General features: G+C 31.2%; 5 protein-coding genes across 6 annotated transcripts; 1 reads left to right on the top strand and 4 right to left on the bottom strand.

The window, feature by feature from the left end:
- Positions 1–6232: 6232 nt before the first annotated feature.
- LOC132724432 (cytidine deaminase-like) lies at positions 6233–10023 on the bottom strand. Its single transcript, XM_060709291.1, has 5 exons — positions 9911–10023; positions 8264–8386; positions 7428–7539; positions 6633–6690; positions 6233–6412 (listed from the first exon to the last, which is right to left on the bottom strand). Exons 1-5 carry the CDS (start codon positions 9918–9920, stop codon positions 6299–6301), a joined length of 417 nt encoding a protein of 138 aa, XP_060565274.1. The 5' UTR covers positions 9921–10023; the 3' UTR covers positions 6233–6298.
- Positions 10024–13110: 3087 nt separating this feature from the next.
- On the bottom strand, positions 13111–14154 carry LOC132724424 (galanin receptor type 2-like). The gene has a single exon (XM_060709284.1). The coding sequence runs from the start codon at positions 14152–14154 to the stop codon at positions 13111–13113; it is 1044 nt and encodes a 347-aa protein (XP_060565267.1).
- A 6566-nt stretch (positions 14155–20720) lies between these two features.
- On the top strand, positions 20721–21867 carry LOC132724427 (carbohydrate sulfotransferase 14-like). Its single transcript, XM_060709286.1, has one exon. The coding sequence runs from the start codon at positions 20753–20755 to the stop codon at positions 21827–21829; it is 1077 nt and encodes a 358-aa protein (XP_060565269.1). The 5' UTR covers positions 20721–20752; the 3' UTR covers positions 21830–21867.
- Positions 21868–22015: 148 nt separating this feature from the next.
- On the bottom strand, positions 22016–43321 carry LOC132724423 (uncharacterized). Its single transcript, XM_060709283.1, has 2 exons — positions 43080–43321; positions 22016–22454 (listed from the first exon to the last, which is right to left on the bottom strand). Exons 1-2 carry the CDS (start codon positions 43319–43321, stop codon positions 22016–22018), a joined length of 681 nt encoding a protein of 226 aa, XP_060565266.1.
- Positions 43322–67659: 24338 nt separating this feature from the next.
- Positions 67660–98454, bottom strand: LOC132724430 (neuropeptide S receptor-like). 2 transcript variants are annotated; one of them, XM_060709288.1, is made up of 7 exons: positions 98190–98454; positions 74398–74539; positions 73708–73923; positions 73198–73364; positions 69184–69298; positions 68207–68308; positions 67660–67920 (listed from the first exon to the last, which is right to left on the bottom strand). In XM_060709288.1, the coding sequence occupies exons 1-7, from the start codon at positions 98283–98285 to the stop codon at positions 67742–67744; spliced, it is 1017 nt and encodes a 338-aa protein (XP_060565271.1). In that variant the 5' UTR covers positions 98286–98454; the 3' UTR covers positions 67660–67741. The 2 variants fall into 2 exon arrangements, with proteins under 2 accessions (XP_060565271.1, XP_060565273.1); XM_060709290.1 differs by lacking the exon at positions 98190–98454 and adding an exon at positions 91575–91863.
- Positions 98455–107802: the final 9348 nt, after the last annotated feature.

The following is a 107802-nucleotide window of genomic DNA, read 5'->3' as shown; positions in this document are numbered from 1 at the left end:
AAATTGTGTTTATCTAGGCACAATAAAAAGATGTCGGATTTACTTACTATACGTATGATTTCGCAACTCGACTTATTATAAATGATATTGGAAAATACTTCGCCAAGAGACTATTGCATGCTTATGTATACTAGCATTCAAAGAAATCAAACGATTTCCTTATTCACCATCGTGTACGAGGGCTGACCCCAATGTGCTGAAATGTTTCTCAAATGTCTGTAAATGAATTAGCGATGCATCAAATGCTATCAGTATGAACAATATAGTCAAGCATTTAATTCCAACCCAGAGTTTGGAGTGAAAGGCACATTTTGCCTCAGAAATAAGTAAGTAAATTCTTTATTATAGTGACATGTGTTATACGTATATACATACACATAAATACACAAAGATGAACACCCGGCCCATAGGACCTATAAGTCACCTTAACAAAAGATCATAATCTGAGCATGTGTTATAGTTTTTAACATGTTATTAACATAATTGTAAATTAAATAATAAATAATTTTTTCCTTCTTCAGAAAGGGCAAATGAATGTAACGCTGAAAGTAAAATTATTAGTCATATGTAGCAAAATGTAAACTAAGTAGTAGTTTGGCTTGTATACAAATGATTATTTTTGTCATAATTATTTTAACTGTCTATATATGAAAGACTTATTAACATATATATCATATATGCGTTTTAAAGCTGTGTTCAACATATAAAAAGAACTGTCAAGACTTTGTGACGAAATTTAACTAAGCTCTCCCACTTTTAAATGTTTTTATAAAGATTTTTTTAATTCTTTAATCAAGTTAAGTGTTCCTTGATCAAGTTATAAGTTCTTTAATCAAGTTATTAGTTCTTTAATCAAGTTATTAGATTTATTGGATCGATTTGGCCCAGATGGTATAACATTCAGAGCTTTTTTTGTGTCTTTCAGCCAATGAAATATTACAGTTCCAATTACATGCTGAATGACACTAACCTGTTTTAAAAAGAAAGGACTTGGAGGAAAATAAGACATACTAAGCTGACAGCGACAGATGAACAGTGATTTTTATGATGTTGTATTTCAAATGAGCAAAAACAATTCATTGTTTTACCAATCTAAGAATTTGGCCATAGCAGTGCGTAGTTGCTGTGTTAATTGTTTTTTTAATTACCAGTTATATGTGCATATGGTTATAAATATAATTATACATGACTGTTTAAAATATTTCAATTTTAGTTGATCAAAAATGCATATGTAACAACCCTTGTTTCACTCGCAGGCATTTTTTGATAATAAATATATTAAAAATGAAAATGTACAAATGCAAGTTCATTTAAGATCTTTCTTATGATAGTTTGATATTTTACCTCAAGCTGCAATTTAAATTTAATTTGTTTATAATTTTCCCCAGCACTTTCATATTTAGCTAAGGCATCGTAAATTATGCAAAGAAATGATAAACATTTCACATCGCCTGAAATATCTAATATGAAAAGTATAAAAATGATCTGTGTGTTGTCATTGCTTTTATCATATTTTAGCACCACATTATTCATCATTTTAATATTAGAAATGCCATATATATATTTTTTTTAAATAGCAATAAATTTATTTATAGGGTTCGTTTTATGTAAGGTAAATTCAAAGTAATAGAGCAATCTTAAATTATAATCTAATGGATATGGAATAAGCAACTTATAGCGTATAATATATTGTCGAAAATTAATTCTATTTTCATAAAGGTAGTTTAAATAGTATAGAAAATCATCCGTTAATTTTTTACCGTATAGTTGACTAGACAAAATGTCGCCTCAAAATACATGTATTTTCAAATTTAATGTAGATAATATCTAAATATGAAACATGTTTATACCTTACAAATTATCCATTTCAGGCGTTCATATCAAACTTGTGCCTTCCCTGTACCTAACTAACTAGAATTCTGTTTATTATTTGTGATAATTTGTAAAATATTAAATATTATCACTTTCATTAGAAACCATTATCTGATCAATATACTTTTAATAGCCATCCATCCAATAGTCCAGGTGGCCTAACTAAACAAAACTATACAATAGCCATGTTAGGTTGTTGGCCGGTGAACAGGAGATAATGATTTTTGTGTTAATTGTTATCTAAGCATTTTAAGTATATAATTGTACTTGAATATAGGTACATTAAATGATGAATCATCAAAATGTATTTTCTACAATATTACAAATTAGGTGATTGAAATATGTAAGCTGACAATCTTTTTTCTTCTTCAAAAAATGAATTTTATGTTTAAAATGACTGTATTCTTCAATAGATAAGATCTTTAACTAATAAACTCTGTGATGAAATGTTTAAAGCATATTTCATTATTTTCATAAACGTTGAACGTTGTCATAAAAATCAACATCACGTTATCATCATCATCATTATCATCATCATCATCATCATCACCACCACCATCATCATCATCATAGGCATCATAAACATTTTCCTCAGTGTCATCATCATCATCATCATCATCATAGGCATCATAAACATTATGCTCGTAGTCATCATCATCATCATAGGCATCATAAACATTATCCTCAGTGTCATCATCATCATCATCAAAGGCGTCATAAACATTATCCTTGGTGTCATCATCATCATCATAGGCGTCATAAACATTACCCTCAGTGTCATCATAATCATCATCAAAGGCGTCATAAACATTATCCTTGGTGTCATCATCATCATCATAGGCGTCATAAACATTACCCTCAGTGTCATCATAATCATCATCAAAGGCGTCATAAACATTATCCTCAGTGTCATCATCATCATCATCATAGGCGTCATAAACATTATCATCAGTGTCATCATCATCATCATTGTCGTCATAAACATTATCATCAGTGTCATCAACATCATCATCATCTTCATCATCATAGGCGTCATAAACATTACCCTCAGTGTCCTCATCATCATCATCATCATCATCATCATCATCATAGGCGTCATAAACATTATCCTTGGTGTCATCATCATCATCATAGGCGTCATAAACATTACCCTCAGTGTCATCATAATCATCATCAAAGGCGTCATAAACATTATCCTTGGTGTCATCATCATCATCATAGGCGTCATAAACATTACCCTCAGTGTCATCATCATCATCATCATAGGCGTCATAAACATTATCCTCAGTGTCATAATCATCATCATAGGCGTCATAAACATTATCCTCAGTGTCATCATCATCATCATAGGCGTCATAAACATTATCCTCAGTGTCATCATCATCATCATAGGCGTCATAAACATTATCCTCGTAGTCATCATCATCATCATCATAGGCGTCATAAACATTACCCTCAGTGTCATCATAATCATCATAGGCGTCATAAACATTATCCTTGGTGTCATCATCATCATCAAAGGCGTCATAAACATTATCCTCAGTGTCATCATCATCATCATAGGCGTCATAAACATTATCCTCAGTGTCATCATCATCATCATCATAGGCGTCATAAACATTATCCTCAGTGTCATCATCATCAACATCATCATCATAGGCGTCATAAACATTATACTTGGTGTCATCATCATCATCATAGCGTGATAAACATTATCCTCGGTGTCATCATCATCATCATAGGCGTCATAAACATTATCCTCAGTGTCATCATCATCATCATAGGCGTTCATAAACATTATCCTCAGTGTCATCATCATCATCATCAAAGGCGTCATAAACATTATCCTCGTAGTCATCATCATCATCATCATAGGCGTCATAAACATTACCCTCAGTGTCATCATAATCATCATAGGCGTTATAAACATTATCCTCGGTGTCATCATCATCATCAAAGGCGTCATAAACATTATCCTCAGTGTCATCATCATCAACATCATCATCATAGGCGTCATAAACATTGTATTCAGTGTCGTCATCATCATCATCAGAGGCATCATAAACATTATCCTCGGTGTCATCATCATCATCAAGGCGTCATAAACATTATCCTCAGTGTCATCATCATCACATCATCATCATCTTCATCATCATAGGCGTCATAAACATTACCCTCAGTGTCCTCCTCATCATTATCATAGGCGTCATAAACATTGTCCTCAGTGTCATCAACATCATCATCATCATCATCATTGGCGTCATAAACATTTTCCTCAGTGTCATCATTATCATCAACATCATCATCATAGGCGTCATAAACATTATCCTCAGTGTCATCATTATCATCAACATCATCATCATAGGCGTCATAAACATTATCCTCAGTGTCATCAACATCGTCATCAACATCATTGTCGTCGTAATCATCATCCCTATCGTCAACATCGACATTAACAGCGTCATCAAAGAAGCATTTAGCTGGCCTTTGATGGCCGATGGTTCTTCCTAAATTATATCTTCGTGCCTTTCACTTACCTCATACAAGTCAGCCGTAACAATCTAATGATCGTTAATAAACTTTGATTCTAAATATCTGAGTAAAATGAATATAAAATTAATGTAAATGAAGGAAGAAATATGCCAAACAATTTATCATTTTCATTTTATTACATAATTGAGCCGCGCCATGACAAAACCAACATAATGGGTTTGCGACCAGCATGTATCCAGACCAGCCTGCGCATCCGCACTGTCTGATCAGGATCCATGCTGTTCGCTATCAGTTTCTCTACTTGTTATAGGGTTTGTAAACGAACAGCATAGATCCTGATCAGACTGCGCAGATGCGCAGGCTGGTCTGGATCCATGCTGGTCGCAAACCCATTATGTTGGTTTTGTCGTGGCACGGCTCATATTAATTTATTTTATTACACGAGCAGTATTTCCTTGTCAAATATGGAAAATGTGTATTCCTGACAGCCACTATGAAAAGTTTCTCATGAAAAAAAAAGATAATTTTACTACGACCACATTAAATTGAATTTCATGTTTAGAATAAGGCACATATCAATAGGAAGTATCCGAAATAGTTGTGTCTATAAAGTTTTTTTCACGTCAAACTTATTTTCATCCTTTTATTTTTTTACAATAATTCTATTAGAGTAAATTAGTAGGCAATGGGTGGCCGAGTGTACGAAGGAAATGAACCTAAAAGCCCGAGACATTGACCGGTCAGTGATACACGATGGTTCGAAACATTTATTGAAATTCAATGTTGAATTACCGGGCACTTTTCCCTCCGATTGATTCGTGGTGTATAAACAGAATATGTTCTTACTCTATCACGTGACGGAAAAACTACAATTCTAAAACATGGCGACGCTCAACATGAATTTTCTAGTTCTATTGCTGCCGAAACTACTAAAAAATCACTTATAAATATTATACCGCAGGTATATTAAATGAAAGATAATATTTTTCTTGATATTTTGCTTCGTTTTCAAAAATATTTTACAGCATACATGTTATGATCTTGAAATTAATTTGTTTTCTCGCCAGGCATGTTGCCTGGTTTCCAAAATATTCTTGCACACATAACACTATCTGAATAAATACATAAATGAGAATTAATTAGCATTAAAAAAACTGAATGATAAAATTTTCAATCTTTGAAACAGATTATAACATCTATCATATATTAATTCAAAATGTTTTTTCTTTATTTCATACTGTTTCCTGATTTTTAAGCCTCCTGGATATACAAAAATAATGCGCACATCATAATACAAACTTGTAGAAAAAAGAAACAGATTGCTTGAAATATGTACTGTATTTATTTGCTGATGAGGAATAGATTTAATATAACACATTATCACACCACATGTATAATTTTGAAATAGGCGAATTAGACATCTTAAGTTTTCCCAAAGTATCGTCTTGTAAGTTTAGGATCCCATTTAATAAAAAGGCAAATAATAAATGAGAAACAATAAAAGGACTACTTCATTTTCATTATTGAATGCAGTAACTAACGTAATTCAGCCAGGAAAATCAGCCAGTCATTAAGATCTATCACGCAATCTATATGGAATTGGAGTTGCACCGCTTACATAATTTGTTCTTCATTGTTTGCCTTAGTGTTGTGTTTTTTTTTTGCAAACACATAAGGTTTTTTTTCTAAATTGTGAAGAACTTGAAACGGTTTATTTCATTTGTATTGGTTTATTTCACACAGTCATAAAGTATTAAAATGTACATATTAAAACGTTCAGATAAATACTTTCTGAAATGACAACCACAAAGTATACATAAACAATGAATATTCAAACAGTTTCTGAGGTAAGAACTTGTAATTTTTAGATTATAAGCCTCAGTTAATTGAGATAAATGCACTAGAAACAATACAAATAATTTGTGATCTGTTTTCAGTCTGCTTGTACAGTATAAGTACACTTGCTAAATTGTAAAAGCTCCCCTGCTTTCAATCTCGTGTATGTGAAATCTGGCTTTGTCATAAAAACGTCCCAATTTGAACCAAACTGTAAAATAAATTGCTTTTATTCTATAAGCAAAACCAAAATACCATTTTCTTACTAAAACATGTAAAGTGTTAATCGTAAAGACAATTAAAGTAGTTCTATAAAGATTAAGTACAGATGTAATTCAAGCAAAAATTTTAATACATGTCTACGAATGATCTATTTGAGCACATAATGAACTTTAAAGCAAATAAGATAATATTCTGGAAATATACTATACCTCTATCATAAACTGTCGGCAAGCACCACATGGCGTGATAAATGAGTTCAACATATCACTGAAATTGATTATAATAATATTTCTCATAACAGAATATATGGAATTTATAAAAATATTTGTTTTACAGATTACTCATGCCAGCACTGCAATAAGTAGGATACCAATAGTATTTACACTGATTTTGAATATTCTCATATCTCCGTGGATTAGGATCCCGGTATTTGGACATTTATAAGCTGTCCTCGTTCGAGAAAGCCATTCTTATCCACCTAGCCAACATATAGTTTTACTTGCGTACAAATTGCTTCAGCTAGCCAACGGATAGTTTTTACATTTGTAAAATTTACAGAGAGATACAAAATTATATTATTCTAATTACGGCATTTGGCAGTGACACTGTGTCTTCTTTTTTCCATAAGAGCTTTAACAAATTATCAACGTAAACTTTCATTCAAAGTTTGGCTGAAAAATAAAAGCCATGGTGGTGGTGATGGTAGTAGTAGTTTACCCTCCTCGTGAGAGGAAGCCACATTTTACTAGAGCACAGTTCAGCTACCACATCATTCCTGATTAGCTGTCAAGCCGTTACCATTACTATTTGCCTTCATTTCGCAAGGAACTCATACATGCCAGAGCACAAGTACAGTGCGGTTGACCGTAAATCAATCTCAACGAAAGTGGTGACCTGCACCGTTCGGGAATCGACCTGGGTCGCCCGATTCATAGTCCAGCGCTCCACCTAGTGAGCTAGCCGGGCGGCATGTAATAAACTTATTAGAAACATATCCTTTATACCTTGCAACGGCAATGGCTAGAAACTTTCTGTGTCCCTGTGACACAGCTTTGACAATAGCTGTTCTCTCCGCACAAATAGTTAAACCATGAGATACGTTTTCTACATTACAACCTAAATCAAAATATTTACAGATAAGTGTAGTGTTATATATAGTTTTTGTCATAAGTTTTATACTATACTTAAAGTATTAAATGTATAATTGACACTTTTTCAAAAGGCCTTTAAAACTTTATATTATTAAACTGACATAAATACAAAACATACAAAAGTTTACCATCTTGTTTGGAAAAGATATTGACAATTAAAGTTTAACATTTGTATTGGTTTTAAACATTAGTTTTAAACAACAACATTAATATTTATTACGTTTTCATTATCTGTAGAAAAGTATCACTTATCTAATAGTCTCCTTATTTGATAACTTCATATAAGAAGAAGGTGGGGCAAGAAAAACTGTCAGATTTTGTAAAATGAGATAGGGGCATCAAATGTTTTAATACTAATTATTTACAAACTATTCTTAACTTTTGTGCAAAATATATGGAGAGTTTACCATGCTGATGTTTTAATTATAATCATTTTAATTCGCTATGCTATCCAATTTCTTCCATTCCACAATAAAAATCATACTAAAACTTCAATTGTTTTTAAGAACAAATTTAAGATGAAAATAAAAAGAAGAAAATAAATTTACCATATTTGATAAAAGCAGTTTATATTTTATATTCTTGTACATTCATATAATCCAAGTAATTTCAGTAAATAGAAATATATATAGCATGAATATTTCATTTCATATTATGTATCATACATTTATTTTTCAAAAATATTTTACCTTTTATAACAGTACCATCTTCGCACAGAAGCGCCGCTCCAACATGGAACTTGGTGTATGGGGAATAAGCCATTCTTCTGGCTTCGTGACTTGCTTTCACCAACCCATCTATATCTATCTTGTCTAAATCAAATATAAAACAACAGGCACCTAGTTTGGCAATGTACTAAAGAATGCATACAGAAACTCGATTATATTGTCATAATATAATTTAAAAAAAAATACTTATAGAAAGTTGAATTGGTGCTCGAGGCATGGACAGTGGCCTGTAACCACTACTAACGTGTATGAACATGCTCAATAAGTCCTAGTCTGCGGCATTCTTAATTTTGCTGTTTTTTGGCGTTCTTAAGGTGTCCATTTTCTTATCTTATTGCTGAATCAGCGTTGCACGGGGAGGCTGTAAGAACATTGACCCGTTCATACAAACACATATCTTACATTTTTTATTCTTAAAGATCGTACAACATTTTTTTTCTGTCAGATAACCCTTTTTGCCCGCTTTTTAAATAAGTATTTTAATATCTTGTCGGTAATATGCAGACTTAATAACCTCTAATTCCTTTTCAATTTGTTCTGCTCTTTTACCTTTTGACTAAAAGTCTCTTTTTCATGGAATGGCATTAACGTATGACATTGAAGGCTCGATAATATCTGGAACATACGATACATATAGTACATCCCAGATAATATGGAACACATCTACGGATGTTTTGTAAATTCAGAATTTTATCATATTCATGTAAAATTGTAGCATTCTTCATAAGCCGGTGCTGGGGGGACGTGGACCATGAACTGATAAATTTTAAATGCATAAACGCTCGATAAATAAAATTAAAACAAATGAAATACGCCAATCCCGACAAGCATTTTATCTACTGTTATTTAAAACATAAAATTTCAAAAATAAGATGTCTTTTAAATAATTTTATTATAATTTTCTAATGTGTTCATTCTTTAACGAAGTAAAATGTGAGCCAGATGATCTTCATACCACAGTATTTATTTTTTAAAACTAAAGTGATTCATTAAACTTAAACCGGCCTTATAAGTAAAAGGTAAACACACTTTCTTGTGGTATTTAACACAAAATCATTTGTCAAATAAATTGACGATGAACATGACGATGAATTTTTAGTAATGTTTTTATTTTTCAGTAAATTTATAAGTAGCTAAAGTAACCTTTCTATACAAAATGTGTGGATTTATGGATCAGTTCCTGAATTACGTCCTATATTTTTATTGTAAAAGTCGCAGAATGGTTATGCAAGAAAAACAAATTTCTTACAATTTTCAAATTACTATTCAGAACGTTTTTACTGCAATATTTAACATTATTCATCTTTGTCATATATAAGGTTATTATTTATAACAAAAATATGTCAAAATAGTGTAGCGTTGTCTTTCGTGCGCATGTGAACAATTGCTACAAATATGATTCTTAAAATACAACAAAATATTGCTTTAATAAGACTACACGAAAGACGAAAATTGATAAATGAAGTTGTCTTGCTTGACAATGTACACTAAATGATAAACAGTACAAACCTGAAATTGATATCATTTTTTGATATGCTTCAAACTAAATATTGAAATAATTTAAGCCGCACAGAATTTTTAAATCTTGAACATCTATCATCACAATACCTTGATCCATTGCTTGACAAATTTTGTCGTCTGCACTATATTTAGATTGTCGAAAATGTCTTATTACATACCAAATTCACTCTTTATACAACGACGTGACAATTTAAAAGTGATTTGATCATGCCATTATGAGTACTTATACTAACAGTTAATGTATTCAAAACCACTGGCACGAGTGAATGTGTAAGACATAAGTTTGTAATGATAAAACAACTACTAGTAAAGATAATGTATAATTTGCATTATTTTTAACACATGCTCTTGAATACTGCAAACCTCATTTCCTACACAATTGCATTGTCAGCATTATTTGATGAAGTTCATTTTAAAATTTCTTGTATGCTTTTTTGTGCATTCACATCGTTGCCATTCTTCGATAATCTAATTCTAATTCTCCCTCAAACACGAAACACGTAATTTAACATGTTTCAATTGAGAAATGAGCCGTGTCACGACAAAACCAACATAATGGGTTTGCGACCAGCATGGATCCAGACCAGACTGCGCATCGGCGCAGTCTGATCAGGATCCATGCTGTTCGCTATCAGTTTCTCTACTTGTTAGGGTTTGTAAGCAAACAGCATGGATCCTGATCAGACTGCGCGGATGCGCAGGCTGGTCTGGATCCATGCTGGTCGCAAACCCATTATGTTGGTTTTGTCATGACGCGGCTCAAATTGCATTTTATGACTTGAGAGAGTATTTTAATAATGGAAATTCACTTATTAAAACATTTTGTTTCATATTTAGATTGGCCTAGTTAATGATAGAGCAATTTAATTATAGTTTAGTTATTGTATATACGTGTTATGAACAAGATTCAAGTAACTTAATTTATCGTGAATCTTCACTGTATATGTCTTAGTAAGTGGTTAACCTTGTTTAATCGTTGCTCAGAAATATCAGATTGATCCTTTTATGTCTTTAACACAAGAATTACATATTACTTGTCCAACTTACATTTGCTAATGCAGTTGTTCTGGGAGTGTTCGGGGCTATTTTTTTATTTTTATCTAAACCTAGAGATTGTCTTTAGAAATAGATCATTTTGCACTTTTGCAGAACAATTTGGAAAGAACAAGATTTTTTTTTCTAAAAAATCACTCACACTAGGCTAACCTCCTTTAGTACTGCCACTGGTTACTGTACGTTTAGGTGTACGGTGTCCTACTTGCGGCTCAAAAATCATATATTTGGCTAATACTCCGTGGAAATTACAAGGAGGTAAATTATCACCACTTTGTGCTTCAAAATTAACTTTTAAGGAATAGAGTGGTGACATTTTTGCGGTGCAAACTCGACAGCGAAAACTGCTTTTTGTACCTTAACAAAAGTATATGGACTTTTCTACATGCATATTTACAGGCTTAAAATTTTATGAATTGTTGTTTGAATCAGTTCGTTCAGGAGTATTTTAGTGTATAGTTAATGTATAAAATTTACTCAATTATTGACACAATGTCGGCCTTATCTAAGACCATAGTATTACGGTATCATTAACAAATGTTATTTATCATATTTAATCCAGTGAAAGACTTCTTATATTGTATGAAAATGTTTGAAAAAATTCATTTTATTTTAGATGCTATGTTTTAAATAACACATATCATTTAAGCAATATATTGGCATCAGCATTTAATTGCCATTTTGAATATTTTAACTCTATTAGCGAAAAGTTTATCTTTCTTTTCTTACTACGGTATCACTTACACGTAAGTAGAGGGTGATAAATATATACAAATATTATTGAAATAGTCATACTTTCTTATTTACAGGAAAAACTAAATTATTCAAGTTTCCATTTTGAGTTCCCGAATAAGACGCCTGTACCTAGTTTCGTGCAATAACTCAGTGAACGAAATCAATAAAAAAGATAAATCTTTCACAAAATCATCTCTCGGGCAATATCGAGAATTATTTTCATGTTCAAACCATATGGGAAATTTGCATCGTATGTTTACAATTACACAGTTACACTGAAAGAGTACATAAACGAATTATGAATTAATGAACATATCAGTTTTATCAATGATCAAATGATAAAATGTATAATTAAAAAATATCTCAAACATCAATTTTATTATGGCACTTTTATTAGATATCATATCACATCATATCATAATTGCTGATGAATATTTATAGCTCTTCAATGTATTGATCTGGTAACTTAACATATTACAAACTCTTATTTATTCGCCGGGTTAGAAAACTGAGTTCACTTTTGATGTCACAGAACACATGTTTATTGTATTTACAAAATCGGTGGCACTAGTACTGTGATACATTTCTCATTGATGTATATACATGTAATAGAATGATCTGTCGAAGTTATGGATAAAGGTAAATAACATGATAGACAGCAAGTACGAGTTTTATAAAATTCTAATTGTTCCGAGCTAACAATATATAAAATATATCAAACCTCATTCAAGAATTACGACCCCTAATGGCATTTCAGTGAAACACAAAAAGGTTAAATTACAATGTTGAAAATTTTAAGCTATATGAAGAAAAAAAGCAGACATCAAAATTATTTATTAAAAATCTCATGTTCTTTCTGTGAGAACAAATAAGAAGATACTGTGAATTAGTTTGTAATAACAAAACTTCTTGGAAATGTCTAGAGGAAATTAATTGTAATTAAAGGGAGCTTACTCAACTACTCATTACTAAATAAGGTCGTCAAAGTACACTTTCTTAACAAACCGCTTAAGTTACACTTGTCTGCTTCTAACTACATCTGTCAGCTTGTTGATAGCATGGACTGAATACAATAATTTCTAATATTATAATAAAACGGCATATGATACCAAAGCAAATGCTTTAATTTTATGCACTAAAATTGGAACATTATATGCCACAGTATGATCTTAAACATTATATACATGGATATTTCATTAAACCCCCTGCGTATTATTCAACAGACAATATTCTTACGATTTTCAAAAGTTAATGAATGACAAAATGAAGCTACAATAAAATGAAGTAATGTGACTAATACAATACAACCAAAATGGTCGATATTTATTTGTATACGAACACATAAATGACGCGAACTTTTATTTTATTGTATTCCTTTTGGAAAAAAAATATAAAAAGTATATCTTAATCATACAATTACATATTTATACACTTATATTTAAAAAAAATCTACATAAGCCACCTTTAAAGATGATAGAAGTTTGATTCATAATTCATTTTCAATGATACATTGACTCCCTTGTCTGGTGAATGTAATAAATCGAGTCTTTTCTTCCAAAACGGCGACCGCAGCAAATGCTCCTTAGCGCTTGACGAAACCTTGATCCCGTAATGCAATACAGGAAAAAGTTAGCGCATCTGTTTACATACACAAGGTAGAATATCACACAAAATACAATATGTCCGACATCAGCATCGACGAAATCTGGCCGAATAATGTCGTATAATGCAAGCGGTAGCGTACATACCATGATCGTGACAGAGTCCAGTATCAACATTACAGTAAGCTGTCGTGACTTGGACGACTTTCTATGAAGACCATTACTTGTTGCTCTGATATTTCTGCCGTTCATATCTTCAGATTGAAGAGTGAAAGCGGCCTTGTCAGCATCGCGAACACTTTTCGTTATTATCAAATTACTAAAGATTATTACGAAGAAGGATAGAAATAAAAATATGTTCTGAGAAATGGGCCAAACTCTGTTCACATACACCCGCAGTATGTTATTAGTTATGTCAATTTCACAAAGATATGCTAAAAAATCTTTAGGAACCATTTTTGACTTTAGAAGGTAATGAATATCCTTTAATGCTACAAACATCACAAGTCCCAGCATGACGTATTTAGCCTTCCGTTTCGTACAGAGACTTGGAGCTTTAAGAGGAAACTTTATAGCTACAGCTCGCTCCAATGTCATTGCCGCTGTGAGAACAATACCCATATTACTCGTACTCACTCCTATGAAATATGTTACTTTGCATATGTAATCTTCATAATCTCCTCTATAAATCAGCTCAGGAAAACTCACGTGAAGCCAGTGCAAGGGGAATGCTACGAGAAGTGTAATATTATCAACGATTGCATTAAAACACATGTAAAGTGATGTTGACACATTACTAAAATAACGGGTTCTCATGATTACTATAACCAGACTGTTACATGTTACTCCAATCAAAATTAAAATTGGCGGTGCATAAAGGTCAAGCTGGTCAGCAATAAATCCAAGGTCACTTCGTCGTGATCCATTTGTAGAGTTTGACATGTTTTTCCACAATACATGCATGTGAATTCCATTCAGTTTTGAAAACAAGTTTTATTTTGAATCACAATTTACTGTACCAGAGTTTGTTGTATTCTGTCCGGCCACTTAAGTGTGGCTTTCTTTTATATCACTGTCCAGCTTAATAATCATATCTAATCAATTATACTCTACAATTACTTTCATCAATCTAAATATCATCAACTCTCGCAGAATAGAATGCGATATGTCACTCTGTTTGCTGAGCATTTTTCATTTGTCACTTCCGTTGCGCATACCTTAGAAAATGATTGTTTTTCAACTGCACTGGGACAACACCGTACAATTGTTATTCAATATTTCCTGTAAACGCTATTATTGACTCACGTCATTGAGAAGTGTTGATCAACATCTGTATTAATTTGAGAGTTCCCAGGCAGCACGACTTCCGTCACAAACATGCATTTATTCCATCACTTGATAAACTCATCTAAATGTCACTGTTCAGCTTTAGACCAAACTACAGCTTAACTTTACTTGTACTGAATTTTTTGAACTGTCCTTTATAATTGAGCCGTGTCACGACAAAACCAACATAATGGGTTTGCGACCAGCATGGATCCAGACCAGCCTGCGCATCCGCGCAGTCTGATCAGGATCCATGCTGTTCGCTATCAGTTTCTCAACTTGTAATAGGGTTTGTAAGCGAACAGCATGGATCCTGATCAGACTGCGCGGATGCGCAGGCTGGTCTGGATCCATGCTGGTCGCAAACCCATTATGTTGGTTTTGTCATGACACGGCTCATATCAGTTTTGGGGATATCAAGATAAAAACTGCGAAGATTAAAGAGCCTGTCAAGACTTCACAGATGAGCAGGCCTGGCTGTTAATTCCCATCAATTTTGGATTAACAAAGTCATTGTATCATTTTCTGCTTGAATGTCACTTGACATACGTACAGTTGTCTTCAATCCGTTAATTTCATATAATTGGCAAAGGAAAACAATGAAATGGATGTTTTAAAAATTCTCTTGATTTACGACTGTCACCCAAATACGTAAGACAAGAAAAACCTCAAAACTTGTTTGTTCGGGCAAAATTTAATGATATATTAATAACAACAAAGAATTTTTTATACAGTAGCATATTATTATTAAATATACCGATAGGAGAAGGATATGCAGTGTTTTGTTAAACAATTATTGTAATTATTAAAATAAACGATGGTGCGAGTAAAATGAATAGAAAAAGTTTATCCTTTGTAGCAAATAAGTTTTTTAAATATTAAATTATCCCATATTTTCAAATGGCCTGAAATAATATATTTTAGATTTTTTTGTCAATTATCATCATGGTAACGGATAATTCTAAAAAAATCCCGAACAGTATGTATATAGCAATGTAGTGCAGCATGGAATGTATTCTGAAAAACAAGTTTTTGCTATGATTATTCAGCAAATACTTTGATTTATAAACGTTCACAAGAATATTGTACTTGACTTCTAGTATTAAGTATTTAGTTATAGTATTTCCTTTATCCAATGCCGATACAAATATACATTTATTTACCCCATACATACCATAATTTAAACAACATGATTACAAAAAGCTTTCCATTGATCAATAATGATAATTAATGATGAATCCAACCCATTCACCTGGTACAGCAACATTTAGAGTGTTCTTGCCCGTGCCGAGGAAAAACTTCATTGCTCTATGACGAACCGAATTAATGCATGAAGCTTGCTTTGTTCCCCAGACAGATGTACCATATGACAAGCATCATAAAGTTTTGTATATACCTCGAAAGGAAAATCGCTGGAATTCTTAAATTTAGTAGTGAGGAGTCCCAGGGCACGACCAGCACTTTGTGCAACATATTTAGCTAAACCATTATAATCTAAGAATTCATCAAAAGGCCCTGTCGCACTAGACTGCGCTTTTACTGCGTTTGTACGGCGTTGTTAAATTTAAGCCTGCGTCACATTACACTCCGATTAGGTTAACGATGGGGTACCGATGTCTGAACGGGCTGAAATTATCAAATTTTTAAGGTCTCCGCCCGGTGACCCTCCGGTGTCAAGTCACCGGTGAGACACCGTACGAGTAATCGGAGAATTTTAGCGCGGAGTTATTTTCTTGCGGCATCCGGTACCTCGCCAGCTCACCGCAGCAGACACGGTGAAATACCCTCTGATACCCGGCCGGACTCCTTTTGATATCGGTTACATGTAGGTGAAAATTTTCACATCTTGAGCGCCAAATAATCCTCCAGTTTTCGAGCGATATCCGAGCGGTCATCGAAGGAGACTCGGCAGGTAACCGGCTGGAATCCGGATAGACGCAGTATGCTGCACGTATGGGTCTTAAGTTGCCCCGAAGGAGCGTTTGGAGTATTAAACAGATCTTACGACAGGTTAACCGTTAAACTGTGAACTAGGCGACCCGTGTTAAATTCTCGGACGGTGCAGTTCACTTTCGTGCAGTTATCAATTCCTTATTAAAGTGAAGAAGATTATTTCTGTATACGTGCTTGACAGACTGTAAAGGAACGATGCCGCCGTGGCTGAACTGCGCTTACTGAGGTGATCCGGAGGGGAAATCACAAATACCATCACCTAATACTATTCTCTCGTTATCCAGTCTGCAAAGTGCATTCGGCAAAATCGCTAGACTTGTAATCTCGACATTGTGGTTTCGATTCCGGGGCTTGCCAACTAAAATTTCTGTAAACTATTTTGGTCGAGACTTAAAATTGAGGTCCAACGTGTATTAGTGCTTTATATAAGTGCTTGGATTGCATAAGAAGAAGAAGCTTCTTGGCGTTGCCTTGTGCACTCTCGTGGTTTCTTTGGTATCTTGCTGGGCTCCTTAACGGCGGTCCCGTGATGCTGGATTGTGTCGGGTTTTCTTTATTATTGAACTCCGTCTTTTCTTGTTAAGCTTGTTTTACATATTTTTCTAAATTTGGGCTTCTTGCTGTATCTGTATCTTGCGCTGTCCTAAGAAATCTAAAACGACTAATACTCTTCTGGAGGACTCGCTTGTACGGGAAACCGATGTCGAGAATAAGAAAAATTAATTGCTCACATATACTCTCTCATTAAAGTTCTGCGTTTTCACACAGTCAGGTGTTTTTGGAACGTTTACAAGTTCCATTTACAATCTTTTATCGGAAACTTTGATTTCAAGGTGTAATATGCAAAACAGCCAGTAAAGAAAGGTGAGACATAAGTCTGGGGAAGAGAGCAAGTTAACCCAGAACACAAAGGAGAAAACTAGCAAAAGTTGGAACATGAAGAACAGCAGGAAAGAGGGAGAACATACCATACGAATACCGTCCGACAGCCTGCCGGATATCGTACGGCTTTTGCCCGTATACTTTACAGTCACTGTACGATGGCTCTAAAACCGACCGGATAACGGAAGGCAATCGGACAATTACCGTACGATACTCTGCCGATTCACTTAAGAATATCGATCGGTGTCCAGAAAGAAGATGCCAAGTGTTTTCTCCGGGTGATCGGGTGAATACACTTCGGAATCCGTCCGAATAACTAGCGGACCACAGAGGTTGAAAGACCACCCATTTCTTTCCGGACATGATTGAAATGTTCTTTCCGATCTAAAATTATCAACGGTGTCCAATCGGTCCCTCTATATCGGCCGGTCCCCGCTTGTTATGTGACGTAGATATTAACAAAGCGCTGCGAGATCGCAAGGAAAAACTAATATGTTTGATGACATGGAGACTTCACGGCGTCTTCACGACGTCCTTACGGCGATCATGGCGTTGTTACGGAGCTTCCACGGCATGTAGTGCGTTCTTACGGCGTTTTAAATGGCGATTGTTTGCGTTCGGACTGCCCTTCTGGTGCGTTCTATGAGCTTCCACTGCGCGTTCACGCTGCTCACACGGCGCTCACACTGCGCTGAAAGCATGATTCATATACCATATACCAGCGATTACTCACTCTGAATAATGTCATGCTTTAGAGAATTCAAGCAGATGAATTACAACAAACTGTGCTCTTAATAGGTATTTACTGGAATTGGGACTGAAACTGGTGGTATTAAAAGCGTATTAATGGGTTGGTCTTAATTGTGGATCATGTTACCATTAACATAAAGAACAGAAAATTCCGTTCTTTAAAAAGTGGTCTTAATAGAAGGGTGGTCTTAATTCCGGGTGGTCCTAAGTTGGGATTCTACTGGACAGTAGTCTGCAATTTCAGAAAAACGCAGTAGAATCGCCATGAGAGCGCAATGGTCGCCGTGACAGTGCCGTGAAGTCGAATTAAGAGAGTTTTAGAAATATAAAGCTCCGTTAAAGCGCCATACACACGCAGTATAAGCGCAGCAGAGACGCCGCACAATCTCCGTACAAGCGCTGTGGATAGACACGGTGTTTATTCGGCGATCCTCCTGCGCTTTTACGGCGCTTCTGTTACGTTGTAAAAGATGCTACTGAGTTGCTATGACGCCCTTACTGCGATCCCACAGCACTCTTATCAGAACGCCGAGTGACGGCGTTTGTTTTGAGCATGCTAAAAATGCGCGCCATCGGTCGGCTTTCTATGCGATGCTACTACGATGCTTCGGCAAAGTTTGCGATCTTACTGCGCTCACCTCGGCGTTTTGAAGTTTTCTTTACGCTGCCCTCGTGTGATAGGGGTTTAACATACTACCAAGATACATGTACTTACAAGCATACTCAATTACTGATATACCACATTTAAAAACATATTCAGATCTAGGCACAGCCTTTGGTCTAAAGTGCTTAACATTACTTTAACTGGCATTTACAAACTTCCGTTTATGAGGCACCAATCATTTAGGTGGTTTAATATATCCTGTAAATCAGTTTCATTTTCAGTGATAATAACAATATCGTCTGCATAAAGTAAAACTTACAATATCGACACATTCATTCTACTACTGAAACTGAGAAAATGTATGTAAATATTGAATAAAATTGTAGATAAGGAACATGTGTTGAAAATTGCACATAAAGCATCATCATGCCAATGCAATAAATTTTAGCATGACCTTGTAGAAATAGATTAGAAAAACTGTGAAAGTGTTAGATGTATATGACGAATGAGCATCTGGTGTATAACAAAGATATATTAAGTAGTATATACATTATGAGTCTTAAAATACGTGCATGTATAAACTTTTAATATATTTAGAATACAAAAACATGTCTGATAGTATATTGAATATGGATAGAGCAGTGTCCTAACTTGTGAGTAAGTTTATTGCAATTGTTTATTTTGTCAAATAAAGTTCTTATAGCAAAAAAATTACATTATTATCAAAATTTCTATGTTCAAAGTGGATAGGTCTATAATAGGCATACTTTCCATAAGTATTTCAGCAAATGTAAAAAACAATGCTGCTTTAAGAATAAATGCGGCTAAAGTTCTTTGTGATTCATAAACATTTATATGATAGATAATAATATTTTGTTCTTTAGAACTTTATTACCAATATATATATATTTGATGGATGAAAATAAATGACTAACTAATAGTTTTAAAATTATAAGAAAGAATAATTTTTATCCTGTTGCAGTATGATATTAGGACACGTGTGGTTGTTGGTGCCGCGGTGTTAGTCACGTTCCTAGCTTGTTTTTTGTTGGAATACAGCGGAACGTTGAATTTCACTCAAGGTTACTTTTTTCATTTCAAACTTTATCACAATAATAATCAGCCTTTATCGAACGATTTATATATTAATTTATCTAAAAACGTGAATGCTTTATATAGAAAGTTTTACTTATTATCACGACGCTATGGTGGAATGAGGATTTTTTTTATCAATTATTCTGTTGTTTATTTGTTAAAGATGATTTTGAGTTCAAAGTGATTGTTTCAAGATTTGTTGACTTGAAGATATGCATACAAGCGTAGTGATAATTTTGTGTGATTTTGTAATACTGCATAATCCACTGCAAGGGTGAGAGGTTAAAGTTAGGGTTGGGGCTGGACATGAAAGGGTTTTTTTCTTTATCTTTTTTGATACTCAGATTTTCATCTTTTTCTTTTTGTTTTCGTAAGTTTAGTTTAAACATATTTTATTTCTCAGAATATATACAATATTATAATTCACAATATACAGAGAGCAATTCAAATATTCTTAAAAAACAGGATTAGAATGAAAGACAACATGTCTTATGAAATTCTTCTCCTAAGTCCTAAGTAGGATTGTTCTTGCGTCTTTTGCCTGATATAGGTTATAAAGTCCTAGGAATTAGGAATCCGTTTTTAGTAAAGCTTTTTAAAAAAATTCTCTTTTAAAAAGAATTTCACTTAATTATGCTTAATTATGCTATTCTGTGAAAAGCGTTTCAGCGCTTTTTATTTCACAATAAGAGTTCTGGAAAAACATAATGAGCGAATGATCTGAACATTTGCACACAAGTTATTGAACTGCATAAAATGGAACATTGATTTTGAAAAAATATTTCCAGTCCCGTTATGTCAATAACACTTTATCTTGTTTTTAACTTGTTTCTATTGCTTCTTATATAAACTATAGATCTCATTCAGAAAGTAACATCGACACGTTTGAACAAAAAACTTCAAGCACAAAGCTTTAGCACAACTGAAAAAATGACTTATCTCAATCAAATATATCCATCAGAGCAAAGTCGGAGAATAAATAGAATCAACAAAGTTTGCAAAGAAAAAGACATATTTCGGAATCCTATATACAAAGGTAAAAACAGTACTTTTTACTACTATTCACCAACTTACAACTTTACATATTGTAAGGTGACAAAGTCAGGATCGACATTTTGGATGCAAATCTTTAACATTTTAGAGAACGGAGTGGAAAATACAGAAGAACTTTTTTCGGAAGGAAGAACGCTTGTTCACTATTTGGCAAATAAATTTACTGTAAAGATAGAGAGTCATGTAAGAAAAAAATCTCTGTCCGTCATTGTGTCACGTGACCCGTTTAGTCGTCTGTTTTCAGCGTTCATAGACAGATCATATTTGTTTTTAGATGACGATGTCAACAAAAATATTCTGCAGCTTAGGCCGACATGGGTAAACAAATTGTGTCCTGATGACATCACATTTAAGGAGTTCTTGGATTTTATCATTCTTAAAGTGGAAATGGGACAGACATTAAATCGCCACTGGGCACCAATTTATAATCTATGTCGTCCGTGTGATGTAAGCGCTTATATACTTGTGAAACAAGAAAGCTTTTCAAAAGACGTAGAGCAGGCATTGAAAGCTTTCAGTGTACCTGATGAAAAGCTTGACACGATTCTATCAGCGTTACATGAACTCAAAATTGAAACAACTATACCAGGAATCGTCCAAACAGTCCTCAATAGAAATAAGATAACGAAAAATGGAACATGTGTGTGTGGCCAAAAATTAATACAAAGAATATGGACCGCTTTTAAAATACAAGGGTACTTGAAAGTTACAATTAAGTTTCCGAGAAAACTGTTTAATAGTAGCGGTCAGTATGACAACACATCTTATGTCTCAGAAGTTATACTTGCTGCTATAAAAAGAAATAAAATGACGTCATCAGAAATGAAACGACAACGTTATAAAGCGTTAGTAGACGCATACAAGAAAATAAGAAATGAAACTTTGACACAAATTGTTGACATTTACAAATTCGATTTTAAAATGTTTAATTATTCTACAATTGCTCCTCATTAACCACTTAATTCCACCTGTCTGATACTGAGTTGTGTAACCATCTGTCTGATACTGTGTTGTGTAACCATCTGTCTGTTACTGAGTTGTGTAACCATCTGTCTGATATTAAGTTGTGTAACGATCTGTCTGTTACTGAGTTGTGTAATTATCTGTCTGATACTGTGTTATGTAACCATCTGTCTGATACTATGTTGTGTAACAATCTGTCTGATACTGTGTTGTGTAACCATATGTCTGATACTGAGTTGTGTAACCATCTGTCTGATATTGAGTTGTGTAACCATCTGTCTGATATTGAGTTGTGTAGCCATCTGTCTGATATTGAGTTGTGTAACCATCTGTCTGATATTGAGTTGTGTAACCATCTGTCTGATACTTAGTTGTGTAACCATCTGTCTGATACCGAGTTGTGTAACCGTCTGTCTGATACTGTTTTGTGTAACCATCTGTCTGATACCGAGTTGTGTAATCATCTGTCTGATACTGTTTTGTGTAGCCATCTGTCTGATACCGAGTTGTGTAATCATCTGTCTGATACCGAGTTGTGTAATCATCTGTCTGATACTGAGTTGTGTAACCGTCTATCTGATACTGAGTAGTGTAACGTGTGTTATATATATTTCGCCTGTATCCAAGTGTAATATCCAAGTGTATTGTATGTGTTATAAGACTATTTCAAATTTATAATTAACCTGTATGAGCCATGTTTTCTATTTTGCCTGTGTTTTATTGTTGTATTTATGTATTGTTTGATATACCCATATGATTTTATAAAAAGGGAAAAAAGACATGTAACTTAGATCAAAGGTAGAAATACTAGGGTTATCTCCCTTTAATATTTTGCAATCTAGAGTTTTCGATAAAAACAAACAAACAAAAACACAAGATAAGTTACCTAACATATGACTTTATGCTGCATGCCTCCAGATTTATGCTTATTTTCATGAAAACTCTTAAAATATGTGTAACGTGTAATAATGTGTAATGACCAAAAGGAAGCAGTTTACACCTTTTTAATTGCACTTACAACTCACATAAATTACTAAAATGAGGTAAAAATGTGCAAAAAAGCCCTCACTGTGTTAGTAACCCAGTAGGAATATAGTCATTATATTGAAAAAATCAGTCAACATGTCAATTATAACTTGAATCATTCATATTGTTTTATTCCTAAAGTCTAAGTAATAATTTTTAAGTCTGATTTTATAGAAATATTTTGGCTTATCTGGAGGCACATAGCTTTACAACAACAAAGGCAGAAGCATTTTTAAAAGGAATACATTTAATAAAATTTTTATCACTCAAAAGATACTCTTAATATTTCATTCATTCCTTTATTAGGATTTTTATACACTATATTGATTTCTTTATTAAAAAAAAAAAAACAATTCATTTATTCATTCAATTACTCTCTGTTTCAATTTTATTGATTGATTGGTTGGTTGATTGATTGATTGTTTGTTTATTCGACTTATTGATTGATTAATTGATTGATTGAAGTAGATTCTTTCCTAAAATTATAACTTAAAACCCAATAAAATAAACAAATATCTATTTATCTTATCTTATTTTTTCATTATTAAAACCTTTTTTATACATGTACCTAGAAATGGAAGTTTTTGGTTGAATGTTAACAATCAAAATAGAAAAAGTCACAATTAAATCTGAATCTACGACATGTTTTCACAGTGGTGCGTTATCAAGAAAACCTACAAACAAAGAGGAAATATCTTTATTTTGATTTTATTATCTTTTTCATTGAATAACAAATTGTCCTTTAGAATTTCAATAAAAAATTCTAAAACTTTTATGGAGGAATTTGTATTTTTCAAAACAGCGTTGACACTGATCTTTTAAATACATTGTTTACCCTTAGTTCCATCTAATTTCTTATCATAAAATCAGGCGACCTATGCCATAGACATTTCTAATTTGTGAATGAACGTGAATAATATTCTGCAGTACATATATGTGTGCGGTATTGTAAAAATGGATTATACAATGAATATCTCATACATTTCTATGATAATCTTATAAATTCTATGAATTGGTAACATATGATTTCTAAATAGTTACTGTCAATACGTGCAGTGTCACAATATGTGACATGTTCTTTCCTGTTGTTAGCAATCAATATATTTAATATGTACATTGACGTTATTGTTTGTTGCATCAATCCCCTGACTGTTACATGTATCTAAGAAATAATATCGGTCTAAGCGGTGCTAATCAGCTATTTAACACCGGCTTTGAGTTTTGATGCGTAGAATCACCGGACATGACTGTATAGATTCTACGCATCAAAATAATGATGACTATTTCTATAGAATAGTCTCTGTTATTTGGGGAACAACTTATACTCTGCCCTGGTTATGACGTGTGTACTGTATCTACGTCATATCCTTTTAACGCTGGCGTCGAATGTTGTAACAATGGAAGAAATGAAATGTTAAAAAAAAAAGGGAAAAATCGCTGATCAAAAAGCAATCGATAGTAATATCTTCTAGATATGAATCGATAAGACGTCGGTGATTTTCTGTGTGCCCTATAAGCAGCAATTTTGTTTATATTTTCCACGATTAAAGCGGATTTGTTCTTGATGTTTTTGGTGGGAACATGGAACACTGAATCAAGCAGGATATTATATGGAGTAGGACAGAGAAGTTTTTTTAGTCAATTCAGATTTAGATCTTCAAAAGATTGTTGTCGAGAACAGTTTAAATTTAAATTATTTATATTCATTGTTTTGTGAAATGAACATAAGATTGTACTTTGTCTAGCTTGATGCTGACTGCTGCCGTAAATTGACAATTTTAAACTATGACGATCCATGGATTTACTCTCGCCCACGGCTATTCGTTTAGCTATGTCTTTATCTCGCTATAATGTTAAATCATTCGCGGTTTATTAGTTATGAATGAAAACCTTTAAAAAAAAAGTGATATAGAATCTATAAATAATACGATAATCTAGCTAGGTCAGTAGGTGCACTTTGCTATTTTCAATGGCGTTAAGAATGGTGGAAGCAAGAAATTTTTGTTAACTTGTGCTAATTGTCCTGAATTAGGAAAAAATGTGTCTATTAATCTAACAGGTTCATAATAAATCAGTTATTATTAATCAGTTTTAAAATATATTTGATTTGCTTTTAAATCTTCAAAATAGATCTATAATTTTCTTTTTGCTGGACGAGATTGGAAGAATGTGATTAAAGACAATACACTACTGGTCTGTATGGGAAATGTGGAAATAAATGCGATGGTGATCAGCAGCGTCTTGTGATGACTCCTGACATTTGATGAATTGTTATTATTGTATGAGATTAATTTGTGACTGATGTTAGTAGAGCTAGTAGTTTAGTTCCTTACAGTATAAGGTGAGGTATTTCCTTTTATACATTATTTTTCAATGTGAAACCTAGGTTTAGATCTACATGTTGAACAAATTAATTATTCAGTTATATTTCAGTTTTTGTTATCATAGATGTGAATACATTGCCTTATTTTAGGGCCTATTGTTTTTATGGTAAAATTAAGTATGTATGTTGGATAAGAAGGGGTTAAAATCACATTAAATAGAAATTGATCAATTAATAATGCACATATAATTATAAGATGCAGACTTCAATGCAACATCAGTCACATGATTAAGATATTAGATAATAATAATATTATAGTAAATTAATAAACATTATATAAAAATAAAATAATAACAATAAATAAATAGTAATTATAATAATAATAATAATGAATTGTTAATAATAATAATAATAATAAATTATTAATAATAATAATAATAATAAATTATTAATGATGATGATGAATTGATAATTGTAATAATAATAATAATAATGATGATGTGATCTAATGATAATAATAAGACAATCATGAATTCATAATTATAATAAAAATAATAATAAATTATTAATAATAATAAATTAATAATAATAATAATTTTAAATATTTGTCTTTGTCTGACTATGTTGTTTTTAATTCATGGTGTAGGCTACATTACAGTACAGATTTATAACAATTTATATTTGTCTCATAATTTATTGCAATTTTAAGTTGACAAGTTGTAGTTCACTTTTCATTGTAAAATTTATTTTCCATTGCACCTTTTATTTACTTTACACAACCTAAAAAGATAAACATTTTAATATAATAAATGGATAGCTAATTTATTAAATGATAGTGAACACCATCCAAATATAAAACTTTAAATTTGAAAGTATATCATTTATTTTTTATTTTTTCTTATAATTTGACCATAGATCTACACATAATTAAACTTAAAACTTTAATTTAGCGGTTAGAAGTTTTAAATTTAGAGGTTAAAAGTTTTCCATTTCTTTAGGATTTCTTATAATCTTATGCTATATGATAGGAACTCATTCCCCTAAACTAGTGATAAAAGTGAACACGCTTCTTAAATTTTAGTGTTAAACACTGTTGATAATATTTACACAAAATCATGCATTCAACGTTTAACTTTTCTTTGTTGAATGTTGTTCAAAGGAAAATCATTCAAGACAGTTTTCTCTTGGCTTTAGTATGATACCCAACTTTGGTTAAATTGCAAGACCAATTTTTATGTAAACTAATAGAGGATGTGAGGTTTGATATTTAAAAAGTTAATTGAAATTGTCTTACTTTAATTTCGGTGTTGAAACAATATTTTATTTTGAAAAAGTACACCCTATTAAATTTCAAAATAACATGGTTATGATATTAAAATGACATTGTGCCTATTTTGTCATGGTCAAGTTATGCTGAATTGACTTTATGTTTCAAATAATTGACTGAAAAAAGGTTATTGACCTACAACTGATATTTTTAAATGTTTAGGATAAAATATAAGTATGCCTAAAATATAAAAAGACTGTCCCAAACTTTTTATAAATTGAACATTTTGGGTAATTTCCAATGGCATTGATTTATCGTTCATAAATGGAAAGTACATTATAAAATTGAAAGGAATTATGGCAAGATGTAAACTTATTTGACTTTCACCTGTTCACTCATTATAATTAAAGCCTTGGATGGGCATTATGCATTATGTCAAAAATATCTATTACATACTGTTTAATACTGTTTACATTCTATTAGTGTCAATTAAATGTACAAATATTTTCATAATTTTGTAATAAATTATTATGCACTTCAGAGTCCATCTAAGCTCTTGATATTTATATAATTTTTGTTCTTAAAATGAGTGCCTATTTATCTTCATGGTAATAAACTTTGTTGATTTCTGTCTGGATTATTTTATTAACAATAAACATAATAAGGCACACTAAAAAACACTAACTTTACAATGTTTAAATAAAATGATGCAAATACGTTGGCAATGTTCTAAGGTTTCACTTTGTTCAAAACTTAAATTACCATATTATTAAGCTATATTTTTTTCAGCAGCTACTTAATTTGATAATCAAAAATGTCTTGGCTGATAATCAGCAAATGCTTTCTGTATTGCAGTGTGGCTTTCAGTTAAAATAAAATGCAAATACATGTGTATTATTATAATCAATGTTTATTTAAGTCTATTAATTGGTTGAATTGACTAATAACCAATACAGAATCAAACAACTTTTAACTGACAGTATAGCTGGATGCTGCAAACTGACCAGTGAAAGAATATTTTGTGTAATTGCTTATAACACTGGCAGTATAATTTATGTCCAACAAAAAGCTTAAACCATTATTCTTGGAGTTTGGGAATTTAGTATGTTTTTGGCCAATAAAGATATTTTATTAGTAAATATTCCATAAAATCTATTAATGGTTTCAAATCTTTTTACAGCTCAGTTAAGTATATTAGTATAAGTACCTATTTTAAATAAGCGCTTCACACAGTTGTAAGAAAGACAGTCCAGGACTGACCAGGATGGGTGGTGTGAAATGCTGCAAATTGAAAAATATAGCTCGAACCTATGTACAATTGTGGCAACCTATGTCGATTGTGGGGTAAAAAATTAGGACAATTTCTAACACGTTAATAGTGCATGCTATTCTAATGACAATAGCTGCTAAGCATACTTAAAATGTAATACCAGCGTTCTGCCTTGTCGAAGATATGATGCATTAAATTGTTGCTAGTTTTCTATACGCATGGAATGTAAGTGTTTACATCATGCGATTTAAAAACAAATGGAGACCTGATTAATGTTATATTATTAAATATGTCGGTTGAATTGGAAGGATTCGAACCCATGGAGTGCAATTGGAAATATCTGCCCTCAGAGTCATGCAGGTCTCACGATCTTGATGGTCACTATTGTATTGGGCATATGTTTCGGCACGTTGGTTGGTGGCTGCCCCCGGGGGCCCCTCGCCCACTTTGCGGCCCTCCAACCTTTCAGAACCATAATATTGAAAATTGGTGAAAAACGTTGGAGTTATGGAGTTCATATAAAGATGAGTGCTGAAAAATGTGCAGCGAGTTGCATACCTTTACTAAATATGTATATATAAATCAATTTTTTTTTCATTTTTGTGGGAAATGAAGGTAATTGAATTAAAAGCATATACCAAATATTAAAACATGTTTCAAATGAAAAATACTGCAGTTTACATGGTTTTGGGGGTTGGGAGGGTTGTGGGGTGGGTGGCCGATCAGCGCGCCGAACACCTATGGCATAGGGTGGTTCAGGAAATGTATATTTGAAAAGTTGACGTGTTGATGCATAATTTATAGTTCACGTTGATTGAATGCACTTATTGTATACATGTATCTAGCACATATTTGAAGCAGTTTTAACGTTATTGCTAAATTAATATCTCGAAAAATGCACTGTCAAATGTATATACATTTAGCTAGCACATATTTGGAGCAGTTTGAATGTTTTTGCTATATTCATGTCAGGAGAAATGGCACTGAACTCGAGATCTTGATGGTTACTACCCAAATTATTGTCTTTCAGATAGTGTCATATTTGATTTATGAGCGCTAGTATATGCATATTTGTTGGAATGCTGCTTTATTTGCTAAAGTTGAATTACCTACATGGCAGTGTTGTATTATAAATCATAGAATGGCTGGGCACGACTAATTTTTTTTTAAGTATTCAATTCGCTGGAGCCAATAATAATATGATATTGGCGAAGCCAATATTTTATGTTATTGGCGGAGCCTTCGACTGGAAAACGGGAAATCTCCCGTTCACCATCCGAAGTCTAGTGGCGGCCGGCGAATAGACATTTTGTGATACTGGCGATACTGGTTTCTGCTTCCCAGAACCAATTTCGCGCAACAGCGCCAATGCACTGTTGTTGCTCATATATACATTTGTGAAAATTGACTATTTTGTGAATGAAGAATTGAAAGACTAGTATTGCTTGGACAGCTTTGATCAATGATTTTCTAGAACATACTGTTCCAAAAAGCTATACAGTTTGTTCCATTTGCTTGTTTTGATTTTGTGTCATTTGTTTGCTTTGCTATGGATGCCCTAACAGGGTTTTGTATGCCCGGTATCCAAACCTTTTGGCTTTTATTAATGGAGTCGTGCCCATAAAATGCCAAAGATTAACTAAGACATTACTCAGTGAGATAAATTACATACTAGTATGCCACTATGTATGACTATAAAATAAAATTAGGTAAAGTATGATATCGTTTTGTTGTTGTCCCCAATAATTTATTTACTGATATTGATCAAATCTGTGGCCTTAGTGTATGTGAGATATTTTTCGGTTTTGTATGAAAAGAAAACATTATAAGAACTAAAATTATCAATAAAATGCTTGATTATTGTTGCTTTTAAAGGCTTTGGTAATAATATAAGCGAGAGAGAAAACATAGCAGACGCATATACCAGTAGTCCCTAACCAGTGTTAACATCAGTTTCCTTCTTCTTTGTCTAAAGTGACAATATAAAGATTGACCCGTACTTGACTTCTTTATTGCCGTTCCTGGACGGCGAACTATTATACAATTTACAAGATATGAACAGTTCTACCTGTACACCGCCTGCCATTAGCCAATCGAGGCGAATAATTCAATATCACATGATAACAAAATATAGTGACATATACACAGTAAAGTCTAACTAATTGTACTACGCGTTAAGATAATGTGATATTTTTCTTATGGGCAATATCTCCTACATTCTGACCAAGAACAAAAAATATCTCAGAATCTAACTTAGCACGTCTCGAACGGAATGGTAGAATAAAACAAGCATTTTTGTTGGCTTTATGTTTTGACCACACACAATAAAGGTATTTGGCAAGAAATGAAATATTATTTCTATATAAATGGCTGAACGGTGATTCCAAGCATTTATGGAAATGCTGATACTTGTTTTTTTCTATAATGATGGATTGTAGATACGTGTATTAATACGTGGAAGTCAAAGCCCGGGGCCGCAAAGCTTTGGCTTGCCCGGCTATGGTCTACACGTGTATATTTAAATAGAAAAAAAAGAAGAAGAAAAAACATAAAGAATTTCATACCTATCAGCGAAATTTTCAGTATCATTTCTTGTTGGGTACCGAAACGCAATGATAAACGGCGGTGTATTCCGATAATTGCCAATCGCAACTTTTTGACTTACAAGATAATGATAAGTAAAATGGTTTCCTGCGGGAAATATTTTTAATGATTTAAAGATTTTTCGTTTAATTTTTTTTCAACATTGTTTGGGAAAAAAAGAAAAAAAAACAAAACAAAAACGTTTGTGACAATAATCGATCAATAGAAGAAGGTCTTTGGAGGCTGGTGTCCGTTAAAGACCGGAGAAGGTCGAAAATAAAACAATTTTTTTTTAAAGAAAATGATTAAATACAATTGTATGAATAATTCCGTGCAAAAAAAAAATAACACAAACACACACGTTTACGCGGAAAATATCTCTACTTATTATGACAGCTGCCACTACGAATGTTTTAATTCTGTAGATTTTCACTATAAACAAGTTAAACGGTAAAACAATAATAGAAAATTAGAAATATCACGTAATAATGTTATTTTCTTAATTAGGTGTGATTTGGACTAATTCCCTATAGGTAAATCCGTAACGTCCCGGCAAACAGTATTTAGCTAGGTTTTCGAAAAGGTCAATTAACCAATCATGTAAGGTTTACAGATCACATGCTCCTCCATGTACCAAAAACAGGTCACGTGCTCCTCCATGCCTAAAAATTAAAGGCGTACCAATACCCTGCCGGCTCCGGCCCGCAGGGAATAAAAGCCGCGAAATTCTGATTGAAAACGGATTCCTAGACTGGTCCCCTGTGCACAAATATGGAGACTAGAATAGGACAGGGAACTAGAATAAACGGAAGCAGTGTATAAAATACCGAATGGCACTTTTAAAACAGAAAATGTAAAGTAAAAATGAACGATTATTTTAACCGACTTCACCGATCATAGGCTTTGTCTAATTTCATATTACTTCAGCTTATCCCGTATTCGTGAATGTTCATCTTCAACTACGGCACGACTGTGCACGTAAACTTGCGCATGTAAACGTTTACAGAAATGCAGTAAGGGAAGCTAGAGTGAAAATTGAATATAAAGTTCCGAATATATATGATCTCCCTTTAACTAAAAACGATGTCGTTTTAACTAAGGATGTGTAGATGTATCATCTCAGTTATTACACGCCAAATATGTTTTTTATTTTCCTATGAAATTTGTGTTGTACAGGTTCATATTGTAATATTATACATTTTGCCTATCCTTAATGTGATGTGACTTTCATATTATTATTTCGATGAATGCTTGTGTTTGTCTATTCATCTTTTCATTGTCTTGCAAAGAATAACTTATGAAAATTGCTTTTCTGACTACTATGATCTTTTGATAATATATATCTTGTATGATATGAAATATGTTATTTTAAAACATAACTTACTTCTTTAGCTTTGCCCTATGATTTACAAATTTTACAAAATGATATAAAATCTTAGTGATATGAGAATGATTGATGTGATATTGATTCCGAAAAAGTGTTATAAGACAAACAGTGGAAAAAACGGACATTTATATGTTATTTAGATATCATGTTTCTTTCAGGACAATCAATACGAGTGATTTATGATCAGATGATTTTCATTTATAAATGTTTTTTACTTGATGTTCTAAACATATAAACTTAGACATATAGATAAATGATTCAATTTTTATATGTAAAATAGAGAAAACTGAATCCCGAAAGAAAGTCCAACACGACAATATTGAAAATTTTGCAGGCTCGGTTTGATTGAGCCTGTCCACGGACAGTAAAGATAAACGCAAGCTACAGTCCATGCCCCTAGCATCGGATTAAGCAGAATTCAATATTTAACATAAAAATTTAAGTTTAAATTTTGATTCCGAGTTACATCATGTAAGTACCTTTCTCACTTGAGAGTTTGTCACTGCTTTTTGCAGCAATATTGTGCAAATATTCTACACAGTTTTAGGTACAATTTATATCCGGATGACTTGGTCATAGAGATTAGCTGTGTCCTTATTTGACTCTTACCTTTTTATTAAAACACACGTTCTACTAGCATGTCAGGGAAGAGCCCACAATAATCTTCTAAAATCTGTTGAACCAACCGTTTAGTATGTATTATTAGTATTGTGTAATTATGTTGATATTAAAAAAATGATGTATACTTATATATGCAATAAACTATTATTAAACCCTCTAGTAGACCACTGCCCTCAGGACATAGATATCTATATCTTCCTCTTTGCAATTCTTGCAGAGACTCGTTACCGCCGTAAACCCTCGAGCTAGATATATCTGTCTGTACCGGAAACCGTTGTAAGATCCCTATAATATCGTTTAATTTCAAAGAAGTCAATGAATTTTGCTTGTCAGACCATCGTTCAGTTACTGTTATTTGTAAAATATACAACAATTATCTTTATGTTGTCTAATACCTTTGTGTATTATTGTGCTTATATCATATTCATGCATTTTATATTTTTATCGTAGCAGTATATAGGACAAACTAATATATCTGGGAGGTAAACCAGAATGATTATTCAGCGCACAAGGGAATGGTTAACATTGTCTGGCCATCTTATTTATTCCGTGATTTACTAGAGAAAGGCGAACTATTCTGAGCAATTTAGATAAAAAGCTTTGAAGCTATCAGTTATAATTACGTCAGTATTTGCTTAATGCATAAAAGCAATGACATAAACTTGCCAAATCAGTGTCTACCGCATTCCAGTAAGAACTGAGTAACTGAATACCTAATGTAACAATCACTTCTTAATATAGTTGTCTATCCCTTAATAAGCTTAAGTACCTAAAGATTTGAGCTGCTTTGTGTCCGTATAGTAGGCGGTGCTGTATTGTGAACTCGGTAGACACAAAACGATATAACATCACATCTAAACTTCAACTAAATCGTATGACATAACTTTATTGATGTCGGTATGTATTCATTTGTGTCAACAAGTTATTTTTATTAGACATGGAATGTAAATTATGATCCAAACTATATCGGTATTTATTCCAGCTGCATTCTAGATATAATCACTAGAAATAAAACGTCTTTTTTAAGTAGGATTTGTAATAACACAATACGATAATAACGAAGGGTCGGTAATTGTCTTTGTTACCGATAAGATGTAGCTCTCTCACTGAAAGTATGGTTTGTCGTAAGAGCACATTTCCGGATGTTTCTAAATTCAAAACTTTACCATATTGGTGATAAAATGTTGAATTCTGTTCAAGCCGGTTCTATGGGGTATGGACGGTAACTGGTACTTTCCAGTACCGACATGACATGAACAGAAAAAAAAAAAAAACAATATTAAAAAAACAAAAACAATTTAAATTTTGAAAAAATCCCTAACTTGGAAAATGTTAAAAATTTTCTAGGCATAAAAAATTTAAAAGTAATTTGATATGGTTTAAAACAATTTATAATTAAAAAATTCCCTTACTGGGTTTTAAAATAAAAAAAAAAAAACCCCGGGAATTTTTGTTACGTTTGAAAAAATTTTTTAAAAAAAAAAAAAAAAAAATAAGAAAAACCTGGGGAATCTTCAACTAAATTTTTTTTTTGCAAAAAACCTAATTTTTTTTTTTTTTTTTAAAGGGGGACATTAGTAATATGTAATTTTTCAAAAAAAAAAAAACCCTTTTTTTTTTCGGCAATGAAAAAATATAAATTTTTTTTAAGGTTTAAAAACCCAAAAAAAAATCCCTTTTTTTGGATTTTTTTTGGGAAGCAACCCGGGGAAATTTTTTTACCTTTTTTAAAAACCTTTAGGTTTTTTTCCTTAATTTTTTTAAAACACACCGCTTTTTGAAAAAATTAAAAGGTAACATTTTTTAAAATTAATTGGGGAAAAAAAGAAACGGGCTTTTTTTTTATTTTTTAAATTTATTTTATTTAAAATCATTTCAAAATTAATTGGGGACAAACCATATTATAAAAAAAACAAAAAAGAAAAATTTTTTTTTTTAAAAGGGCCCCTTATAAAGGGGCCTCTATCCCTTTTTGTTTAACTTCCCCCAAAGATTCCCCGTTTTTTTTTTGAAAAACTTCCCCGACTTCCCAAAAAATGATATAAAAACCCCGACATTTTAAAATTTTTTTTTAATTTTTTGGGTTATTTTACCCATTTTTCCTTTTTTTTATTTTTTTTTTTGTTAATATTGGGTGTTTTTTTTAAAATTTTTTTGGTTTTTTTAAAAAACTTCTTTAATTCCTATTTTGTCTATAAAAACATTTGGGAAAAAGGGCAGAAAAAGGCATTAAATTAAACTTCTCTTAATTAATTTAATTTTTTTATTACAAATTTTAGGACAATGAAAAAAATTTAAAAATGGGGAATTTAATTTTTTCAAATGTTTTTTTGAATTTTTTTTTAAAATTTTCATTTAAAAGAAAACAATTTATTCTTTTTTGGGGTTTTAAAAAATCATTTTTTTTTTTGTTTAAATTTTTTAAAATTTTTAATTTTGGGCCCCTTAAAGTTTTTTACATTTTCTTTTTTAAAATTTTAAAGAAGTTTTTAAAAAATTTTAATATTAAAATTTATATTTTTTTTTCAAGCCTTTTTTTAAAAAGGGGTTTAAAACGTTTAAAAATTTTTGGAATCGATTTTGGGGAGTTTTTTAACCATTATGAAGGGAATGAAAAAAAATTTTAAGTTTTTGGCGGGTTTTATAAATTAAAAAATAAAGGGAAAATTTAATTTTTCAATTTAAAGGATTTTTTAAGAACAATTTAAAAATTCAAAAATTTAATTTTTTTTTTGGGGTTTGGGAAAATTTTTTTTAAAAAAGTTTCCTTTTTTAAAACACTAATTAAAGCATAAAAAAAAAATTTAACCAAAATTTATTTTTCCGGGTTAAATAAAAATAAAAGAAAAAAGAAAAAATCCTTTAAAAAAAAAAAAAAAAATCAATAAATTTTATTTACAAGAAAAAACATTTTTAAAACACCGACTTTTTTTACTTTTTTGTTTCTTTAAAAAATTCGTTTTCAAAAAAAAGTTAGGAAAAAATTTTTTTACCAAAAACCTTTAAAAAAAACCTTAAAAGGATCCAAAACTAAAAATTTTTCAAAATAAAATTTTAAATTTTTAAAAATCAATTTTTAAAATTAAATTTTTTTTTTTTTGGGGATCCCGTCCCATTTTTTATAGGGGTTTAGGGGAAAAAAAAAAAAAAAAAAACCCAAAAAAAAAAATAAAAATTTAAAAATTTTTGTTTTAGTGCCTGTTTTTAAACCCCTTTGATTTCCTTATAAAGTTGATTTTTAAAAGGTTGGTTTTTCTTTTTGGGAATTAAAAACAAAAAAAAAAACTTTATAAAAAAATTTTTAAAATTGCGTTTTTAGCCTTTTTAAAATTTAAAAAATTTTTAAAAAAAAAAAAAGATAAAAATTGTATTTTCAAAAAACTTTTTCCCCCCCATAAAAAATTTTAAATCATTATCCTTTTTCCTTTAATTACAAAAAAATAAAACCCAAAAAAAAAAAATTTTAATTTAAATAAAAAATTTTTACTTTTTAAAAGGGAAAAAAAAATAATTGACATTAACCCAAAAACGGTTTTAAATTTTTTTTTTTTCACCAAAAAATTTTTTTTAGCGAACAATAAACCAATTAAATTTAGAATTTAGCCTCCTAAGTTTTTTCCCCGGGCCAAATTTAAAATAAAGCCCGTGAAAAAATCCGCCCTAAAACTGTTTTTTTCTAATGTTTTTAACCAATAAAATGAAAAAACCCGGAAGCTTAAAAGATATGTTTTAACTATTAATGTTTCGTTTAAAATACTTTTGCAGCCTTAAAACAGTATATGTCACTTTGTTTACTTATATTTCAGTAATCTTTTGAAATAATTCTTATGGGCAATGTCAGGTATCATTTTATTTGTAAATAGCTTTTATCAAAATTTTCATATCATTTTTACTTAAGATAAGATAACTAAGTCGTGCACACGAGATAATTAACCAGTCAGAATACACTATATATATATTATGATTTTTTTAAACTTAACAACTTACTTTTACATGCAACAATAATCTTTGAAAATACTGACGCTCTTCACTTTGAACATGTCTTTAGGATCATATTAGAAAGTCACCTTCCAAGGTATATCAGACATTAATTTTGACTATAGCCCTTTTTTGGGACAATTTTGTGATCGAATTGGTCAGTTTGTACGTACTACGGCCTGTTAACCTTGTTTATACGATAACATGAGAAGGAATAAGTCCTGGCTTATTTTGTTTGGAAGAGACATTGCCCATGGACAGTAGATAGCCTATAAGGATGTTTGAGGTCAAGGGTCAAGGTAACCATGACACTTCATGTAAAATCCTTGTCAGATGAATAATTTAGTAGGGATAAGCCATGGTTTATATAAGCCAGAAAGATCATTGCACCTGATCAGTACATGACATCAAATAATTTTGAGGCCATTGGGTCAAAAGTCAGTGTCACAGTGACGCTAAATGTAAAATTATTGACCAGTCAATATGTTGTATAAATGGGACTTTTACAGGCTGGTGAAGTAGGGGCATTCTGTACTATAGCACATGTCTAGTTAATTAGGGAAATTCATATAAATAGTGTAATCTGATTGGTTATTTATCTCGTGGCCACGACTTAGTAACTCGTGGCCACGACATAGTATCTTATTATGAAAAATACTATTAAATATTGACGAAATGTCGAACGAAACATTTTGATTATTTGTTTGTTTATTTGCCTCAAAAATCATTTGTTTTCTTTCGAATTGGACAATAACCACACGATTTTATCAATCAAAAATATTTTATAACACACATTAAGCCGATATAAATGGTCTTAAGAGTTTTTTTGTAAGGAGAAGAATGGTAAATAAATGCATCACCGATGGCTTTAATCATAAATAGCTAAAAATAATAACGCATTTAAAAAGCGCGCTATTTTACACTTAGCGCACCACATATTAAATACATGTATATTGCTAATATCATTTTGTTAATAATTATAAGAACACAAGCCTCTTTGAATTCTCTTTAGCAAATAGCTTATAACAATATATTTAAAACATAGATTATAGGGATGGTATTTTTATCTGAACACGGTTAACAATTACGCACATTATAATCAGCTCATGCATATCCTAAGCAAATATAATAATGCAATAATGCGCATTCCGTATGTTGTGACAATAGGCTGGCACGCTAAAAGAATTTGAAGAATTTGCCACTGTATGCATTGCACAATGAGTACCTATGATTTTGTTGAGTGAATAATTATGTTCGATATTTATATAAACAGTTAAACTTTACAATTAAATAGATAGATCTTTGTACTTTACACAGATATACATTTAATAAGGAAATCATGAATATTATCTGACATAAACAAATTGCGGGTAATTCTGGATTATCCCTCGTATGTTTGCCAGATATAGCATTATGGTTAATCACTGTGAAAACAAACATATTGTGTTATCGTACTAGTTTTTGACATTTAACTTGGCTCGTTGAGTCGCTTGAAAGATGCCAAACCACAACTTTGGCAAGATACTGCTTTGATCAGTCAGTTCATTCAAACCATTAACAATTCGTTTTTAGAAAGGATTATCAGTGTTAACGTTCACTGTAGTTAGTTTATATAGATGTCTTAGTAGATTGTTATTTGTGTAAAAATTAGACTAGCTGGCCAGATTTAGAATGTGGAAAATAGAATTGAATGTGTTTCAACAAGCTGTCCGCATGCTCATTACACAATGATTATCACATGTTTTGTATCGTGTTTATGAAATTGGTTCCTAATTACTGCAACATACCCTAGACAATGTCTTACAGTTGTTAAAACAAAATATATGTAGTCATTTCTTGTTTTAGGTTAATTGGAATAACACCTACTATGGTTTCTTTAGGATATCAGGTATATGTTTTTCCTGCTTTACAGTTGAAGATAACCTGGCCTATACATGGTTTTGTACTAAGTTTCGCAATAGTTTAACGAATAAACATTATATGTTGATTAATCTAATTTTGTTACAACACACTTTTTTCACTTTTTTTTGACAAAGCTGATAAAATGTTCAGATCGTATTTCAGTCCTTTACAGACAGAATCATTGACAATTTCTCAGTAAACATTTCATCGTCAGGAAATATCTTGGTTGTTTTTTAACTGAACAGAATCCCTAACAAACGCCCAAAACGGCAAAATTGTAAATGTGAAAATGTTGCAAGCAGAATATATTAATTCGAAATGCACTATATAGGAAATAATGTACATATAATGACAAATGATCCTGTGACACGTATTACGAGCGTACAAATGTATTTAGAAATAAAATGTGAGGTATCTTTTTTATAAAACCAGTCTGATTTAAGATGTTTACATACAAAATGTTTCATCTAGAAAATGGCGAATGTTGTCGTTATGAAAATGATAAGTGTTTATTCTTTTAATTAATAGCTTCACTTATAAGTCATATTTTATTTTATATTTAATCTTTAAGTTATTATATTTTCATCTTATTTCATGATGTCATTAAATTATATTTTATTTACTTTACATATCGAGTGCATTCAAGGATTTTTAGTCAGTCAACAAATAAAGCTCATACTAGTCCTAAAACTTCAGTGTGTATCTAACATGTTCATTTTCTTACAAGCGAAAGTCGCCTGATATCAAATTCAAGTAATGCACGAAAATAATATTAAGGTAATAATATAATATGTACTCGTGTTTGAAATTATTATTTGATTAAATGCGATTTTTTAGCATTTATAAATTGATATTACTGACAAGGATGACGAGTTCAAATATACTGGTACCATTGTGCATCCAAGATATTTTTTAAAGTAATTTTGATAAAATTACATATAATGTTGCAATTTTCTCCCATGAGAACAGTTTGTCAAATATTTGCATGCAATTGTAGAATAAATTTAGGGATGACAGATTAAATGCTATCATTTTCTCAACATCAACTCCTAGTATCTAAAATGGCATCATTTCAAATTTGTTGTTAATTATGTGAAACATATTGACATTTCAGCTCCAATGGTTAACGATGTGTGATGTGTTTACGTCCTGTCTCGGAATTTGTTGATGTGCATGGTAAAAATGACACGATCAGTCTTTTTGGCCTTCTTAATGCCTTTATTTTGACGCAAGTTTGATTGTAATCAACATTCAAAATGGTTCAGAAAGTAGCGCTTGGTGAGTTTAACTTTTAAGGTATAACCTTATTGAAACATTCTCAAATACGTTACTGGAATTAATTAATACTGAGCAATTAATGCAGTTTCTTGCTTAAGGAAGCAACGGTCTGCCACTGACGGGGTTTAAACCCGGCAACCCTTAGATTACTAGTCCGACACGTTAACCACTCGGACATGCCGCCGTTTATATCAAAGGGCTATCTAAATAACCCAGGCGTCGGGGGTCATACTTTTTTTTTAATTTGTTCGTACCACACTACCTTTAATTCATTGCTTTGACTTTATAACCGTCATATAAACTTTTAAGCAAGATGATATAACTATGTGATGAATTTATGCACAAACTATACCACTTTGAGGTATTACTTTGAAACATTAAATGCCTGCAACTAAGCGTCATACCCACTTCCGGACAAAACGAGGTAACTTTTTCAAGAATTTTGAAAACATTTCCCGCCTTTATCAAAATAAAATTTGCCACTCCTCAAATTTCCTATATCATTTGAGATGCTCCTTGGAAATGTTAAATACTTGCTGGTATCGCGACTTGTTTTTTTCCTGAAATCAATTACTGGTGATTGTCGAGCGCATTGCCATACGGTTGGCTCTTGTTATTACAAGTGGTCTTAAACATCTTTAAATAATCGTTAATATTGTTGTAATTTCAGACGTAGCTCAGTTTAAGACTGACACTAAATGGATGAAATTAGATATTTAACGTCAAACCACCCACAGATTATTTTATGATTATTCTATTGGTGGCTGATTTGGTACATTGCGAGTTGCGTTGTCGATAGCGACAACGCAACCTATAATGTTATCCCCTTTTCGTCTTGTCGCTAGCGACCACACAACATTGAGCCAAACGACGCTTTGTCGCGTAGTCGTTCTGTCTCTAGCAAAGCACACAAAACGGCGCGTTGTCGTGCGGCGCGTTGTCACGTTGTCGCTCTGTCGCTTGGCATATAAGCTAATCCTTCGATTTGAACCGAGCGACAATGTGACATCGTGACTACACGCCGACAACGCGCCGTTTGGCGTACATCGTTAGCGACAGGACGACAAGACGAGAGTCTGACAGTGCGCTGTTTGGCGCTTTGTCCTCCTGTCGCTGGCGCCAACACGACGCACATAAGCGATCCAAATCAGCCACCATAGATTACGGTATATGTATATTATGATGAAATATTAACAAAAGTGATAATTTTTTTTCCTGTCAATGTGAAGTATTTTCGATGAGAGCAGACACGTAACAAGCTATGGTTTGCAATATTATAATTATTCAATGTACTTTTCTTGCAACAGTTGCCTAAGGACTCAAAGAAAGAATAGAATATAAGGCTACCTGAGTTTATAAACTGTCAATCGAAGATGAAAACCCATTTAGCATCCAACACATACGGATGTACTTGAGATAATTACATCATTACATCTGACCTTTCAAAGCAAATAGTCAGCTTTTCAGTTGGCGTCTGCGTATTAACATTATAGACGTTTCATACATCTTGACCTTATCATTATGCTGTTCTTCAAACAATATATGCTGCGTGTCATTAAAGTTCGTATATTTAGGTATCTCCCTCTGCCATTATATTTCTGGCTCTAACGGAGATATGAAGATGTATGTGTTTTGTTTCTGTTTTCATTATTTGTTTATTTGATTCGTCCCTTGTGAAATGAATTCATGTTTCTTTCAAGAATATATAACAATGCTTCTTTCAAGAAAATATAAAAACACTATTTAATGGAAGCTTTAAAACCATAAAATGTTTTCTTTACAATTGTGTCTTTGTTTTCTGATTTATCTTTAAAAAAAACACTTTCATCGAATGAAAATTAAACCTGCCTGAATAATAAAACGTAATTACCCCTATGAATAAACACAATTGATGCAAAAACTTATTTTAATGATCATAAATTCAGAATCAATGCCAGTGCTTTTACAAGTTGTAATACTAAAATGACAATTACGTTAAAACGTCAATTCTATCAATATCGGTTATAAAAAGTTTTTTTTTCAAAACAATAAATATGTATAATAATCTTTCCTCACGACAAATACACAACTCGAGACTGGCGCTTCAGATAACCTAATAATACGAGGGTGCATCAATTAATTCGTAAACTAATTCAATAGCGGGGAAATGATTTAATTCAAGTACCTAAAATGATAACTCATGCACGATTTGCACTTGTCCAATCTCTCGACCCATGACTCGAACACGTGTTGTAGCCCGTCACGTGACATCTGCCGCAGTTGCCTGTCCGCGGCACACCTCAGTTCCTCTCTTGACTCAAATTTCGTACCACAAAGTCTGATTTTTAAAAGTGGGGAACAGCCAGAAGTCACAAATTGCTAGGTCCGGGCTGTAGGGTGGGTGCGGTAACAGTTCGACGTCGAGTTTTTCTAGAGTATCAATGTCAACGTGGCTTGAATGGCTCGGCGTGTTGTCATGATGTAATATGGTTCCGGACCTAAGTAGATGTGGGCGCTTTCACCTTATTGCCGCCATGAGTTCCGTTCTAAGTGTCACGGTTCGGAACTGTTCACTATTTAGGGGAAAAGATGTGTAAGCGGACAGATAGAGCCGCAGAACGGTATTCCGAGGGTCCCGGGTTCTGGTCCCGGTCAGGCTGCACATTTTTTTCACACTGTGACATTTGGCGCCCAACTTGGAGCCGTGACTGGATATAGATTAGAGTTTAATTTACATTGCTCTGTAACACTGTGAAATTCGAGGACGAATTTCAATATAGCTGGGGAGAATGTCACGGTTCAGAACTGATCACTATTTAGGGGAGAAGATGTTTAAGCGGCCAGATAGCTCATTCGGTACGGTTTTTCGAGGGTCCTTTGTTCGAGTCCCGGTCAGGATGCATATTTTCTCACCCAGTGACATAAGTAATGTTGCATTAAAAGTTTCAAGTGATTGTCGTTTTCGGAGGAACATAGTGGTTTAGCACTACACCATATGTATTACAGAATATAAGGGCCATAACCTTCCCGGCTGACTTGAAAATTATCGCTTTTGTAGGGGAAGGCGAGGAATAATGCTTAGAGACAGAACTCTGACGTTTGCTTTCAGGTTCAAAAAAGTGAATCCACGTTTCATCACACTCCATTTAGAAAGTAATCCCCTTTTTCACGATACCTCCTGTCGTACTGCTGACACATTTTCACCCTTACCCCCATCTGCTCCGACGTCAAAAAACAAGGCGCATTCCTAATCTAACAGTTGTAATGCCCTGAGCTCTACTATATGAAATAGCGAACTTATCTGCTACGTGCTCCACACTTACTCGTCTATCTCGGAGTATGTACTTCTGTGGGGGCGTCCGTGGCCGAGTGGTTAAGATCGTTGACTTCAAACCACTTGCCCCTCACCGCTGTGGGGTCGAATCCAGACAGGGACTTTGGATTCTTTCATGTGAGGAAACTATCCAGCTAGCTAACGGAACGTCGGTGGTTCTACTCAGGTGTCCGTTCGTGCCTGAAATAATACACGGAAGGGCACATGAGGTCTTCCTCCACCAGTAAAGCTGGAACGTTGCGATATGACCTATACTGTGTCGATGTGACGTACAACCCAATAAAAAAATGTACTCCTGAATGGCAGCCACTGTTTCTTCATCTGTTAAAGTCACTGGTCTACCTACACGACTGTCGTCTTCAATTGCCTCTCTACCGTCTTTCAATCGCTTCATCAACGTTGAAATGGCACCTTTTGACAGAGCAACCTCTCCGTAAACTTTTTGCAAATCTTCACGAATATCGGAAAAAGACTTTCCGAATTTTGTGTAAAACTTTATAACGATGTGCTGTTCTTTGACGCTGTTTGACGTCATTTTCAAACGGACGCCCGTAACGTGACGTCATTAACGGTTTATGACGTCATAAGTATTGACGTCAAAATTATGTGCATAGTACGATTCAATTTGAAATAATTTGTTTTCACAGCATTTTTAATTTAAACGGAACAGTAGTTTTGACGCTATTGAATCAGTGTGGCAATACCACGTGACATTGATGAATTTTCGGCATCATTTCCAAGACAAATGTTGCTCGATTCGGAAAAGACAATAGCCGTAAATATTTTATTTTTGTACCAATTTCTTTGAGGTATGCACCAGTCTACGGGGAAAAATATAAGCTTTCCACAGAATATTGGATCTTCGTCAGTTTATAAGCCGTTTTATCAAACACTTTGCATAACCTTGGAAGTTGCTTGTATTAGAGCGGGCTTCAGTTGCAAGCTATTTCGTTTTCTGGCGTTATCTGGTCTACGTCATGATTAAAAAGTCAGCCGGGAGTACGGAAGGCAAAACTCTACCTAAATATGTTCATATTTTTATTATGAATGACATAAATCTTACCCTTTTCTTCAATTGTCAATTCTGACACCAGTTCCAAGTCGAAAAAAAAAAGGACTACAGTTTAAAGCAGATTTTAGAATCCGTTGCAAATGCAAAGCAACATGCCTACCGTTCTCTTTCTATAATTATGTTAACCATGAAAAACATTTTATTTACTATACGATTCACATAAACACAAATGAATATTTAAATGATTTTTACTCGCTGCGCTATAAGTGATTTTAAAAGTCGTAAAATTGTTGTCTGCATTTGTAAAGAAATTGACTGTGATCGATGGCTGTTAGTTTTTAAAATCATTTATCTGTTTACTATTTTCTACTTTGTTTACTCCACATGGCGTCCATTCTCGTTCTTATTCATGGCTATTTTGGGTCTTTTTTATAAATAGAGAATCACAAGTAATGCAACTAAGTAACAATACTATCAGATTTACACGGCAAAGTTCCAAGTTCAAATTGTGATTTCGTTTATCAAACTCTATAGAAATTTATTTATTATTTTATTACAACAGTTCCAGAAAAAATATATACCTTTTAAAAGTCTCTCTTTTGAGGACAGAAGAACCTATTCGTCACATTCACGAGTGTCAGTGTTTGTCAGTTACTCTTTACAAAAATAAACTGAAAAAATACATTTAGCTTTACAACACTCGCGTTAAAGTGTAACCCTTTCCATAGCATACAAAAGTGTTTTTTCTTTTATTTTAACTCTTTCTCTCACCGAGAGCACATACATTTTTTATCAATTTCGCCATTGTGAAATAGAATAAAACACATTTTACTACATAGGATAAAATGAGCAATACTTTAAACATCTTCAAAACCAAAACATAATATTATTTTCCGCAGGACTAAATCTACGTGATTTGACGTGCACTATTGCGATACAAGTAAGTGTTATTGCTTTAAGGAACAATCATTTTTTCACAATCTCTCTGTGAAAGATCAACAATGAAAAACTAAATTGTAGAAAGAGAACGGTAGGCATGTTGCTTTGCATTTGCAACGGATTCTAAAATCTGCTTTAAACTGTAGTCCTTTTTTTCGACTTGGAACTGGTGCCAGAATTGACAATTGAAGAAAAATTTAAGATTTGTGTTATTCATAATAAAAATATGAACATATTTAGGTAGAGTTTTGCCTTCCGTACTCCCGGTTGATGTAAACCTGACATATAATCATGACGTAGACCAGATAACGCCAGAACACGAAATAGCTTGCAACTGAGGCCTGCTCTAATACAAGCAACTTCCAAGGTTATGCAAAGTGTTTGATGAAACGGCTTATAAACTGACGAAGATCGAATATTCTGTGGAAAGCTTATATTTTTCCCCGTAGACTGGTGCATATCCCAAAGAAATTGGTACAAAAATAAAATATTTACGGCTATTTTCTTTTCCGAATCGAGCAACATTTGTCTTGGAAATGATGCCGAAAATGACGTCAATGTCACGTGGTATTGCCACACTGTGAATTAGTTTACAAATTTATTGATGCATACACGTAGTTCCACTTTTGACGGCCCCTAGAACTGGCTTTAGCAGAATTCAACATTTTACATGAAAATTAAAGTTTAATTTTTAATTCAGCTTCATCATCTTTAGTCTTTCTCACTTGGAATGTTTGTCACTGCTTATTGCAGCATTATTGTTCAAATTTTCAACACACTCCAATTAATACCTGGGTGACGAGAACGAGTATAATAGATTACTTGGTCTGTCCTTATTTGACTCAAACCCGGACATCTTTCTTGCAATACACGTGACCTTCTACTGGACCACGGCTCTACATAACATATGTATCTACATGTACTTCTTTGCAACTATTGCTTCATTTTAAAGATGTCAATGACGTTTGCTTGTCAGACCATCTTTCAGTTACTTTTATTTGTGAAATATACAACAATTATCTTTATGTTGTCTAATACCTCTGTGTATTATTGTGCTTATATCATATATGCATTTTATGAACAGGCACAATCAAACCGAGCCTGCAACATTTTCAATTTTGCCGTGTTGGGCTTTCTTTAGGGACTCTGTATTTATCTATTTTATATTGTTTTATCGACGCCAAGATTGTTCAGTATGAGAGCACAAGGGAATGGTTAACATTGTCTGGCCATCTTATTTATTCCGTGATTTACTAGTTCAAGGCGAACTATTCTGAGCAATTTAGATAAAAAGCTTTGAAGCTATCACTAATAATTACGTCAATATTTGTTCAAGGCATTAAAGCCATGACATAAACTTGCTAAATCAGTATCTACCGAATTCAAGTAAATATTGAGTACATGAATACCTAATGTAACAATATACATTCATTATTTTTGCAGCACGTTTTTATACGGCCATCAGATATTAGAATTGATGGATACATTTTTTAAGTTGTATTTTTTACTTAAATATAATAAACATATCATTTGAAGGCAAACAAAGGTTTAGAAACCAATGACTTAAATTTGTTGTCGAAATCTGAGATTTTATAGCAATATATTATAACTAATTACTATAGTTGTCTATCACTTTTTAAAGGTAAAGTACATAAAGATTTGAGCTGCTTGTATAGTAGGCGTTGCTGTATCGTGAATATTACAGTGGGTACTCTGTAGATACAAAACGACATAACATCACATTTAAATTTCAACTAAATCGTATGTCATAACATTACTTATGTCGGTAACTAAATCGTATGTCATAACATTACTTATGTCGGTAACTAGATCGTATGACATAACATTGTTTATGTCGGTATGTATTCATTTGTGTGAAAAAGTTATTCTAATTAGACTTGGAATGTAAATTATTATCCAAACTATATCGCTATTTATTTCAGCTGCATACTAGATATAATCACTAGAAATAAAACGTTTTTTTTCAACTAGGATTTGTTATTATATAAATAACAAATGGGTTTGTGGGTAGCAGTTAAAATATCATCCCGAGGAAATACTGTTACCCGAGGCGTAGCCGAGGGTAACAGTATTTTTACGAGGGATGATATTTTTACTGTTACTCACAAACTCATGTGTTATTTATTTTATTACCCCGAACAAAAATACTGAGATGATCTGAAATTGTCAACTAAATCTAACTGTAACAAAAATATACCAAGAGTAACAATAACAAAACTGTCCTTACCTTTTAAGTTTTAAGTGTACTTTAGGCCTACTTGAAAAGTTTTCTTTTTCTTTTATTCTTTAAGCAAGTGATGGTATCTACAATTCATAAACATACAATAAGCTAGGTTTTATTTAGAAAACAAAACACTAACTCATTTACACGGTTATGATCTGTGAAATCTGATCCTTCTGTTTCCAGAATATTCTTAGCATGGTTTTGGACAAAATAACGATGATATCCTATGTCTGTCCACCATATCTGTAACGTTTCACTGATTAAAATTGTTAAATAATCCTTTGTTGCATGCTTAGATCGTCTGCATGTTCCAGTTTGACACATAATTGTTTACATTGCAATTACTTCCGTTGAAAACGGATGTTCACTTTTTGACTATCCAACAAAAAGATATTTTATACGCGAAAAGCACACCAGGGTGCAAACAACTAAATTTTATGAGTGTCATAGTTACTCCAGAGAAGAAATTGATGTCGTGTCGGGGTTTAACGTTGAAAATAAGAAGGAATCGAGAAAAAAATGGCGGCCATTTTATTTCATTTTATTTAGAAAATAGACCACGTGACCAGATTTTATACTGTTAAAAATCCTGTTACCTATGTAACAGTACAAAATTCTTAGTCACGTGGTACACTTGCATCAACAGTGAAAATAACTCCCAGAGGCCTATGGGAAATTAGCATTACGAAAAAAGTGAGGGGTAATAAAACGCAATGCGATAAAAACGAGGGGGGTAATTGTCTTTGATACAGATAAGATGCAGCTCTCTCACTGAAAGTATGGTTTGTCGTTACATCTGAGGATGTATCTAAATTTAAAACTTTACCATGTTGATGTTAAAATGTTGAAAATTCTGTTCAAGTCGGTGCTAGGGGGTGTGGACAGTAACTTGCACTTTCCAGTATAGGCTCAATCAAACCGAGATTGCAACGTTTTCAATTTTGTCGTTTTGGACGTTCTTTGGGTTCAGCTGTTAAGAAGAGAAAATAATTAACTATCATGTTACTGCAAGAAAAGACAATATACATGGACAGTACTTTCAGACAAAATTATATCTGACTTGTAAAAACATCAAGCTCTTAATTAATACATCGTTTTACTCGAAAGTTATAGCATTATTTAAATACAAAATGTATATGTGTTTCTAATCAGCCCGGTAGGCTGTTTGTTTCTATCTACAGTAATGAAATAATGAATGACTATTATTGGTTGGGTTTTCATTCAATTAAGGTTAATACGCACAAAATCCCTTTATTGTTTGCGTTATTCGTCACACCAGCGCAGTATTAGTCATATGGCTTTTCTTTTTGTCTAGCTTTACTGATGCAGGAAGACGACAAGTGCCCTTCCGCCAATTACTTCCGGCACGAACAGGCACCTGAGTCAAACAATCTTCTTTTTGTCAAAAAATAAAAACGATTATATAATAACTGAAAGTCAAACCTTCATTAATTAACAAATAATAACACTTGTGGGAGCATTTTAAGAGAGACAGAGAAGGAAAGAGAAAAGGGATGGGAGAGAGAGAGGGAGAGGGAGAGGGGAGAGAGGGGGGGGGGGGGAGAGAGAGAGAGAGAGAGGTCATAACATATTTGGCATGTGTATGTGTATTCAAATCATTGTCAGTAATAAATCTGGCACCAAGCCTGTCATATTTGCGAGACATTAAATGTTTTCGATTATGCAAAGGATAATAAAACTGACTTTTTTTCAATAAACAACTCTGTAATCTATCGATCCATAGATAATCAGTATTTTGGTATTATTACCTTGCAAGTTTATACCCAAAGACATAAATACAAGTTGAGTTATGATATAATTCTTTTCAGAAGTTGTATTTTTAATTTTGTAGGTAGTTTATCACATTTATATTTCACTCGTATTTTCATAGATCGCGCTGCTTGATTAAATCATACAATTAAAGCACTGGTCTGATTTTCTCATTAATAGAAACAGACTCAGATATCCTATATGTGTCTGATGACTCATTAATCAGGACAATTTTTGTGTCAGAAAAAAGGTAATAAATTATCTTCATCTATAATAATTCAATGTATTAATTATAAAATTCCTAGGTTACATTGAAAAGGATTCGCAAGGAATATATCGGTACATTTACGTTATCTCTGGACTGGATTTAAGTAAGGTTTAATCAGATACATTTGACAGAGGAAGAAAGCAATATAATCATTTACAGAGTGTCCTTCTGGCAGTAGTCATCATATTTTATTCAGTTATCAATGTTAAGCTTAATTTTGGACGCCGCATACCAAGTTCAAAGAAATTTTCTTTTTATGTTTTAAGCAAGTCTTCTCCAAACGCTTAATATTAGCTATCTATTTTTTCAAGTCTCCTGCAATTCGTTAAAATACTGTTATAAACTTTTAAGAGAATCGAAGCGTTGTAGTTCTGTTACACGATCTATTGAAGAACATGGAAAAGTATAAATAAACTGACAATCAAGTCATGTTGGAGGGGATTTATAATAATAATAACAACAACAGGCAGACAGACAATTTATTTTAATCAAATAAGGCTGATAAGCCAACATCATATTTACAACATAACGAACAGTGCATAATTCTGTTAATGAACTATTGAGGCAAGAAAATACGATAATAATTTTTTATCAAAAGAAGATTACGGCAATATATCAAAGCATCAAATATAACATATGTAATGCAAAATCTTACTTTCAACATGGCCTTAAATGAACATAAAAAAGAAACAAGAGAAGAGACATCACAAGTAATTATAAAGATTATTACAATCAGTACATTTTATCCTACAAAGAAAACAGACATTTCTAAAGTGGAAGTATTAACATGACTTTGCCTCTTGTGACTTCGTTTTGTTTCTAAAGTTAAAAAAAATATCTGTCAGGTCGAAAATTTGTTTAGCGAAAAACTCCTCGGTTCTGCAATTTTCCAATGTGTTTATAGTATACCTAAAAGACTAAGAAAATGCCTTCAAAGATTGGATCCGATGACTGAAACCGAGTATGCAATTTTGATGTAACTTTGTTGTGATTTATGCTTCCGAGGGATCACCCTTTCTCCAGATTTTTGTATAGCTTGAGAAGTTTGAGGGTACAAAATTAAAACAAAATCCATGAAATCTAAAGGTATGAAGAATCAAATTTTAAATGCATGCATATAGGAACATTCTTCGTATCCCTATGGAGATATTTGACTGTGATATTGTGTTGGTTTGAAGTTTTTGTGTAATTAAAAAGGTTAACTTTATGTTTGTATAAGATATAAACAATTATTATATGAATAAATGCATTGATTTGGCCGCTCCTTTAGTTATTATTATAATTATTAATTATAGATAAATGGAATATGAATCACATACAAAACATAAAAAAACTACACACGATAACGAAATTGTAAATCATTGTAGTCCCTTTTGTACGCTGATACATGAATTGAATTTTTTATATGAATTATACCTTGCATTTTTTACTAAGTTAAAGGAATAATGAATATCCTTTGTATATTATTATCCCCCGCCGAAAAGGCGGCGGGGGATATAGAAATAGTCTACGTCCGTTCGTCCGTCCTTCCTTCCGTCCGTCCGCCCGTCCGTCCTTCCGTCCGACATTTTTGTCCGGAGCATATCTCAAAAAGTATTTGAGGTATCAACTTCAAACTTCATAGGTGGATAGACCTCATTGAGAAGGAGTGCAGTGCATAAGAATGATAACTTTACCCTGCATAATTTTTGAGTTATTGCCCTTTGTTTTTGTTTTTTTCAAAATTAATTTTTGTCCAGAGCATAACTCAAAAGGCCTTTGAGATATCAACATGAAACTTTACAGGTGCATAGATCTCACTCAGGAGCTGGCAGTGCACAAGAATGATAACTCTACCTTTCATAATTTTTGAGTTATTGCCCTTTGTTTTTTTCATACTTAAATTTTCACCTGAGTGGAGCATAACTCAAAAGTGTTTGAGACGTCAACATGAAATGTCATAGGTGAATAGATCTTATTGAATGATAACTCTTCCCTACATTATTTTTGAGTTATTGCCCTTTGTTCTTTTTCATATTATTTTGTCCGGAGCTTATCTCAAAAAGTATTTGAGGTATCAACTTGAAACTTCATAGGTGGATAGATTTTACTGAGGAGGGGTGCAGCACACAAGAATGATAACCTACCCTGCATTATTTTTCAGTTATTGCCCTTTGTTATTTTCAGCCATCAGTATTCACATAGGTTTCAAATCTGTAATCACTTCAGCCATTAGTTTTCATTACCAAAAGACCTCTTAAAATTGAATTATTCTGCTCTACTACATATACATTCTTCCAATGAGCAAACCCATTCGGCGGGGGATCGCCATGTTGACATTGCTCTTGTATTATTTAAAATCAATTATTCCAGTCAATTCTCTCTAATAGAAGTATAAATCAAATAAAAAAGCAGTACAATAGTAATTACAAAACATAAGCTTGTTTCAACTTTTTATTGATAAAGGAAATGCCAAGGAATAAGATAATTTTAGAATGTAATTATTAATAAACCAGACACAACATATATGATTAACAAAATTGGCTTCAACAAAACATACTGTATGCTTCACTTAGGTTTTTCCCTAGTAAAAACATCTTCAGACCTAATGGTTTGTATGAAATAAATGGCGCGTTCGCTGAATAGACAGTTTCATTTACTCACAGCTGTTTGTTGAACCAATAAAAATGGAAATACTAGTAATTGCGATGAAACGACATGATTTGTTCTCTTTATGTTTCGTTTCGAATACCTTTACAACCTTTTAATAGTATATTTCACTTTTGTTGACTTATATTTCAGTAATCTTTTAAAATAATTCTTATGGACAATGCCAGTTATCATTTTTATTTGCAAATATCTTTTATCACAATTCATATAATTTTACTAAATGAAAATGATACATTCTTAACAGAAAACACGAAAAAGTGAATAAATATGAAATACTGTTTGTAGCAAGAGTGCTATAGATAAAATTTCAATTCTTTATATTTTGTGCCTACGAGGCTGTTGATTTTACATTGTAGACCAGAAAAAATTTCGGGACGAAGTAAGGTGTGGCGTCGTTCGTTCGTCTATCTGTCCGTTCGTAGACAATTGGTTTCCTTTGAAGGATTTAAGTTTTATTTTGTCATGTAAATATTTTGTATCAAAAACCAACCTGAAGGTTGATTCTGTCTGCAGTTATTTTCTTCTGTATACTACACTGTATATATTTATTTATCTTTTTTTTTTTTTAAATAATTATAAAATTTTTGAGAAATCATCATTTGTGCTATCTAACTTAATAAATTGGCTATCTTGAAGGCATATATTAATATAACGGCATATGTGTTTTAAAAAGTTGTCGGTGAATCAATTGCAAAAGCTGTTACAATGGTCTTGAGAGTTTTGTTTGTAAGGGATAAAATTGTAATAGATGCATAACCAATGGCTTTAAATAATAAATAGATAAAAATGAAAGCGTATTTAAAAAGTGCGTTATTTTACACTTAGCGCATCACATGTGAAATATATTGCTAATAGCATATTGTAATAATTATTTTTGATTTAAAATCGAAAATGCTTAAGTACATTTACAAGCCTCTTTGAATTCTCTTTAGCAAAATGCTCGATAAAACAAAGATAATACTGATCATCATGGTATTTTTATTTAAACGCGGAATATACAAGGTTTACAGAATTGTCAACAATTAAGCCGTATATTCAATAACATTTATTTTAACTTCATATTACAAGCGCTATATATATTCTTTACAAAATTACAGATTTTAACAATTACGCACATTACAATCAGCACATGCATATCCTAAGCAAACATAATAATGCGCATATAGCTGGCACGCTAAAAAGTTTTTAATGGATTTGCCTCTGTATGCAATGCAAATTCGAAGCCTATGAACTTTTTGAGTGAATTATTATTAAAAACAGTTATAGTTTATAATCAAATAAACGAATCTTTGTCCTTTTTACAGATATAGTTTTAATAAAGAAATCATGAATATTATCTGACTTGAACAAGTGGCGCGTAAATCTAAAATATCCCTCGTATACAGTAATGCATGCCAGATGTAGCATTTTAGTTGATCACTGTGAAAACAAACATATTGTCTTATCGTACTAGTTTCTGACATTTTACTTGGCTCTTTGCCTTGTTATAACCGTTATTTTGACGCAAGTTTGAATGTTAAGTAATATTCAACACGGTTCAGAAATAGAAGTAGCGCTCTGTGAGTTTTTATCCCGGAAGCTTTAAGCTTAGTGCAAAAACTCTCAAATGTATAGTTGGAACCAATCAATACTAAGCGAAGAATGTATTTTTGGCTTATGCAAACAACGACTTGCCCCTAACGGGGTTTAATCCTAGATTGTTAGTCCGGCGCGTTAACCACTCGGCCGTGAAACCATTTATATTTAAGATATAACCCAGGTGTCGGGGTCATACATTGATTATTTGTTCGTACCACACTACTTTTAATTCATTGCCTTGACTTTATAACCGTCATACAAACTTTTAAGCAAGATGAAAAAACTCTGTGATGAATTTTGCCAAACTTATTATGCATCCACTATACCTTTTCAGGTATTACTTTGAAACATTAAATACCTGCAACTAAGCATCATATCTACTTCCGGGCAAAACGAAGTAACTCTTTCAAAGATATTGACAATATTTCTCGCCTTTATGAATATTTGCAACTCCTCAAATTTCCTTTTCATTTTAGAAGCTGCTTGGAAACTTTGAATAGTTTTATGACCTGATTTTATCTTTTAAATCAATTACTTATGATTGTCGAGCGCTTTGTCTTACGGTCAGCTCTTGTTATATCAAGTGTTATTTTACTGCAATATTGTTGTTATTTCAGACGTAGACTGACACTGAATGGAAAGAAATTATATTTTTAACGTCAAACCTTACACAGATTACGGTACATGTATACTAAAACACTAGTGTAATTCAAATACAACCCTACTCAAGCTGAAATATTATCAAATATCATTATTTGTATTTTCCTGTAAATGCGAAGCATTTTTAGATGATAGCTGACACGTTACAAGCTATGATTAGCAATATTACATTTATTCAATGCTCTTGCCTTGCATCAGTTGCCCAAGGGCTCACTTAAAAACGAATAGAACATAAGGCTGCCTAAGTTTATAAACTTGCATAAAATGCCAATCAAGATGAAAACCCATTTAGCGTCTTACATATTAAGATGGATTTAAAATGATTACACCATTACATCTGACCTTTCAAAATAAATAATAAGCGTCTGCGAATTTACATTATTGATGTTTCATACATCTTTAACTTATCATTATGCAGTTCTTCAAACAATATATGCAGCGTGTCATTAAAGTTCGTATATTTAGATATCTCCCTCTGCCATTATAGTACTGACTCTTACGCAATTATCCGTCGGAGATATGAAGATATATCTGTTTTGTTTCTGTTTTCATTATTTGTTTATTTACATGTAATTCGTCCCTTGTGAAATGAATTCATGTTTCTTTCAATAATATATAACAATGTCTCTTTCAAGAGAATGTACCGCCACTTTTAACAGAAGCTATTGAAATATCATAAAATGTTTCCTTTATAATTGTCCCTTTAATTAAAATACCACTTTCATTGAATGCAAAATTAAACTCGCCTGAATAATTAAACGTCATTACCCCTATAAATAAACACAGTTGGTGCAAAACTAATTTTAATGATCAATGCCAATGCTTTAACAAGTTGTAATACTAAAATGACAATTACGTTAAAAACGTCAATTCTATCACTTTCGGTTATTACAGTAATTTTCAAAGCAATAAAAATGTATTATATTCTTTCGACAATTTTTAAAATGGCGGACGAGACTGGCGCTTCGGATAACCTTATATATATTTCCACCCATTTCTCGGACAAAAGCTCGACATGGTGTCAACCTTTTCTCATCTAGAACTGTTTGTTCTATTTATTAAGAAAGCGATCATTCATGATTTTTGTTTGAAAAAATTAATACATCTAACGGTGATCTTTGAAGTGATAATTTTACTATAAATTTTATGTGAAATGAGAAATTCGTCTGAAATTGAGACTACCAGTCGGGAACACAGATTTTAATATTCAAATTGATGATTTAAGTTTGAATGCATTTAAGCATGAAATGTGTTTGCTGTGTTAGATGTAATTTAGTTCATCTTGTTACTTCAATCACAACAAAGATTTTCTTTTTTTTTAAAGAGAAAACAGTCTTCATTTTGGAACCAGTTCATATCATTTTAAACCATATCGTTGTTTTATTGTGTAAAATAATAATAATAATAATAATAATAATAATAAAAATCTCAGACCTAATTTATACTTAACTTGGGTCAATTTATCTATTTTGATTCTCGAATACCTACTTTATTGATATATCGAGCTGAAAACATAACATGGCTCATAAAACGAAGTTCAGAAAATGATCAAGTAATGACAAAATTTGTCATATTATATTTATATTTATTTCCTTTAAATATAATAGGCCGTAAAAATTCCTATTTACCAGATCATTGAATTTGACGTAAGCGATGTAATCAAATATATTTTAGATGCGGTGTTTAGAACAAATTTGAATCACTATGACACTGTGTTTATAGAAAAGAAGGCATTGACCTGTTAAAAGCTGGTATAATCACAACATGCCTTGGCACCATCTACACACATGATTGTAAGTGTGCTACTAATGTCAAACTGATTAACGTAGAGATGCATAAATAAACTATTTACCATTCTTTAGTAGATGTTGTTTTCTGTGCTAAAGACTAATTTTTCGATAATAGAAGTATTACAAAATCAAACAAAAATACACAAACACACAAAACAAAAACAACAAAAAACAAACAAACAAAGAAACGGTAATATTTTAGGTTCACTTGTCTATTTTTGATAAAAAGATAAAGCTGCATTTGTTGCTATGTTTGAAAGTTATGTCTACATTAAATATTATTTTTGGAAACATCAACGCATAAATGACATTGACAATCTTCTTGTAATTAGGAAGAATGCAGCGCACATAATTGACTGCGAGAATTATTTATTATATCCTCAAATGATCCAATCTTTACTGTAAGTACTGGAGTTAAATCTATTGCTTTTGTTTGCAATACCTCAATATCGAATATCATTACAAAATGTAATTATATTAATGCTACCCTAGAGAAATCTAATTTAAAAGATAAAAGCACAAAAAATATTGTTTAAATGAAAAGGTGTGTTTTAATCAACGCCAACGTTCAATCCTTGTGAGACAATAAATCAACATTAACGTCATACATAATGTGGTAAATCATACATTTCCAACATAATTTATTAGAATTGCTAATATCAATTTACATATCAAATTTCTATGTTTCATGGTGATCGAAAATAAACATTGACTATTAACTACGTCTTAATTTGGTTAATTAATTGAGATTAGTTTATACGAATTTGTTCTTATTCGATTGTGTTGTAAGCTATAAGCTTTTTTACACTTTCGAATAATTGAGATTCAAATCTTTAAATTGCTTGTTAATCTATGAACATATTTAGATACAAATGGCAGTGCTAATTTTAAAAGATCAGTGATTTTAATCAACGCATTTTCATTACAGTATTATGTTTGCCTTGAATGAGATATTAGTTGTTTTGACTCCTAAAACATATTAAGTACATAAAATAAAACAATTTTACGTAATTTAATTATTGTGTTTCAAGAATGAGCGTATGATAGCAATCTTTTTATCAGGTATTTTGATTGGAACATTTCTCAGAATATCTTGTCTTTTGTTCATGTTTTTGTAATGCAAAGACAAAGACAAGTGAAGTGTTGCGAGCTTAAATGTTATGTCGATTTGTTAAATCGTGTACTAGGTTACATGTAAATGCAAAAGCAACCAGTTTCTCACGTAATTAAGAATTTTCGACAAAGATCCTTTGTGGGATGTTATGTTTTTCATTTTCATCTTGTTTGTTGGTTTAGCCTAATTTGTTATTGTGATAATATGTAGATGATATCTTAGGTAATCATATCAAATGTTAATAACTTCCTGTCATTAGGAAAATCTGATTGAAATAGTATGATATCAACATTTTTGGTCAAAAATGGCTTCATTAGCATACTATCAAAGAGTCAATGGTTGCTTAATGTTTTTCTTTTACCGAAACTGTTGAGCATAAATAAGCGTTCTTAAAACGATGTAACTATCAAAGTCAAGTAGGAAATTGCTTAGGTGCAAAATAATTTTACTTTTCTGTTATATATAAATAACAATAAATCAAACGCAAAGTATATCACGACGGCATACTCAATTATTACAAAAAAAGGAATCTTGGAAAGCCTGCTATATTACAGAACATCCTTCCCACAGAAATATAAGGAATAAGGTCATAAAATCAATTAATAGGTAACGATTTCATGTGACATTTTTAAAGGTTTCTAAGAGTAGTCATCCTTTATAACTAACATACCGTCGGATAATTGTAAAAGCTTAATAATAATAACGATTGCTTTAGTATTCTAACAGAAGCGTCGACAAAGTTTTCAGTGGAACCGTTGCTATGCAAAATATTTAAAGAGGCAACATTTTCTTTATTTGATCTATAAGACTAAGGATACCTAGCTACATGTATGGAACAACTTTTCGTCCAACAATTCTTTTAAATCTAACTGCATGTAATGGGTGATAGAAATATATCAACTGTAATCTTATTGATTTAATGTAAAAGGATTGCTAGTTAGAAAAATAAATCGGGAAAAAACGACTGAACAGTTAATACTTAAATACTGCAAAAATGTGGGTTTTTTTTAAATTAAAAAAGCGACTTTGTTCCTTGTTATAACAAAACACGAATAAATAGACAGCCCTAAGTCACGTATAATAAGACTTACATTGTAATAAATAGACAAGTATTAAAACAAGACAATGTGAGTGTTTTCTATATAGCTAAGAGATAGGATATATTTAGAGCAAATATAACAAAATAGCAGATAAAGAAACCGAACTAGTCAGTAAAACTTTCTTTTGATATTGTAATAAATAAATCGTACTTCACCGAGAGATATTTTAAACAGAATTTCAATGAGGCTATTTATAAATCTAATTTCACATTATTTCTTTGGAATGGCATGAAAGTTTACAAATAAGAATACACAAACAAAATAATCGTAGATAGAAAACTGTTTAATAGCTAACATAAAATTTTTGCATCATTACAAAAAGACCTTTCAAAGTATATAGGTGTGCGTATTTACATAATTGACGTTTCATACATCTTAAACTAAACATTACTTAGTTTGAATTAGAATAATTCTCAAAGAAACGAATTTCAATGAATGATAATTAAACTAGCTTGAAAGATTTACAAACGTGACATTATTCCTATGAATCAACTGACATGTTTTGAATTGCGGTGTTGCAGCCAAGTGCAAACTGTTATACAAAAACTGATATGATTGATGAAGTCTCCTTAATCCACGGCAATTTTGTTAAAAAAACTTCTACAATATTCATTGTTAAAAGTTACAGATTCTGAGTCCCTTGCTTCATACATGTACAATAGAAGAATATTTCAGTGAAATTTTTCTTCACTGCCTGTAGAACACCAATCAATCACTCTATTATTAGGTTGTCCTTAATTTTGTACTCCAAAGCAACATGCAGGAACTCTAAAACTCTGTGTTAAATGATTTAAAAAGAGTCATTTCAAAGACCGGAGCACGTTGTCAACCTTGACTAGTGCACGTTTGAGCGAGTAGAAAGAGAATGCAATGACCATATACATATTTAGCTATGAACAATTCAAGCTGTGCCATAACATCATACCTATATACGATGAAGAAAGAATCGACATTTTAAACGATGAAAACGATCAAAAATACTATACAATATAAATAGACAGTTAAATATGAGATCTGAACCAACGAGGGTATTAAATCACAACTCAAATGAAATTTTAGAAGGTAAGCTTGTATTCTACGGTGCTCACAAAGAGCTTCCAGTGAAAAATTGATATAAATATAAATTTATAGAATAAAACATGACTTTGTTCCGGACATATACAAACACATACACCGTATATACTATCGGAAATAAGAGTTTAAATAGGACCCCAGCGAGTTTTTCAATATAAATCAAATTGTTGAAGGTATAAACTTGTGAAAGCCCATGTAAGTAGTAGGTTTTAGTAACAATTAAATGCAATATTTTTATTATCATAAATAAAATCGCGTATATCGATACCAAATATTCAAACAAAATGATAAAATACAAACTATCGTGTATTCAAAGCTTATGATTTTCAAAATATTTTAACTAAGTATTAAACATGTTTCAAGCTTTTCAGAAATTATTTCTAGTTTTATGATTCCATAAGAAGGCGATATTCTACAAGGCAAAACAGTAGATGAATTGCATCAACAATCGTTGTTTCATTATGTGTGAATAATGGATTTTATAGAATTCATGCATTTGTCTGCAATTAGAAAATGGAAAACATGAGAAATATCTAGACATCTGAATTTTACTATTTGAAATTACTTAAATGAGGGACAGTATAGAAAATCTGAATACATAGCTTAGAGAGTGAGAGATTAGGCAATATTTTTTATTTGTGTTATGTTAAATCCAAAGAACAACAACAACAAACGAACAATAAAAACAAGAATAAAAAAACCAAAAAACAATGCACAACTACAATAGTTTTTTCGTATCCAAAATGTTGATAACAGAGAGAAGATTGTTTAAAGTTACGAATATACATCTGACTTAAAAAGCTACCTGCCCTCTTATTCTAAACTTTTTTGGAAGAGCATTATGTAGAATATGTGTCTGAATAATTTGCTAATGCATGTTTTCTAAAAGTAATTATCTATATATTAATAATCCTTATTCATTTGATACAGTTTTTAGAAAATATAGAACGATCCGGAAATATTATACTTGTCTATTACATGCATTAGAGCTCATCAACAAACGTTTACGTGGATAAATAAATTAAATGCATATATCAGATTGTTAGATACCGCCACTTGAGTGAAAGATGAATTAACTAATTATTAATAGTAACTGTAGTTATAGAGAACTTAAAAGGCGGTAACATCAAACAATTTTGATAATTGGTAACATGAAAAACAATGTTATTTGGTGTGTATGTTTTTGTTTGATATATTTTCGTTGTTTTACTCTATTTGCCTTTGCCTTCTTTTTAACGAGTAGTTAAGAGGAGTGCATGCTGATTCTGTGCCATATTCTGGCGAACAGATACATAGATTTCAAGACAAGTCCTTTGCTATATTCAACAAGCATAATTACCTTGACTTTCATGTTATATTGTAACGATAGACGTGTGCTGCAGAAAAAACTAAACGAACGTATACATGTTCAAAAATGATAATTGTAAGAAATAGTAGCCAGTATATTATTCATTCTGTGAGATCAGAATTGATCTTGAGTAATATGAAATTAAAACAACTTTCATAAATTAAAATACTAGTTCAAATTCGTTAAAAATGATATTCAAACTGTTAACACCAATAAGCTATTTATAAGTTAGGATAAAAACACGTCTATACATTATGCCGCTGAGTTGATCAATTGTTCTTAATTAACTAAAATGGCATGTATTATTTTATAGAAAACATTGAGTGCTTAAGTTTTACAAGATGAATATCTTATAGTCCAAGTCAATTACACCTCGTTTAATATTTGCCGTGAATGAAACAGAAAATTGCTTCGACATTGATCAATGAAACATTAGAGCGCTTCAACAAAACTATTTTGCCTTAATATAACATTGTGCTTCAAAGACCTTTAACCAATGATACTATATTGAACTATTTTCATTGGTATATATTTCTCAGTCGCTGTTTCATGTTTTTTATCTATAGAAAAATGGGAAATGCAGTGCGACAACATTAGCTTAAAGCGTGGCACGCATACTTTACTGGTGTGTCGAGTTCAAAATATAATTTGACTTATCAACATAAATTCAGAGAATGATTAAGTGATATATAAATGGTGTTCGTCTCAGGATAGTTATACAAGTATTTATAACTTTAATAAATATAACAGACCGATAACGTTTAAATGGGTTAAATGAATACTGTTTTATTTTACAAAACATTACGTTAAGTTAACAATACCATATATTTACGTATACTGGCAAATTATATGCTTTTATGGTTTTAAAAGGATCAAGTTGAAACACGTAAATCTTTTTTAAGCTATCTCCTAACATATGGTTACCCTTGTTGTTTTGAATAGAATTATTACCGCCATCGCTTTGGTATGGTGGCATATTTCTGCCAACAGATAACCTGATAACTAACTAGTTGATTAAGAGGTTAACTTGTTACATAACTAGTTAACCTGATAACTTACTAGTTAATTAAGAGGATAACTAGTTACGTAACTAGTTAACCTGATAACTAACTAGTTAATTAAGAGGTTAACTAGTTAACCTGATAACTAACAAGTTAATTAAGAGGTTAACTAGTTACGTAACTAGTCATTATGTTTATTACGTTAACATATTTAATTTGTTGTTAAAATAGATAAAGGTCCATTTGCTGCTATTGTGAAGTCATTTTTACAATAAATCGTACTATAAGAAACATCATACGGATTCTCGTCGGTGTCAATCACCTTACCGTATTCAGCAAAATTAAGTGTAGAAATTTGACGATGTGAAATTTTCAGCATAGGATATTGAAATGACTATACTGTCCTCATTGAAAATATTTAACTTACTGTTTTTGAATGCAAAAGCTAAATATGGACAATAAATGGTGAATGTGCAATAAAATATTGTATCTTTAATGTAAAATTTTAATCAACGCAAATATAACAAGAAAATCATGTCATTAACATGAAAAATTAATTATTGCAATCGGTTCTAATGTGGTGTAACATACACTTTAAAACTACAATTACTTATGATAATTATAAAAATCTTAATGTATTTAATGTTGATTAAAAAAGCTTTGATATATAATCGCATATTTATAAGACATGTGATTGAGCTTCAAATTAATATTAATACGAGAATATCAAAATACCAATAACATAACTAGATTAACTTGTTTTTTTTTTTAATCAGGGCAACTTCAATTATAGTAATACGTTTGCCTTAAATGTGATGTTAATTGTTTTGACATTGATTCTTGTAACATTATACAAGTATCAGGTGATGAGAAAACTGTAAAAATAGATAATTATACGTGATTTTATTATTGTGTTTCAGGAATGAGCTTCAATTATATTAGAACAAAATGTTGATAAATGATATATATCCGGCTATCATTAGAAACTACATTGCATGAAATAGCTATAATTTACATTCATGTTTTGTTTCTTTTAGTTCTAATGTAGACAAGTAAAGTAGTGACAATGACAACTCGTTTATTTAAAAACGTACTGTTAACTCACCCTACTTTACCTAAAATATCATGTCTACTTTTATACGAGCACTAGGTTAAATGGACTGGTTAAACCAGTTTCACACGTTATTTAGATATACACTTCTTTGTAGATGAGATGAAAATGCAGAAATCTCATGCAGCAGGAGTAATTTTTGCATTGCCTATCACATTGTCATCTATGTTGTTTAAATGTACGCAGTTGGTCATTTCGGCATTTATTTGACATTTGAAGTAATTGTTTATATGCTGATGGCTTCCTGTCATTTGGAAAGTCTAGTTGAAATAATGTGAAATCATATAAAAACCAATTATCTCAAAACGACATCGTTATTTGCACACGACCCAAAAAAACATGTTGTTAACACTATATGTCAATGTTATATAAAGAAGATCGCAAAATGTTTTTAAACACATAAGTGTTCTTAATAATTATCAAAGAAACCATTAGGAATTTGCATCCATGTTAGGTTATATATATAAGGATTAATCAACGCATTGAAAGTTATATATTATGTTACTTTGCACTTAGTTCGCATTAAAATATGGGTTCTTGTACTGTTCGTCCAGGTCGAGTATTGATATAGATATACCCCAGACAGACGTATCAATTCGAGTCCTTTATACAACAATGTATCACGTGTCTTGCTAAGAAGAAGCATCAGAAATGAGGTTCAGAAATTAATGTATATGTATAGTACTGATTTTATTCATTTCCTTTATATACGGTTGTCTCCTGGGAAAGTCGTTCCTTATAAATAACAATTCGGCTGTTTGGACACATCAATGTAAGGTATAAAATGATTTATGAAAGCAAGTTTGATTAATTCTTCTCAAACCACCAGTCGAAGGATTCTTTTTTATCATTCCACCAATACTTTAGGTCATTGTTACTAGCAATATTTTGTAGAATATTATGTCTAGATGTAGTAATTTTAACCTCACAGTTATACTCTATGTATCTTCTGATTACTAACATGTTTGAAAAAATTCTTACGGACGAAAGAACCCTTTTTTATTTTTAAAGGTATTTAATGGTATGAAACTATTTTGTGGATTATCTTTATAAACTTTAGTAATATATTTCTTTCATCCTTTTTTAAAATTTTAAACAAGAATTGAAGTAGTAGATATATACACGTAGCGCATTATATATTTTTAAAAGAAATAAAATCAGAACTTCCCATCTATATTTCAATGACATTATTGATTTTTAATTGAAATTTGATTGCTTGAATATTTCCGGTCTGTAGACCAATTCTTTTACAAAACTATGAGTTTGAGCAAATAATTCTGTAATAAGTGAATCAGTTAAAATTTTGTAAACTGATATATTCTGTTAAGTAAACCTCAACGCTATGTATGCTTGCATTTTACGTCATTTATATATCATTTTAGAACGTGAATGATCCTGTATACCGAACGGAGGTATTTGACATGCACATAGCATTATATGGGATTGCTTTGCAGACATTTAATCACTTATACAATTCTGGAAGATAAGTGATCCCTTGGAAGCATTAATCACAACTAAATGACATGAAAATTGCAGACTTTGTTTGATTTTGCACATGTGGGATAACGATAAAGTACAATATCCCTTACCGGCTTAATAGGCACCGGAGCCAAATGTTCGGAACGTCCTTTCAAACGTGATACATAATGAAGCTTTTTCTTCTTTTATGATGAAATAAAATATTTCCAAAGTGGAATGATGGTATATATCTGAACTAGTGTAACACAGATAACACCTCATAGGGAATGATTCACCGTAAAGTGAGTAAGCATTAGGTTTAACATTAGAGACTGTCTACAAGACAGAGAAGCACACGACTATTTTTTTTTTGCACATACACTCAACTGTCTTTATCAAGGAAACATAACTTATTTTAGTTATTTAATGTCCAAGAGATTGTGTAAAACTACATGGTTTGTAATATTTATATCTAAACGGTGTAAAACTATCAAGCAACGTTTTTTTTCTTCTGTCATTAGATCTATAACCTTGGGTATGTTATCATTTTCTCACTTTAAAACAAAACATAGAATAATTAATTATAGGGGATTAAAAAAAGCACGATAGCACCTTAGCTAAAGTACTTTCTAACCACAGGAACTACAAATAACACGTCAAGATATTATTCCAAAACATCTCTTAATTTGTACAAAGTTAACAATAGTCAAATGGTAATGAAAGTTTGAATGTTTTGCAAGATATTTACAATCAATTTGACATGTTAGTATTCTAAAATGCTTTATCCGTTTAAGTGTGAAATGAAGTTTTGATTCGTCGAAAGACGAACCATTACTAAGAACTAACTATCCATTTGCAAGGTTTTATTCAAATTCGCTCTTGAAATATTGATTTTACTTTTCCAATTTCACGCTTGCGTTCGAAAAGAAAATATGTTTACAAACGTCAAGTCTAATTCAATTAAGAGAGTACATAAATACACGTATACAATGTTATTATTTCTATTTTGATAAGATGTGAAATTTTGTAAAACATTTGTCATGTTGTTTGTTTCCCTCTTCCATATATGTTTCTTTGTTTATTGGTTATTATTGTTGTTTAAGAAATAGGGTTAAAAGGTAAAATATAACGACACTGTTTATTTAATCAACAAATATATTAAATAATACAGAAGCTATTTCTAACAAAAATGCTAAGCGAGAAGACAAAAGAACCGTACGACAGGGCCAAGAAGTGTGGGTCATACAAACATAATTCCAATCCCAAATGTTTCTTTGCATTGGTTGCATTAATTTTGGCAATGGAAGACTGGTTGCTGACAGTTTCTGAACATCTTTTGGCAATACAGGACTTTTTATATATATCAACGTCAGGGATAAATGTCAGGTATCGTAAAGGTTCATTACTATCTTATTGTAAGATAAATTGCTTTTCTGAAGTAAAGTCTACAGGTATTGTTGAGTTTCATTAAAATTCTCACATGCTGTCTCTATGACACTGCTTCTTGGATTACCTTTGACAAGACTTTTTCCAACAAAATTATATTTATAGCTACACTGGTCGTGTAAGCTCATTGTAAAAACGGTTACAAGCAACATTCTTATAATCTCCTCTCAGGATATTCTGCTTGTCTGTTTCCCTTTCCATTTTTCATGGAAGTTTTGTAATTTAAAGAAGCTTCCTTTTGAGACTGAATATTTTAAATTGTCGCAAAAAATGAAGATGTTCTACAGAAACGACAAGGACTTTTTGAAAACAAAAACAAAATATCAATTGTTTAATAATAATGGGCGTGTATGTCAAGATATCGTTTAGTTTAAACGTTGACTCATAAAATCCACAAATTATTTTCAAATGTGTATATTAGGTTCGTAAAGCTATTTTTGTATTTTTCTAAATATGCTAAATATTCGTGCATAGATAGTTGTTTTATTATCAAATATATTCCTGATTTATAATGAATTCATAGCATGTATTGTTTGATTTTATTAACCTGTCAATTACATACTGGTTACACGGTCGATGCACACAGTATATTAATCTTCGGGTAGATTTCCGGTAAGCCCGTGGGATGTTCGCTGTAGGATGCAATTTAATTTAATTTGTATTTATAAACTAAGTACTCAGCGTTATAGCGCAATAGGGTAAAGCACGAGTTAATAATCTACGTGCCACACGTGTTTTAAGTTCGAGACCGCGTTGGTCCATGTTTTTTTTCTTATTAATACTTTCAACATTATTGAAGCTATATATCATTAATTTTATTGTCGTTCGTTTTGTTTTATTATGTTTTACTTAATTTTGTTAAGTCTATACTCTTTTTAAATGACATATTTTAAGAATTCATGCTTCAAATTAAAACGAATTAAAATCAATAAATGTCTTTTCAATGCCGTAAAACAAACAACAAATCTGTTCCCTTAAAATATACTTCAAAAATAAAGAAAGAGTACTAGTAGGTTTAAAACAATGGCAACAGTAAGGATCGAACCACAGACCTCTCAATTATCAGGCATTCTCGTAACCGACTGTGCTATTGTGAATTAACGAAAACCTTCACATTTAGCTGGCGTGACTTTCAATCCATGACTAATATACACATATACTAATATACATTAATTCTCGTAAACTACACGGACCAAACCGAAGTGGGATCGAATATTTAAATGAGTGCTATAATGTATTCATAATTGACAGGTCAATAAAATCAGACTATACAAGACATAAAGATAACCAATGCATAAGTGTGATCTTGAAGATATTGGCTAATATAATACCGTAACGTTTTGGTTGAGTATACAGTTTTAACGCAAAGAAATAAATGAAAATTAGATTTTTAAATGAGTATATTTTTCAAATAACTGTATTTGCTTTTATTATTTCATAAGATTTGTTTTGTGAGATCCTAGCCTATTTAAATCCACATGAGGCAAATCTTAACCTCCAGTTGTTTACCATTAAAGATTTAAGAAATATATAAATAAAACTAATTGACTTGAAGGGCTGTTTTCTTATATTTTCTTATGCCGGCGGTCATATGGTAATCTGCAATTATTAAGAATTTTACATGACTTGTACGAGTATAATATTATAATTATAATATTGAAAACAGTAAAGCAAGAAAAGGGACGACATTGCATTTTCTTTTGATTGTTTTGAAACAATTATTTGATACATGTATAAACTTTTGTTTAAGCTATCAATATTATATCAATATGATCAATCATTTTCATTACTTTGCTCACACTAACTATATTTTTGAAATTAATTCCTGGAGTTTCCATAGAATACAGCATTCATTACTGAACAATCATTTGCCTGCATTGTTAAACAAAGCAAACAATTTGAAAATTGATGATTTAAAATTGAATCGTTTTTATATTTACAAAATTTTTAAAATCATAGTAGTCTTTGATGAATTGTTTTCCTGCCAAAATATTTTTCCACGAATATTGCATCTCTTCCTATAAGAAACCCATATGTCTGATTCCTCTTTTTCATCTTTGAATGCAGGCCTACTTTCCAACACTGCTTTTTATACATTGTTGTTGCATTACACTTTCCCGAATTGTTATATTTTGTATTTTTCAACAATTTATCCAAAAAAAGAAACGAAAAACAAAGAAATAAATATATAATTAATATCACAAAAATACATTGAATAAAAAACAAGACTAATATAATGATTGATAATATATTACTGCCCTATCTCAAAATACTAGCAACTATTCTCTTTGACATTTGCTTTCAAAAAGTGTTTTCTCTATATCTCTGATAGGCGTACTTCCTTGAAGAATTTGCTGAGTCTGCAAATCGTCTTAAAACCGCATCACTAGAATTATACACTACACGCTGTATTTGATCCTCTTCGTCTATGGAATATAAAGAAAGCTATCGGGTTCACGATACAGTTCCAGAAATACGCTGGTATGAACAGCATAACAATTGGATTACTGAAGTTATGAAATATATTCATGTACAGTATGATGAAAAATGGAGACCAGGCACCGATGAAACCTGAAATTTGAAATTATAAGTTCATGACAATAATGACATAAAGGCAATGAATAAAATTTACCACGGTAAGTGTCAGTATAGTTGCAATTGCTTTAAGATCATGTACATTAAATTCAACAAATTAATTGTGTTGAGTTCTTACATGAGACTATAGCTGTTAATAATGCAGAAAAAAAATCAACACATTTTACTAGTTTCGACTTTATTACGTAATATTTTATCAAAAGTGGAAATCAATAACATACAAAAATGACGTAATTCTCTAAGTATGTGATTTTTATCTTACCTAGAACTATACCAAATGTCAACTTTATGCTCCGTCGTTTTGAACTTGGGAGTCCTCTGTTGAATACTAAACTTATTCTCATATTGTCAACCCCATGAATACCTTGAAATATATGAAAAATTTAAAAAAAATTTACAACCATCTTTCATTCTTACTTGCAATATGTTACGCTATGTTTCTCTTTTCTCTTATTTGCAAGACAAACATGAAAAGCAAGATCAAAAAAAGAGAACGGCATTAAATGAAGGCATTCCCCAGTACGACCCAGCGACAAAGGACCATCACAAGAAGCCCAGCAGGACACCAAACCGAAAACTTATATTTTCTAAATTAATTTTTATAACATTTTTATTTCTTAACATTCATTAGATGCAAATGAATTTCAATACTAAAACTTTTGTGTTCACATAACCTCTACAAATAAATTAGTTGTACAATATATGACATAACTTAGGATATTTAAGTTGCAAAATTTTACATTTGCTTTATGCTCAGTCCTTTCGCCATTATTAACATGATATGATGTGTCAATGTACCGTAGTAGCCCGAGGAAAATACTGTTACCCGAGGCCACACCGTCTCTTCAGGCTCTTATTTTTCAGATTTTTACTGTTACCTTTGTAACAGTATACAATTTTAGTCACATGGTACGTTTGAACAAAGAACCGTTAGAATAACTGCAACTGGCATATCGGATATCAAATTACAAAAACGTAATGGGTAATCAAACAAATTATCAAATAATGAAAATGCATTGCTATGATCATCTCTTATACTTATTCTATGACCTATTTCCACAGAATCCGTAACACGCGCCTAATAATTGATCTTAAATAACACAGCGATAGGAAGTAAACAGCAGATCATTTAACAATTCAGAAATTCATCAAGGTGAAGTATTATTTACTATACTGTATGCATTTAATGAGCATGCACATATTTTGCTTATCTGTACAGTATATCAAAATCATACTTACTGTTTGGTGGGGATCTTGCTCGCTTATAGATAGCGTAGATTAGTATTGAATAACTCATGATGATAACAGACAACGGTATCAGGACTAAGAATATCAAATATAAGACGTAAAATACCTGTAAGTTAAAGAAAACAACTCATTTATCCATAGATGTGCGAGGTTTTTAAAGATATACTACTCTCAACCTTCAGTAAAATATTTTTAATCAAAGAAATGTATTGAAATCTATGAAATTCTTACTGAATATGTTTTATTTGAAATAAAAGAATGGATAAACTATATATAGAAAGCTGCATTTCCTATTACAGGTCAAGTAAAGTTGGTCTTTCCTAAATACAAACAGACATTATATACATTCAGATTGTGACCACCTATAATGTGTAGAATTTTAAACATATCTTCTTTGTGTGAAGTCAAAACATGTTTATTTTATTTATACGGAGAGACTGTGTATCAATATTTTCGAATATCAAATTTGAGCATAGTATATCTTTAAATGAAACAAAATAGGTACAATTTTGAATTTTGAAACATCCGCAGATGTGTTCATATGGCGGTTATCATGGAACCTTCAATGTGACACGGAAGTGCCATTCCATGAAAAGCGGTATATGGTCCAAAAGTAAAACAAAATGCGTGTGCCCTAAACGAGAAAATAATGGGCGGAAATATAAAATGGAATTTTGAAAGGGGATCAGAGGTTATGAAGCCTGCATATCACAGATAAGACGTCAAAAGACAAATTTAAAAAGCAGGCCACATATCCTAAGAGTGATTCAACAGTATTCAAGTGAGGAATACTGGAACCACCCAACAAGAAAAAAGCCGAATAGAAAAAACTAAATTACCACAAGCACAACAATAATGTCCTGCTGAACGATCTTTAAGGATCGGAAATATAACATCTCTGATTGAATGTAACACTTTGAAAGAAAAATGCAATGTATTAATAATATTTATTTACTTGATTATAAGAAAGGGTTTTTTTCCCAAAGAAATCTCGTTACAAGATGTTTTCAAGTATCTTCGGATAGGTTTGTTGTAAAAGCATTTTTGCTGGACAACACATGGGAATCCATGAGCAACAGCTAAAAAGAGACACTATTGGATCTTGCAATAATTGATGAATTCCTTCTCTGACCCTTTATTTGAATAACAATAGATTTAACTCTATTGATAATGAAAAGGTTGTAATGTTGTTCTTATTGTATCCACTAATCTGTTTATCAAAGTTAAACAGATTAGGGATCTATGCATTATACGAGGGCTCGCAAATAAGGCATGACCAACGACTTCTTAAAGCTTCTTACTAAAATTTGATAAGCCATTGCTAAATGTACGTGATAATATATACAAATTGTCTTTTGAAATTCTCAATTTTACAATTTCAATTTTCGGAGACACTGCATACTGCATGATGTATGTCTTTATCAATTATGTTTCCCACTTTCTCCGCTTTTCGCGACAGCTTGACGACGGGCATCATATTATTTCCCTATTCTTTCATCAACTTTTCTGATCACATCTGTATGCTTGTATGCTAACGCTCGTAAAAGATTGTTACCTTAACACTTTTTTTACCTTTTTAACATGACCGTATGTGTCTATCAGCACTGAAGCAGAAAATGATTCAAACATGACCATTTATATTTTACTTAAAACATGAGCAGCTCTTTACACGTCAATGTATGAGGATTGTAAAATGACGATTTTTGTTGTTTGCCGCAGAAGCACACCCAGTATAAATGGTTTAAAATTTAGTGAATGTGTATTTTCTCTAAATAATGTTTCTTATCTGGTGATACACTCATACAACTTTATTTAGGGCTCAGGTATGGAAAGCCATGGCTGTCTGATATTGTTCTTTTTCGATTTATTTAACCATTTGGATAATATATAAGTTCACTTCGACTATATATGAATTGAAAACACCTTCTTATTTAACCGGAATCCATTATATTAATCCACAGTTACAATATATGAAACCATACCGTCAGTGTATGAAACCGAGTTAGCAATATATAAGTTGATTTTCTCAATATATGATTCCAATTCTTCAATATATTGTACCAAAGTAGCCATGTATGGAACCAGATATCCTTATATGAAGCCGAATTATCAATTTATTAATTCATTTTTACAATTATATATGAAACCATTTTATCAATGTATGGAACCAAAGTTGCAATATATGAGTTGGTAATACCAATTATTCAATATATGGAACCAAAGTAGCAATGTATGGAACCAGGTGTCCTTATATGAAACCAAATTATCAATATATTAATTCATTTTTACAATATATGAAACCATTTCATCTATGTATTGAACCAAAGTATCAATATATAAGTTGATTATCACATTATATGATACCAGGTCTTCAATTTATGGTACCAAAGTAGCAATGTATGGAACCAGGTGTCCTTATATGAAACCGAATTATCAATATATTAATTCATTTTTACAATATATGAAACCATTTTATCAATGTATGGAGCCGAAGTATCAATATATAAGTTGATTTCACATTATATGATACCAGATCTTCAATATATGGATCCAAGTAAGTCATGTGTGGAACCAGATGCCCTTATATGAAACCGAATTATCAATATATTAAATCAATTTTACAATATATGTAACCAGTTTATCAATGTATGTAACCGAAGTAGCAATATATAAGTTGATTTTCACATTATATGATACCAGTTCTTCAATATATGATACCAAAGTAGCAATATATGGAACCAGAATGTCATTATATTGACGGGACTTTTTTTAAAGGCTGTATTCTATCCCTGCTCCGGTATTACAGTTTCGCGCCAATATTCCTTGTTGAACTGTCAAAAGACTGAATGCATACTGCACATTTTCTAAATAAGGAAATATTTAAATTTAACGTCACATTCATTTAAAATGGTCTGGGCAGGCAAAACTTATCGTTATATATGTACGAGTTACAACAAGTATGTCATAATTTAAGATTAACAAAAAACATTTTTAAAAAATAAGTTCATCTCGACCTTTACCTTTGATCAAAAATGGGCATGGCCAGTAGGACACATCAAGGTTAATGTACTCACAAAGTTTAAAAATAACTTGTCAAATAATAAATAATTGATTTCATGAAAAAGTGTATTGGCGCGAAACTGTAATACCGGTGCAAGGATAGAATACAGCCTTTAAAAAAGTCCTGTCAATATAATGACATTTTGGTTCCATATATTGCTACTTTGGTATCATATATTGAAGAACTGGTATCATATAATGTGATAATCAACTCATATATTGATATTTTGGTTCAATACATGGATGAAATGGTTTCATATATTGTAAAAATGAATTAATATATTGATAATTCGGTTTCATATAAGGACACCTGGTTCCATACATTGCTACTTTGGTTCCATATATTGAATAATTGGTATCATATATTGTGATAATCAACTTATATATTGATACTTCGGCTCCATACATTGATAAAATGGTTTCATATATTGTAAAAATGAATTAATATATTGATAATTTGGTTTCATATAAGGATATCTGGTTCCATACATGGCTACTTTGGTACAATATATTGAAGAATTGGAATCATATATTGAGAAAATCAACTTATATATTGCTAACTCGGTTTCATACACTGACAGTATGGTTTCATATATTGTAACTGTGGATTAATATAATGGATTCCGGTTAAATAAGAAGGTGTTTTCAAGTCATATATTATAGTCGAAGTGAACTTATATATTATCCAAATGGTTACATAAATTGAAAAAGAGCAATATCAGACAGCCATGGCTTTCCATACTCAGGCGTTAAGTATTTGTTTTACAGTTATTGTTCACACCTTTTTCGTACAGCCCTTGTACTATAACAACACATGACACAAAACAGAACAAGCTATTTCATGTAATAGTTTAAAAAAATATTTTCATTTGCTTGGACTATTTAATGTTTCTTTTTAGTTATATCGCTCTTTAATTCAATATTAGCCAATACAAATCAGCAAACCTTCCATTCGTCTCCTTTGAAGCCTTCAGTGCACGTTGGAACACTTTGCTTTCCTTCAATAAAGTACGGGTCCTTTATTTCTTGATGGTATATTTTAAGCAATGGGCTACAAATAGCTGCACTTAATGACCAACAACAAATAATAAGAATCTTCTGCAAGGTATTTCCTAAAATCAGAAAAAAACAGTGAAATTTACTAATCAGTTTTAATCGGTATTTTATTTGAGATTGCTTATAAATTTCAGAAGTATTTCAATGGACAACAAATAACACAGACAATAACACATATTCATATAACAAAATAAATGATTAAACATCAAATTCGCTTTAATTTATATTTGCCTATTAAAAGTGAATATATCTGTATATAGAATAGCAATCAAACCAAATAAAGGTTACTATCTTGGATTAAAACTGAACGTTTCAGCTGCATAAGTCATAAAAAGAAATTTTGGTACAATGTAATGTCGAAGTAGCTGCTATTTATTAAAAAGTGGAATATGTATTTACCTCTTTTAAAGTTGAGCATTGGTTTAGCAACAACTAGAGCCCTATCCACACTAGTTGCAGCAAGGATAAGGTTAGATGCAAGCAAAGATGTATTACTCAGTGTTCGTTGAATTCTGCATACAACATCCCCAGCAAACCACCAGTACATTAGATATTCTGCTCCTAATGATCGTTCTAAGGCGTTAACTAAGGCGTCCGTTATACCTGTTGTTAAATCTATGAACAAAAATTGAACATCTAGTTAACTCAATCATGCTATCCCATATCTAGATATACTTTTTAAATCATATACACATTCACGGGGCCTCTCAAAGGTTTCTATAAGATTGTTACATAGTAATAAAAACATATTTATCTTACATTTTCTTTGATAACATCGTATGCTTTAAAACGATACATTCAATTCAATGTCATTTTCCCAATTCCTGTCCAATGAATTGATAATGCACTTCTAATTTTCTGCTTGATTAAAGTTACTTGCTTTAGGCAAAATTTGCTAATTGGTTTCTGCATCGAAATGAATAGAACAAATAAACACGTCAGGCTTTTCTCTGAGAAGATAAGTTTTGGAAACGAAAACCTGTATCAGTATAGACTGTTTTTTTCCAATTGTTATTCCAAGTGTCAAAATTCTTAGACAAACGTTTTTATTAACACATGTTTAATGTTGTACAATTACATGCTACTGACCTGCAATTGCCATATGCATGAGAAGAAAGTAAAGTCGAGACTTCTTCTTGTATCGAAGTATTGTAACTATAACAGCTGTATTCAAGGATAATATAAGGACAACGTTTAGCCATTGCATACCAAGACCAATATAATAACATTCCTGTAATCATAAATACACAGTTTCACAGTATGGATATATTTCTAATTATCGAAAATACGATTTATAAAAATTGTTAATACAAAGACGTCACTGATTGAAAACCAACGAGTGAAAGGAGTCAGTAACAAGCAACGTTACCGAGAATTGGAACATAATATGATCTCGAAAATATATATCAGAATATATAAATGTATGAATGTATTCTGTAAATTACCTTATCATTTTCTTTACAAATACAGTTAGACCATTGTTCCTCAATGTTTACTTAATGCAATACCAAATATGTGTACAAACACAATATGACATTTCAATGAACAGGTGTTTTCAAATTTCATCATTTTGATATCACATAAAACATTGGCTATATATCTTTTTCAGTATTTTGAGCAACTTAAACATGAATATGCATGTAATTTAGTGCACATTTACAGTCCTTCAATTTGCTATATAGAGGTGAAATAATATTTTTTGTAAACTAAAGCTTTGCAGAAATTAATGTCATCAACACAACAACATTGGAACACAAATTGGAGCATTAACGCTGATTTCCTTTGATTTTACGGCTTGTGTCAATTTGAATATTACACCAGGACAGTCTTTAACGTATGCTTAATGACATTTAAGCATGGTGTAAGACGTTTCGAGTTTCTATCAATACGTTTGATATCTCGTTCATTAGTTTTGAATCACATGCTGAACATTTTATTATTGTAAATAAAAGGATTTACCCTTGGAAATGTACAGCGATCAATGATTAATAGCAGTTAATCTGCCCACGACTTGTCTTCCATTGGGGTTGTTAGACAGGTTTTCTAGTATTGGTGTAAACAATAGATAATCCTGTTTGATACGCAAGAAAAACTTTTCGATTTTCCATGTTAATGGCACGTCTATATTTCACAATTACAAGGTGTCAATATCATCGAACGAGCGAGTTTACAAGTAAGTTATATTTCCTATTTGTCTCCAAGAAGAAGAAAAATTTTACACTGGCTGTCGGTACAAACCGACAATGTAACTGTTTATGGCGGTAACGAGACTCAGTCTAGTTTCCCCTAAACAGTTACCCAAGAGCTAGATATTCCCGTCTGTACCGACAGCCGGTGCTTGATTCTTGTTCTTGCATATAACATGTCAATTGTTTTCGGAACAGAAATTATGAAAACTGATATTTTTATTACATTTGTATTACGCACTTTTTCTTAAAGTAGCGTATGAACTTACAACTTCATTCATAACGGTAAAATGACGCCATCTTAAGAACGCAATTCATACATAAAAGGCACGCGGCATTGACATCATTTGAAGCACGCGACTATTCTTACATGGCGATGTAAGACAGGTTTTCTAGCATCGGTGTAAACGGTAGATAATCCTGTCTTATATACAAGAAAATGTGTTTCATATTCCATGCAATTGAACGTCTATTTTTCACAATGACAAGATGCCAATAACATTGAACGAGCGATTTTACCAGTGAATTATATTTTCTGTTTGTCTACAGATAGAAGACAATATCAAGTCTTGTCGATATTGGTAAATGATACTACGAAAGCAAACAAGACGTGATTGGGAATCATGTTTTAATGCATTTCTGATGTGTTTGTTTATATAGTGTGTAACAGTTATCTTTAACAAACAGGCAATTTAATGAATTATCTTTCGGAAAAGAAATGTTCGGGTTGAACACCAAGGGACAGCTTGACAAATTAGTTTTTATCTTGACGGGAAAAACCGTTACATATGTAGATTTAATTGTTGTTGATTTTTACAACCATAGAACGTAACTCCAATGTTTCTACATATCTCTTCATGGAAAAAAGCCATTTTACTGAATATATATTTATATCCTCGTAATTTAATCCTTTTCTCATCTATCGTCTATACGACACATTAACATAAAATTATTTATGTGATGACTTAATACAACATAGAAACATAACAAGCAAGCATTTTCTTTCCAAGATGTGAACTGGTATATACAATAAGGGTAAGTAGGATGTATCAGTGAATAGACGAAAAACAAAAAAAAGCTAAGCAAACAACTTGCAATATCAGAATTATTCGTTTAATATACTTTATGACAATTCATATTAAAAAACTTAGGATGTTATATCAGATTTAAATATACATGTACATTTTCAATATATTTAATACCAGTATATGAAGAATGTAAGTAAAAACAATTATTGATAGTTCAAGTATCATAGTAGCTGTTACAATTTTTTCTTTCATATTTATGTATTTTTCAAACACTTTTTATCAGTAACTGTTGTGTCTGTACTATATCTTACTTACTTTTGCTAGACATCAATTGCTTAAATGATAATGTATTCTTGAACATATTATGTGTTATGGTTTTTACACTCAGTCTTATCCTTAACACATTATATTTGTATGTGTAATTTTAGTTTAACATATCAATGGTATCAAAGTCGCTGATAATTTAACGATAAAATTTAAGAAAATTTAAGGGCAGAAATACGAGAAAATTATCATTTTTCTGCTATTTTAAATCATCTTACAAAGCTCACTCTACTTGGAGATTAAAATCGTAATGTTCTATAATTTTTAAGGTAACATCTTGCAAAAGAAATGTGAAAAATAGTCGTGGTTTAAGTAAGCTGCGTCAATATGATTTAAAATTTTTGTTTATTTTTCTGTTATCCTGCATCAAAGAGAGAGAGAGAACATTATATAGTAGTACATTAAGAGAGGCTATTAAACGTGAATTTTGATATGATTAGTAAGCATCTGCTGCTGCAACATCGTTCTAGGAAATAAATAAGTTTATCTTAATTGCACCAAACGGAAGTTGGCTATGTAGGAACAAATAAGTATGTTTTGAAACACACAGGAGATATAAATTGACTTTAGAGAATGAATATGGTTTGATATATTTTTATGATAATCCAAAAGATCTGTTTCCAAAATTATATAGTTTCAGATGATTTTAATAGCCGTTTGTATTTATGTCCTTTATTATATAATAGAAAACATTTGGCTTGTAAATCAACAAAATATATAATTTTACATGTAAAATTCTAAAAAATGAATATACCCTGTAGAAACATATAAAGATGGATATTGTGAAACAAAGCTGTAAGAATTATTCGATGACCTTTTTATAAACATTCTTCACCTTGATTGTGACGCAACTTCAGATGTTCCTCTTTCAATTTTGGATGTAAATACAATATAGATTGAAGAGGAAGTATTAAAACATGATACCACTCTTCTTTAGTGTGATAATGTTCTTATTTGTTTTAAAGAACACATGTGTTCGGTAATTTTACATAACACAGGTGTTTCAATCATTAAATACTCAATGATCGTGAACTTTATATTCTGCTGAATCTGATAATTTAAGATACTTGATAACCTTTATATTTCTTTGATAATAGGAGATTATAGATGGTAATTGATGGCCGTGTAAAAAATAATTACCTTATGATAAATAGAAAGATAGCTCATAGAATGAAACAAGGACTGAAGAATTGCCAATTATGTAAATGCGATAAGGTGAATATATAGTAATATATTTAGGTATTTTAATGCAAAAGTATACCTTTAGAAATTCAGTTATTTATCCTTGATAATTTATGAAATGAGAAAAAGTTTAAAAAGATTACGATTTTACCTGTCCCAACAGTTCATTCATTATTGAGTACGCTGTTATAAAAAAACAATAACAATTATTTGATTTTTAATATGTTATGAGTATTTTTCATTTAAATAGGTAAGCATTTTCTTGATAAATATCACGAAACAAAGAAATGTCTTAAATAAGGAACATTTGAAAGTGTAAACTGAATTTACCTTTGAACATATAATATAATAACCGATACTTTAGTTTTATAGAGCATTAGAATACACTTTAAAAATATAAATGTTTTTGAGATGTTACAAGAGCTTACAATAACATTAATTAGGCCAAGTCAGGTAGTTAAAGTACTACTAGTTGACCACTTGCCCGTCACAGTGGCAGATTTGAATCCCGCCTAGGAATTTGAATTATTTTTATATGTGAGAAAGCAATCCACCCTGCTTGCGGTTCGTCGATGGTTCTACTTATGTGCCAGCTCATGCCTGAACTAGTGCAGCACCCGAGGCACAAATAGAGCTGGAGAGTACCACATTAACATAACAGTTATGGTATGACAAAACCAAAGAAAAATACATCATAAATGATGAACCAATTTGTAATTTAAGTCCTGCATATGATATAAGCCATGATAATATCGAAACACACCGATCAAACAGAATAATACTATAAGATTTTTTCTATTATTCAACTTCACACAATACTAGATTTTAGGCATGTTTTTTACAGCTCCATGAATTAAGCTTTTGATTTGTTTCAAAACGTATTCTGTGTCCTTTATAAGGAATGCGACACTTCAAAGCATACAACATAGTGCGAAATTGCTAATTATTTTTGTCTGTCTGCACATGACACAGAATAGTTTACATCCTAAGGCATGACTGCTGATGAGATAGTTATATTATCTGAAGGTGGTTTTGAAACAAGTGATTTATTGTACAATTAATGCGATATTATACACATGATCAATTAAACTACATGCATAAGTATAAATATTCCAATCTGGTTAATACTTCAGAAGAAGAAAATTGATAAACGAAAATAGATAAAATAGTCAGGGGTTGAGTTCCAAAGAAAATCACAAAAAAAGCCGTTGATTGGCTCTTGAAAGAGAGCAAAGCTGTACATTTTAAGTGAAAATGACATTTCATAATATATTCATTGGGAAAATGACAAAAACAGCTACATTATCAAATTTCTTCACTATCTTTTTATATCATCACCGTGTATCTATAAACTTAAGCTCATCACGAATATCGCAATAAGTATGAGTTTCAGGTATGGCCATCATAACGGGCACTATAAGGAACTGAAAAATTGACAACCTAAGTCAGACATATACCTTAAAGACACATGTATGCATTTAAACAAAATTTACCGTTAGGAGATCGAGTTAAGGCCCTCTCTGAAGTTACTTTTGAATGCTAGAAGGGCCCTTTTTCATAAATAAGGAACTTTTAAATAATCTACAATTTCATCCTTATGAACAATGTTTTCCCATTAATTTTCGATAAAAACACAATGTAACATCCAGCCAATAATCCACATAAGCAAAATGATTGTTTCTACCCAAAACTTAAGAAATATGTATAAAAATGTTACCCTACCACACCCATTTTTAACATGTGTTTGATCAAATTCCTACTCAGAAAGTAAATGTGTGCAACAGTTCAGATCATTTCCTCATTCCACTTTCATAAAGAAGCCAAATGTGTTGAAATTCGTACAAAACGCCATAAAACGCAATTAGATCCTTTTAACGAAAATCGATCAAAGAAACACACTACATATCGGTAATCAATTTAATTATTTTAAGTCAGACTTTTTCCTTATTATCCTTTATACATACTGTCTTTTTTCGTTTACGTGATCAAGATGATCTGCGTAAGATTTTCAAGTTTTATATTTTGAGGCTTTGTGGAGCTCTTTGCAATAAAAGGTTCTCAATAGCATTGCAAATATTGCAAAATAAAAGCAGTTGCATATTCACAGACAGACTTTACATTCGATATCATAAATGTAGGTTTCTTACCGTAATTTAAACATGGTGATAATGATATTTTTTCACTGATTTTGTGCATTTTAATAAATAAACCATAATATGTCATAAGATATGAATTACTATGTTGGTAGGATAAAATTTCTTTTTACAGATTATTTTATAGTAGAAGTGTATTAAATGTACTCGTATTTTATATTGCCTAAAAGTTTTTAACCAAGAATTTATCAGTTTTGTATGATTTTAATATAATATTAAACCACTTAAAAACGAAAACTTTGAATCTGAATTTGAAAAGTAAATAAAATATTTTGATTATAATTCCTATGTCTGTGCAACTGTTACAGTATTTTAAGTAGGAAAATACTCCGTTATATATATAAATCATGTCTTTTGGCAAAGAGAAAAACGGTTATCGGTATAATTATATTGATCTTGTTCCAAGACATTCTCATTAGGGCGTATGTAATATGATTATATGTTAAATTAGTTCATACAAACATTGATTTCAGTGTGATATGGATTATAAAGGTCTCACGACTGATCTCGATCTCTGATAAGAATACCTTGTTTTCTTCCTAGATTTCAGATTGATGGAAATTGAATTATGTTTGCTTACAACATGAAACCTTGCTACATTTCGTAACAGTCAAAAACAATTGTATTCGTGATGAATAATTGTAAAGTGAGTGCCAAGAGCATTTGTGTGTAATATAAAAATGCATATTTTAGTGCCATCATTTATTCAGCCACTTTACTTGTATTTGGTTTAAACTTATACAATTCCCCTGCATGTTCGTGATTAGATTCAGTACATGCAGAACAAAAGAAATCTGATATTAAAGTGGAATAATGAAGTTTGACTTAACTCTAGCGGCCATGAACATACTCAACCAAACCGAGCCGAGCCTGCAATGTTTTCAATTTTGCCGTGTTGGGCTTTCTTTAGGGATTCTGTGTTTCTCTATTCTATTGAACTAAGGTTGTTAGCCATATAAAAAAACATAGTGATTCTTTAGGAACATGAAGAGTGCATAAGACAATAGTGTGTCAACGTGCAATATCAAAAAACCTGAATTGTATGTAACTTAACGTAACGTTCAAATGCAATTTCCTTTAACACAGTTCAAATACAGCAAAATTCCATTAAAAGATTTAGATAATTAAACACAACAACACAAGTTACACATCATTTTGTGTCATTCATATGTTAAAATAGAATCATTGGTTAGAATAAATAGAAGTTAACTTTTACTTAATTTCTTATAAAATAATGATTGGTTAATAATATTTATATTTTTACGGTAATTTTGTTAAAGTTGCTTAAATATATTCAATAACGATGACAGACTTAATCTCTTTATACAATACAATGTAACATTTGGCATACATAATGTTAAAAGCTCCAAATCAACTGGATCAAAAGCTTAAGTCAAATTGATATGCATTAAACATTAATATATATACTTAATATATCTAAAAATACTTGTTGTACTTGTATAAATAAATTTATGAGCATAAATTGTTTAGATCTAAAAGAATGATTTGATATACATGTAGTTAAATAACAACTGGATTCGTTCAATACAATAAATAAAATATATTACATTTTATTTATGAAAAATTATATCAATATCTATTTTATTCAATTAGAAACCACTTATTTTTTTACTAAAGCGTATCTTAATGTGTTAAACAAGGCTATAAACACGTTTTCTCCGTCAGCAATCTCACACCACGCACAGATTTTGTGAATTGTTTTTGTTTTTGAACGAATGGAAATAATCCCGAGAGAAATATTTGCGGAGTCTATTGACCCTAGCAGGCAAATGACTTATATACGAAAGACCGGTGGTGACATTTCAACTTCTTGAATTGTCGTGTTCATCTTCACCATTTCCCAATTTCAACTTCAAGAATACACAATTTCAACAGACAAAATTTACGAATTCACGATTTCAACTTCGTGAATTTAAGATTTCAACTTAATGAATTCACGATTTCAGCTTCATGAATTCACAATTTCAACTTCATGAATTCAAAACGTTCCGTATGTTGAAAACGTGCATTCACGAAGTTAAAATCGTGAATTCGCGAAGATGAAAACGGGATTTCATGAAGTTGAAATGTTCCCATCGGTCATTCGTACTTATAGTCATATTGATGTGGAACAATTTGTTGACATTCAGAACTCGGCTTAATTATAATATTATCCTTCTATTGTGAGAACTGAAATCACACAAAGAAATTGCTAAACGTGATTTTCCCTTTAAGTTAAAAATTACCCTGATAAATAGAAATAGGCAAAAATAAGATAAAAAAAATATTACAAGTAAGATAAAACAGAACTTTTTCTTTTGCACTTAAAATTAATCTTTAATTACAAATGCATTTTTTCAAGCCCCCCCCCCCCCCGTTGACGTTATCATACGCAATATTACTTTGATATAATTCGTTAATCAGATATGAAGAACCTTAGATGCAACCACAGGAAGTTGACTGGTTAGTCATTTTAGAATTAAAAGCCAATTGATGAATATTAAAAAGTTTCTAAAAATGTTTACCTAGAAGCTAGTTAGAAAATGATAGACGATTTTACTTGTCTGTTTTCCTGACAGTGCATGTATTTACCTACTGTATTATAATGTGCTTTAGTTAGCGTTTTAGTTAGCGTTATATTGTTACACCGAAGGTATGTTTAAATACACTATGCATTTAATTACGAGTGTATTGTTTTATAAATTATTTTGTCCATTTTTTTCAATGAAATAATTTGATACTTTCACTATTCTTCTTTTATCTTCTTATCTATTATTCTTATCCTATATGAAATTACCACTAACACATTATATTTGTGTAAATACAGTTTATTTTCGATTGATCAAGATCTCTGACACTATAAAGATAAAATTTAAGACAATATTTAACGCTGAAATACGTGAAAATTATCATTTTGGCCTATCTTAATCGATCTTGCAAAATTCAGAAATTCAAATCGTAGTGATCTATAATTGTTCATTAAAATTTGTATCTGTATTTAAAAAATGTTTAAGAATGTGAAAAATAGTCAGAGTAAGCTGCAGCAACATGAATTAAATGTCACAGGTTTAAAGAAACTATCAATTGTGCAAGTGATCGTCCATAAATATGTAGTATAATGCCAAATTGATTACAAAATTATTGGCTTAAAACGCACTACACAAACTGGAGTAAGCAGCCGCTGTACTGCGTCAAGTCTAGCATGTACACATAATAGGTCTACGAAACTTATTTGTGTTAAGTATGGAACATTTTTCTAGGATTAGCATAAAATATTTTACTTTACTTGCAATATTTGTTCGAAAACAAAACAGTAACTTAAACATATTAGAGGTGAGAAAGCTCTTTGAAGTCTCTATAAAACAAATCCCCCTGGACATTTGGGACAATTTATGAAACAGATGCCATGTTATATTTTATAAATGACGATTTAGACATGATATTTCCTTTTTACAGTTCTGATTAAATCCGATGAGAGTTAGTTTAAACATAGTTTATTTCGAACAAATTCACAATATATATACAGACAGTAATGTACACAATACAAACATGATATGTTGAAAAAGGATTGGGTCCGAAAGCTGAGCTTATAAAGGCCTTCTCCTTATAGATTTACAATGCATAAAATACGGCATGACAGTATATGTGACTTGCTTGAAATATATCTGATTTTACATTGTTTTTAAGAAGTTAAAGTCAAAATCGTTTCTAACATTTAGTTATAATATAAAGCAAAAATATATACAAAAAAGAAATGAGAATACAAGACTGCATCATTCTGTAATATAAAATTAAAGAGAAATAACGTTAATTAAGATAGAAAGAAATGTAAGAAGAAACTTTCAGCAAAATAATAAAGAAGAAGAAATAACTGAAATGTGGATCATTCGGATAGTTCGACGATTTAAATGGGAATTATTTAGTGATTCGAGCTGATGTGAATATGCTTAAGAGAATCTCCTGCTTTCTCGGATGTATGAACGTCTTCAAACAGTCTTCTGTTTGCATCATTACTAATGTTTAGGACTCCATTTAATACTTTTTGGAGAGTTGCTGAACAAATAGTAGATATAGTGTTAAGAAAAGAGGTCCTGCTGTCAACATAGCTTTGACATTCAAAGAAAAAGTTGTAATTACTTTTCACTATGGCACACTGACAAAGAGGAGATAGGGGAATATTTTTCTTAAATAGATGCTGATTTAGAGAACTACATTCAGTACGATAGAATGGTAGATCTGCCATTTTCTATCGCCTTCAAATAGATAAATCGGACAACTAGAGCTGCTTCGTCTCAAATGGGATTTGAAAGCGAACAGTGAACGTAAATTTTGTACTTCAGTTGGAAGGGCGTTCCATTTATTCAGAGCAGTTGGAAGAAAAGCATTTAAAGAGTTGTTCGTGTTCGAATAGTCTGAATATTTGTAGCATTGCGTAGATCGTACCTTGAATTTTCGCCTACAGTAGGTGGAAGTAAAGAACACAAGTAATCTGGTGTTAAGCCATTTTTCATTTTATAAAGTCAGATAAGCATATGATTATTTCTTCGAGATTCTAAGGATTCCCAAGGAACTTCACTATGGAATTTATCTAATGATAAAAGTTTTGTAGCACCGCACACAATACGAGACGCTTCATTTTGAATTTTGTCAAGCTCAAGTTTCTCATATTGTGTGCAGTTTAGATAGCCAACATCGGCGTATTCCAAACTCGGTCGAATGAAAGTTAAATATATCACTTCAAGAGATCTACGGTCAAGCTGAAACTTCAATTTCTTCATAATAAGTATCCTCATCCAGGCTCGTTCGGTAATATAGTTAATGTGACAATGCACGAGCAATCATCTAAAAGGTGGAGGCCAAGAAGTTTGTGACTGTTTACGGTTGTTATTTGTTGGTTATGCATAAGAAGTGAAGGATGAAAGGGTTTATTTCTTTTACGAGAGATAATCATAGATTCAGACGTCGATGGATTGAAAGTAACCCTCCATTTTTTAGCCCAAGCTGATATCTTGTCTATATCAGATTGAAGTGTTTCAGCAGCAGAAGCAGGGTATTCAACAGTAATATGTAAACTGGTATCGTCAGCAAAAAGATTAATTTTAGAGATGAGAATTAAAACAGCGTTCTCAAAAAACAGTGTTTAATACATTTGGAAAAATTTTGATGATTTATACGTTCAACTATTACCACACTGTATTATCTGTAGTTTTAACTGTTAACTTTTCTGTAATCCAACATCAAAGAGAGTAAAAAAGTTTATTTGTTAACACCATATGTTAGTTATAACTGACATATTATTAAAAGAGGCTATTATAAGTGAATTTTGTTAAAGTCAGTTAGCATCTGTCGCTGCAATAGTGTAATAAATAGGAAATAAATAAGTTCATATAAAAATGCACCGAACTGAAGTTGCCTATGTAGGAACAATTTATTATGTTGGAAACACACAGGAATGTCAAAATTGACTTTAACATATGAATATGCTTTGATATATTCTTTATGATAATCCACAAGATAAATTTTGTTGCTTACATTTATAGTTGAAGATGATTTTAATAGGTGTTTGCTTTAAAATTTTGTTCTGTTTACAGAAAACATTGGGCACAAAACATGATGTTAAATTCTAAAACATAATTACTCTCTAGAAACATATAAAGGCAGATATTGTGAGATAGTGATATAATAATTATTCGACAATGATAGTCAACTAGTATAGATTGAGAAGGAACTATTGAAACATGACACGCCTCATATGTATTATGAACATATTCTTATTAGTTATACAAAACCCATTTACTTTCCCAAGTTTTACATAAAGCAGGTGTTTTGAATCATTAAATACTCAATGTTCGTGACTTTAATATTCTGCTGAATCTGATTATTTACAATACATGATAACCTTAATATTTCTATTATGATAGAAGATTATAAATTGTAATTGATGGCTGTGTAGAAATAATTGAAATCTAATAATTAAGAAATTATCTAATAAAATGAAAACATAAACAGAAAAAAATTGTTAATTATACATTAAATGTGTTATTTTGCCTTAATAGTTGATATAGAAAGAAGTTTTTAAAATATTACGATTTGTATCTTCTCTCCATAGTTCATTCATAATTGAGTACGCTGGTATACAAACAACATCCAACAATAATATGATTTTTGATATGTTATGAGTATTTGTATATGAAAAGGTAAGTATTTTATAGAAACACATCGTGAAAACTAAATATCTTAAATAAAAAAAAAACATGGAACTTAATATTGAATTAATTTTACATTTTCATTGAATGGAATGCTAGTATATTATAAATATCGCTGTTCCATAAATTTGATAGATCATTAGTATAAACCTTAAATATATCATATTTTGGAGATGTTACTGTGCTTACAATAATATAAATGCGGCCAAAGCCGAGTTGTGAAAGTAAAAGAAATTAACGACCAGCCCAACACAGTTGTGGATTCGAATCCCGCCTAGGAATTTGAATTATTTTATGTGAGAAAGCAATGCACCCTGCTTGCGGTTCGTTGATGGTTTTACTTATGTGCCAGCTCATGCCTGAACTAGTGCAGCACCCGAGGCACAAATAGAGCTGGAGAGTACCACATTAACATAACAGTTATGGTATGACAAAACCAAAGAAAAATACATCATAAATGATGAACCAATTCGTAATTGAAATCCTGCATATGATATAAGCCATGGCACATTGAGTACTTAGCAAATAATATCGTAAAGCATTAATCAAACAGAATAATACTATAAGATATATTCTATTCTATACTAGATTTTAGGCATGTATTTTACAGCTCCATGAATTAAGCTTATGATTTGTTTCAAAACGTATTGTGTGAACTTAATAAGGACTGCGACACTGCAAAGCATACAACATAGTGCAAAATTGCTTATTAATTTTGTCTGTCTGCACATGACACAGAATAGTTTACATCCTTAGGCATGAGATAGTTATATTATCTGACGGTGGTTTTCAAACAATTTTAAGTGATTTTTGTACAATTAATCATTACCGTGTATCTATAAACTATAGCTCATCACGAATATCGTAATAATTATGAGTTTAAGGTAATGACCATCAAAGCGGGCACTATAAGGAACTGAAAAAAATGACAACATAGGTCAGACATACACCTTAAATGACACCTGTATGTAAAATTTAAACCAAATTTACCGTTGGGAAGTCGAGTTATGGCCACTTTTCTGAATTTAATTTTGGTTGCTATAAGGGCCCTTTTTCATAAATAAGGATGAAAATAAGAAGTTTTAAATAATATACAATATTATCATTTTAAACAATGTTTTCCCATTAATTTTTATAAGAAACATCCAGCCAATAATCCACATAAGCAAAATGATTGTTTTTTCCCAAAAACTTATGAAATATTTATAAAAATGTTACCCTACCACACCCATTTTTAACATGTGTTTGACCAAATTCCTACTCGGAGAGTCTAATTTAAAAAAAATATATTTAAATGAGTGCCTATTTTTAAGTTTCCCTAAATTTTGTCAAAAGTATATTGCTTGATCTTGCAAAATATTAAATACTTCTACCGTCTGTTTTTGATATAACTGCACTTTCAAAGTATGAGGTACCATATTTTTGTTAGATTTAGCATTATTTAGCCAATAAATACCTATATGGTAATTCAATACTTAAAATTTAACATTTTCGTCTGCCAAAAAGGGATATGAGAGATACATAAATGTTTAAAGAAAAAAAGAAAAGAAAGTTGACTCTTCTGGGTTTTGAACCCCAGGCCCTCAGTTTCAATGTATTCAATAGTAGTTCTAGTCTATTTGAATACATTTCAATGCGAAGGTAATGCATTAGGATGGCCATACCTTAAACTTTGACCAGGTATTATTTAAGGAAATCTTACTAGGAATATTATTTATATTAACTTATACTAACTTATTCATTTTACGCTGGCAAATATTCTTACAAAGAGACTCCACTGAGGGTTTTTTGACATAAAGGACTTTAATTAAATTGTTAGGATTCCCCTATACCATATGTTGTGGGTCTATACAAAGAGCATATGTGCAACAGTTCAGATCATTTGCTCATTCCACTTTTATAATGAAGCCAAATGTGTTGAAATTCGTACAAAACGCCATAGAACGCCATTAAATCCGTTTAACTCAAATCGAACAAAGAAACTCATTAAATATTGGTAATCAATTTAATTAATTTACGTCAGACTTTTTCCTTATTATCCTTTTTACATACCGGTATTTACTCGTTTAAGTGATCAACATAATCTGCGTTAGATTATCAAGTTTTTATTTTTATTTTGAGGCTTTGTGGAGCTCTTTGCGATAAAAGGTTCTCATTTGCATTGCAATTACTGCAAAATTAAAGCAGTTGCATATTCACAGACAGACTTTACAGCCGATATCATAAATTTAGGTTTCTAACTGTTATTTAAACATGATAATAATGATATTTATTCACTAATCTTGTAGCCTGAAGCTTAAAATGTATATTATGTAGGAAGGAAAGCATCGTTTATCTGGAGTAATTTAGATGTATTTGGTGCATTTTAATAAATACCATAAGATGTGATAAGATTTGAATTACTATGTTGTTAGGAATTAATTTCTTTTTACAGATTATTTTATAATAAAAATAAAAAATGTATTAAATTTACTCGTATTTTATATTGCCTAAAAGTTGTAAAGCAGAATTTATCATTTTTGTATGGTTAATATAATATTGAACCACTTAAAAAAGGAAACATTGAATTCAAATAGAACATTTTAATTAGTTTTCCTGTGCAACTGTTACATTAGATAAAGAAGGAAAATACTCCTGTATATATAAATCATGTTATTTTTTGTGGCAACGAATAAAACGATTATCGAAATAACTACAGTGAATATGATTATAAGTTGATTTTTCTAAAATAATTTTATATAAGCATTGGTTTAACTGTGATATATACTATATAAGTCCCACGACTGATCTCGATCTCTGATAAGAATACCTTGTTTTCTTTCTAGATTCCAGATTGATTGAAATTGAATTTTGTTTGCCTACAACATGAAACCTTTCGGTGAGGCGATTGGCTACATTTCGTAACAGTCAAACACAATGGTATTCGTGATGATTAACTGTAAAGTGAATGCCAAGAGTATTTCTGTGTAATCTACAAATGTATATTTTAGTGTCGTCATTCATGAAGCCACATTTCTCGTATTTAGTTAAAACTTATATACTTCCCCTACATATTCGTGATGAGAGTCAGTATCCACAGACAAAACAAATCTAAATCAGACAATAAGGTAATAGATTTCAAAAGATTTATGAACTACCTTGTTTTCTCCCTATATTTCAGAGTGTTGGAATTTGATTTTTTGTTTGCCTAAACCTTTACGTGATTTGCTACATTTCAAAAAAAAAATATTCGTGATGAATAACTGTAAAGTGAGTGCCAAGAGCATTTCTGTGTAATTTAAAAATGAATATTTTAGTGTTATTATTTAGCCAGCAACTTAACTTATATTTAGTTTAAACTTATAAAATTCCTCTGCATGTTCGTGATGAGAGTCAGTACAGTCATACAGAGCAAATAATCAAATCCGACAGTAAAGTTGATTTAAGTGGATTAATGAACTTGCAATTACAACTACCGTCCATGAACAGGCTCAATCACACCGAGCCTGCAATATTTTCAATTTTGCCGTGTTGGGCTTTCTTAAGGGATACTATTTTTCATTATTCTATTGAAGTTAGGTAATTAAGCCAAATAAAAAAAAATAGCCTAGTGATTCTGTAGGAATATGAAGAGTGCATAACACAATAATGTGTCAACATGCAATATATAGTATTCAAAAACACCGAATTGTATGAAACTTAATGTAACATTCAAGTGCAATTTCCTTTAACGCAGTTTAAATACTGCAAAATTGCATTAAGATACTTAGGTGAATAAACATGACAACCAACACAAGTTACATATCAATTTGTGATGTGTTAAAATAAAATAATTGGTTACAATTAATAGAAGTTAACTTTTTACTTAATATAATAATTTATGGTTAAGAATATTTTCTTTTTTTAAAGCTCCAAATGAACAAACTTGAACGAAAGGTAAAGTCAAATTGATATGCATTTAACTTCTATATAACTGAAAATAAGTGTATATTAAATAATTGTTGAGATTTATTAATAAATTTGTGAGCATAAATTATTAAGATCTAAAAGAATGTAATTAGATAGTTAAATAACATTTACTGGATTCGTTCAATATAACAAATAAAATATCTAACACTTTTTTCTAAATAAGGTATGTCACAATAATATACTTATTTAATAATTCAATTAGAAACCACTTATTTTTATTAAAGTGTTTCTTGGTCTATTAACCAGTTTGTCTTCATCTTTTGTATTTTTACACCTTTCATAGCTTTAATGAACGGGTTTTGCTTTTGAACGTATTGAAAAATCGCTCGCGAGATATTTGACCTTAGCAGGTGGTTGATTTATATTCATATTGATGCGGAACAATTTGATGACTTTCAGAACTTTAACTCATATAACATGATATTAATCTTCTTTTGTGAGAACTGAAATAATGCAATTGCTAAAAGTGATATTCTTTTATTTATTACCCTTAATATAGGCAAAGAAAAGATAAAAAAAATAGTACAAATAAGATAAAAAAAGAATGAACTTTTTTTGAAAATTATCTTTAATCACAAATGCGTTTTTTTTTCATACCTAAGCCCTTGACGTTATCATACGCAAGGTTACCATGCTATCATTCTTTGATACTTTGATCAGATATGAAAAACCAAATATACAACCACACCACAGGGAGTTGACTGGTTGATCTTTTTAGAATAAAAATCCAATTGATGAATATCAAAAAGTTCAAAAGATGTTAACCGAGAAGCCATTTTGAAAAATGATAGAAGAGTTTCCTTTAAATTATTTGATACTTTCACTTTTTTTTTAAAAAAATGTAAATTCCTTTCTGAACAAACCAGAAATAACCAGCAATATTTTGTAATTTGTACTGCGATTTTTAATTTTGAGCAATAAAGATGAATGTTTGTATTTAGACAGATAAAATACATACTTGAATAATTAAAGATATATGAGGTGATATAATGGTGCAAAAGCTTCTTATATGATTGTAATGTTACTCCATACTGTTTATTAATACATGTTTTTATACGAAATCTGTGTTAAAGTTTTTATCATCAAGGTCAGAAAATAATATTTCATTTTATACACAATTTTGAAATTTATCATTTCAGAAAATAATAAGCCGGAGGTTAACGAATTTGTTATATCTAATCAAACAGATCTGAATAGATTCATCATATCTAATTGAGATCACAAATTATAAATAAATACCCTTGCTAATGGATACAAGTTCCACCCATCTTCATCAAATCCTGATTTTGTAACATTTTCAACTTCCGTCGATGTCATAACTTCCGGTGTAGTCATGTTTTTTTTGCTAATTTCTATTCAGTTTTTCAAAAAGCACATATATCTATCTTCAATGCATCCAAGAGAAACTCACATTTAAAGAATTAATAAATTTTAAAATATATCATTTTTAATATAGCCTAATAAATGTATCCAAGAACCGACAATAACTATTGTTTTAAACTCAATTTGTTTTGCCAAACCGATAATGATCTTACATGTTTATATGACTACCACCGATTGTAGTAGAAGCAAGATCTAAAGATCTAAGTTTAAACTATTTTTTTATGTTGGTTATGTAGACAGCCTGAAAAATAACGCTAGCAAGATCACCCCACAGTGTTACTAAAAACCTGTTATTGGTAAAAGCTCTCTGTGAATGTTATACGAAATGCAAACACAAATACATATAACATTGCCCAATGCAGAAAAAAAACATAAAAGCAGTATTGTTCTCAACTTTGTATTTTGTCCTTTTGATTTCACATTTTTCACAGAAGTTAATTCGTGTACCATCAGGAATGATATATTCTTTACCCCGGAAAAGGAAATGAGGCAAGATTGTGTAAGACATGTATTTCATATTGATATTATGACTTTAAAATTGTAAATGAGGTTATATGTGGTATGATATACAGGGTAACTTCTGAAAAAAGAACATCTCTGAGACTAGCCAAAAAGTTCGGAATTTGGAAGTTTCCGGATTTCAAAAGTTCAGAATAAAATGAATAAGTAGACAAATGTTAAAGAAGACATGATGAAAAATATATGAAGCTGATTAAATGCATAAAATGGCAAAATTATAGGCTTTTAAAAAAGTTTATTGAATTTGTTGATACAATAGCATAATTTATCCTTTTGTATATTTCGTGTAGTACCAGCTATTAATCTTTTAATTTTTGTTTTCCATGTCATTATACTTCTCAGTCTTTTAATTTTCACACTTCGCCATAATCAAGTGTCTGACATGCTGGACAGTTTATGATTCTAATAGGTGTCAAGATAAATGGTTATAATTGCTAATTGGAAGATATGACATTTAAACAGATATTTTAATAGCACATAAAACATTGACTATATATCTCTTTCCGGTATTAAAGTAACTTTAAAACGAATATACATGATATCAAATCTGGTGTAACTTTACTGTCCTACAATGTGCTTTGTAGAGGTAATAACTGAAATAATGTTGTAAGCCAAAGCTTTGTAGAAATTAATGTCATCAAGACAACAACATTGGAAGAAATTGTAACATTTAAACTGCATTGCGTTGATTATACGGCTTGTGTCATATTGAATATCATACTAGGGCAGTATATAACGAATGCTTAATGACATATTTGCATGTTGTAAGGCGTTATGAGTATCAATACGTTTAATATCTCGTGCATTAATTTTGAATCACAGGCATTGACAAAACATAAAAATGAACATTTTGCTTTGTAAATGAAAGGATTACCTCTTAAAAAGGTTCAGCGATCTATGATTAGTTGTAATTTTGTCTGCATTTTGTTGACATTAAAATGCTATTCCAACCATAGAAACAGTAACATTTGAAAAGGCACTTGATCGCGCTCGTGTGATCACAAATAATTCAAAATTTAAAGAATTATTAGATAAAGATGTGAAATCTTTATTCGAAAACTTGATGCTGATATTTCTACTTTTCTAGTCTAAAAGTTTTATTATTCTATGCGCTTGTTTGCTGTTTGCTTTAGATCATTGCAATAGTAAAATATAGATATAGCAACCTTTCAAATAACAAATAAACTGATATTTTTCCAGATATTATCTCAGATCAAAAATGCACGCTACATGACACACCCCTTTACAACTGTGGTATCAAACAACGAACAAGACTTTAGATTTGCATATCAGCTTTCAGGCTGGCTAACAGAACGTTAGATGTTCTACTCATGTTCCCAAAGTGGCTCCTGAATTCTTCCTCCACAAGTACAGCTGTAATGCTGGGGAATTGCAATATGAACAACACAGTGTCGATGTCGCGCCCCTTAAACGATGATAATAAAGATAGTTATAAGTATGAAAATAACCCATTGATGTGACCCACTTAACAATGATTGATGCAGATTATGCTGATTTTTATCTTTTCAGGCATGAACTATACAATCATATGCAATTAAATTTGTCAGCGATACGAGCGTTTGTTCTCGACAGAAGATAAGTGATATGATTATCGCGCAGAACTGCACGGCCATATAACATAATTTTTTGTCTTTTCCTTAAAATATCACGAAGAAGAATGCTCCGTAGAAGGAAGCAACTAAATAAACAACCAAACGTATTATAAAATTTAAAAAGCAGTATCAAATTAATATGACCCTTCATCTTTGAGTTATAAGGTCGATATTTTATTCTATTGTCTTTCACCGAATATACGAATTACATCAAATAAAATATATTTATTTTCCGAACAGTGCCATTTAAGAACAAGAAAAAAAGTAGGAGAGGCCATAAAATATTAGGAATAAAATAGTGTGTTTCTTCTGACATGCTGTTGTTAAATGTTTAAGTGACCAGATCTTGTTAATTTTCGACACTGTAAATTATGCCAACAAGAGTTTTAGTTTATACAGAATTCATTTCAGTTCGATTGTAAAGGACGCTAGAAGCTTATATAAGACACACTCTTAAATCCTTTCCTTGAACAAACCAGTACTCAAGTCTTTTGTTCCAACAGTTTGCCTCTGAAGGGGTTTGAACCTACGCGGAAAGCGATCAACAGGAATTGTGTTCGCTATTTATACATAAAATAGAATTTTTGTAAATGTTGTATGACAATAAACTATTTAGCCTCTTTCACATATTTTTATATGCAATATAAAATTTTCATAAGCTAACTTAAACATAGGTTAAATATTTTTTCTCTTTTTTACATAGATATATTTATATACGACATAAAGAAGAACAAGGCAGAGTCAAACAAGCCTGTATATCCACATTCAAGTAGTCCAACGAGGCGCTCTACTGGTCCATGACTAACTTTAAGGTCTCTTATTCATTTACCAAAGAACTTGATTAGTAATGATTTCAAAATAGAGTCTTGACAATGTCAGTACAATCATGTAAAAAATATTCAGCAATGAAGGTAAAGCATAAACTTTTCATTTAAACAATGGAATAGTGAATGAATAACATCATAATAAGTTCATTAACACGCGAAGCATAACATATCCTTACTTAATTTTCAGTCATTTCTCTACATTACCGTACTTGCTTTTCCTATAAATCAATTGATTAAAAGATAATCTATTCCCGAAAAAAAATGTTTTGTGTTTTTACACTCAATCCTTTCCTCTATGATCTTAACGATTATACATTATATTTGCGTAAATATAGTTTATTTTCGATGGTATCAAAATCGCTGATACTTAAAAGATAAAATTTAAGACAATATTTAACGCAAAAATGCGAGAAAATTGTCATTTTGACCTATTTTAAATGATCTTACCAAATATGCAGATTCAAATGGTAATGTTCTATAATTTTTCAAAAACACATTTGGATCTGTATTTAAAAAATGTTTAAGAATGTCAAAAATAGTCAGGGTTTAATTAAGCTGTATCAATATGATTTAAAATGTCACAGGTTTAAATAAACTATCAATTGTGCATGTGAACGCTGGGGAAAACAAAAACATACATTTTTAGTATAATGCCAAATCGATTACTAAATTCTAGCATGTACAAATAATAGGTATATTGACTTCCTTCGACGAAACTTATTTGTATTAACCATGGAACATTTTGCTAGGGCATTATTTTACTTTACTTACAATATTGTTTCGAAAACACAACTTTATCATGTTTAAAGTGAGAACGCTCTTTGGAATATCCATAAAAGTGATTCACTTGGTCTATTGGGACATTTTATGAAACAACTGACATGTTATATTTTATAAGTGACGAATTAGAATTAATATTCCTTATTTAATTTTCTGATGGGTTAAAACAGCGTTTGTTAAATATATGTGTTTAAAACGTTTGGAAACAAAAAAGGTAAAGTTATTTCTCGATTCTTAATCGTTAATTTTGACGATTTTATATCAAAAGTTCTAACTTATGTTTACCTCATCAAAGATAGAGACAAAAGTGGATCTGTTAACATCATATGTTAGTTATTACTGATATATGATTAAGAGAGGCTATCATACGTGAATTTGGTTATACAGTGTAATTAGTTAGCATCTGCTGCAGCAACATCGTTATAGGAAAAATAAGTTTAACTAAAATGCACCAAACGAAAGTTGCCTATGTAGGAACAAATAAGTATGTTCAGGAATATCAAAATTGACTTTAAAGAATGAATATGCTTTGATGTATTCTTTGATCTATCAATGTATTATACTAGCGCTCCATTCAATTAAAAGGTAAATTCAGTATACACTTTCATATGTTTCTTATTTTAGACATTTTTCGTAAAGTATTATAATAATATAATTATTTTTAGAATAATCCAAAAGATAAATTTGGTTCCATACATTATATTGTTTAAGATGATTTTAAAAGCTGATTGTATTTATGTCATTTTTTTATAGAAAAGAATTGGGCATGTATATCCATAAACCATGATGTAAAATTCTTAAACATGGATATATACTCTAGAACATTTGGAACAGGTGGATATTGTGAAACAATGATATAAGAATTATTCGACAATAATTTACTAGCATAGATTGAGGAGAAACTATTAAAACATGATACCCCTCATCTTTAGAGTGAACATTTTCTTATTAGTTTAGTTCAGTACTTTGACAAGTTTAACGTAAAGCAGATGTTTCAATCATTAAATACTCAATGATCCTGAACTTTATATTGTGCTGAATAAGATAATTTACAATACTTGATAACCGTTAAATTTCTTTGATAATAGAAAATTATAGATGGTAATTGATGAGTGTGTAAAAAATGATTACCTTCTAAAAAAATAGGACATTATCTAATAAAGAAATGAAAACCTGGACTGAAGAAATTGCCAATTATATAATATGCATTCAGGTGAATATATAGTGATTTATTTATGTATTTGGATTTGAGGATATACTTTAAAAATTCAATTATTTTGCCTTGATAATTTTTATGTGGTAAGAAGTTTTTAAAAGGTTCAGCTTTGTATCTTATCTTCATAGTTTGTTGGTAATTATGTACGTTCGTATACAAACATCATTCAACATTTATAGGGTTTGTAATATGTTATGAGTCTTTTTATATGAATATGTAAACATTTTATTGATCAATACCCGAATTAAAAATATTTAAAATAAGAAACATATAAAAGTGTACACTGTATTTACCTTTTGGTTAATTGAAATGCTTACGTAATACAATATAAATATAATAGCCTTTACTTTAGTTTGATATATCATAAGAATTTACTTTAAATGTATTTATGTTGCTTTTTTAGATTTTACAAGTGTTTAAAATAACATAAATTCGGTAATAGCCAAATGGTTAAAGTACTAGAAGACTTTCCCACACATTTGTGGATTCGACTCCCACCCGGAAATTAAATTTGTATTATTTCATGTAAGGAAGCTATCCATTATGAATGCAGTCCGTTGATGGCTCTACTCAGGTGCGCGGAGGGGGTACATGACGCATAGATCTGGAGCTTTTACACGTTACCATATCAATGATAGTGTGAAATAAAACCCAACATAAGAAATTACGTGAAAAATGGTGTAAACATTTGTTATTGACGTATAATATATAATATAGTATATAATATAGGTAATGACACTTTGAGTATTTATCATATAATATCGGAAAGCATCAATTAAACGGAATAAAACTATTAGTTATTTTCTGTTATTCAACTTTACACAATACTAGATCTTGTATTTCACAGCTCCACGAAAAGAATAAAGCTTTTGATTTTTTTCAAAACATATTCTGTGACACTGCAATGCATACGACATGTATAGCGTTTATCAATCTAGAAGTGTGTAAGAATATGGTCTTCAAGCTAACAAAATTGCTATCTTTTTTTTCCTTTCTTTTTTGTCTGTCTGCACATGACACATACTAGCTTACATTCTAAGGCATGGCTGCTGATGAGATTGTTGTATTATCTGAAAGTGGTTTTGAATCCTTATCAAGTGATTCATTTTTGAATAAATGCGATGTTATACACACGATAGATTAAGTTACATGCAAAAAAAAATATAAATTTTCTAAATTGATTAATACACCATGAGAGTCAGTACCTACTGAACAAAAATCAAATCCGACGTTAGAAATTATAGATTTAAGTGGATTAATGAACTTGCAATTACCACAATTTGGTGCATTTTTTATCATATTGATAATACTACTCTTTAAGTTTTTTTCATAAATACATGTTTCAATACGAAATCTATGTAAAAAATCTTTTATCTTCAAGGTTCATATTTATACACAATTTGGAAATTTCTCTTTTCAGAGAAAATAAATCGGTGGGTTAAAGAATTTTTTATATCTCATTTAACAGTTCTGAATAGATTCATCACACTTAATTGAGATCACAAATCATAAATACCCTTGCTAATGGATATAAGTTCCATCCATCTTCATCAAATCCTGATTTTGTAACATTTTCAACTTCCGTCGTAGTCATAACTTCCGTTGTAGTCATGTTTGTTGCTAATTTCTGTTCAGTTCTTCAACAAGCACATATATGTAGCTTCAATACATCCAAGGGAATCTCACATTCAAATAATTATTAAAATTTGAAATAAACAGTCTTAAATAGAATATATCCAAGAATATGACAGCTGATCCGACAATAACTATTGTTTAACCCAACGTGTTTCGCCCGTCCAATACGTATGTAAGTTGGCATTTCATATAACATTCACAGAGAGCTTTTCACCAATAACAGCTTTTAGTAACACTGTGGGGGTGATGTTGCTAGCGTTATTTTTCAGGCTATCTACATAACCAACAGAAACTGAGACTTTTAGATCTTGATGATAAAAAATCACTGTTATTTATAAATATAAACATGTAAGATCATATAAATTTTCCGATTGGTATATCTAGGACAGTTTTGTTTTATAATCAGTATTGGTCTCAACTATGTATAATGTCCTTTATATTTCACATTTGTGACAGAATTTTGTTAATTCAAGTACAATCCGGAATGATAAGAATGTTTAACTCTGAAAATGGAAACGTGACAAGATCGAGTAAGACATGCAGTTGATATTGATATACTGGACAGTGAAAATATAAATGAGCCTTTATGTGGTATGATATGCATTTGATGTGGATTTTGCACTCTGGAAATGGAAACGAGGCTTAATCAGATAGGACTCGTTAATGATCTCTATTTTAAGATTAAGTGGCTCAAACGCTGAACTAGCATTTGTTATATTTTATAAGGTGTGGAATAAATTTATCAATTATCTTTTTCATATTTCCCTTGTTTTCCTGTTAATCAATGTAAGATTTTCAAATTTATGTCTGTCTGTTTTTCACCTCAGTGTAGTTCCTTTACTAGAGAATGTTTATTCAATCAAACAAATCAAAGCAGCGTTATTAAGGAATGGTACATAAAATAAACTCGAAAATACTAAATATACAATAAACAATATGACATTTCAACAGGTATTTTTGATAGCACATAAAACATCGGCTATATATCTCTTTTCGGTATTGAAAGCACTTTTAAAACGAATATCCTTGTTATCTAATCTGATGTAACTTTACTGTCCTACAATGTGCTTTGTAGAGGTAATAATAGAAATAATTTTGTGAACTAAAGCTTTGCAGAAATTAATGTCATCAACATTGGAAGAGAAATGTGAACATTTAAACTGACTTCCGTTCATTATACGACTTGTCTCGCACTAAATATCATACTACGGTAGTAGATTACGAAAGCTTAAGGACATATTTGCATGGTGTAAGACGTCATAACGTTTAATATGTCGTGCATTCATTTTGAATCACAGGCAATCATTGACTGAAAATAATTATGAACATCATGGAATCACAAATAATTTAAAATTTAAAGAATTATTTGGTAAAGCGCCGAAAACGTGATGCTAATATTTCTACTTTTCTGGCCTAATTGTTTTATTTATATAAGCGCTCACCAATTTGTTTGCATAACTTGATATTTGCAAGACTATAATAAAGATATAGCAACCTTTCAAACATCAAATGAACTGATTCTTTTCTATATATCATCTCAGATTAAAAATGCATAACACATCCTCCACAACTGTGGGTTTAAATCATGAACAGGTCTTTGGATAACTTCATACATGTATAAGTTTTCCAGCTGGCCAACTGAACGTCGAATGTTATACTCATGTACCCAAATAAGCTTTTGTCTTCTTCCACCACCAGTACAGTTTAATGCTGTAATGCTGGGAAATTAAAATATGAACATTACAGTGTCAATGTCGCACTCCCTCAAAATATAATAAAAAATAGTAATAAGAATAAAAAAATGACAAATTGATGTGACCCACTTAACAATGATTTGATTGACACAATGATATCTGTCCAGATTATGCTGATTTCATTCTTGTCAGACATGAGCAATATAATCATATGCAATTAAAAACGAGCGTTCGTCCTTGTCAGAAGATGAATGATATGATTATCGTGCATAACTGCACGGTCGATATAACATTAATTTTCGTCATTTCCTTTAAATATCACGATAAGACTAACCAAAAAAGAATGCACCGTAGAAGGAATCCACTTAAATACAACAACAAAAAGTAATTATAAATTTTGAAAAGCATTATTAAATTGATATGACGCTACATCTTTGATGTTAAAATATAAATATTTTACTTAATTGTATTTCGCCGAATATAGGAATTTCATCGAATGAAAATATATTAATTTTACTGAACAAGGCCATTCAAACAAAGTAACAAAGAACCTGCTGCATGTCACCCAGCATGGCTAAAAAGAAAAAAATAGGAGCGGCCATATAAGTCGCAGTAATGAAATAGGAATACAATAGTGTGGTTCTTCTGAAATGTTATTGTTATATGTTGAAGTGACATGATCTACCCTGTAAATCAAGCAAACAAGAGATTGATTTAATACAGAACTGATTTCTTTTTGATTTGTAAAGTAAGCTTAAAGCTCATATTTAACACACTGTTAAATCCGTTCCTGGAACAAACCAGTACTGAGCAATCAGTGTAAAGATTTCTGTTCCAGGAAACTACATCTTGCCTTTGAAGGGGTTTGAACTTACGCGGAAAGTGATCAACAGGAATTTTGTTCACTATATATACATAACATAACATTCTTGAAAATGTATAATGATAATTAACTATTTAGTCCCTTTATCATTTTTTTAAAATGCAATATAAAAGTTTCATATCCCAACTTAAACACAAGTTAAATATTTTTCTCTCTTTTTAATCAATGTCAAAGGCGTAAAATGTGCAAATTAAGTGTAGTAAAATGTCTTTTGAAAACAAAATGCAAAATAAGTTCATAGTCAGATAATGTTATGTTAATTATGTAATGTTTTGTACATTTGCTGCCGCGACAATAGGTGATCAGCCAGTAGTATATAATATGAGAACAAAGATCAACAAGGGGAGCAACAATTCCAATTCGCACCACCGCAAAACAGAACAATCAAAACCTCTTGTGACTAAGGGGTTACCTTTTAGGGTTGAGGTACCATAATTGCAGCCATTATTTATCCCTGTGTAGTCGTAAGAAACTACAAAATGGGTTCGAATGGCTGGGGTCATTGCATCTCTTAGTTCCAGCAGGTGAGGATGATTTCGTCCCTTCTGTTGCTTTTAGGGTTAATTAAAATCCTGTTCGGCGCAATATGACTTAAATTGTGCCGTAAGTCGTAACAAAAAATCAACGACACCCTCCTATGCACTAGTTATAACAACCAAGTGTAAACATTTGTGTTTGAAAGGGGTTAAGACGAAAGTGGTGGAAACACCGACTATTTGAACATAAATTGAAATTCCATTATAACATACATAAAAAATTAATGTATTTATATAAGACATAAAGAAGAACAAGATAGAGGCAAACAAGTCATATTCAAGTAGTCTAACGAGGCGCTCTACTGGTTGCTGACTAACTTTAAGGTCTCGTATTCAATTACCAAAGAACTTGATTTGTAATTTTTTTAAAACAGAATTTTGACAATGTTAGTGCAATCATGTAAGAAATTTAGCAATGAAGGTAAAGCATAAACTAAAAATATTGTTGCTGTGCATCACGAAATAAATACGTTTTCATTTAAACAATGGAAAAGTAAATGAATAATATCATGTATAAGTTCATTAACACGCGAAGCATTACATACCCTTACAAAGGGATATATGTTCAAATCAATTCCATCAAATATTGACCCTGTCACGTTTTCAGCGTCTGTTATGTTCATGTTTAATGGTTATCAAAATAAAAATATTCAGCAATACTTAGTTTACTTGTTCGAAGCGTTAAACACTCGGGCACGCTGCCACTCATATATCAATTGAATAGCTGTTGATTAACAAAATCAAATAAGCGTATCCAAGGTTGACATCTTAACATTTGTCCAATTACAAACTGTATTGTTTTTATATAAAAATATTTCCCCTCTTCCCTGTAATTTCACAATGACAATGTGCCAACAACATTGACAGTGAGTGATATTGTTTTTGTCTTTACAAAGAGGAGACAATATTAAGTGTTGCTACGACTGATGCTACGAAAGCAAACAAGACTTGATTTGGAATCATGCTTTAATGTCTATCTGATTTGTTTGTTAATATAGTGACAAGAATTTATTTTCCAAAATGTGAACTGCTACTTACATTCACAATAAGGGGGAGTGGTGTACATGAGTGAATAGACGAAAAAACAAGCTAACAGAAAACAAACAAACAATAAACAATCAAACAAACAAATACAACAGCTAAGCAAGCAAATTGCAAAAACAGAATTACCCGTTGCATTTGCTCAGCTTATACTTTATGACAAATAATATAACAAAAAACCTTCTACTTTATATATGAATTTGATATATATATTCCATGTATCTTATACATGAGTATGAAGAATGTAAGAAAAAACAATTGTTAATATTTCAAGTATTATAGTAGCTGTTACAGATTTGAGAAATCTTTCATATTTATGTACATTTTCAGACATTTTCATCAATTGTGTCTCTACAATATCTTACTTAATTTTGCTTGACATCAATTGATTAAATGGTAATCTATTCCCGAACAAATTATGTATTATTTTGTTTTTCATTCAGTCTTATCCTTTATGACCTTACTGTTAACACATTATATTTGAATGTGTAAATTTAGTTTAAAATATCGATGGTATCAAAATCGCCGATAAATAAAGATAAAATTTATTTCAATGTTTAGCGCAGAAATATAATAAAATTATCATTTGTTGGCCTACTTTAAATTATCTTAAAGAGCACTCTACTTGGAGATTCAAATCGTAATGTTCTATATTTTTCAGGTAACATTTTTGAATGTATTTCTTTCAAATAACTTTTGTATCTGTATTTAAACGATGTTCTAGATTTAGAAAAATAGTCTTTAAGTTAGCTGCAACAAACATTTTGTATGTCATAGGTTTAAAGTGCATGTGAGCGCCGGGGAAAACAACAACATACATATGCATTAATTACATTTTATGTCTTTAAACGCACAAAGCAGCCGACATACTGCGTAAATTCTTGCATGTACACATAATAGTTTCTACGAAACTTATTTGTGTTAAGTGTGGAACATTTTTCTAAGGATAACATTAAAATATTTTACTGTATTTGTAATATTGCTCCACAAACACAATTTAAGCATGGCAGAGGTGTGAACGCTTTTTGATTTCTCTATAGAACTGTTGCCAATGTTTTTTTGGGACATATTATGAAACAATTGCTATGTTTTTTAAAGACAGGTTAAATAAATAGTTTCTGATTAAATGCGATCTGCGTTAAAACGCGTTTTTATAGAACTATGTTTAATACGTTTAGAAAGAAATAAAAGGTATAGTTAGTTCTACGATAATTTCGATGATTTATAGATAGAATATTAACTATTACAACTTTGTGGATCTGTACTTCTTATTTATTATTATTTTTTGTATAACTGCAACAAAGAGAGAGAAAAATGTGGATCTGTTAATACAATTTGGTAATACTTACTGATATATGATTAAGAAAGGCTATTATAAGTGAATTTTGTTATAATTAGTTAGCATCTGCTGCTGCAACATCGTTATAGGAAATAAATAAGTTAATCTAACATGCATCAAACGGAAGTTTCCTATGTAGGAACAAATAAATATGTTTTGAAACATACAGGAAATATCAAAATTGACTTTAGAGAATGAATATGCTTTAATATATTTTTATGATAATCCAAAAGATTTGTTTTCCTTAAATTGTATACTTTCAGATGATTTTAATAGCCGTTTGTATTTTTGTCCTTTATTACATTATTGAAAACATTTTGCATGTAAATCCACAAAATATGTACCATGTGAAATTCTAAAATATGAATATACCCTGTAGAAACATAATTATAAATATGGATATTGTGAAACAAAGATGTAAGAATTTTTCGAAGACCTTTCTATAAACATTCTTGACCTTTATTGTGACGCAACTTCAGATGTTCCTCTTTCAATTTCGGATGTAAATACAATATAGATTGAGGAGGAATTATTAAAACATGATGCCACTCTTCTTTAGAGTGATAATGTTCTTAACAAAACACATGTGTTCGGTAATTTTACATAACACAGGTGTTTCAATCATTAAATACTCCGATAAATGGAAAGTTAGCTCATAGAATGGAAACATGGACTTAAGAAAATTGCCAATTTTGTAAATGCGAAAAGGTGAATATACAGTAATATATTTAGGTGGTTTAATGCCAAAGAATACCTTTAGAAATTCAATTATTTTTCCTTGATATTTTATGAAATGAGAATAAGTTTTAAATGATTACGATTTTACCTGTCCCAACAGTTCATTCATAATTGAGTACGCTGGTATCCAAAAAAAAAACATATCACAATTATATGATTTTATATATGTTTTGAGTATTTTTCCTTTGAATATGTAAGCATTTTATTGATAAATATCACGAAACAAAAATGTCTTAAATAAGGAACATATGAAAGTGTATACTGAATTTACCTTTGAACATAAAGTATAATAACCGATACTTTATTTTTATAGAGCATTAAAATACACTTTAAAAATATAAATGTTTTTGAGATGTTACAAAAGCTTACAATAACATTAATTAGGCCAAAGTCAGGTAGTTAAAGTACTAATAGTTGACCACTTGCCCGTCACAGCTGCAGATTCGAATCCTGTCTAGGAATTTGAAATTTTTCATGTGAGAAAGCAATCCACCTTGCTTGCGGTTCGTCGATGGTTCTACTTATGTGCCAGCTCATGCCTGAACTAGTTCAGCACCGAGGCACAAAAAGAGCTGGAGAGTTACCACATTAACATAACAGTTATGGTATGACAAAACCAAAGAAAAATACATCATAAATGATGACACAATTTGTAATTGAAGTCTTGCATATGATATAAGCCATGATACATTGAGTACTTAGCAAATAATATCGAAACGCACCGATCAAACAGAATAATACTATAAGATTTATTCTATTATTCAACTTCACACAATACTAGATTTTAGGCATGTTTTTTTACAGCTCCATGAATTAAGCTTTAATTTGTTTCAAAACGTATTCTGTGTACTTTTATAAGGAATGCGACACTTCAAAGCATACAACATAGTGCGAAATTGCTATTTTTGTCTGCACATGACACAGAATAGTTTACAAACTTAGGCATGACTGCTGATGAGATATTTATATTATCTGAAGGTTGTTTTGAAACAATTTCAAGTGATTTATTGTACAATTAATGCGATATTACACACATTATCAATGTCTACATGCATAAGTATAAATATTCCAATCTGGTTAATACATCATAAGAAGAAAAAATTGATAAAACAAAAATAGAGAAAATAGCCAGGGGTCAAGTTCCAAAGACAATCACAAAAATAGCCGTTGATTGGCTCTTGAAATAGAGAGCAAAGCTGTACATTTTAAGTGAAAAATGACCTTTCATAATATATTGACAATAAAAATGACAATAACAACTACAATATCAAATTTCTTCACTATCTTTTTATATCATTACCGTGTATCTATAAACTTAAGCTCATTACGAATAGCGCAATAAGTATGGGTTTTGTTGTATGTTTTGTTTTAGTGACAAGTATATTATCAAGAATATTATATCTCAAATGAGATGTCCAGTAAAGTATACTATTGTATAATTTGAACTAGAAGAGACAACAAGAGTACGTCTTAATATTCCAAGATTTAATACACAAGTAATGTTACATGTAGCATGCTATGGAGGCGGAGCTTATCAGTAACTAAAGTCTGTTTCAATATATATCAATATAGAACATCTCCCTTCTTTTATTTTAAATCATTAATTTTATTAAATAATAATGCATGCTTAAGAAATAATATTCATAGCTAATTTCAATAATACTGATTGAACTGTTTATTAATTTTCTCTACGTGACAAAGTTTAGTTCTTTATTTTTTTTAGATAGTCACGGTATATTACTGTGATTACAAAATACTGTAAACTCATTGTTTTCAATAACTGTTATTATCTAACCCATTCATTATTATTATACTTCGGATTGCCACGCAACAATCGTCCAGCCCTTGTTCTAGCACGCGAGTTCATCCGCGGGTCACTTTGTTCCTGAGATGAGTTATTTTCCTCGAGAGGTAATTGAGGGGTACTTGAATTTGTATCATGATATAAGACTTGCGCATGAAATGATTCAATATCGGTTGTGTCTTCCGGACTTTTGCGTAATACTGACCGATTTCTCCGATATATGCTACCGTCAGCAAGTTGTATATGATAGGAGCGGTCACTATGTACTTTTACTATTTTCCCGCGTTTCCAAGTTTTTCCTATTTTAATGCGTACTGATTGATTCAAGGACAAAGGTGGCAAATATTTTGCATTTTTGTCGTAATTGACCTTTTTGTTTGTCTTTCGATTTTTTCATTAGACTGCGCACTTTTGAGTTATTTACTAAAATGGGTACCAGTGCTTTATTTGTAACTGGCACAACGGATTTAGTTCTCCGGCCGATTAACAGTTGACTCGGAGAATATCCGCATTCAAGAGGTGTATTACGATATTCTAGTAATGCAATGTAAATGTTTGTGTTTTGTATCTTTAGCCTTTTGCATTAGTTTTTTGGCGATACCTACGCCTTTTTCCGCAAGACCGTTCGACTGGGGGTAACCGGGGGATGAAGTTCTGTGCTCGAAAACCCCACTCTTTAGCGAATTCTTTGAATTCGGAGCTTGAAAATTGAGTACCATTGTCTGAGACAAAGACTTCAGGTATTGACAGTCTCGACATGTGTTTCTGAAGTTTCAGAATGACTGTTTTTGATGTTGTGTTTTGTAAATGGTCTATTTCAAAAAATCTTGAATAATAATCAATAGTCAATAGATACTCTTTTCCTTGAAAATGGAACAGGTCTGCTGCTATTTTTTGGTAAGGTCTGTCGGGGAATTCTGTAGTCATAAGCGGTTCTTTTGTGTTTGCGTCGCGGTATGTAAGACATATGCTACATTTGCTAACATATTCTGTAATTTGCTTGGACATGCCTGGCCAGAATATTGAATCTTTAGCACGTTCAAGTGTTTTCGTAATTCCCATGTGACCTGTATGAACTTTCTGTACAAGTTCATTTCTCAAGATTTTCGGTATTACAATCGTATGACCTCGAAATATCAGGTCATTTTCTACGCTTATCTCATCGCGGTGGTTCCAGAAATCAAGGATTGATTGCTCGCACATTGATCTAGATTCTGGCCAACCGTTTAATATAGTCTTTTTCAGAATTTTCATTTGTGCGTCTTTGCACGTTTCGGCGCGAATATTTTCTATTCGTTGGTCGGTAATGTGCAATAGTTTTTGAACGGTATGCACGTAATTATCAAGCTCGTCTGACATATTTAAGTATGTATTAGGGAGACTTTGGCGTGATAGGCAGTCACTAACTGGTATTTCTTTACCAGGAATGTGCTTTACGATTAACTGATACTTAGACAGA

The sequence above is a fragment of the Ruditapes philippinarum genome, unplaced genomic scaffold, assembly GCF_026571515.1.
Source record: "Ruditapes philippinarum isolate M1 unplaced genomic scaffold, ASM2657151v2 ctg1654_1_1_1_1, whole genome shotgun sequence".
Classification (NCBI taxonomy): Eukaryota; Metazoa; Mollusca; class Bivalvia; order Venerida; family Veneridae; genus Ruditapes; species Ruditapes philippinarum.
The sequence above is the reverse complement of the archived record's forward strand: the minus strand, read 5'-3'. Positions and strand labels throughout refer to the sequence as shown.

Excerpts from the sequence above, each read along its gene's own strand:
- LOC132724424 (XM_060709284.1), bottom strand. The coding sequence starts at position 14,154 with ATGTCAAACTCTACAAATGGATCACGACGAAGTGACCTTGGATTTATT.
- LOC132724423 (XM_060709283.1), bottom strand. The coding sequence starts at position 43,321 with ATGACGTCAAACAGCGTCAAAGAACAGCACATCGTTATAAAGTTTTAC. Across the intron at positions 22,455-43,079 it reads ACAGTGGCTGCCATTCAGGA|GCGAAATATATATAACACAC; the intron begins GTACATTTTTTT and ends ACTTGGATACAG.
- LOC132724432 (XM_060709291.1), bottom strand. Across the intron at positions 7,540-8,263 it reads AGATGGTACTGTTATAAAAG|GTTGTAATGTAGAAAACGTA; the intron begins GTAAAATATTTT and ends ATTTTGATTTAG. Across the intron at positions 6,413-6,632 it reads GCCGACAGTTTATGATAGAG|TTTGGTTCAAATTGGGACGT; the intron begins GTATAGTATATT and ends TTTATTTTACAG.
- LOC132724430 (XM_060709288.1), bottom strand. The coding sequence starts at position 98,285 with ATGACTACAACGGAAGTTATGACTACGACGGAAGTTGAAAATGTTACA. Across the intron at positions 73,924-74,397 it reads CATGCATATGGCAATTGCAG|ATTTAACAACAGGTATAACG; the intron begins GTCAGTAGCATG and ends TTTTGTTCATAG. Across the intron at positions 69,299-73,197 it reads TCAAAGGAGACGAATGGAAG|GTATTTTACGTCTTATATTT; the intron begins GTTTGCTGATTT and ends TTTAACTTACAG.
- LOC132724427 (XM_060709286.1), top strand. The coding sequence starts at position 20,753 with ATGACTTATCTCAATCAAATATATCCATCAGAGCAAAGTCGGAGAATA.